The sequence below is a fragment of the Anoplolepis gracilipes genome, chromosome 2 (genome assembly GCF_047496725.1).
Source record: "Anoplolepis gracilipes chromosome 2, ASM4749672v1, whole genome shotgun sequence".
Classification (NCBI taxonomy): domain Eukaryota; kingdom Metazoa; phylum Arthropoda; class Insecta; order Hymenoptera; family Formicidae; genus Anoplolepis; species Anoplolepis gracilipes.
This window is the reverse complement of record NC_132971.1, coordinates 22,151,456-22,295,634: the sequence shown is the minus strand read 5'-3', so window position 1 is coordinate 22,295,634 and position 144,179 is coordinate 22,151,456. Positions and strand designations below refer to the sequence as shown.

General features: G+C 30.1%; 8 protein-coding genes and 2 non-coding genes across 21 annotated transcripts in view; 3 read left to right on the top strand and 7 right to left on the bottom strand.

Moving 5' to 3' along the window:
* The window catches only part of Engase (uncharacterized), a 27,742-nt gene extending 14,755 nt beyond the window's left edge, over window positions 1–12,987 (bottom strand). For 2 of the 3 annotated variants that reach the window (XR_012046246.1, XM_072887337.1), the window contains exons 1-8: window positions 12,634–12,987; window positions 12,212–12,531; window positions 11,580–12,026; window positions 11,294–11,468; window positions 10,969–11,187; window positions 10,412–10,791; window positions 10,091–10,279; window positions 9,918–10,027 (exon numbers count right to left, since the gene is read on the bottom strand). Coding sequence is in view for 2 of the 3 variants with exons in the window: in XM_072887337.1 (XP_072743438.1) it covers window positions 9,918–10,027; window positions 10,091–10,279; window positions 10,412–10,791; window positions 10,969–11,187; window positions 11,294–11,468; window positions 11,580–12,026; window positions 12,212–12,450 (1,759 nt within the window). In the remaining variant the exon portion in view is untranslated. Of the gene's footprint in view, window positions 1–9,917; window positions 10,028–10,090; window positions 10,280–10,411; window positions 10,792–10,968; window positions 11,188–11,293; window positions 11,469–11,579; window positions 12,027–12,211; window positions 12,532–12,629 lie in introns of all 3 variants that reach the window. The other variant, XM_072887338.1, reaches the window with a different exon arrangement.
* A 13,493-nt stretch (window positions 12,988–26,480) lies between these two features.
* Window positions 26,481–50,435, bottom strand: LOC140663154 (uncharacterized). Its single transcript, XM_072887127.1, has 4 exons — window positions 50,083–50,435; window positions 29,804–29,937; window positions 29,118–29,403; window positions 26,481–28,749 (listed from the first exon to the last, which is right to left on the bottom strand). The coding sequence occupies exons 1-4, from the start codon at window positions 50,150–50,152 to the stop codon at window positions 28,532–28,534; spliced, it is 708 nt and encodes a 235-aa protein (XP_072743228.1). The 5' UTR covers window positions 50,153–50,435; the 3' UTR covers window positions 26,481–28,531.
* Window positions 50,436–52,344: 1,909 nt separating this feature from the next.
* On the bottom strand, window positions 52,345–52,417 carry Trnaf-gaa (transfer RNA phenylalanine (anticodon GAA)). Its single transcript has one exon. It is a non-coding gene; the product is annotated as a tRNA-Phe (tRNA).
* A 1,719-nt stretch (window positions 52,418–54,136) lies between these two features.
* On the top strand, window positions 54,137–57,935 carry Wmd (serine-threonine kinase receptor-associated protein wmd). 3 transcript variants are annotated; one of them, XM_072887125.1, is made up of 6 exons: window positions 54,141–54,512; window positions 54,588–54,774; window positions 55,666–55,964; window positions 56,054–56,283; window positions 56,436–56,572; window positions 56,668–57,935. In XM_072887125.1, the coding sequence occupies exons 2-6, from the start codon at window positions 54,660–54,662 to the stop codon at window positions 56,877–56,879; spliced, it is 993 nt and encodes a 330-aa protein (XP_072743226.1). In that variant the 5' UTR covers window positions 54,141–54,512; window positions 54,588–54,659; the 3' UTR covers window positions 56,880–57,935. The 3 variants fall into 3 exon arrangements, with proteins under 3 accessions (XP_072743227.1, XP_072743226.1, XP_072743225.1); XM_072887126.1 differs by lacking the exon at window positions 54,588–54,774 and having other exon boundaries at window positions 54,137–54,512; XM_072887124.1 differs by lacking the exon at window positions 54,141–54,512 and having other exon boundaries at window positions 54,527–54,774.
* LOC140663150 (uncharacterized) lies at window positions 57,204–105,412 on the bottom strand. Of its 2 annotated transcripts, none has more exons than XM_072887120.1 (8): window positions 105,062–105,412; window positions 74,212–74,294; window positions 71,677–71,755; window positions 68,853–69,028; window positions 62,284–63,221; window positions 60,322–61,968; window positions 58,621–59,673; window positions 57,204–58,241 (listed from the first exon to the last, which is right to left on the bottom strand). In XM_072887120.1, the coding sequence occupies exons 2-8, from the start codon at window positions 74,252–74,254 to the stop codon at window positions 57,972–57,974; spliced, it is 4,206 nt and encodes a 1,401-aa protein (XP_072743221.1). In that variant the 5' UTR covers window positions 74,255–74,294; window positions 105,062–105,412; the 3' UTR covers window positions 57,204–57,971. The 2 variants fall into 2 exon arrangements, with proteins under 2 accessions (XP_072743221.1, XP_072743220.1); XM_072887119.1 differs by lacking the exon at window positions 105,062–105,412 and adding an exon at window positions 87,072–87,382.
* Window positions 105,413–106,564: 1,152 nt separating this feature from the next.
* On the top strand, window positions 106,565–107,704 carry LOC140674850 (large ribosomal subunit protein mL62). Its single transcript, XM_072908717.1, has 3 exons — window positions 106,565–106,827; window positions 107,029–107,214; window positions 107,382–107,704. Exons 1-3 carry the CDS (start codon window positions 106,669–106,671, stop codon window positions 107,640–107,642), a joined length of 606 nt encoding a protein of 201 aa, XP_072764818.1. The 5' UTR covers window positions 106,565–106,668; the 3' UTR covers window positions 107,643–107,704.
* Window positions 107,705–107,833: 129 nt separating this feature from the next.
* Cluap1 (clusterin associated protein 1) lies at window positions 107,834–110,639 on the top strand. The gene is made up of 6 exons (XM_072908704.1): window positions 107,834–108,238; window positions 108,350–108,546; window positions 108,862–109,260; window positions 109,484–109,722; window positions 109,849–110,027; window positions 110,202–110,639. Exons 1-6 carry the CDS (start codon window positions 108,217–108,219, stop codon window positions 110,486–110,488), a joined length of 1,323 nt encoding a protein of 440 aa, XP_072764805.1. The 5' UTR covers window positions 107,834–108,216; the 3' UTR covers window positions 110,489–110,639.
* Window positions 110,640–111,382: 743 nt separating this feature from the next.
* On the bottom strand, window positions 111,383–131,673 carry LOC140674826 (uncharacterized). Of its 3 annotated transcripts, none has more exons than XM_072908676.1 (8): window positions 131,075–131,673; window positions 122,887–122,934; window positions 120,150–120,414; window positions 116,907–117,112; window positions 116,288–116,489; window positions 115,015–115,242; window positions 114,291–114,601; window positions 111,383–113,498 (listed from the first exon to the last, which is right to left on the bottom strand). In XM_072908676.1, exons 3-8 carry the CDS (start codon window positions 120,399–120,401, stop codon window positions 112,991–112,993), a joined length of 1,707 nt encoding a protein of 568 aa, XP_072764777.1. In that variant the 5' UTR covers window positions 120,402–120,414; window positions 122,887–122,934; window positions 131,075–131,673; the 3' UTR covers window positions 111,383–112,990. The 3 variants fall into 3 exon arrangements, with proteins under 3 accessions (XP_072764777.1, XP_072764784.1, XP_072764793.1); XM_072908683.1 differs by lacking the exon at window positions 131,075–131,673 and adding an exon at window positions 130,899–131,052; XM_072908692.1 differs by lacking the exon at window positions 131,075–131,673 and adding an exon at window positions 123,465–123,686.
* Window positions 131,674–133,425: 1,752 nt separating this feature from the next.
* LOC140674809 (sodium-independent sulfate anion transporter) lies at window positions 133,426–143,773 on the bottom strand. Of its 5 annotated transcripts, none has more exons than XM_072908623.1 (9): window positions 143,650–143,773; window positions 140,089–140,279; window positions 139,588–139,746; window positions 138,363–138,641; window positions 137,690–137,999; window positions 136,958–137,260; window positions 136,032–136,266; window positions 135,465–135,694; window positions 133,426–133,557 (listed from the first exon to the last, which is right to left on the bottom strand). In XM_072908623.1, exons 1-9 carry the CDS (start codon window positions 143,696–143,698, stop codon window positions 133,538–133,540), a joined length of 1,776 nt encoding a protein of 591 aa, XP_072764724.1. In that variant the 5' UTR covers window positions 143,699–143,773; the 3' UTR covers window positions 133,426–133,537. The 5 variants fall into 5 exon arrangements, with proteins under 5 accessions (XP_072764724.1, XP_072764735.1, XP_072764743.1 ...); XM_072908634.1 differs by having other exon boundaries at window positions 139,588–139,725; XM_072908642.1 differs by lacking the exon at window positions 143,650–143,773 and adding an exon at window positions 141,029–141,713.
* Trnas-aga (transfer RNA serine (anticodon AGA)) lies at window positions 143,207–143,288 on the bottom strand. Its single transcript has one exon. It is a non-coding gene; the product is annotated as a tRNA-Ser (tRNA).
* Window positions 143,774–144,179: the final 406 nt, after the last annotated feature.

Here is a 144,179-nt window from a genome sequence, read left to right as displayed (position 1 = left end):
TCGTAATGTATTTAAGATTCCCACGCATAGCAATTAATCGCAATTCCGTGCGCAACTTTCTAAAAAAATTAACAATATTATATATTTTATTCAATTTATAATTTTGTATAATATAAAAGTATATTAGTTATTGACAATTGCAAAAGAGAATTCGACACGCAAATATGAATAAAAAAATGTAAGATAAGAAACTTCTTCATGTAAACCTGACCTTTTCAACAATATTAGTTTCATTTCAACGAGTCATTACAGACGCACAAAGAATTATTCCAACATCAGGCAATTTACATAAATTGATAGTTTGATAAATCTTTATAGTAAAATGTTAATATATAAAATCACATGCATTTTGTCAAGGAAATTTCGCAAACATTAATTTAATTATAATATATATATATATATATATATATATATATATATATATATATATATATATATATATATATTTGTTCGCTCTCCCCTTTCTCTTTTTCTCATGGTTCCTTAACCCCGAAGAGCATATTAATATGCAGTTATTCTTGCCCTCGCGCTATGTGTAATTTCCCGAATAGCACACGCTGTAACAGGTTACTCGCGCTAAAGTAGAACAAATCGTTCTTCTATTATATTATAAATTTTATCGGTGCAAAATTAACGCGCTGCAATCAAAAGATAAGTGTAACAGAAAATGAATTATATAAATAAAAGCGAAGAAAGAGTACTCTCAGAAGAGACCAAAGAGAGAGAGAGAGAGAGAGAGAGAGAGAGAGAGAGAGAGAGAGAGAGAGAGAGAGAGAGAGAGAGGCAAAGATTTTGTTTCAGAAGAAAAGTACGAAGCAAAAATGTATAAGCAAAAATTTGCATTTCGCATGAATAAAAATTATTGTTTTCAAACGAATACGAATAATTCGAAATAAATATTTTTACTAGTATTACTCAACCAACCTCGTGAGTATACATTTATAATATTTAATTTGTAATCTTTTACAAATTTTTGAATTTCGTCATAACAAATTTTCTATACATGATACCTCTCATTTTATTGATAAGGAAAAGATTAAAAAAAAAACGCCTCAACTTCAAAAATAAAGAGCTAATATCTTAGAAATAACTTTAAGTCTAGCAATCGTATTATGATATTATATGTATATGGTGCAATGAATCGTAAGGATAATAAAAGAAGAGAATTTGGAATGAAAGAATTTTTACGTTTCTTCTCGTATACCGTATAAGATCTAGTTAATAAGTTTTTCTTCGTGCATCGTGAACGTGTACATCAACATCTACTATAACCTTCTAGATAGAGCGTATCTCCTCATTTCGAGAAGTGCTAGCGCATATAAGTACGCGAATTCTCGTGTACATCGGTCTCGTATTACGATACGTTTCATGACTATGTAGAGTTAAGAGCAAGTAAATTCCACAAGAATACGTCAAACTTTTCTCAAATTATCTCCCTTTTTATCATAAATTATATGCAAAAATTTTTTGGCAATATTTTACACGCATTAAGATATAATTTTTAATCATTGTAAAAAAAATGCATAATAATAGAAAATAATTAAAGTTAAAACTTAAAATTACGTTAAATAATTATTCATTAATAATGTAAATAATAAAGATTTGAAATGAAATACGAAAGTAAATATGTACATACAGAATGCGAAATAAATATTCGATTGATTTTAGTTATTAAAAGCATTAAAATGTAGAAATTCATTTCAAAAATAAAAGACACCTTACAAAATATTTCACATATATAAATGTACAGAATGTTTTATTTAAAAATTTTCAAAAAATGCAGGGTAATTGCGTTAAAGCTAAATGCATTCTTCAGAATGTATTTTTCGCACAAGTATTGTATTTCACGTATTTCGCGTCGAAATACATGTACGTGGGCATAGTTGAACGCGGTCTGACACATTGAAAGGTAAGAATCGCGCACGCTTCTTTACGGTATCCGCAAGCCTTGGCAGGTATACATCGTTGAAATATATCTGCCTTTATCTCTGTGTGTGTGTGTGTGTGTGTGTGTGTGTGTGTGTGTCGCGCATCACGTTGTACTCAGCCGTTACCTCTACATAAGTATGTACTAGTACTACTTGTAAAAGTTTGCTGTATTCATCAGTGCCGTACATAGACCGTTAATGCGCACGGGATTTTCAATGTGTATGTACAACAGAGAATCTTGTTCTCCACTACTTTTGTAAAGAGGGAAAGAGAGAGAGAGAGAGAGAGAGAGAGAGAGAGAGAGAGAAGAAAAAGAAAAAAAAAAAAAAAAACAAAACAAGAAGAATCCAAAACATGAATTTATTGTTATGAGATTACATTAACTCCAAGGCTGAAAATTTTCAAGGAAAAAAAGATTAATATTTGCTTTACTTTTATGCTTTTAATTCTCTTTTATTTAATTTTTCAAGATCAGGGCGAGGTTGTCTTGAATTTTTTAAATGGAACTTTTCATTTTTCGTAATATGAAACATACATGTACTATATGTATAGTTGATATTTTTCAAGATGTAACCACATTTTGTTTCAATTACTCATATTTTTTACGACAAAATTCGTAATACATCTTATACATGTTGAATATTTATTAATAAATGAATAATTTAATAGATGAATATATAACATCACGTAATAAAAGTGATTAAAAGTCAAAATTTTTTTCCATGGATTTATTTTACACAACCTATTGTACAAGCAAATTTAAAATATTTTCTTGTTAAAAATCAGTATTATGTTATTTCGCATTTCAAGGCTAATTCTAAAGATGAGTTAATTCTATTTTAATTTTTTACTATTACCAGTGTGTCCCATCTTAAAAAAAATCCACATAAATATTTCTGAAACTTTGCGTTATCTTGAAAAATGTTTCACATAAAAGTTAGAAAATTTAAAAAGATGCATTCAACGACAATATGAGTTTGGCAATAAATGACGAAATTACGTTACCAAGATCAGGACGAGACCGTCTTAAATTTTTTGGAAAATTGAATAGAACCTCTCATTTTTTAATACATATTCTTTTAACCCTTCTTAAAATATTTTCAAAACACTATAATTTTATCCATGGGTTAAATTCTTATCCACATTTAGTCTTTTCAAAATTATCGAGATTTATATCATAAGATATCAGTGTCTGACTTTAAACCAGTCAAACGTGAAAACTGTTCGTTATCTAACTTTATGCCTATTATTTATTTTTTGTTCACAAGCAGATCACAAGCAACAACATATGAGAATATGATTGATATTGATTTTACCGAGATCAAATTTTATACTAATTTTTTAAGCGCATAAAAAATCTTTTTAAGCTTTATAACTTTTATATGAAACATTTTTTAAGATAACGTAAAGTTTCTGACTGAATGAGATAGATCTTTTAAAATGGGACGCTCTGTATCGCGTATCGCACATTTGATTTGGCATTTGAGCGCTCAATTTTTCATTCGACTGCAACGAGTCCTAGTTTTCTTCCGAAGATAAGATTCGTATGGAAAATCATAAAGAGGAAAAGATTCTTTTTTCCTGACGCACGAGTTACACATATACGTATACATATAATATTTATAATTTATATATCGTATCTGAATCCCACTTAATTGTTTCCTCAATTTGCATTGTATTTTTGCTCACAGATGATTTTGGAATTTTAAAGCGGAAAGCACACCGAAGAATGCGTATGTATGTACACACACAAGAGAGATAATATATATGTACGTACACATAATACAAATGTTGTATCCAAGAAAAATTTCAAAATCAGCTAAATTCATGATGGATAACAGCAAAAAATAAAAAATAAAGTTTTCTAAATGTTAAATTAAAATTTAATGTTATTTTTTGCGAAACATAAATACTAATTTAAAAGATTTTTTCCTTTTTTTTTCGTAATTATGTTTTCCGCTGCATAATTACATATTCCTTTTTACGCGTAGATACAATATATATTGTACTCATCTTATTGTTAGAAACAAAATTCCTCCGTACCCGCATACTTGTGAATGAATTTTACAGGAAGAATGCGCTTGCATCAGAGCAAGACGCAATTCAAATTATGTCAGCTTGGAATTTCAACGACAGTGTTTGCATCGCGGTTAATGAAATCGCCATCCGTTTTTAATGCCGCAGTTACTTCCGACTTTCTAATGTATAGGCTTCTCGACATAACGATAATCGCGCGATGAATAATAAATTATCGCTCTACTGTCATCGATGCCATCTATATTAATTTAGATAATTCTACATGCTTATACATATATATTGTAGATAAACGAATATAATACCCTTGCAGTCATGTTTCCTTAACTTTCCTAACGTCAATAACGTAGAACGTAGACCGTGAACAACTGCCTTCTCTCTATCAGGGAAAATAATTTGACGCAATAAATAACAGCAAATAAAAGCAAATTATTTAAATGTACGCGCGTAGATATACGTGTTAATTAATCTTTTACGCGTCGTTTTACATAGATTGATGATAGCTGTTTTAATATTAAAACAGCTTTTTATTCGTGCTTTATAATTTTAAAAAAGTTCTGTCTCATTTTGCAATTTTGATATATATTTGTTAAAATAATGTACTATTTTTTCTCAATTTTCTTTAATCAAAATATCTTCTAAACGTTGAAATAAAAAAAAATATATACATATATATAGATATATATACATATATTAATTAGTATAATATTTATAATAAAAGTGACGTCATTCGCGACAAGTATGAAAATATTTCCAAAATTGGAAGAAAAAAATGTAAATACTACATTTGAAAAAGGAAAGTAAAATAAAATAGGCTCTGAAGAAACTTGAAGAACTGCAATATAAGTACATAAGTACAATACATATATAAATAGGAATGAAAAGCGTGCAAATATACCGTGCTATCGAGCACGGTACGCCACTGATTTCGCCGTGGCAGATAAAGTCTCGATACACACTCGCTTCCCGCTTCTCGCTTCTCGCTTCTCGCTTCTAGAAGTTTCTCTGCCGCCTTTCTAAAACGGCATTCATCGGAGAAATGTGAGAGGAGAGGAGAAGCTAAGAATCGTCGCCGTCGCCGTCGCCGTCGCCGTCGCCGTCGCCGTCGCCGCTGCAGCTGCAGCTGCCCCCGCCCTCGTCTTTGCCGTCTCTCTACAAATTGTTTTCGAGACGGTTCATTTATTCAAGTCTCTAGACATCTCTGGCGTCTCTGGGCATATGCGAAATTGCAACTGCAATTGCATTTGCGACTTGCGACCAATACGGCGAAAGTCTCGCGTCTCGCGTCTCGCGCCACGATTACTCACTTGTTGTTTTCTACGGAGATAATCGCATGTGAATGTGAATAGGCGTCGCGTCGATGAGATAGCAGCAGTAATGATCGATCAATCGCCATTCTTTTTTCCTTTTTTTTTTTTCTATCAGCCATCTGACGATCTGACATCGAAACTTTCCTTTTTAACGTGATTTGCGTATGCCGCATAACATGCAAAAAGTATCCGAGTTGAAAAATAGTTGAGAATCTCTCGATGACTTAACGAGAAACTAAAAGGAAAGTGTAATCTGACTAGAGTAACTGTAAAACGAATAATTTAAGAAAAAAAATTACAAGATTTTTCTGTTAATTTTATTGTTAAACTATTAAAATTAAAATCAAAATTCTTTCGATCAAATTATCTCTTTTGAATTATTATTATGTCTCACATTTTGTTATTATTACGTATAAATTATGCTTGTCATTAATACTAATTGTAAAATAATAACGCCTTATTTTTTAGCCACGTACATACATAGTCTCTCTCATACGTTATGAAAAGTAAAAATAAATCAAACAATCAAGTGAATAACTTTCTTCTTTTTATTCAAATAGCCAATTATCTACATCGGCAATCGCCGAATAATCTCGTGAATAATTTTGAGGATTAAAGGTAAAGAAAACTATTTTTCCAGTTCGTCGAAAGGCATCGTTCGCGCTTCTCTATCATACTCGATTGATATTTTTTTCTTTTCTTTCTTTTTTCGACATTTTTTAATAAGTATTTTCTTCCTATATTGTAATGGAAAAAAAGAGAGCAACATGATTACGATATAAACCCTGATACAAAAATTTGACAATTATTGCAATCTTTATTTTATATACATATATAATACATATATCGCGATATTCAACTCTCGAATTCTATTAAAGAGTAACGTCCATTCGTAAAAAAAAAAAAAAAAAAAAAAAAACGAAAATAAAACCGAGTAAAATAACACGATATTAGTCAGCTATTTGTATGTACTATCAATTGACAGCCAATATAAATAAAGTTCAAATTAGAGTTGCTTATTTTAGAAATGTAACATAATTAATGTAAAATTTAAAATAAAAATATTCAACATGTAAAATATTCTATAAATGTATATTCTATAATTTAATATAAAATATTAAAATCGCTGATAAAATTTCAAATTTAAGAATATTTGTATGTATTTATGAAAATCTATTGCAAGTAAATTGTGTATACATATACGATTTTGCGTATATATGTATAAATTATATGTATACAATTTTGTAGCTTATCGTATATAATGCAGCTTATAATGCGTTCTCGTAATCAATATAATCAATTAAACAATAAAATAAACTTTAATCAAAACAAGAAAACACAAAAACGCATTTAAAATCTGTAAACATAAATTTTGATCCATTCAAGGATAAGAAAAAAAAATGAAAAAAAAAAATACATATAATCAACCTTCTGTCTTTTCAGTGTCTCGCAAATATAGTGTCTAACTACTGTGTTATCCGACAAGGGTAAATTGTCACTCGGATTAGTAATGTCGAAAACAATATGATTGCGAACAATATATTGCGAAAATATCTCTCGATAGAATATTTCTTTTCTTTTCCTTTGGACAATCATTAGCTAGACGCATTAGTGACCGTGGAAAGAAAAAGATTCAAACACGCACGTGATCAAACATGTTTTACTTTCACATTACGATTGCGAAGATGTCGATAGAAACTTTACGCGAGAATGCAAACGCTCAAGTCAAGAACGTTGCTTGACCACAAGACAGTATATTGTCCTACTCCTCGAATACATACTGGTGGATTCTGATCGAAAAAGTAAATAGAGAAGATATGATGCTGCTGTTGACTCGCGATGGTTACATCGATTGTTTTACGCATCATCAAATTTGTCATCTCTCTCTCCTTTGTCTCCCCCCCCCCCTTTTTCTCTCACTCCTTTCCTCAATTTTGAAATTTTGTGCGTCTTTTCATTGTTTATTAGGTTTAATTTTTTTCAGTATTATTATTATCATTATTGTAATATAGGATAGTCACACGGAAATCTGATGATTTTCCTAATGAAATATACAAATGAAATATAATTTATATATATATATATATATATATATATATATGTATTTATTTCTTGTCAAGTAACAATAAGATATAGAATATGCCCATTTAAATATATTAAGTTAAAATAATATTGAAACAACAGCGATATCATGGAAAAATTTCTAAGAGTTTCTTACTTCAATAAAACAACTGTCTATTTCCTAAACTTGTCGTACAAAAAAAAAATGTTTCAGATAAAATATATAAGAAAGTTAAGAAAGTTTAATAATCTTTTCTTTTTTTTTTTTTTGCAACTTTAATTAAGATTGTTTTTCTTTAATTTTAAATAAGGTCATTTTTTCAAGATATCATGTAAAGATCAATTTAAATTTTTCAAGTGAAACTACCCCGATTTTCATATTATAAATCAATTCCTTGCAATGTGCGACATAAAAAGTTATAAACGGGTAAAATCGTCAAAAATTGAATAATTTACGAGATATGTTATGCTTTAATTTAACATATTTTACATAAATTATGAAATATATCATAAAATATTCATTCTTTGAAAATCTTATGTAATACTTGTGCATAAAATAATAAAAAAAATCAATGATACAAAAAAAAAAGTTATTTTTAAGAAAAAATATGTAGCTGCTCGTTGCAATTACATAATATCATAAACAATTCAACTTTTGGTCATTCTATTCCTAAAACTTTTTACGAATATTGCAAGAAATCGATTTATATAAAATTTATATAAAAAATTAGGATGATTCAAAATTAAAAAAAAAACAAGGTTAACCTTCACATAATCTTGAAAAATGATTTTACAATTATTTAAAACTAAAGATTATTAACTTTTTTTCCCCTCTTAAAACTTTATAAATTCTATCTAAAACATTTTTTGTACGATTTTAAGTTTGGGAAATATACAACTCTTTCGATTAAAAAGGGGCATCTTCTCATATAAAGTATATAACAGGAAAGACAGAAAGAAGTTTGACGCTCACTGTCTCATGTTTATTAAAAATGCAAAAATGAGATGTCATTCATCTCTTAGCTTGTAAATATAAATAGTGAAAACAACCATACCTCCGCAAAAACAACCATGATGCTGGAGAGAAAGATTGTAAAAGCACGTGATAATTGTAAATCTTACTGAACGCAATGATTTGAAAAGTTTACGATTCAATACTAGCGTTTAGTTTTGAATTTGCAAGGGAAAAATGATCGATGCAACAAGAATACTTGACGCAATTGATAAGTAAAAAGATCGATCGGACATTGATACATATATACTTTGTAATGCAAAATGTATAACGCTACATATGCCTGCATAAAGAAAATCAATCCAATAGGAGCAAAAGTAGCTATAAATTCCTATTGCAAATTTTTCTTACGCTTATTTTCTACGATGCGTTACACATATGCATATCGTCAATACACAAAATGCTTTTCCTTCTTTTCCTTCTATACCATTCCTTTTGGGGTTTCTTAATCATCAATTCTTGTTACTTACTATTTCAATCTTGTTACATTTTAACATGTATTTAACATGTATTTTTATTAGCCTGTTCTCTTTACAATATTTTTTACTCTCATCTTACTTATATATATATGTGTGTGTGTGTGTGTGTGTGTGTGTGTGTGTGTGAATGATTTTCTTTTTTTTTAAATATTTTTCGAAAGAAGATCAACTTCAAATTAATCAAAAGAATTTAAAAAGACGTTTTGTATGTACGTCATACATGTAGTATATTATCATTAATTGCGCAAAGTATTAGAAAGTGTCAACTGGCCATAAAACTCCCGATGCAATCGAGCATATGTATGTCGCATCTTCTTTATAATAGGTAGCAGGTATCACATGGCAAATGATGCAATCGAGGCGCGAATGAATATGCGTGGCTGCACGCCCTCCTTCAGACCCAAATACCGTTCATTTTAACGTGGGAGCGCGCGAATATCAATCATTCGATCTAACAATTCTGCCGCGTTTTTAAATCGCCAATAGAATAAAATTTGCAACATTTACTGCCACTATAATAAATATTTCGAGACAAAGAAATGTAGATATCTTTTTGTAGTGATATATAACTGGCCCAAGTATTACGATTCGAGCAACGAATCGCTTCAAATGTTGGAAATATTTGCTTTATACATTGAAATGCGTTTATAAAATACACTACGATCAAGTTTGTCAGCAACGAAAGCGAACAATTTTGCTATTTTCAAATAACATTGTCGGGGTAGAAATTTTTGCTGGCCGTATAATTTTGTACCTGGCGATCCGAAATGGAATGAGCGAGCGGATATGTATAAAATTTAATCGAACGATTTAAATTGCAAGCTATTGTTCTATCGCGGGACAACGTATACGGTATTCCTTTCACCCAAGTGAGTGAGCGTCTCTCAATCGATAAACGAGGAGAAGCAGAAAAGAAGCAGAAAAAGAAAGATAAAGAGAAGAAGCATAAAAGAGATGTGTGTATGTGTGTGTGTGTATCTTTCCTTTTTTTATATGATGACGCAATTCACTTGCTATGCACAACTACATATCTCCGCCGTATTGTCGCGTAGAGTTCAGTGTTCAGTGTAATTCGCTATCTTTTGTACTCACCAAAACGATGATTCATCTTTTCCAAAACAATCTCACCCAAGTAGCAATCACATTGTCTCAGGAAGGACACACCGATCTCGTCCACGGTCCTCAAGTTCGTCAAGTAGATGCTACAAAAAATATATTCGCTAGTGACAATTGTCGATAATTCGTTAATGTTACGCAAAGTTTACCATTTTCTCCATTTGGCGTTTAATCTGATGGAATTGTAAGGTAAAATCGATTTTAGATCACCATTGTTCCCCAGGATCAAAACAGGATCCTTGTGAGACTCATTCGTCAATATTCCAGTTCGTTCAAGTTCTGTGTAAACGATGGATGCCTGGATGTTATGTTTCAAATCAATGTGAATCAAAAATAATCTGTAATCATAATTTATAACTGGTCATTGAATAATACATGTTTTACTGCTAATTTTTTTTTTTTTTTTTTTTTTTTTTTTTTTTTTTTTTTTGTTACAAATTATCGTTCAAGACACAAATATATATTCTCACCTATGATATAATCTGTCATTCATAGTAATTAATTTCAAGCATCCACCACCGTTATAGGAGAATTGATCGCAAAACTCAAAAGTATTATCATCGGGGGCAGGTAATTTTTCTTCAAAACTGACGAGATTATCGCATACTCGTATAATATTCTTTCTATTTTCATAGATACGTTCTATACGTGGCTTTTTAGTATCGTTAGCTTTATCGCCTTGGTCATTATTTACTTCATTGTCATCTTCGACAAGAACTTTTTGTGTGGATCGCGTAAATTGTGAATGCGGTGCAGGAACTGCTAGTTGCGGTTGCTGCAGTCGCAAATTATAAAACGCCTTTTTTCCGTGCGCGCTTTCGCCGTTTATCTTGTATGGTTCGAAATGCTCCTGGACATAAACGCGAACATTGCATGCTTTTTACAAAATTGTAAATTATTTCAAGTTAATTTCACAAACTTTTTTTTTTAACAATTATATATCTCAAGTATTTTTTAGTCGAATATATATTTTCAAGTATTTCCAAATATATATTACGAGCTAAATAATTTTTTTTTTGTTATTTACCTCGCCATTATAATAATAACAGATACCAGCACCACGACAAAAAGAAGTCTTAAATGTTTCATCCTCGTAAATGGGTACGTGCACATATAGATACGGAAACAGTTGAGCCCAAAATAAATCTTCTAACATTTGGAAGGAGTTTGAACCAAAGTATTCGTGTGTCCAACCAGGAGCAAAAATAGCTACGGAAAGACCCTGTTTCCGTATTAAATCTAACGCCTTTAAGGATAAAAATTTATTTTTGTTATCTCAGCTTAATTTTTCTTAAGATAATAAGGCAATAATATAATATAAATAATAATATAATAGTAATAGTAATAATTACATATGCTGAATTAAATCCGCCTCCACCTGGACATCCTCTTCCCCAAACATCTAATCCTACATAAATATCCTTAATATCGCGACCTAATTCCCTTGCGAGTATACGACTATTGCTAAGCCGTGATTCCGTCCAATTATAATTTAAAAATATACCGTCGCAATGTAAGAAAAATTCTCTGATAAAAAAGAAATAATTGTTATTAAAATTTATACTAAAACTGAAAAATATAAATATAATGTTAAATTCAATATGAAATAAAAATTAATAAATTAATAAATTAAATTACTTGTTATTGTCATTCAGTTCATTCTGCCACTTTAATTCCCCCTTATTTGTGACACTATCGTACCAAATAATCTCTGAATTTTCAATCTCTTTGTGAATATTTTCTGTTAAATATCTAACAAAATAAATTAAATTGTCAATATCTTCTTGCTTAATTTTATTTTCAATGTTTAAAAGCCAGCCTTCAAATTGGTAACACTTTGCAATCAATACTAAAGCATCTGCAAATTTTTTTGCATCTTCCTGCGATGCTAAAATCATATTCCAAGTATCATTGTTTCCTTCTGTAATAACAGTACCTAATACTTTTACACCATGATGGTGCGCTGCATTGATCCACCCACAGGGTGGGATAGTTACAAAGTGATGACTAAAATAAACAAATGTATCCACAATACTCCAGTGATAAAATGTATAAGAGTCATGAGAAGTAGAGCCCGATAAGAATCTGTAAAGAAATACATAGTCGAATAAAGGCAACATAAATATGGCAATAACATAATGGTACTATTTAAAATATTTATCATGCTCCGTGTTGGAAATACAAACATGTACATATATACCCCTATATCCATACATGTACATATATACATATATACGTAAAATTTAAAGAGATTCTTTGTATAATTATACCTGTCTTCCAAGTAACCACCTTTCATGTCGTGACAGACAAGCGTCCTAGGCTGTTCATCCCTGTCTACTTTTTTCAGTGAAATTTGCTGCGCACTGATTTCTGAACCTCGATATACATAATCAACCGACTCTGCGATACATGCTATTGGTAACTCTGTCAATCCATTGTCCAAGGCATTGTATAATTCTGCTAATGTTTTAAATGGCAATAATTCTTTTACTTCGGTGCTGCTTGCCATCTCTGTGGTTTCTAATATACTACTACATATTATTGCATTCCATTGTTGTTTCTTAGTAGTACGTTGCTGCAATAATCTTTCCTGTGGATATCACCGGAAGGTATGATAATTCATTCAAGAAAAAAATAATTCCTGGTTTTGATAGTGATGTTGTGGTCAAATTAAAGTGACAATTATACCTACTCTTCTGATACCATTATCTGCTGACAGTTATCATGTACATACACTGTACACACAAATAAATAACAAAGAGCGGAATGTAAATTTGTTAAACTCTAGATATGTAGTTGATATAAAAGTTATTATGTACATACATTTCTTGACACATTTTTATAAAAACTATATTTGCAAAGTATTTTCTTGTAATAATAAGAACATCTCCAGTGAGAGATGCCAAAATGAAAATATCTTAAACTTTAATAAAATTTCTTAAATATAAATAATGAAAAGAAAGAAAAAATCAAATATAAAAATAATTTTAGAATTATAAACGGAAAGAAGCCTGAGAAACGCCACGCCACGGTCCAGTTTTACGTTTTACGTGATCCCTGAAAGCGATACGCCCTCTGTGAACATAAAAACGTAAACATTGAACTACATAGCCAATGTCCACGAATGTTCTCAATGGATAACACATAATGTGCACAGTTTTGGTTGCGATCCGTGCTATGTCCACAAAATTTATTAACACATTTTGCTTATTCACTTTCACCAAAAAAAAATTTCTTATATTGTTCTACAAATACAATAATAAACTATTAGATATCGATAGTTTCAATTAAATGAAATAAAAATCAGATATATTATATGTATACGTATATATGTATACAACATTTTTTTAATTAGAGAAAAATGTTAATTTTTTACTTATTTAAGTAAAAATTGTCCGAATTATATCGTGTTCGCTGTCATAATCGTAAAAATTTCATTAATTTTCATTACATATTATTTTAAAAAAGATAAAATAAAAAATAAAAGTTTTAATTTTTACTTGACAAGCATTTTAATTTATATAGCTAAAGCATTAGAGCTAAAAGAAGGTCCCCGCTAAATATTTAATCGTATAAATTCTTGTATTACTAATAAAAATGTTGATGCGAGACACTTTCTGTAACAACTAATCGTGATTTGAAAAAAAGGAAAATTATCTATCAACATTAATTAACCCAGATCATTGTTGCAAAAGACTCTTACGTAATATACTATATATGTATATATGAATACATGATATATAAATACATATTTATAAAATAATTTTACTTTATTTAATTACTGTAATTCTATTCATCAGTTGACTCATTTAATTCATCTACTTGTCGCTTTAAATTTACAATTTTAAGAGCAGGACATTTGATATATTAATTTCGGGAAAAGAAACTTTATTAATTAATGTTAATTAATGCCGATTATTCAATTGGTATACGTGTACGCGATTAGTAATATTTAATTCTAAACTTTGTAATATTTTACTTTAAAATATACTCATATTTTTGTGCGATCGATATCAATATCAATCGGCGAATGTCGCGGGGTGTGCGCGCTTCGGTGGGCGGAAGGCCTCGACCGATCGATCTATACCGGCGCGTATCGATTCGGATATGGATCCGCGGTTGGATCGTGATTGGCGCGGTTTCGTCGGCTCGTTCAGGTGGCCGACAAGATGGCCAGGAATGGAAAGGACCGTTTTGCTCGAGGTGCGTAGAGCGCTTGGATATGATTAAAAAATTGGCGCTCTGCGCCTCTGCCCATTGTCCGGCGGGTGTTGGCCGGGTAACGAGGCCAGTATTTGACCACGTACTTTTCTAGCCAGTTGGACCTACCTTTGTTGCTCCTGGCCATATTCATTCTGACTCGATTTTTAGCCAGAGATCAAAGAAGAAAAATAATTCTTTCCTATTGCCGGTTAATTATTATCCGGCAAATAAGACGACCTATATTTGTTTAGGATCGTACGATATTATAATCGTTTTTCTAGACGCAAATTATATTCTCAAAATATATACTTTTATAAACTCTCCTTATAGATATATTCTTAATAAACAAGAATATTTGCTTCTTTACATAATATTTTTTTGACATATCTTATATATATAAATTAAGTAAAACTATACATATATATATTTAACTTGTCAAAGTTTTGATAAAGAGCCAATGTCAAAAATTTATAAAACTGTTTTTTGTAATTATTGAAATTAATAATCTCAAATATTACATAATATAATAGTAAAGTAATATCCATTTTAGTATACATTCTTACATGTTAAGAATATCTAAAATTACTCAACTCTGTAGAACATTTCTCCCTTAAACTAATATTAAGAAGATTCTTTTGATATCTATTTTAAAAGAAGATATTATAAGTAAAGTACTCTTAAGGTGAGAATATAATTTTTTCGATGCACATAAAATATATTAGCATGTGTGTTAGGTACCCCTCTATCGGCAGGTCATTAACATCTGTATCTTTAAAAATTGTTTTATAAAACTCATATTACAAATATATAATTGAAATAAATATTTTATGTATATTTCATTCATCATATTCATCATTACATTTTATAATACGTGTCTTGCATAAAATTGGAATAAATATTACATATTCATATTCCTAAAATATTTTTTCTTTTCTTTCAATTTATATGTATAACTTTTCTATTTCAACAAAATTTTCTATTAAAAAAAATAAATAAAAAATATAAAATTTTATCTTACATATAATAAAGATACAAAAGAAATTTTTCTATGATTTAAAATTGACTTAAAACTCACTAGAATACGTTATCCTGCCGTCCGAGGGTTAGAACGGCAGGATAACGGATAAAGCAACGGATATATCTACAATCTACATCTCTATCTACCAGAATCTCTACATAAATACGTTGCTTTAAAATATAATAAAAGCTTTTTGTCACTCACCGACACTGATGCGCAACAGCGGAGTTGTCAATATTGAAGCTACGTTATCTGTAACATACAAAATAAAATCCAAATTATAGGAGCGATTTTAAATAATTAATATTAAAGAATTTATTATTATATTTAATAAATTTATATTCGACGCGTACAATAATAAGCAGATATATATAAATATGGAATAACTTTGTAAATTAAAAAAACTTTACTTTTTAAATAAATACTTTTATAAGATTTATGCAAAAATCTTTATCTCTGAATTTCTTTTGATTAAATCATTCAACTAAAATAATCGAATTATTTCGTATAAGGCATTTATTAATTAATATACAAATAATGTTTACCCTAGGGTTGCTCCGCTGATGCAGAATGCCTCTCCTAGGCCTCCTCCTCCTCTCACAATCAGATTGTAAGGGACGTCAGGAATTATTGTTTTATACGCGCGATATACTTTTTTTAATTTGTTGAAACCGCACAAAAATAAAATCGCGCAATATTTTAAACCGTACAAAAGTAAATACGCGCGATAGTTTAACGGCACTCCCGTACTTTAACGCGCGATACTTTGACGGCACTCCCGAATTTCGCAACGATCGAAAATTCAATTTTATCACGCGCGAGAATCATACTTGGAGTCGACAGGTCGGGCACGATCAAACTCCGACAAAAGAAAGAACAAAATCAGGATAAATGAACGAACACACGATCACGATCGCAATGAAGTCGAGACAAATGTCAAAAACAATAACGCGCTATATGTCACTAAGGTCGAATGTTATTATTTTATTTCGGAGTCATTTTAAACGTACTTTAACACGTTAAGATTTATCGTAATATTATTACATATTATTCGTATTATTATTACATATTATCGTCGCGAGAAACGTGTACGGCGCGCTCGACCTCGAGGTGACCGAACGCGAGACGCACATGCCGGCGCCGGCGCCGAGGCGGAGTCAGAGTAAAAACACGTGCGCACACTACGCCCGCCGAAGGCCGAAGTAGGAATGAATGACTCACCGTTGTCACGAGTCACGTATGTCGTGGTCTCCCCTCTCTTACCTCTTACTATGGAATGCGTGACGTCAAAGACAAGGTCGAGTATGCTCTTTCTCTCTCTCTCGTTCTTCTCGCGCCAAACAATAACAAATACGCACTATACTATGTGACACAATTTAACGCGTTAAAATATGTACAATTAAATGATTCTAAAATACATGTAAGATTTTTTAACTAAAATGATATTATTATTCGATTTAAGGCGATACATTTAAAATACATGAAATGCGATTACGAAATATGTAGAATACTTTAACGAAACCAAACTTACGACTTACTGTATAACTGTATAACGATTTCTTTATTATATTTGTTAAAAATTATATCAATGATGTGAACAATTATTTGTAAAAATGATAGAAATTTATATTATAAATACCCGCATATATTTATAGACAGATAATAATTAAATATAAATTAATAATGAAAAATATGTACAAATTTTTTTTTTACTGCTTATACTTATTACATTTACAAAATATGTATAGCTCTATGTAATTATAGAAATTTGTCATATTATATTAAATAAATATTCTCTCTTTCATCGTAACTATTTAATTATTCATTTATATATATTACGTATGTTTGTTTTATTCTATCAGAAAAAGAAGAAGAAAGAAAGAAAAGAGCAGATATTCTATTACTTATTCGCGACAAGAGTCCTTTTTACTGTGGATAGAGAATCAGCCCATCGCACAAACTCTCCTTCTTTTATCCAGGCTTGGGACTGGCAGTGGTCCTAGATAAACTATTCCTACTGGCGGAGTTACGGACACACGCATAAGTTTATTTATTAGACATAACTAAACGTAAATCAAAAAATATTCAAATAGAAATTTACTGCGTATAAATACATTTATTAAATATTTATAACTTTATGCTATTATAGAAATTTGTCATAATATATTAAATACATATTCTCTCTTTCGTCGTAACTATTTAATTATTCATATATATTACGTATGTTTGTTTTTACCTATCAAAGAAAGAAAAAAAGAGAACGAGAAAGAAGGCCAGATATTCTATTACTTTATTCAATCATTAAAAATTAATTTATTAAATATAATTTATTAATATTTTAATATTTGTTTATTATAAGAAAGTTTTATTTAGATATGTATGTTTTTATTATAGCTTATTCTATTTAATTTTATTCAATTAAAATGTGAGTTTAGAACTTAATTACTTAATTTATAAAAAGAATTTTAATAATAATTGCTAATTATACATAATAAACTAACAATATAATTTAACAAGTGATTTACACGATTCGAACAATGTTTGAGAATTAATTATGAATTTTTATAAGATTTTTATACATTTTCTAAATAAACATACATGTATATATAGTCCAAATTATAATTACGTATTTAATTAAAACTTCTTCGTATTTTATCGTATCATCTCTCATATTTTAATCACAAGAATCTTAATTTATTAAAATTATTTAGAAACTAGTAAAATGCAAAATGGAAGTTTAAACGCAACGATGAATTATATTCTCTCTCTCTCTCTCTCTCTCTCTCTCTCTCTCTCTCTCTCTCTCTCTCTCTCTCTCTCTCTCTCTCTCTCTCTCTCTCTCTCTTCAAAAACAAACAATTTATTTTATAATATTTAATCTTATAAATTCTTATATTATTAATAAAAAAGTTGATGCGAGACACTTTCTATAACAACTAATCGTGATTCGAAAAAAAAAAAAATATTACTTATCAAAATTAATTATCCGAGATCATTGTTGCAAGAGACTCTTATATAATATATGAATACATAATTATAATATAATTTTATTTTGTTTAATTATTGTAATTCTACTCATCAGTTGACTCATTTAATTCATTTATTTGTCGCTTTGACTTTACAATTTTAAGAGCAGGACGATTGATATATTAATTTCGGGAAATGAAACTTTATTAATTACTGTTAATTAATGCCGATTATGCAATTGATATACTCATACGCGATTAATAATATGTGTCTAATATCGTCGAAAGTTCAATTTTTATTAATAAAATATTTATTAATAAAATATTTTACATAGATATCGACAATGTACTTCACGAGCGGTAATATATTTTAAAACGCTCGAAAATTCGCTTCTGAGTTATTAGGAGAACATATTTCGCAAATAAGGTATCGCTCTTCCCGCGGATTATAGTGATACCTTCTTTGCGAAATATGATTTCCTAATAACTCAGAAGCGAAATTTCGAGCATTTTAAAATACATTACGGCTCGTGAAGTTCATTGTCGATATTTATGTAAAAATTTTATTAACAAAAATTCATATTTTAATCGAATAAATTAAATGAAATAAGCTATAATAAAAACAGGCATATCTAATAAAAAACTTTTTTATAATAAACAAATATTAAAATATTAATAAATTGTATTTAATAAATTAATTTTTAGTGATAGAATAAAGTAATAGAATATCTTGTCTTTTTTCTTGTTCTCTCTTTTACTTTCTCTGATAGAAAAAAACAAACATTCGTAATATATATAAATAATTAAATAGTTACAATAAAAGAGAGAATATTTATTTAATATAATATGACAAATTTCTATAATTACATAGAATTATACATTTTTAGTAAATGTAATAAGTACAGGTAGTAAATTTGTATATATTTTTCATTATTAATTTACATTTAATTATTATACGTCTATAAATATATGCCGGTATCTATAATATAAATTTCTATCATTTTTACAAATAATTGTTCACATCATTGATATAATTTTCAACGAATATAATAAAGAAATCGTTAAACAGTTATACGGCAACTGTTATAACATTGCTTTCGTTAAAGTATTTTACACATTTTGTAATCGCGTTTCATGTATTTTAAATATATCGCATTAAATCGAATAATAATCATTTTAGTTAAGAAATTTTACATGTATTTTAGAATTATTTGATTGTGTACATATTTCAACGCGTTAAATTGTATCACGTAGTATAGTGCGTATTTGTTATGTCTGGCGCGAGGAGAAAGAGAGAGAGAGAGAGAGAGAGAGAGAGAGAGAGAGAGAGAGAGAGAGAGAGAGAGAGAGAATGAATGAGCATACTCGACCTTATCTTTGACGTCACGCATTCCATAGTAAGAGGTAAGAGAGGGGAGACCACGGCGTACGCGACTCGTGACAGCGGTGAGTCATTCATTCCGACTTGGACGGACGAAGTGTGCGCACGTGTTTTTACTCCGGCGTCGGCGCCAGCATGTACGTCTCGCGTTCGGTCACCTCGAGGTCGAGCGCGCCGTACACGTTTCTCGCGACGATAATACGTAATAATAATACGAATAATATGTAATAATATTACGATAAATCTTAACGTGTTAAAGTACGTTTAAAATGACTCCGAAATAAAATAATAACATTCGACCTTAGTGACATATAGCGCGTTATTGTTTTTGACATTTGTCTCGACTTCATTGCGATCGTGATCGTGTTTTCGTTCATTTATCCTGATTTTGTTCTTTCTTTTGTCGGAGTTTGATCGTGCCCGACCTGTCGACTCCAAGTATGATTCTCGCGCGTGATAAAATTGAATTTTCGATCGTTGCGAAATTCGGGAGTGCCGTCAAAGTATCGCACATAAAAGTACGGGAGTGCCGTCAAACTATCGCGCGTATTTACTTTTGTACGGTTTAAAATATTGCGCGATTTTATTTTTGTGCGGTTTCAACAAATTAAAGAAAGTATATCACGCGAGTAAAACAATGGATCCTGACGTCCCTTACAATCTGATTGTGAATGGAGGAGGAGGCCTAGGAGAGGCATCCTGTATCGGCGGAGCAACCCTAGGGTAAACATTATTTGTATATTAATTAATAAATGCCTTATACGAAATAATTCGATTATTTTAGTTGAATGATTTAATCAAAAGAAATTCAGAGATAAAGATTTTTGTATAAATCTTATAAAAGTATTTATTTAAAAAGAAAAGTTTTTTTAATTTACAAAGTTATTCCATATTTATATATATCTGCTCATTATTGTACGCGTCGAATATAAATTTATTAAGTATAATAATAAATTCTTTAATATTAATTATTTAAAATCGCTCCTATAATTTGGATTTTATTTTGTATGTTACAGATAATGTAGCTTCAATGTCGACAACTCCGTTGTTGCGCATCAGTGTCGGTGAGTGACAAAAAGCTTTTATTATATTTTAAAGCAATGAATTTATGTAGAGATTTTGGTAGATAGAAATGTAAATTGTAGATAAATCCGTTGCTTTAACCCTCGGACGGCAGGATAACGTATTCTAGTGAGTTCTGAGTCAATTTTAAATCATAGAAAAATTTCTTTTGTATCTTTATTATATGTAAGATAAAATTTTATATTTTTTATTTATTTTTTTTTAATAGAAAATTTTGTTAAAATAGAAAAGTTATACATATAAATTGAAAGAAAAGGAAAAATATTTTAGGAATAAGAATATGTAATATTTATTCCAATTTTATGCAAGACACGTATTATAAAATGTAATGATGAATGAAATATACATAAAATATTTATTTCAATTATATATTTGTAATATGAGTTTTATAAAACAATTTTTAAAGATACAGATGTTAATGACCTGCCGACAGAGGGGTACCTAACACACATGCTAATATATTTTATATGCATCAAAAAAATTATATTCTCACCTTAAGAGTACTTTACTTATAATATCTTCTTTTAAAATAGATATCAAAAGAATCTTCTTAATATTAGTTTAAGGGAGAAATGTTCTACAGAGTTGAGTAATTTTAGATATTCTTAACATGTAAGAATGTATACTAAAATGGATATTACTTTACTATTATATTATGTAATATTTGAGATTATTAATTTCAATAATTACAAAAAACAGTTTTATAAATTTTTGACATTGGCTCTTTATCAAAACTTTGACAAGTTAAATATATATATGTATAGTTTTACTTAATTTATATATATAAGATATGTCAAAAAAATATTATGTAAAGAAGCAAATATTCTTGTTTATTAAGAATATATCTATAAGGAGAGTTTATAAAAGTATATATTTTGAGAATATAATTTGCGTCTAGAAAAACGATTATAATATCGTACGATCCTAAACAAATATAGGTCGTCTTATTTGCCGGATAATAATTAACCGGCAATAGGAAAGAATTATTTTTCTTCTTTGATCTCTGGCTAAAAATCGAGTCAGAATGAATATGGCCAGGAGCAACAAAGGTAGGTCCAACTGGCTAGAAAAGTACGTGGTCAAATACTGGCCTCGTTACCCGGCCAACACCCGCCGGACAATGGGCAGAGGCGCAGAGCGCCAATTTTTTAATCATATCCAAGCGCTCTACGCACCTCGAGCAAAACGGTCCTTTCCATTCCTGGCCATCTTGTCGGCCACCTGAACGAGCCGACGAAACCGCGCCAATCACGATCCAACCGCGGATCCATATCCGAATCGATACGCGCCGGTATAGATCGATCGGTCGAGGCCTTCCGCCCACCGAAGCGCGCACACCCCGCGACATTCGCCGATTGATATTGATATCGATCGCACAAAAATATGAGTATATTTTAAAGTAAAATATTACAAAGTTTAGAATTAAATATTACTAATCGCGTACACGTATACCAATTGAATAATCGGCATTAATTAACATTAATTAATAAAGTTTCTTTTCCCGAAATTAATATATCAAATGTCCTGCTCTTAAAATTGTAAATTTAAAGCGACAAGTAGATGAATTAAATGAGTCAACTGATGAATAGAATTACAGTAATTAAATAAAGTAAAATTATTTTATAAATATGTATTTATATATCATGTATTCATATATACATATATAGTATATTACGTAAGAGTCTTTTGCAACAATGATCTGGGTTAATTAATGTTGATAGATAATTTTCCTTTTTTTCAAATCACGATTAGTTGTTACAGAAAGTGTCTCGCATCAACATTTTTATTAGTAATACAAGAATTTATACGATTAAATATTTAGCGGGGACCTTCTTTTAGCTCTAATGCTTTAGCTATATAAATTAAAATGCTTGTCAAGTAAAAATTAAAACTTTTATTTTTTATTTTATCTTTTTTAAAATAATATGTAATGAAAATTAATGAAATTTTTACGATTATGACAGCGAACACGATATAATTCGGACAATTTTTACTTAAATAAGTAAAAAATTAACATTTTTCTCTAATTAAAAAAATGTTGTATACATATATACGTATACATATAATATATCTGATTTTTATTTCATTTAATTGAAACTATCGATATCTAATAGTTTATTATTGTATTTGTAGAACAATATAAGAAATTTTTTTTTGGTGAAAGTGAATAAGCAAAATGTGTTAATAAATTTTGTGGACATAGCACGGATCGCAACCAAAACTGTGCACATTATGTGTTATCCATTGAGAACATTCGTGGACATTGGCTATGTAGTTCAATGTCCACGTTTTTATGTTCACAGAGGACGTATCGCTTTCAGGGATCACGTAAAATCAAAGAGTAAAGAGAAACTTTTGCTCTTTGCGTAAAACCGGGCCGTGGCGTCTTTCACGCTTCTCTCTGCTTTAATAGCGTCTGCTAGTACTTGCTTCAGTGCGCAAACGCGAGAATCTTGCAACTTGTTGACGCTAATAACGATATAGTTTGAATCAACTAACACAAGCTATACTTATAATACTTTATATATAATATTATATTATTATTCGAGAATCGATGAATTTTATTTGCAAATATAATTATTCCAAATATTGATATTTGTGTCTTATATAATATTTTAATTCACACCAAAGAGAATGCTAATAGATATTGTATTAAATGTATAAAAACTACTAGTTTTATTATTAAATAAATATATTTTGCAATCTATATATTTTAAAACAAAATTATACTTTATTTTCAACATAAAATGTAAAAATAAAAATTCAATAATAACATATTTATATATAGATTTAAATATCATATATAATTATATATATCATGTAATACACACACACACACACACACACACACCCACACACCCACACACACACACCCACACCCACACACACCCACACACCCACACACACACACCCACACCCACACACACACACACACACACACACACACACACACACACACACACATATATATATATATTAGTTCATATTTAATAAAACTGTAGTTTTTGTATATTTAAACGCAATATCTATTAACATTTTATTGTATAAATTAATATTATATAAGACACAAATATCAATATTTGAAATAATTATTTTAAAAAATTAACCAATCACAGTTAATATATGCGTGTGTTGGCATAAAAATAATTGAAAATAAAAATTTTACAGTACAATTACAATTAGTATAGTTAAATAAAATTGCTTTCAAATTAAAAATTAATTTGATGCGAATGCACTTAAATTAAAAAGGAGCGCATATAAAATATCGCAATAAAATAAAATATGTATGTAACATATTTAAAAAAATAGTAAAATGTAAACATCTATATATATATATATATATATATATATATGTATATATATTGTGAGATCTTTCTTTATTTGGAATATATATGGGTGTTGTATGTTTTGTGATGACATATAATCGCAGGAATATATATTATAAACGCAATCTCGCGCTTAAGATAATTGGAAGACATATACAAGATATATCGTTATTCAAAAGTGAATAAAAGCAATCATGAGTGATACATTGCCACATAGATGGTCCCGCGATAATGTGCCATTTTCCCATTGTCTTACAAGAATTTCTCTAAAAAATTTACAAACATACGAGGAATGCTCCATATGGTCGAGTTGACAAATATGATCTGTCAATAATTGGTGCTGAAAAAGCTATTCTATAATTATTTTCACAACTAATCCTTGTAAAGAGGGATATTCAAAAATATTATCTATACTATATCATAACTACGTTTTTCCTTCGTAACAATCCAACATATGTATATTGTCGATTATTTTCTTAAACATATAGAAACTTTTAAAATTAGGCGAGATAGGCAGATTGTTATATAATTGATTGATGTTAAATAAATGCGATAATTGAAGGAACAAGTAGATGAAATCGATATGCATCGTATCTTTTATGCAAAAAAAAATGGAAAAATCAAAAATTGTTTAAAGTTCTCTTTTTAGCTGTTAATTTTGATTTACATATACATATAACAAATTTAAAAGAAAATATATTACTTAAGACATATTATAATTAAAATTTTTTAATTTTTTTAAAATCAATTTCTCAATAATTTTTTAATGCTACAAAAATGTTTTTTACAACATCAATTCAATTCATCTATTCTTCAGCTCTTTTATCAGATGTTTATTAATGGAATTTGTTTTTATATAAGACTATCAATTTCATTTCTAAATAAATTATTTAATAGAGGATACAAAAGATTGTAATAATATCTAATTTTCATTCTTTATTTGTTCCTTCAATTATTAACAAATACTTAATCACAAAAGCTGCGGTTCGAAATACGCTTATGTGCGCTTACAGTGCTGAAAATCTATAGTTAACATATTATTACATATATTAAAGATTGTCAGCACTGTGAATATATCTTTTGGATCGCAGCCAAACATTGTCGATTTGTATTCCTGTACGTATTCTATCTTCTACTTGAAATGAATAACACGGCAACTAGACATTCGGTCAGCCCTGAAAGATTAAATTGTATATTGTTAGACAAAGTTATTTTCGGGATATGTGTGATGTGTAAGTGTGTGTCTAATGTGATATATATATATATAATACATATTGTATACACACACACATATATTACATTAGACACTACCCATCTATGTAACTATATTTATAAATAATCGACTTTTTATCATCATTGTGATCATAAAAGTATACAACTATCTGTCATCACTTTTTCATGTGGTTTCTTTTAACCACAAAGAGAGAGAGAGAGAGAGAGAGAGAGAGAGAGAGAGAGAGAGAGAGAGACACTAAACTTATTTCTTGATACAATTTGTCGATACTTCACGTTGAAGAATAATCTTCCGATATGATAAAATACTCTAGAAATATGCTTTATTTGTTTAACAAAGGCATTATAAATCACCAACATTGCTATACAAAAATTGTATAACAATCATCGCGAGCGCTCGATTATCTTGCATAACCACGAATCGTACAAAGTACATATATGTATATGCAATCTTCAAAACTAGCTAAAGAGAATTTACAAATCAAACGCAAAAGGTGTAATTATAAAAGTAAAACATCGCAATTTGCCTATACATATAATAAGATTACATTTTTATCGAATTAATTTTAATTTCTTGTTATTACATATAACGCGGATTGTATACGTTATATCTACTCTTAATATTTGGTTCCTTGATCTAATATATTGATCTATATATAATGTGATGTATATATTGTATATATATATATAATAGTCTACTATATGTACGAATATTGTACGAATTTATATGGGATATAAATATATATAATATTGTGCACATGTTAAGTCGAGAGATTATATATATGATGTATATATGTCGGAAGATTAGAATTATTTCTTCTTCCATGATGACTATTCCAGTTGGTTGTATAATCTAATAATAGTTACGTATACTTATCACGCATTAAGGGTTAGATAAATATTTATTTTCAAACACGTAAAAATATTTTAAAACCTCTTTATGCGACCTATAATTCGCGACATCGAGACAATATTCTATTTATAATTCTATACATCACATGTTTTAATGTATCCTGATATACATATATTTTGATTTATATATGTACATGTTGAAATGTATTTTCTATAATGCACACGACACATATTTATATAAATAGAATACTGTTTTGAACTTTGTCGTTCAAAAATTATAAATCGTCGAAAGAGATCTTTATATGTAATATAAGAAACGGAATTTACAGAAAACAAAAGATCTACTATATACGCATGAGCGCTGAATATGCGATAAAAATACAAGCTACAGCATTTAAATAATATATATATATATATATATATATATATATATATATATATATATATATATATATATATCTATAACATACTTGTCTAAATATGTATAGTTTGTATATAAGAATTTAGTGTGTATTCTAGTATTTAGAATAAGAAATTCAGGAAAACCCGGATAATTTTTGCAATATAAAATTTAAAAAGCAGAAAATATCTGGAAAAGAATAATTATCGGATATCTTCACCAATTGCCACGTGCTTACGTAAACGCACGCAGTTGCACAAACGATTTCAAATTTATCCTAGTCCTAGATTTAGTCGTAGATTTAGTCTCAGTAAATGCAAAATTCGAAAGTTGCCATCGGCAACTTACGATCGGCTTTCTCACGGTACGCGCCTGCTGACAATCGAGAATAACAATATCGTATGCTAAACTATATATACTGTTGGGAATAGCCAGAACATCATGACTAATAACGTAGCATTTATGGTATTGTTTATTCTCGATCGCTAGTATAATAAGAATGAAGAAGATGCTGATCGTAGGAAAAACGATAATTTCCAAGTTTTAGAAATAAATAGCATAAAAAAACACCGTTTAAGTTTTAATAAAATCTCGCAAACTTTTCTATCACTATTTAATTTTTTATATTGTGTATAGTGTATATCATGTTAATTATTGTTACTAGGGGTTTTCATTACTCATTCGTTTACATCATTCGATCGTAAATATATATATATATATATTGAAATAAATTATAAAAATACAACTCTCAACTAGAATATTTGACTATGGACTGACTAGAATATGTTAGAAATTTGATAAAAATCATTATTAAGCTGCGTAAGTCAAATTATTATATCTATAATCAATTAATAGTGGTTAAGCTTAATAATTGTATAAGCTTATCATTAGTATATTTTTCTAAATTATTAGCCTGTATATATGGCGAACCGATGTACGCACATGCATATTATGATTATGTAATTTATACTACAAATCGAATCCAAATTAACAAAATAAACCATCAGAATTTACATGGAAGATGTAATAAGCTCTTTTTAATTGATAAAATAGAAGAATGCTATATATATTAAAATATATTGGATTTCTACAAGGAAAATATCCATTACGTTGGAAGTTATCTTCTTATTAGTAGCCAAAAAAAAAAATTAATAGTCATGTAAAAAGAAAATTTAGTCAAATAGGCTCTGTTCTCACTCATTGAGGGTTTTATAGAAACGCTACTTAGATTGAACATTCTACGTTCTAGGACTATGCCTTCAATGCCGTTTTGATTAAGTATATAAGACGAAAAACTGAAGGCACGTCCTCGATCAAGACAAGGCGATTCTCTCCTACGATAAAAGAAAATTACAATCATTACTTAACATGAAAATTCGTCAAATGCAAACTCATGTAACTATAATCTCATATTTAAATAATTTATGGTTTTTAAACATAAAACTATATTTAAAATAAATATGGAGACTAGAGACCAAGAGCGTGAAAAGAGTGAAACAAAAAAATGTCACTCGTAGCTGGCATTATTCACAAGTGCAACTGCATTGAATCATACAGTGTAATATGTTGTATACTTTTGCATATGTATGTACGCGAATAGATTACATAACTAAACTAAACACTGATAAAACACATAAATTAAATGTTTCTACTGCCATCATCACTTGAAGTTGTACAAAATTTCTCGAGAATGTTTATACAGCAGCATTGAGCGACGAAATTTTTCGGACCACAAGTTAAATATTCCCTGCACACGAGTTGATTCTCCTTCTGTCTCTAATTATCATAGTAGAGATGTGAAATTTGATAAGTTTTTTTCAGATAGATCTCGATTCATTCTTTATTCAAGGTGGCCAACAAATTATTGTATAATTGGCTTTTTTATTAAAATTATTTAATAATTTTTTGCTCTCTTTTTGTTTTCACTCGATTCATCGATTATTCGATTTTTTGTCTGCCACATAGAAGTCAATATTAATTAACTTCTTTAAAATAATCTTTAAAATTATGTTCAATTAAAAAACTTTCTGCCGATTGATTGTCTTTCAACAACATTAACGATACCGCGATAATCAAAAGCAAGCAAGTTTTTACGATTCGAAGAGTGAATTTTTCTTTATCAAACGCTTTAGAAACTCTCATCGATGCCTCGATCCCGTGCTAAGTTGAAAACTTCAAAGTCGCTGTCGGCCGCCTCGCCCGATATATCGGGTGCGACCAAAATTTCAGGTCGCAATGCCACGCAATCCCTCGGTGAACATTCGACGCGACCTTCGGAACCGCAGCTGCATTCGATGCAGTTTCCGGTAGAGTGCGGTAGAGTCTCACCCTGTCGATACTCTCTCCCTATAATTCAAATCTTACGATGCACAGAAAATTCGCAGCTAAATGCATGCATATGGCACAGATTATTTATTTTTATAAATATTACAAGCGGCGAAAATAAATTCTTATTAAATATGTTTTTAAATATATTCTTTTGTAATCATTGGTGCAATTTAAAATTAATTAGAAATAAATGATAATAAAAGTTTAAAAAAATCTGGTAAAATTAGCACGCGTACGTGCGTGCATGTGTATGTGTATATGTAACTTTTTATGTTATTTTAAAATATAGAGTATTATACTTTTTTTGGTGCAGAATGTCTCGATTAATATAAATATTAATATAAAGCTACTAAAATATTAAAGAAGCCATTATATATAATTAATACCCATAACGAGGCAAGTAATCGGTGCAGGAGACGTGATCGATAAGGTGGCATTAATTTTTATATGTCCTTGTTGACCAATCGATGAATCAGAATCTCCGGAAGCCTCAAAGTCATCCACAATGTCCGTACTCATTTCTAAAGGTGAAGTGTAATTACTCTCCATCGCGGTCGATCGTAAAGAGGGCAAGCCGAGCGATGGGGCGCTGGTCGGATTATAATTCTGCCACCAACAGTAAACTTCACCGACGACGCATAGACAATGCGAATTTGTATCGTAGGATGGTATCTGAAACAAAAGGACATGTTGAGCAAAAAATCAGTAAAAACTTTGAATCTTTAAAAATCTTTAAGCAAAAAGAAAATAAAAACGCAATACACATAACGTTGTATGTATTGCATATATGTACGTCCGCATGTTTATATATATGTAAACATGTATTAGTCAATTTGAAAAATAATGTGACAAATTTATGGTGAAAACAATGGCTAAAATCTATCACGAAATGAGCTGAAAATCTAGGAATTGTATATATTGAGATATGCCCGAATATATATATATATTAATTTATTTAAAGTGAAATTTCGAATCATAGGGATTTTAATTTGCGCAATTTTTTGATAAAAAAAAAGAAAATAAAATTATTACATTTATTAGTATTTTAATGATACATTTTATCGGACATTACCGTTTGGCTGTGAGAATAGGCATTTCCGTCTACGATGCATTTTTTAAGAAAAGGCTCTTGCGTTGTAACATCGTCCTGAAACATCGTACTAGCGACTTCAGCCAACAAAGCCGGATTCGTAGCTCTCGTCGGTGCTGCAATCAAAATCAAACATGGGAGGCCATCACTGATTGAAAGAATGAATAAAAACCATCTTCAATCATCTCTTGAGTTTCTTCTGATGAGAAAAATTATAACGTACATTATTATCTTTAATCTCTGATGCCGATTTTTTTTTTTCTCGACGATCGACTTCAATCTCTAATCTAAATCCATTAGTCTTTTCCAATTTTAATTTGAAATTTTGTCATAATCTTGAAATCAGATGATCAATTAAGATCAAGAAATTAAAATAAATTTGAAATTAATTAATGTTTCTCTCATGTAAAATATAAATATTAAACATTCGCATGTGTGATTAAAAGTAAAAGATATAAAAATTCTTCTTCCTCTTTTCCCAAGAGAATGTGAGTTAGATATTGTAAAAAGTAGAAAAATGTAAATAAGTAATCATATACAAATTTGCCTATTTGTATTTTATTTATTAATATAAACAACGATTCGCGTTATGAAGTAAAATCTTTTCTGATTTTCTCTTTCTTGTAACTCTTTTTTTCGCTTTCGATAGTAATAAAGCTCTGTTAATAAAGTGAAATTGAATTCCTGTTCAAGAATTGAATGCAAATGCTTTCGTTAATTGCTCGATAAATTATCTTACTTTAACGTGAGAATGCGACAACGGACGGCGGCTATTTCTCGTCGAAATATTGACTTTTCAAAGACTAACTTATTCACCGACCTAACGAATGTGCGGGCATTAATCAGACGTCTTTGCGAGCATAGCGAGACAAGACAAGGTAAAACAAGGCAAGGCAAGGCAAGGCAAGGCAAGGCAAGGCAAGGCAAGGCAAGGCAAAGCCAAATGTTCGCCGTCTCCTTGAAAGCTTTCAAGAGAATCAAAGAATCGCGAGGGTGGGTTGCGGTATCACAATAGCGTAAGATAGAACGAAGCATCACGGTGAGAAAAGCGAATCTTTTACCGTGCCTTTCCGCTTCATCGCACTCTTACCTCATATATTTATTCAAACACTAAACGAATGACTTCATACTTTAACCAACATCATGAAGGTGCTAGAAAATAACGTTTATATAGCGCTATTATGCGTTTATATTATTTAACTTGCAAGTTTACTCCATACGTTTGTGAATGTACTTACAAATCATAATGTTCACAAATTACATAAAAATTATTATTTACAATTTTAACTATAAATAAGGTAAAATTAAATTGAATAACAATACAGTATGTTTGGTTTAATATGTTAATATACATACATCGTAATTTATTATAAAAAATCTAGTATAAAAGAAATAATAACGATATATGCGTACCACAAATGTGGTCTAAATTATACTTTTTTTACATGTCATTAAAAATTTATTATGAAAAGTAACTCGTATTATATATAATATTGACATATGTATATATGTATAATACGTATATATATGTAATTACAATGGATACAATCTTGAAATAAATTCGTTGATTTATAATATAATATAATTATAATCTAACAAAGACGTCTGAGATATAATATAAGAAGATTTTATCACGATCAATTGTATTTTCTTAAATATTTGTATGCATATGTTGGATGCAAATGTCCATATTATACGTATAATACGAGTACATTTTGTAACAAATTTTTAATGACATTTAAAAAAGTATGATTCAGACTAATCAAATTTGTGATGCATATATAATGTGCGTATTATATTAACACTAAAAACCAAACACACTGTACTGCTAATCAATTTAATTTCATATACAATATATTCAATTTAATTTATAGTTAAAATTATACACACATAAATTTTCTAATTATTTTAAATCAATTTTCTTGAAGCCTTGTATGAAAAAAATCCTATTCATTTTCGACTTATTTTTCATAAGAAATCATTTCTTTACCACTCGTTGCGCAACGCATAAAGTCTTAACAATAAAATAATTTTAGTCTAACTAATTTTTTTTGTACACATTAAAGAAGAAGTCTAACTTGACTAAACTGCTGGTTATCCTTTCTTTAGTTGAAATATTTAAGTATTTGACTTTTACTCATTGTCAGTGTATATTCTGCTATACAAAAGAGCATGCATATATATATATATATATATATATATATATATATATATATATATATATGTATGTATAATATTTGAAATATATTGTACATGTATAGGTATGGTGTATGATGTTCGATAATGCTAGCTATATACTACACTAGTAACATATAGTTTGCTGAATTTCCAAACAAAGGTGTTTGTTTAAAACAGGCTTATAGAGAGAATCTGGGAACGTACCAAAATATTTGAGAACATATTTCATTTCTTGTGAATAAAAAGAGTAAGTAGTCACAGTCTTTTTGAGAATTAATTTTATGATTTCAACCGAAAAATTAGAGATCGATCATAATTCACTCTTTTACTTTCTAAAACGAGATCAATGAAATTTTTATATGTAATAAAATTAAAAGTAACAAGATTATCAAATGGCATTATACAATCTATTTCAATGATAAAAGTTCAAGACTATTTACTTGCTTCTTAATAATAATAAATATGTAAAATATTTAATAAATTTAAGAAATCTTTTTTTCTAGCAACGTTTATATTTTCTGGTTTATACGTTCGTGATATACCAATACCATATATATATTATATAAATTACATTAGCGTCGTTTTCGCAAATAATACACGAGACTGAATTGTGGAGGTTGCTGAGAATAAATGGCATTATCACAGAGCGCGGCTGTGTGCCAATCACAGGTATCGATCATTGAGCAGATCTATCAATCTCATGGATGACCGCAACTATTATTATAACTGTCTCTCTCTCCCTTTCTGTTCTCTCTCACACACCCGATTGCCTATTTGTTACGTTGTACACATACAGGGTGGTCCATATTGATTATAAAACTAAAAATAACACGAAAACATAAAAAAATTAAACATGTGTAATAAATTTATACGTGTATATAGCTTTTAATATATATATAAATTGTCTTATTGTAAAAAAAATTGGCTATTTTAAATAATAATTGGACGATTAATAATATTCTGGCGCTTCTTAAATTTGAATCATCTTTAACGATCTTACATCATACGTCATCGAATTCATCTTGAGATAGATTATCAAAATATGCATGAAAATTTAACATTTTCTTCAAAAAATAAAAGCAATTTCGCGATAAATACTTTTTATATATAACTTATATTATCTTATTTAAATTGCTTGCTTTATTAAAAGGAAAGTATTATTTTTTAAGTATTAATATTTTATACTTGATTGTCAAGATGAATTCGCGATGACGTATCCAAAAAAGTGCATGCCTAAAATTGTCGATAATCAACCAAGTTTAAAAAAAGTGCAAGTATCCTAATCTTGCAATTTTTAAATTTAATTTTCAAGAAAACAAAGTTTTATAAACAAAAGATTATTTATTCAAAGATCAATTCATCAAAAGATTTATTGTAATTCTTTATTTATTTTTATAAGAATAACTTTTCAATTGTGTACTACTGGTTAACCTTATACACCGATATATATGTATATACGTACATATATCCATACACATGAGCTATGATGTGGTCAATATATTAAAAGATTTCCATCATTTGAGCATATTACAGAATCGCTTCTAGTTTAATTAACCATAATGTGGGTTTATCAAAACAACATAGGCTCTCTGTTGTATGTGTGCAATATATCAAAAGAATCACCAACAAATACTAATTATAATTTAATATTATTTCTTACTATATTATTGTCCTGCTATTAAATATTAAATCTAATTAAACTTAATTAATATTAAAACAGGATAGATTTCGCTATGTATAACAATAAAATGAAGATTAAATTTTATGTCATTGACTTTTCGAAGAAGAATGTTATTTCAATAATGGTTTTTCTACAATTTAAAATTCATTTTTTTCCTAATGAACGTATTAAAGTGTAATAATTTTCAAAATAAGACTTATGTAAAATAAATTTTAGCCAAGTGAAATATATTTTAATAAAAAATTTTTCAACTTAAGGTTCCATTATAAATATAAAAATAACACAAAAATTAAAATAGGAAGTTATAATTCTATTTTCTCTAAAGAAAAATCGACTCTAAATTGACTAAAAATGTTATTATAAATCGAATTTTGAAACACTCTTGTAATATAAATAGTGAAAAACACATGTGTGTTGTAACCTTTTTTGTAAAATTAGAAAAAATCTTTAAAAAAAATCTTAGCTCTTAAAAAATGCTTTTTTAGAAAATATCAACAAATCTTTATATAAGGCCGATTATACAATATATTTAAAAAAAAAATTTAACTTTGTAAAAAACTACATTTACAAAGAGCCTGCATCATTTTATAATCATATATGTTTTTATGCGTGCGTGTGTGTGTGTGTGTGTGTGTGTGTGTGTGTGTGTGTGTGTGTGTGTGTGTGTGTGTGTGTAAGACTAATTATTTTTTGCACAAAATAAGTATTTAAATAATATTATGTAAATCAAGAAAAATTAAATAGAATATGACGGCACATAACAACTTTTTATATTGCTCCGAATTAGTAGCTATTAGCATATACATTTTGAATCATATACATTATATGTATATTGACACTGTATATTGTATATAAAAAGAGAATAAAATCTTTTTTAACAATTAAAATTTCTCATCTTGACAACATAAATTTTCACGATTCAAACCTTCAATCTGTCTCAATTATCGTTTCGATTAATTACTGTCTTTGCGCGCTACAATGACATATGATGCTTCATCAGCATAGTCACAGTGCTGTCCCAATGATGTTGGATGGATGTTAATTCGATATGGAGAAATCTGTGTCTAGTGAATTCAGCCGCTTGCATTAATATGCACTGAATGCGAACTTTCTCGATTCCACATATTCGGATTGTGCTCACTGCATTTAGATTGTTATATTCAACAAATGAAAACTGTTGAAAACTGATTTCTCCGTCCTGACAGCATGAATTATGAATGCTCCATCCATAGGCAGTAGTCAGTCGCGATGAACTAGCTGTGAGAGACTCATCAGACTTATCGTTAGACGCTGGACCATTCGCTCTCTCTCTCTCTCTCTCTCTCTCTCTCTCTCTCTCTCTCTCTCTCTCTCTCTCTCTCTCTCTCTCTCTCTCTCTCTCTCTCTCTTTAAAGTCGTATTACTTTAATTACTGTGTGTAAAATGGCATTAGGCAAAAAATTTGAGTAGCCCAGATGGAAGAGCAGTTGCCCGGAAAGCAAAAAATCTTGGGTTCGATTTCCGATTCAATCACTCGTGCCTCACATATTTTTCGAGTCCGTAAAAATATTGTTTACAATCATTTTTCAGGCTGAAAGATGTGAATATGATGTAGACGCGCCGTTATCGGTCGAGAATGACAAAAAAAGCAAAAAAATGTGTCTACCTCCAAGAGCAAAGTGCCCTTTAAAAATTTGTTCTGGCAAAAATGACACTTGTTCTATGTCTAGTTATTACTGTTCTACATTTTGGTGTCGCTGACGTGCCGTTATCGATCGAAAATGACAAAAATGTGTCTATCTCCAAGACTAAAGTACCCTTTAAAAATGAAAGTTGTTCCGGGTTGTTACGTTAATTATTAGCTGAAATATGCAATTTAATGTTCAGAAGATGATAATGATAGCTGTAGACGTAAAAATACTGTTTGAGCGCTCGATACTATTCTTTATTACATCTTTTTAAATTCTTTGTTTGGAGAATTAATGCTTTGGAACAATGTTTGCAACTACTAGAACAATCTGGAACAACCTTGAAAAGATTTTCGAGAAATGGGATGCCAGGTCAAAAAATCGTCTTTTTCAATTTTCTAAAATTTTTATTATAAAAATTTGATCTGGAACAATTTAAAACAAGTCTAGAACAATCTGGAAAAATTTTTAGAATTTTAAAGTTGGAAAATTGGGGTGCCAACTTCATACAGGTTAACCACTTTTTATTACATATAAGAGAAAAAATAAAATTTTACATATTAATACTTATTGGATAAACATACTGCATATTTATTGTAGAATTTTGAAGTCACAATAATTTTGCCGAAATAAGTTGGATTATTAAAATTGTTTAACGATGAGAAGTGTTTTTGCCTCATACTATGGTAGATACAAAAAAAACTTGATAGCAGTTTGTAGGCCACGTACTTTGCACCAGTATGTAGACGCTATAAATTGCGGCATACCCGTGGGCACTTAAGAGTCCAATTAAAAATGCTTTCGTCAGAGACTAATAAAGACAAAGGAAACTTTTTAAATAGCTCAGAGATCCTCTACACTCTACGCTTTCACACGGGGCAACTCGTGCAACTGTTGCAACGAATCGCAAGAACCGATAGACGTGAAAAAGCCAGGTCATTCTCAGCTTTGTGTTCGCTTTACTAGTAGCTTGATAATAACTTGTAACCATAATTTGCCCCAAAAAATATGTGCATTTAAGTAAACCGCGAGATTCATACATTGTTATTTCCAATCTCAAGCTTCAGGCTCAAATAAACATATTCATTTCACGTTGTAATATAATTTAACGTAATCACATAATTATTATATGTATATTAAGAGATAAAAAGAGAAAAAGCACTATTAAATTTGAAAACGTAAGCGTAAACGCGTAAGCGTAAGAAATAATTATAATATGTAATAAATAAAATAAATATTAATACACACTATAAGAAATGAAGATTTTTTATTAATTTTTTGTTTAAAAAAGTGTGTTTAAATATATTGCGAAAACTTTTATTTAGTCGTAAAAGGATCAAAGCTAAAAATTGATATCTATATTTTTCTATATATATATATGCATATACGCAAACACTCAAAAGATTTATGACTAAATAGTATTGTATTAATAATTTATTTTTTTGAGTCTAACGCGTGTTTTTGCTTCATACTATTCCTACAATATTATACGTATATGCCATGACTATACTTGTACTTGTATATATAACTTTCTAACACACATAAAAAGTATAAAATATTTCACAAGATATATATATATATATATATATATATATATATATATTTGATCGCATTTCAAAATTTTACACAAAGAAATAAACCGAATAAGGAAAAAAATCAATTTGCATTAGAAGAAACTTATAGTTTTATTTAAAGAAAAAAGGATTAGAACCATAGTAGAGTAGTATCTTGTTTATCTCTTATGATATAAGATCCGAATTTTAAAACTTTAAAATATAAAAAAGGGAAATTTATCACCATCTCTAACATTTGTCGAAAGACATTTTTTTGAAAGTCGATATAGACTATTATGTACATACATACATACACATATATATATATATATATATATATATATATATATATATATATATATATATATATATATATATACAGAGATGATAAAAATTGTGTATTAACTAATGTTGTAGATGCAATATAGGTACCCACTGCATCTTTCATATATTCCTCTTTTGTTTATTCGTTCGTATTCATAAAGGGATTTACTAATTGTAAGTCGTCTGTAATTTTGATATTCCGATAATAAGATATTAGAGATCGTATGAGATCGGCAGGTGATCTTTCTACATAAAACGTGTATATACAGAGTGGAAGTGCTACGTCTCGTTCTTCTCACCCTCGGTGATAACTAAGAGCTCAATTGGTTAATATCAGCTTGATATCGTCCCGGAACCCGGAACCCGGAACTTGATAGCTGATCACATGGTCCAGCCGCGACAGCCATTTGTTTTACGACGCGACGTGCCATCCAATTTTCTTCGTGTATGTACATACGTATGTACATACGATCGATCTCTCTCGTCTCGTTCGCTGTTCGCTACATGTACTATGCTTTGTATCTTTTCGCGCGTTCGTCGTTTCAACGTATAATGTATCTCACCTTGTCTAGGTGTCTCGAGATGTTTCTTTTCAATTAAACTAATAATTATATTGATCAATTTGAAATTGATATGTTTTTTAGCTTAAATATCGAGAGCAATAGTTGTTTAGCAATTAACTAGAATCGAAATAAAGAAATTAATCATAATAATATACTTGAGAAGAGTATATAAAGAATATATTTTTCAATTAATTGAAGACATTTCATTTAATTATAACATGTAAAGATATAAACAACAATAGTATAATATAAATTATAAATAATTAAAAAAGTCACAATTAATGATAAACTTTCTTCATACTTTTGTTAAATTTGAACATTTATGAAAACTCAACGCCGCTCAGCGCCAAATTTGTCAAACAAGTTGTGGCTAAAAAAAAAGGGTATAGTCGTCTTGTATTATCGATCAACATCTAACGTAATATAACAATATATTTGCTTAATATAAAAATTTTACAGTTTATACATATAAAATAAGATAGGTTTCTGCTAGAAATTACATAAAAGAATATTTGTGAACTTAGAAGTGAGCTTAGAAGCTTAGTAAAAACATTTTTCTTTGAAAAATATTTGTAAAACTTTTCAAATAAAAATGTTTTTTTAGGCTTTTAAGCTTATTTATAAAAGTCTGCAAATATTCTTTCATAGATCACAATTCCTAAGTAAGACTCTACCTTATTTTCTATGTATAATTTGCAAAATTTTTATGAAAGATTTTAATGAAAGATATAATTTTACTGTAAGAGCGGATCTAGCCTTATGTTGTTTTCAGCATCACAATATCAAATATCTGAATTTTTCATGATTACTTTTAAATTAAACATTCTTTTTAATTATTAAAATACATATGAAAATACGTGTACATGTTTGAAAACGTAGAAATTATAATAAAAATCTCGAAAATATAAAAACAAAATTAAAAATAATTTAAAATTAAAAGTATTAATAATTTTAAAATAAATAGTATTTTGTTTAGCACACATATCTGATGTGATATTTTCTAGTAATTAACTTATTTTTATCTTTTTTCCCTTGTTTTTATATCTCTCTCAATCTCTCTTTGATGTACAATATAAAATTATTTAGATTAATTACATATAATAGAATGCTTTTTAATGTGATAATTCGGTAATATATTAAAAGATAAAAACATTTGTGGCACACGTGAGATTTTAATATTGACTTTTGTTCTAGAAATATAAAAATTGTGAAATATGATATTATGAAAAGAATGTCAATTTTAGAGATTATTATAGAAAAAGAATATTTTCTGCCATTTTCGTCCAAGATGATTTACTCTCTATTACTTATCGTTTTTCCAAATGTATACGAGCTTTCTTTGCAACGCTAAAATTGGACGAGGTTACACCATTTTCATCGGTTATTCGATCTTACCCGATCGAACAATCGTCCGATGAACTTTCACGAGTATTTAAAATAATGACCTAGTATTCAAATAATTCTCATCTAACAAAATAAAGTATTGTACTTTTACACATAAATATATATACATATACATTTCAAACGAATTGTATAACATTATTTATAAATAATTCATTTCACTCACTTTTAAAAAATAATTCAACGTATATATTGATTGATATTAAGTGTTTTCATCTATTATAAAATTTAACTAAAGGCTGTGATGTGCAACTTCTTTAGTAAGGAATTAGGCAAATTAAAAGCCAAGTGCGGTAAATAAAGCACATAAAATTTCTCATTTTAATTTTTTTTTAATGATAAATTCGTACGTTTCGATCTCTACAAAGGCTCTCGACTAGTCCAATTTCTTACTAGTGTTTTTAATTTTTCGTTTTTTATAAACAAAAGAAACTTTATATGACAATGGACACATCGCAATATATATATGTATATAAAATATATTGTATATTGTATATGTATAAAATATATGTAACTACAAAAATAAAATTAAAAATTCAATTTCTTTCTTTCTTTAATAGAATGTAGAAATATTAATTTCATAAATTACGGAAATTTAAAATTAGTTTCTCTTGTCGTAAACTTATTCCGTAAAAAATATTTACTTGAAAAAATTTGCGTGAAAGTCAACACGAATAAAAAGAATCGAGTTGATTATATTTCTCTAATATAGCGCAAATTTTATATATTAATTATACATAAATTAATAACGTATATATTGGTGTATAAAACTTAAACAAGTCTTCTTGATCCAGATAATTTTTTTGTAACGAACCTTGAATGTATGTCACCGATACATTTCTCCGAAAACCGTTAGAGACTGAAACTTACAAAGTTATCATTAAAGAAAAATCAAAAAGGGAAATTTTTGTGCTTTATTTATCGCACTTGACTCTCAATTAGCCCAATTTCTTACTAGAAAAGTTACACATCACAACTTTCAATTAGATTTTATAATAGTTGAAAACACTTAATATCAATCAATATATACATACATTGAATTATTTTCAGAAAGTGAATTATTTATAAATAATATTACAATTCGTTTGAAATATAATAACCGACGCAAATGCAGCATTTTACGCTATCGTAATTTTACTCTGCCGCTATATGAATAAAATTATCTTTAATTCAAACCGACATAATCAACATTTTTCGCTTTTATGAGCTTTTCAGTAACAACTGATGCATCAATGGAATTGAATTTCGTAAAATCAGACCTTGAATCACCATTAATCAACTTTAAAATATGAGAGATTTAGTTTTCACCTTCGCTTCAATAATAAATTGAATCGTGCGATTACGCGTCTACACTGCATTCGCGTGTAAAATTTTATAAGTAAATTCAATTAAAATAACCATTCGATTTCGGGCGGAATCGCTGTTACGCAGCTAATGAATGTGTCATGTTACGTTACAGTCGCGCAAGATTGTATAAGAGATTATAATTAAATTATGAATAAAAAATAAATAAAAGGATTACATTTCTCCAAGATACATATATATATATATATATATATATTAAATTATTTTGTAGATGTACACACCCGCTTTTACTTTTAACATAACACTTTCCAATTATACAATACAAAAATTCTATCCTAAAACAGCAGTAAAGAAAGTTGAGACAAGAAAATGTTACAAAACGTGAAAAAAATACGTAAAAGTAATTAGTAAAAAGTTAAGATGTAAAAATTCTGCTTTAGAATAATGCATATAAAAGTCATAATTTATCTTTTATGTGTTTGTGCATGCGCAATTACACATATGTATCTATTAATCAAATCAGTAGTTTATTATTCAAATGTGAAATAAAATAGTAAAATAAAAAAAAAAAAAAAAAAATAAAAGTTTAAAATATTAAATATATTTTTCTCAAAATCTTATACCCCCCCCCCCTCCCCCCCCACACACACACACAGATCATTACTTACAAGAAATTTTCATCATTTCCCGTTTCAATTTTGCAGATTGCTTAAAATATTTTTTTAAATAAATTCTCTTTGCATATTTGTATGAAATGAGATTATATTACGTTAAACAAAGAAAATTTGCTTGGATGAAGATATTTTATATAGTTCAACCAAGAAAATATATTCTTCTTATTTACGAATAATTTTCTTGAATGGAAAGGAAAAAATGTTGGATAGAAAATAACACATGTTCAAATCGAAAATTATAATTTTCTTAGAGTTAAAATAATCATTTTATTCTTGAAATGACAATTGTAATATTGAAATAAGATTATAATATTGTTGAAATTTAAGATTTTTAAATTCTTCTAACAAGAGTAAAAAGATGTAAGAAGATTATAAATTGTTGCGTATTTATTGCGAAACAATAAACGCGTTCGTATGAGTATATAAGTTTTGATTCGAGACACTTATTTTTTTTCTGTGTAAGAGATTAGTAAAGCTCTCTATGCGCAAAACACAAATTCATAATTTTACAAGCTATTAACAGTCGGATGATATTGGGTCAGTTTCATAAAAAAAAAGTTTCTATGAAACTAATTATTGCTCACAGGACATAAATATTTTTTGATCTTTACATCAAGATTGAATAAATCTCAATTTGGGATTTTTTAAAATAAATCTCTCTTTATTTCGCAGATCTAGGAAATGAATTCGAACGTTATACCTTTCTTGTGCATGCAAAAAATTCGCAATACACATTTACAATGCACATTCACAATACAATATAATATTATGATTAAACATTTCTTAATTAATATTTAGAAGATAGGGCACATCTCTTGATGGGACTTTAAGATTATGCTACTTTTAATTAATAATTTATTATTATGTTATTATTAGCGTTTGTATCTGAAAAATAATTTCAAAAAAAGCACGATAAAATATTGAATTTTGGATATTTTACAAGATATAAAAGTACAAATATATATACATATATGTACATGTGAATGCGTACAATTATTTGTATTCTGTGTATCAAACATGTAAATTATGTACTTAATCTGATTGTATTGTAAACAATTACTACATAATAATTGTCGCGCGTGACTATTAAAAAAATGAGTCATATAAATTTTTTCGAACTTAATAAATAACAAGATTAAAATGTTTACCATTAATTCATCCATATAGAGTAGGAAAAAAGTTGAATAATTATCGATTTTTTCCATTTCAAATTCATGTAATATATAATATACTATAATTTTATAAATCAGAAAAAAACGAAAATATAGTACGAGCGAAAAAGTAAAATTCTTACAAGTATGTAATTGTAATTGCAAATAAATTTACCGCATCTACAGTACTACAATACCTAGACATAATTTCAAGCGACGGTGACGGCAAACAAGAGAGGAGAGAAGGAATGGAAAAAGGGAAAAAAACGTCTTTGTGAAATACGAGACGAGGAATTCTCATTCTCGCGATTTTTTTTCTCATTTCGCTCAAATGCTTCCTTTTGCCATTTAATATTGTGCGCGCGCGTGTATGTGATATACTCCATGATGCCGAAGTACGATATTTCCTCTGACATCGCGAATGGATGCGACTTTGAAAGCGCTAACAAGCACGAGAGACGAGAGTTATCAAACTCCGGCTATTGAAATAGTTTGCGATTACGACCTTCGTTCGGTTAAAGAGTAATCCAAAACTACTTCGTGCTGGAAACGACTGATCAGCAATTGAATGTTCATCACGTAAAAATCATTTGTGTCACTCGCACGCGCAGATAAAATTGCATTTACATGCATTAAACATTGCCACTAGTTATATAAAAGTAAGATATATACACGTACACGTAGGTATGCGCAAAATATTTTGCATTCTAATTTCAAAAAAGTTAAGTTCACTGATTTAATTGAGAACTGTATTTTATCAATATATTACAATAATATTATAATTGGAAAACTTTCACTTGTTCGCAATTCTAAAAATTGATTTCAACAAGTTTGCACTTTTAACCAATTTTTCAACAAGTTTGATTTTTCTCGATATTTTTATTATAAAAATATTAATTAATCAAACCAAACTAGTTAATTCAATAAATGGATCATTGATATCATTGATACATTATTTTGTATATACATATAAGTGACACAAACACACACGCACGCACACATGAATCAGAACACGATTTGTTTGCACCAAGAGTGATGCGGATTTATGCATGTAAAAACTATACACTACTGATATTTTAGTTTTTAATATTCAATATTTCAAGATGTAATATTTGAAATAAAATAAAAAGAATAAGAGAGAGAGAGAGAGAGAGAGAGAGAGAGAGAGAGAGAGAGAGTCTGTGTAAAAATATATTTAAAATAAGTTTATTTTTTCTTATTATATATTTTTTTCTAATACTCTGTGGTTTTTAAATATTTGATTGTCAAAAATAAAAGACATCCTATGTATACATACATATATATTTTAGACAAAAGTTATTTTACTCGAAAAGAGAGAAAAGATAAGAGTATTAGTTTGACTTTGGGTATACTTGTCAAGTTTACTCCTGTGACACTGGCCTCCTCACCTTGCAAAAATAAAAAAGCCAAAAATGAAAAGTTGATGAGTTGCCTGAATCACAAAAAAATATTATATTCCTGTTCAATGTGACAAGCTCAAAATTTTTAATTGACGGGATATAAAAGCTCATAAATAACTCAATTGAACGCTATTGGTTTTTTTATTTTTGCAAGGTGGAGGGAAAGAGCAACTCAACAGAGGTGTCAAGTTTATGTGAAAATCAACTTGGTTTTTTAAATAGAATCATCCTATTTTTTTACATAAATCAGTTTCTATTCTGCGTAAAAAATGTAATAACTAAAAATTGAATAATTTATAAAATATTTTATATTATAATTCAACATAATAATTTTACATAAATATATAGCCAAACAATTTTGGTCTGAAACGTTTTCTTCTAAAAAAACCCTACAATTTTCATATATTTGTCTGTCAAAAATAAAATTAAACACCCTGTGTATACATATATATATATATATATATATATATGTATATAGAAAAGGGTTGATAGAAGAAATGGATACAGTTAAGTGTTAATGATTGAGGTGATAATTCATATTTGTATGTTATATGTATATATAGGTACAGTATATATTTCCTCAACAATACATACTTCTTTCAAATTGTATTTAAAAAAAATATATTAGATATTTTAAAATGTTAGAGAATTTTTCCCGATTTGTTATTTTTAACCTTTTAATATATTGTGTATGACAAAAATATGTAAAAATAAATAATAAATAAAAGTTTTTGGAAAAAAATATAAAATTTTCAAATTATAGTAAAAGTAAAGCAAAAATAAATCTTTTTTGTAAATAATTATCAAATTATAATATGTTATAACTAATACTATTGTATATAACTCAAACCTTTAATCATGCTTTAAAATAAACAAGTTCTTCAATTAAAATTTTTTTTACTATAAAGGTTGAATTAAATATATCAATATATGTATATACATATATATAACATACAAATGTGAATCATCACCTTAATCATTAATACTTAACACCGTATCCGTTTCTCCTATCAACCCTTTTTTTATATTAAAAAAAATATACGTATAAAATGTGTGAAACGTCCAATTAAGTAAGTTATGATTTTTTTTTGTTTTTTTTTTTTTAATTTTTTATGTTTGCATGTTTATCTTAAAATATACCATTGATTTAAAAAATACGTTTTTCCATTATAAAATAAATGGTAAAAGTGCATAAAAGATTATTTCACCGATTTTATCGGTACTTATTAAATATATTGTAAAGAAGGGCGTGTTCTGAATAATTTCTAGCAAAAGTTAAGTGGATGGCCACTGATTTAGCAAATATAACAAATTGAAGTTTGATAATTTTAAATGCTTTTCTTTATGTATTATAAACTGATTAAGAAAAAGGTAAAGTTTAATTGTTTACATCATATTAATCTGTTTAGTGTTCTTCAAACAATAAATACAAAAATTTGTGTTAATATAATATTACTCAAAGGATTCCTACAAAGTCGTGTTTATTGTGTCGACTTTCACGCATGCAGGGTGGAGCACTTCCTCCACCTATGTGTGAAAGTCGTAAATATATTTTTAATGAACAAAAAATTAAATTTAAATTAAAGTTAAATTTTAATTTGTTACATCAATCTCCTAAATTAATACCTTCACTTTATTCTTGAGGGGAATTATTCAGAACATCTCCATCCCTACTATAATATATCTAACTATAAGTCGATAAAATCTATGAGATGTAACTTTATATGTACTTTTACTATTTTTGATGATTGTAAGAAAGAATACAAACTTTATAAACATTAAAGTCTCGTAACGTATTGGCATTGTTTGATTATACGATATAAAGGATCCTCAGGTACATTTAATTTTTTCAAATCAACAATTTGAAAACTTGATATAACTTTTTCGATACATTCTTCCACGATTACGTGCTTGCTGTGAAACTCTATTGTTTCGCATTTATACAGCGACGATGCAACAGATACCTACAAGGAGCTTTCTCATCAAAAGTACAAGGGACAGCGAAGTTAGATTTGAACGAAAAAGCTGATACTATCTTCATGAATAAGTATTTCTCGAGTGTTACTGATGATGTGGGCGGATTATCTTTAAGTCTGAGTTTTTACATTGATTATTCCATTTTCGTATCGCGTGGGTGTGCAATGCAACATTGATCAATGACCGAGGTTAAAGAACTAAAAAGAACAAAGTTACAATTAGCTGACCGGATTTTTTATTTTCTGTCTTTTTGTAATCTTACAATACTATACCATGAGAAATAATATCCAATTTTTAAAAAGTATCTTATTCTTTTATTATAAACTTTTTTTAAAAATCTGTACATATTTGTATATAATAAAAAATTAAAAATGTATTTCTAAAAAATATTTTTTCAAATTATCTAATAAAATATAAACAGGCGGGATGTCCTTTTAATAAATTGTAATGTGCGATTGTGAATAATTGTAGTATTCCATTCCACAACACAAATATCTTTATTTTCTATGTTTATTGTTAGTACAAAAATTCTAAATAGAATCTAGGTTCTAAATAAAATTCTAAATAAATATATAATCATCGATTGAGATAGAGCTATAATAAACAACATACTAAATCAATTCCGGTGACTATAAATATATAAATTTCGTACAATATTTTCCGGTTAAATATATAATTGCTAAAAACTGGATTTTTAATAATAATACTTTACAAGGAATAAATATTCTTGAAAAAAAATGTATACATATTTGTCATACTGAAGCACATTATTCAAATAAACAATTTCTCTTCTTTCTCGGTAAATTCGATGCATTATATTTTTTTATATGTCTATATTTCCATTGGTTTTTCGTTTCGCATAAACTGCACGACCGATCGCAAAATAACTTACTCTCGGTCCATCACCTTCGCTACCATTAAATTATCTTTATATACGGTAACCTTTTATCCTCAGTGAACTGTGTCTCTTAAAAAACAGAAGATTTATCGCGGTGTTATATATACATATCAAGGATACTTTTGCCGAGAAGCTGCGCGAATCAGCCGACAGGAAACAGTTTTGCGGAACGATGTTTCTTCCAATTTTGTCTGTTAGTTTAGCAGGATATATTATAGCTCTGTATAGATATATATATAATATATATATATATATATATATATATATATATATATATATATATATATTTACATATACAATATATTAGCCATTTTTCATCCATGGTTAACTTGATTGATTTGAATAATTTTTTTCTAATAAATAGAGAAAGCTCATCATTAATCGAGTACAAAATTCTAGTTTTTCTTTTATATTAATTATCTTTGTAACTTGTAGATTATTCAATTACAAACCTATTAATTTATCCGTGTGTTTGTTTGAAATCAAATAAAGAATCATATTTTATATCTGGTATTTATCTCTGAAAAGTTTATTTTTTAAAAAATAATTTTCTCTCAATTTATTATTCTCTGATTTTCGCAGTTTATAAATATTACATTTGTTTGAGAGAAAGAGCGGAGAAAAACTATTATTTTTATTAAGGAATACTTTATAAATAGTTCCCTTCCTTCTTTAATTAGCAAATCATGATACATATAAACGTGTAGACTCAATCTTGAAATTAAAAACATCTTCTCCTTTTTCTTCTTATTTGTATGTTGTTTCTATGCTAATAAATTTAAAAAAAAATATAATAACTGTATTACTATATTACCATACTACTATAGAATTATTAGACCAGAAATAAATGCGAAAAAAGATTGCGTAATTTCTTTTCCTACATGCGTTGAAATAAATTAATTTTTTTTACATATATAAATAAAACATTTACAAAGCAGTACAGTGTATAAACTCTTCTTTTAACTCATAAATTTGTAAATGTGCTGTAAACTCGTTTAAGAATTAAATTTTATGATATTTGTGTCACATTTGAATAATTATTATTTAGATTGAATATTTAAGCAACTTATTTAATTTTTAAAAAATATTTTTATCATGAAAATTATTTCATTGTCGATCTTTTCTTATTTTCAACATAATAAGGCATAGATCAAATTAAGATATATAAACTTTAAATTGAATATGCGTAAAAATTATCGTTCGATAATCTATAAATAGAATCTTGTAGTGTGTGTATAATTAATATAGATTAGTTTGACTGACAACACAGGTTAATCAATATCATAGTAATGACAGGATAATAACAATGAAACGAATGCATTGAATGAACAGCTTTTAATGTAATCTCACGATTAATTGTATTCGACACCAGAAAAAGATGAAAGGAAACACAGATAAAGCAACGTAGTTGATTCAATGAATTAATGACACTTTAATAGACACCATGCTAACGAGGAGGCTATTGTTTGCGATTTCAAAAGAATCCTCGAATGGCCATCCTATTATCGAGAGAACTGATTTGTTAAAAAAAGCGAAAAAGGAATACGAAAAACCGTGAAAATTTGTTGTTTACTTTTTTCTATTCGTTAAACAATTTTGTCGATATCACATTAATTGATACACATGTAAATCGCAGCACGTGCATATAAATACATATGTATATGTGTAAGACTAATTACTATCATCATTACAATGATTATTATTATTATTATTGTTATTATTATTACTGTGTAAGTAAAGTAAATCTATTTTTCCTCGCAAAAAAAATAATTTAAATATTGATTATTTACCAATTGCTAATCAATAAATATCAATTGTATAAATAAATAATTCAATAAATATGAATCATATAGCATTATTCGAATTTTTCAATGTATATGATTATAATAATTTTTTTACAAAATTGTAATGATTTTTGTAAGATGCAGGCGCACACGCACACACACACACACACATACACACATATGGATAACCTTGTCAATTATTATATATCACTTCTAAAAATTTTCCAGAAAAAGAAATTTCTCACAAATAATTTTTACGTAGAAAATATAGATAAAACCGCATTTAAACTATCATTTTTCTATAATGAATAATGAAAATATTGTATAATATATATGATAAATATAAAATTTTACCGAGTAATACAAATTAGATAAAAACTATATCTTATTGTTATATACACACACACAACACATTATATATATATATATATATATATATATATATATATATATGTATATAAGGTGTGTGCGTGTGCATAAAATATATTTTTAGATATAAAGCCTCTAGTTAATGTATAATATCACAAACAAGCAAGAACCGAATAAAAAGTTGAACAAATGAAAAATTATAGAAATCTCCGATTAAGAACACGTACTCGGATGCGCTCCAATTATTACGCGATTTATATGTCATATGGATTTGTATGTTATGATTAGTGAAAATGCATTTGCAAATGCACTACGAAGCGGTGCTAATTGTAAGCGGCTTATCTACGACGCACAGCGATGTTGTATAATATCTGTGCTCAATTTCGCCGATTGTTCTGTAAGGCGCTGAGAAGCATTATTAACACATCTTGTATGTATATCCAATTATCGATTTCAAATTTCTGATACTTTGAAAGTTAAAACATTAAAATATTGAAATTGAAAATGTCAATAATTTTATGCCAATATCAAATTATCGGTATACATTTTCTTTCTTTAAATTAAGATTAGTATTATAAATTAACATTAAGCATACGTGAATAAAAATATAACAAAATTATAAAATGATTAAAATATACAATAAAAATAATAATGATATATATAAATCAAATATCACATATAATAGATTACCATAAAATAAATAAAAATGTACTAATTTAATAAGTTATTATTAATAAATATGTATGTGTGTATTTAAATGTAATTAAGAAAAAAGAAATTTCTTCACAATCAGAAATAGATATAAAAATATTTCTTTTTCAAAAGTAAAAATACTTAATGTTTGTCGTAAATAATAATTTAATGAAAAAAATAGATGATTTTAATTTCTTTTTTCTTTTTTTAAAACATTACCTTCCCTAACATTCCATATAACATTCGCATATAAAGATAATAAGAGAGAAAGAGAGAGAGAGAAAAAAATTGAAATTTTACAAACTTTTTCTAGTTTCACACACATATTTATAGTTGTACAATGAAATTCAAGATTTAAATCATTCATAGATCTCTACATGTATAGTTTTAAATACAATATGCCGCAAATATAATAATAAAAGGGGAAAAGAGTGTATGTATGTTGAGATGTTTTCTCATTTAACAAAACAATTAGAAAAATAGAAGAACTAATTGTAAGGAGTTAAAACGCGACAGATGCGCGCTTGGTAATATATATATATATATATATATATATATATATATATATATATATATATATATATATACTAACAGAGAAATATATTTATACAATTACACTCACCGGCTATCGAACGAGCAATGTGACAGCGCAGCAGGTAGATAACGACGAGTAAGATTCGCGGCAGTCTCATCGTTCCGGAGCTTGAGATTCGATATACCGGTAAATCGGAGCAGAACACACGTGAACGTCACTGCGGGCTTACCGTGACCACCGCGAAAGAGGACTATCACGCGTTTTTCGTCTCGCGTTTTTTTTATGTTAAAAACGTGAGCTTTTCGACGATTTGTGATGGTGGTTGCGAGAGGTAGCTCACCCAGACTTTACCCTATAGGTACGCGCGGTTGCCAGCGCAGCCACTGACCAACATTCGACATCTTCATTTTGCGCACGTCAAAGCCCAACTAAAAGTGACCAATCGCTATCAATCGGCGCGGTGAGCGGCGAGCTTTACTCGCAGCTTGCAGCATCCGTACGCCTGCGCCAATCTCATGCAAATACAGTCGGACCTCTTATCCTACGACCCTCTTATGCTACGAAACCTCTTATCCTACGATAAAAAATCCTCTCATGCTACGACCGCGAAAGGGGAATTATACCCCTATTCTCAAATTTTTGTCGTAGGATCAGAGGTTTAAGGGGAAGATTCCGGACCGAAAATGTCGTAGGATAAGAGGTCCGACTGTATGCGCAATGTGCAATGCGCATGATGGTATTGCCTGCCAACGTAATCGTCTTTCCATCACATCTCCCCATATCTGCTTTCACTATACTGCATCTATGTTTCGAGAAAAATTCTTAATCCGCGCAAGTGCGCGTACTTGCAACCGGCTTTTAAAATTGAAAGATTTAAAAAAAATAATGCGTATTTTATACTAGCGCCAGAATATGCACAACGTATTCGCCATTCGATCGAGTGCTTTTCATTTGGCAACGCAAGTCGACACAAGTATCATCTTATCTTTTTTCAATATCCAATGACAACAAAGATAGAATGACGCTTATGTCAATTTGTGTCATTAAATGAAAAGCCTCAATTATAATTCATGATTAGTCTGGATAAAAGATTCAACAAATTCGACCAATCAGATTTGTTTATTCTGGGAGCTTTCCAGCAAGACTTTATCCTATGACATTTTCGGTCCGGAATCTTCCCCTTAAACCTCTGATCCTACGACAAAAATTTGAGAATGGGGGTATAATTCCTCTTTCGCGGTCGTAGCATGAGAGGATTTTTTGTCGATAAGAGGTTTCGTAGCATAAGAGAGTCGTAGGATAAGAGGTCCGACTGTGTACGTGCATATAGTCTGACTGCAGTGTCCTTACATACACAGTAGGGACGGTCATTTATTCTCGAGTCAACCGCACAAGTTTGCACATTCATTGTCGTCGCCCATTGGGATTCCATTCAGTAAAAAGAACTTAGTATTATCATCTATAAGTACAAGTTATACTAATGGAGGAACTCTGGCACCCTGAAATAGGATCGACAGAGAGAGAGAGAGAGAGAGAGAGAGAGAGAGAGAGAGAGAGAGAGAGAGAGAGAGAGAGAGAGAGAGAGAGAGAGAGAGAGAGAGAGAGAGAGAGAGAGAGAGAGAGAGAGAGAGAGAGAGAGAGAGAGAGAGAGAGAGAGAGAGAGAGAGAGAGAGAGAGAGAGAGAGAGAGAGAGAGAGAGAGAGAGAGAGAGAGAGAGAGAGAGCAGAAAATATTGAATGATAAACATTGACAGACCTATACTACGGTTCTCCTCCTATATAGTTTATCCTTTTTTCTCATGAGGACAACCCGGAGTGGGAAATTACAGAAAAAGAGATGGAATATATCCTCTTTGTCAATCCTTCTTCAGTAGACTCCCTCCTATGTCGAAAATATTTTTGTACAAAAAATATTAAAAATGATACTTATTAATATTTTATTAAAAATAACTTTACTAAAATACTTTATAAAAAATACTTTAATACTTATTAATGATGATAAACTTTGGCAATAGTTCTCAACAAAGTTTGTAATATTTTATATATTAGTTACAATTGTTAATTTTTCCCTACACTTTCACGCAATGCACGCACGCAACACCCAAATTAATTGTTTCATGTCAAACTTTAATTGGTCCGATTTTGACAAAGGGAAAAGTATATAATATACAAAAAAGATGATGTACTATAGTACATGAAATAAAACTTTTAACAATTTACTTATAAAAAATATATATTATTATTAATAATTTATTTTTGTATAATCGCTTTCTATTTATTAACAATAAGCAATACATTTTTAATGTAGATACAAAAAATTCTTACAATTAGTACAAAAAAATATTTCCGCTGCCGAAACCCGGGATTGAACCGGGGACATTTAGATCTTCAGTCTAACGCTCTCCCAACTGAGCTATTTCGGCTTATACTAAGGATGATTGTTAATGCTCTAAAAAGATATGCCCTATAATTAGAATAATTCTATATATATATATATATATATATATATATATATATATATATATATACATAAATATATACATGTTGTAATTGTAAAATTATATTTAGCGCACAATAAGCCCTGTGCGTGTGCGTGTGCGTGTGCGTGTGCGTGTGCGTGTGCGTGTGCGTGTGCGTGTGCGTGTGCGTGTGTATTCCTTATTATTTATGAGAAAGATTATAAATAAAAAAAGGTTGTCATACTAAAATAAATTTATACATTATTACATTGCATTCGAAATTCTCTTCGATATCCGTTTCCTTCATACATCGATTGATTACTAATTGATAGTAGGTACACGTTGCAGAAACGTATATGTTCTATAAAATGCACTTACGGTTACTTACATGGAAACGGAGGGAGAACTGTTTAAATTCATGGTTGCGGTCCAAGGAGAGATCATTTAATAATGTTTTTTGCTGAAGCAGATTTAATCGGTCCGAAAACTATTAGTGATTATTATTATATATATAATAATGATTAATGATATTATCGCATCGTCTTTGTCAATAAAATACTTGAATTTATATAGTAAAAATAGTGACTCGACTTGAGTTAAAATCCGTCGAAAACGCTTTAAGGAATAATAATAATTGAGAAAAGCAGAGAGCAAAATATTCCCTTGTATAAAAAAATATCTCATTGACAATAAAAAGCATATGTAATAATAAAAGTATAATACCGTAATATGGAAAGTAGAAATTAAAAGAAAAAATATAAAAATTAGAGATAATAATTAAAAAAACAAATCTCGGATTTATTGCTCTATCTTTTTATTCTCTTTATTTTCTCTCTCTCTCTCTCTCTCTCTCTCTCTCTCTCTCTCTCTCTCTCTCTCTTTTTTCACTCTATTTTCTTTTTTCTTCTTCATAAAAATGTAAACACACACACTCACAGATAGGTTTATGTTATATACATACACATATATGAATTCATAATATAATATATATAGACAAAAATAAGAAAATATTTCCAGATACTTACAACTAACAAAATCTTTTCTTTACTTTCCTATATTAATATTTTTTAATTGTTCATTTCTCAATGTTTTCGATTATTTAAAATGTGCAAGACAACACATATCTCGTGTATTATATAACATAATTGTCAAGTAGTGTACAATATATTATTACGCGTAACACACATATGTATCATTTTAAAATACCGCTCATTTGCTTCTTTGGATATGTTGGCAATTTAAGCAGCATGTTTTTTTTGCAATGTGCGCTCAACAATTCTTTGATCGGATCGGACAAAAACAATTATTCCATCTAGAAAAATGAGATAAATGAACATTTTGTTCCTTGATTGCTTTTATTTCAATTGTTATTACAAATATCCTACATTATTGTACTGCGTTTTAATTCTAATTGAATCTTGTCTGTCTATCGCAAATAAATATAAAAATAAATTTTTTGTCATATATATTCCATGTAAAATCTCTCTCTTATTTTCCAAGTAACGATCGCGAATCGTGCCTTGAGGAAAAGAAAAAATAGCAATGAGAAATAAAGACGGATGCAGAAAGAAGAAGAAAAAGAAAAAGGAAAGGGAAGACGAGGACAGCAACATCAACAACACGAGGCCGCGCACGTGCGATGCTCTTCCCTCTTCCCTCTTCTCTCTTCTCTCTTCTCTCTTCTCTCTTCTCTCTTCCTGTCTCGAGCATTCCAAACCCAAACTTGATTGCCGGTACATCGGTACTCTCGGTACTCGGTACGTGGGGTTCGTACCGATCAGTGTTTTTCATATACCAAACGCACCAAACACAAATTATCGAAGACCACAGTACAACGCGACCGTCACTCGTCACGGTCAGTTCTACAGGCACGAGGCACGAGGGACGTCACACGTCACACCGTCACACCGTCAACCGTCAACCGTCACACCGTCACACCGTCACACGTCAGTCGAGCTTCGTACGCTTACTGCGACGGTACATAGGCGGTAGTCGGTAGTTGAGTTTCAGTGCATGCGGAGAATTTAAGTCATTGTGCGGCCGCTGAGGAAATTTCCGAGTACGTATTACCGTCTATCCGTCCGTCCGTTCGTTCGTTCGTTTGTTCGCTCGCTCGTCGTAAATACCATCGTAGACGAACGCGTCGACAACAGCGAGAGGAAAATAAAGAAAAAAAGAAAAAAAAAAAAAAGAAAACGTTAATACGATGGCCAATGTACGACAAACACCGCTAACCTGTAGCGGACACACGAGACCCGTGGTTCATCTCGCCTTCTCCGATGTCACCGAGTCCGGATACTATCTCATTTCGGCATGCAAAGGTAACGTGTAGAATCGATTGGCATAAAGCTGTCTGTTGTCATGATATTTTTCCCTTTCGATCGTTTGGTCGCATTTTTAATTCTCGATCACCTTGGCCCAATTCCTTCTGGTTGCCCAAGGCTCTCCGTAACTTCGAGGTTAGATATCGCGTGCTCCTGACGTGCTCTCTTCCTACCTACCTACCTGCCTGCTTATTTATTGTCTATCAATCTACTTCTTCGCGCAATTCGAGAAGAGAATTTGATATATATTTCAACACGTACGAGATTATTTACCGCGTTGATACTGCAATCGTACCATCAGCAATGTACTTGACGATACTGTACCTCAATTGAATATGAGATTGATCAAAACGTTTCCCTAGATATGTAATAAACTTGTATTATAGCATTTTTTTATACATGTTACACAAAAAAGAATCATATTTACAAAATTAAAAAAAAAAGAAAACTACGATCTAAGATTAGTTAAGAAAAAAAGAAAATTTATCCTTTTCCATATTTATTATCCATATATATATATATATTCTTTATTTTTGTCAGATGTTAAATTATTGTAATTATACACATGTAATGGGTAATGATATAAATGTGCATATATTATAAATTATATTTCTGAATCTTGAAAATAGATTAACTTGAAAATATTTTCATTTATATGTTTATATATATTTTATATATATTAAATAAAATATTTTTAGTTGTTATAGAAATAAAATATTTTTAGTGTTAGAGAAATAAAATTACTTATATACAATATACACATATATATATATATATATATATATATATATATATATATAGAGAGAGAGAGAGAGAGAGAGAGAGAGAGAGAGAGAGAGAGAGAGAGTTACATATGTGTGGATTTTTATGAGCAATAATTTCTTCTAGATGGCAAGCCCATGTTGCGACAAGGTGACACTGGAGATTGGATCGGTACATTTGAAGGACACAAAGGAGCGGTTTGGGGTGTAGCGTTAAATCCACAGGCTACTCGAGCTGCCACCGGTGCAGCTGATTTCAATGCTAAAGTCTGGGATGCGATTAAAGGAGAAGAAATTCATTCTTTTCAGCATAATCATATTGTTAAATCAGTCAACTTTAGTACAGATTCCAATCATCTGTGTACTGGTTCTTATGAAAAGCTTATACGGATTTATGATCTTAATAAACCAGAAGCAACTCCGCAAGTAAATAATGTTATGTAAACTCTAGTGACAATGTTAAATTTATTAAATATTAAAATGCTTGAAATATTACATTTTTTTTTCTTTCATAGATATTTTCAGGTCACGCAAGTGGTATTAGACATGTCACTTTCTTTGACAATAACTCTGCCTTAATTACTTGCGCAGATGATAAGACATTGAGAGTATGGGACAGAAATAGTGGGCAAGAGATTAAGAGATTAGATTTCCCTGCAATTCCAAGTTCCATGGAGGTATCTAAGGATGGTAGCGTCATCACTACGACTCACTCTAATATCGTTACCTTCTGGAATAGTAAAGAGTATGTATATTTTTTTCTTTATTGTAAAAACAATAATATTAAATTGTTATTACCATCACCCATTGTATATTGATTGTCGTACTAATAAAAATTAACGACACATTTCCACGTATAAAAACATAATTCTTTCGTTTTTAAAATTTCTTTATCAGATTAACCAAGATAAAAGAATTTACGGTTCCGACTCAAGTTAATAGTGCCAGCTTACATCCGGATTGTAGTATGTTTGTCTGCGGTGGAGAGGACTTTAAAATGTACAAATTTGACTATAATACAGGAGCAGAACTAGGTGAGATTGATTTGTTACGTTTTTTAAATTTCGTAATCTTATCTTGTTAATAGAGTGATAAATTTAATTGTATATAATGAAATTTGTGTTTTTAGAATCATTCAAGGGACACTTTGGACCTGTACACTGTGTACGCTTTTCACCAGACGGTGAGTTGTACGCCAGCGGATCCGAGGATGGTACCTTGAGATTATGGCAGACGATAATTGGCAAAACGTACGGACTGTGGCGTTGCATAGAGCAGACGCCTGCGATACAAGAAAACACCACCATGGTTAATAATAAACAAGAAGTCCCTGCCAATTAAACTAAAATCTCAGAGAAGCAAGAAAATCTTCGGACATTTCCTAAAGTCCAAAAAACATACGCTGGACTAAAATTGACTGACAATGAGTGGATGAACCTTCTGAGAATGAAACATGTCGAATTTTTGTATGGGTCATCGTTTGCCCCATGAATTCTCTGTAAATAACGTGTCCTTTTAGGAAATAATCGTCGGCCTTCACCTTGCGTTTATTTCGGACCAGTAAGATTAAAAGTGGTGAGACACAAACTTCAAGATCCATGAAGGATACACACACGATATGATTATAATAAGCTGTTTATATTAGGAGAGAAAAAAACGACGAAAAAAAGAAATATTAACATTTATTAACATTATACATTTCACATTATAATACAAAATTAGATAGAGATGTAACGAGAGAAAGAAAGACAAGTTCAAGATGAACATTTTTTTTATTTTATCGTGCCGATTCCATCTATCATCAAAATGTGTATAAAGTGGTGCCGACACGTGGCGCGTAGTACATGATATTACGCGTCCATCCGATATGTCCTGTACATATTTTTTCGATCCTAGTTTCCGCAATAACATAGCATTATCACAATGTACAACACGATAATTTATTACGAGTCGTCATTCTTGTTCATTGCTCGTTTATGTGTTATGCTTACTTAACATGCTATTCTTCGTTAAAAGGTTTCCTGTACGTTTGCATGTCTTTCGCTCTCTTTTGTTTTTCGACGATGCGATCTCATTTTTCTCCGATTAACTAAATACTTGTGCCTTATCATCTATATTTACACGCCGGCAGGTACTCTATCTTTTATCTTTCGATAAATGTTTCGCATTACGTTCAAGACGTGCTCACCCACTCTTTCTCTCTCTCTCTCTCTCTCTCTCTCTCTTTTTCTTTTTCCCTCTTTCCTTGTATTTAAGTTTTTTTTTTCTTTTTTTTTTTTATAGTACTGAGCTTGAGCACGACCGACCGGTTATAATATTTTGGGATCGCATTGTCGTACAGTCTCTCAAAAGAAAGAGACAGTATGTTTCTTGTGCGCAATATAATAATCAGTTAACGAGTTACGAGTTTTAAGTCTTCCCATCTCTTTCGACTCAACCAATAAACTGCGAAAGATCGGGCAGTTTAAAACCATTAAATGTAGTCGGCGTTGGCGAACTTCTCAAGTTGTTTGTATGCGGCGGAAAACCTGGAAAGCCAGAACTACTGGGCGTGGTGAATTGTTGTAACCTCGCGGTAGTTTCTGTGGCTGCTAGGACAAAACCGCATTGGGCGGTACATACGTCGTCGCGCAAGATCGCTTCTCGGGAAGCTTCTCGTAAAAGTTGGTTGCAATCCGTGACCCTCAGCGAGGCACATTGCGTCTGAAAGATGAGAAAGGGATCTCTTAGGATCTACGTTAGTGATAAAAAAAATGATGACTCAAATGATGGCAAAGTTCTTTTAAAAGTAGACGGAATTAAAATAAATCCTTGGATATCTTCTTTAAAAAAAAAGAAAAAGTATATCGTTAACATGAATGTTTTGGTTTCGGAGATGCGCGATTTGATTTTTGACTCTCTTTTTACTATCATTATCTCATATATATTATCTTGTATAGGCGAGAAAGGAACATTTAAGTTATCGTATTTTATGATTGTGAATGTAAACAGCTATCTCCCTGATTGTCGATTGTTGAATTGTAAGCTTTTTTTTTTTTTTTTTTTTTTTTTTTTTTTTTTTCCATCCGAGCAATATACTTACGCCTTCGGCAGTGCAAACGCAACTGGTACAAGGTGTGGGAAAGCCAGACTCTCCAACAGCGACGTTTCTTCCACCAATCTGACAGCCATGTCTAGTCTCTCGCCAGGCGGAAAAGTCCATATGAGGCATGGAGCTACAGGGTACACGCGGATTCAGAAAATTACTAGGTAGATCGAACGCCGCTCTCTGCATATCCATTTGATGGTCCATGTTCTCGCACATCACCTTAGATAGCGTAGTTTTGCGGATTTCTGCCAACTGATGCTCGGTAAAGCGAATATTTGGATCATCGGTTTCATACCAAAAACGATCACATTTCCTCGATTGTCTGAACTGAATGGCAATAATGCACGCGAAGGTGGGTCCGACTAGACCACCTTGAAGTGGTCGCTCGCTCATACCACCTGGAAACAGATCGATGTCGTCCACAGAGGCATATATACGCTTCATACGAGCTATTACTTCCGGCGCCATTTCTCTGGACAAATCCTCAAACGTGGTTGCCTTCTTTAAATTACAGAGCGCTCTATAGTGATTGTACGACGGTAATCCGTGATCGCGGGCGCGATGAATATTGAGGGCTATCAAATCCACACCGGAATGCGGTATACCATGTTGCTCAAACAAATGATTGGTCACCTCGCCGGTGATAAATTGATCTAACGTTTCCATCGGCGTGGCCATTAAGCCGCATATCATCTCATCTATCATATTCTCCTGGTAAAGCATGTCTGGATTGAAAAATCCGTCGCGTAGTAGAATAGGCGGATCGATGTTTTGATAGTTGCGATCCATTCGCGGCAAGTGCGGCCGTAACAACGAGTGGCCGATCCGGAAGGCTGCGGTGGCGAATTCATTGAGCACACTGGGATTGCAGGTAGGCGAATACTCTTTATAGTAACCTTGGGGCAGCAACTTGAGACCGTACAGGCTAACGGCATTCCAGCCAAGGATTCTCGGTAGAAATTCATTATACGTGATATGCTGCAGCATACCACTAATGATACGTCGCGTCTCTTGGAACAGTTTTTCACCGTCCCAGTGGGGATTCACCTGTTTAATAAATATTATATAACATTAGCTCACAGAAAAATAAACATATGCCTAACAAATAAACTGTAAACAGAATATTATTGGCAACACACGCCAACGGCAGTTTCCGAGTTTTATCAATATACTGCAGAATATACGTAAAGACACAACATATACATATATACATACATACATACATACATACATATGTATATAGCATTAAAAAAAATTGAATGATCTGTTGTTTCGTTACAATTAAAATAAATTTAAAAATAAAAAAAATTATTGTAATTCGAAACGGTTGCTAAAGCATAATAATAGTTGCATCGACCTATGTGCTTATCGACGATACTTTGATTCTTTTCGCTTTATATACATTTTTTTTTTTTCATCTATATTTAATTATTAGATAATAACTGTAGAATAAATATCATTATATATATATTTTTTAAATTTAATTTAATTTTTTTGCACATAGTCTAACTAATTGTAAGATTGGATGAAATACGTATATTCACATATATTATTATTTGCATTGAAATGTGTGTGTGTGTGTGTGTATATATGTGTGTGTGTGTGTGTGTGTGTGTGTGTGTGTGTGTGTGTGTGTGTGTTATACCGATTCTTCTTTTCTCAAGTGCCGATAAAGGGAAGAAAAGGAAAATTTACCTGGCGCAAACCCTCCATCACGCGATTGTGTTCACGCACCCACATAGTGTGCATGACAGCCAATGCCGGCTGCTCCGAAGCGCGGCCGTCACCACCGATGAAGCAATATCCGGATCGAGATTTGCATTCCGGATGCGTCGCCGATTGTGGCAGCAGGTCCCTACCGCGTCTTGAATTGGTCGTGATGTTCATCCGGCCATTGAAACCGCGTAGAATATTACAGATACACGAATTCTCACCGTAAACCACGGACGCGTCCAAGAAACCAGTATTCTGGTTTACTTGTTCTCGCGGTCCCAGATGTTGCTGGCCCGGCAGCGATCTCATCGACGGAAAACACATGCGTGCACCCGACGAAACATTTACGGTGGGATAGAAGTGATCGCCCGGCGGCACTGGAAATGGACTGCATTCGGGATGAACGGTACGTGGCGAATCGCATGATCGACAACTGGGAAGCGATTCCTGAAAGCCCTTGTGTATGGGTGTCATCGTTAAATCGTGATCCAAAAATTGCGCAAACTGCATCACCATCAACGTATAGCGATTGTGTAGATTGGAGATGTCGGGATGGATTACGGTGGAAATTACTCGGGGATTCGGTAGCGGTGCACCGGTAACGGAAGTGCTTCTCGGTTTGGAAACGCCGTCCTCGTAAGCGGGCGGCAACAGACGAGCAAAGGTCGTCAACGATTTACCGAGACTGGGGTTACGCAGATTGTTGCAATGACCTGATAAAGTCCGGTAGGGCGTGGTAGGGTCGCATGGAGAATCATCTACGGGGCACTGCACCTCCTCGTGATTAGTCGGTTTGTGATGATGATTCAGAAAGCCAGAGATGTCGACGTTTTGCAGCAAATCGGAGAATTCGTTTGTGTTGGGAAATCCCAGAACGTTCTCCGTATTGTCAAAGACCTGGCGCTTCCTGCGTCGGAGATCGTGCACGCTGTTTAGAATTTCGTTGGTGGTCAATTCGAACATGATTGACGAATTGGCGAGTAGCAGAGCGTCTTTGTTAGCCTTAGAAAAGCTGGCCGCGGTTCCGGCAGCCGATTTCGGATCAACGATTCTCTGCTCCAGCCAAGCATTGTATTCCAGCTGCTTACGCTCAATTAGCTTTTCCTCCGCTCTCTTCACCGCAGCAGCGAGCATTTCTGGACTAATCTCCGGCACGGATCGCGTCGGCTCGTACGTGCTCGTGCTAACCAAGTTGTGCTGCATCACAGCAAGTGGCAATGGCTCCTCGATCCACGCCGCCACACTCAACGATTCGTACTGCTCGCAACTGATTTTGCTATTCAGGTATGGATCTTGTCGAATAAACACTCTCGGCTGTATCCTGTGAATGGCCGTGTTCGCGCATAGAATCCCAGCAAGAGACACTTTCCTGATCTCGGTCAATTGCGCCATTGTCAATCCTGACGGCGGAATATCGTTTTCGTACCAAAAACGATCGGAATTTCTTATCGTCACAAACTGCTTCTTCAGAAGACATTCAAACGTTGGACCGACCGCGGCACCAGTGACTGGAGTTTCCAGGATTCCACCGACAATAAGGTCCACGTCTTCTAGATCCATGTAAATCCGGCTCAGCAGCTGTGCGTGCTCGGATCGCATTACTCGCGCCAGATTCGTGAAATTTTCAATCTGTATTGAAGCAAATTTTCAAATCGTTACTTCAATTTTTGTGGAAATAACACTTTTCTCGAAATTAATTTTTTTTTCAAATTATTTTCTCCGCCATATTTTATAAATTTGTTGAAATTAACTAAATGCGAGTGCATTTTAATTTTATTTAAGGAGTTACATTTTACCAACAATAAGCAATTTCAAAAAAATTTGCTAATAAAATAATCTGTTATGTTAATCTTTCACTTGCGATGAACTAAAGGTTTAATCAAATATAAAATTAAATATAAAATGAAAAAGAAAGGAAAAATTGATTTTTGTCATGAAGCTTACCTTAATATTATCTCCTAAACAGTCAGTCAGAAATTTGACGTATCCAGGTACTCCGTGATCTCGCGCCGCGTGCATGGACCAAACGGCCGCATCTGGAACGGACGCAGCGAAACTGACACGATTGGCCGACGCGGTTACATGGTCTTCGATGCTGCCTTTTTTGTCAGCGCGCGTCCACGCGAGAGCACGCAGAGCTGTCAGAGCGACCGCGTGATACGTGCCCGCCTTGTTGGAGGATGAGTAACCAGCGTAAAAGCCATTGGCGAGCGGTCTAAGCTCGGGATCGACCAACGCGGCTTCTCTCAATATCGCCGGTATATACTCATTGAAGGTGACATGCTGCAGCTGCGCCACAACAATGCGACGCGCCTCCAGAAACACTTTTGTATCGTCCCAATGCACATTTACCTCCGCTAGTTTCTCCGCTATGCGATTATGCTCGCGCAGGAGAACCTGATGCAGCAGATGGAGCGCCGATGGATCTCGATCGGTTTGATTACATAGTTCGCAGGCGGTCGGATCAACCTTACCGTCCTTGTATGTTCTCAACAAATGCAATTTGTCATCGTTGATGCCGTAGATGCCAGAAGCATCTAGATACGCCGAAACACCATTCATTTGCTCTCTCGTCTCGAATTGACAGTTGTGCACCGTCAAACTTGGTACCGATCGCCAATAGCGTTTGCAACCAAATTTCTCGTCGCGCATTTCGTAGCACTCCGAATGGCGCCGTTCGCCCGTGCAACATTCCTCTTCGGCACCCACGGAGTGCACTGTAGCAGCGATATCTTGGAGTACTAGGTCCGACCAAATCGCAGAGAGGCTAGTTAGACCCTCGTGACTTCCTACCTCTGGAATCGCCGTCAAAATACTGGAGATGATATCGCTTGAAGTAGGTAGGCTATGACTGCCGACAGATTGACGTGGTCTCGAGATGCCTAATACAAAGATGCAAGCGAATTAAATTATAAATAACAATTTATTATTTTTTATAAAATATATATATATATATATTGTATCAAAAAAATTACAGATGCTTGGTGTTAGGTTATTAAATTATATACATTGTACATAAAATGTTTAAATTTGTATTATTATTTTCATATAAACGGTTCAACATCTTTTTTTTAAATTTTTTTTTTGTATTTGTAGACAGAAATTAAAGAATCAAATTATTATTCGTTACACCAAAAATACTTTTTAATTGTTATAAATCTTAATATTATTATTAAAATATTCAAAAAATTATAAAATGAATAATGAAATATTACGAAATAGTGGAACGTTATAACGCACATCTTCTGCTCAAGCTATACTTTTATTGTTAGGTACACAATTTCAGTTACAATTAATATTTTTCGAATAATCAACTTTCATTGTTTCGATCATTTGCATTAATTTTGTTTTTATATTCTATAAGCAAGAACGGTTTCTTTTTTTAGATAGGTAATGCGCTATTGAAGAGATCGTGACTCTCTCCTCGTAAAATAAATGATATTAATATGATTTAAATACTAATTATCCATACTAATTATTTATATTAAGCGACAGATATAAAAAATGAAGGCAAAATAGGTTTGGATAATTGTTAAATCTCTAAACAATTTTATTTAAAAGATTAATTTTTCCCTCTTACGGAGGACAAAAAAAAAACGGAAGGAATCCGTTGCTAGTGATGTAACCAAAATATGGATGGTAATACAAGGTGATTCTAAATAAGTGCAAGAAATTTTAGATAATTGATCGAAAATTAAGGGGAAACTTTGATATAAATATACATTCCCCCATATCCTTCTCTGAGGAGTTACACTCCTCCATAGGAAGAGGTATAAATAAGGTTTGTATTTTTTCCTCAAATTTTGAATCAGTTTAAAAAATTAAATTAGACATTTTCCTCTAGTATTGTAACCTATGCAATTTAGCATTGTATGTTATTTTTATTTTTTTTTTTTTTTACTTGAAAACTATTGATTTTATAAAAAAAAAAAATAAAAGAAATAAAAAAAGTTTCTAAAGAAATCAGGCTTTCTAACGCATATTTTTAGATGTTAACATTTTGACTCGTTAAAATTGTAAAAAAATTGAATAAGGATTGCTTATTGTTTCATCTCCTGATAATGATACGAGAGGATTATAAAAAAATTATTATTAATAAATATCCTTTTTACTAGTAAAAAATACCAAAATTTATTTTTTTAATTTATCTAAAATTTGAGAAAAAATAAGAACCTAATTTTTATCTCCTCCTTTAGGGTAGTGTAACTCCTCAGAGAGGTGAATGTATGTTTATATAAAAGATACGAATCTGATGCAGACATTTAATTTTACATTAAACTGTTCAGTCAATTCCAATATCCGTCAGTATGTACTACACAGTACACAGTAATAATCCAAGTGTGGAAAAATTGAGGAAGCGCGAAATCGAATTTTTAGCTGCTTTCACATCAGATACTTGGATAATGTCAGTGGATGTAATTTAATGCGTTTTTTTTTTTTTTTTAACAACGTGTGCCATATAATTCCCAAGACAGAGTGTTGGAAATTAGGACTTCAAATATATTACATGAGTAGACAGTTGTACCGCAGATTCGTTGATTGTAATCTCTAGCAGTTTTAAATTCGATAACACATTAATATATCTTGCCGAACCGAAGATGATAGCCTGAGTTTTTGCAAAATTCAACATCAGATTACCTCCGTTTGTCAGTGCACGATGAATTCGATATCTTCATTTATTTTGAGAATGTCACTTTGCAAATTGCAATTGGTTTACAATACAAATATATCTGCAGGTCTTTAGCATGAAAGTTATATTTGCAAAGACGTAAAACGTCACATATGTCCGACACATATGAAATAAACAATAACGGATCTAATAGTGTGTGGGTGTGTCAATAAATTTACAAAGTATCGCAATTAAATGTCTATATTCATTGTCTACGAGAGCCAAAATGACATCGGATAATTTAAATAATATACACTTTGTGTAAATTATTCAACATTAAAAATAAGTGTGATTTGTTCTCAACTCGATTCTGTTGTGTGGAACCTTGTACGTGTTATTGATAAGAATGTCAGGTTGCTGACGAATCGAAGAATGCAAAAATCGAAGCATCAAATTGAAGCCAAAATGATAGCTTTTTTTCAACATTTATGGTACATTGTAAATCTAATGACTTTAATTTCACCTACAATCAACGACAAAAAGAAAACAAATTTTTTGAGAGTAAAAAATTTTCTATACAATTAATAATCAAAGGAGTTTGAAAAATTACGACTTGTTTATAAAATTATTTTATCGATCGATAACATTACGCAAAATTGATAATGCTTCGCGTTTTGTATTCGAGCGCGAGCACGATGATTCATACGAATGCTACCGATGAGAAGGCGGCTCTTTGTGGGGTCTCGAAAAGTAAGTACAATGTATGTCAAAATTCTGTGTCATGGTTATGCACAGGCGTCGCTCTTTAATGACCACGCAGTAAGTGTTACACAGTGCCGCAGTTTCTTCCTACACAATCAACGCGACTTTTTCACTCGTTATGCGCGTCACTCGAAGACCTTTCGTTCTTCCTCGCGAATCGGTGAAGATGATAACAACGTTTATGGATGTAAATAGGTGTTTTTTTTTTTTTTTTTTTTTTTTTTTTTTTGCGCTCATCGCTCTCGTTAGTGAAAGATTTGTCTGTTTAGCAGCGAGTTGATGTGAAAGAATATTTACAAGCATTTGAAAAAACTGTTTTAATAGATCGTCCTCTTTCTCCTATTTGCGGCAATTCGCATATATTTACATATATAAATGCAAATACACACACACACACACACACACACACACACACACACACACATAAACTTAGGAATTTTTTTTTATATACATATATTCTCGTGAGTCTGCCATAGTATTTCCATACCTTTTACACAAAACATCACGTCGTAAGGATATATTAGAATTCAAAATATTAGTGGAAAATTTTCTGATAAACAACTAATTTTTTAAAAATATATATATATATTTTTTTTTTGTTGAATGTCCAAGATAATCTTTAGAAATTAGTATGTAATATGTATAAATAGTGCAAAAATTAGATTATTATAAAATAAAAAATTGAATTACGATCGTTTAAATGCAAATATATATATATGTATTATACGACCAATTCTTTGGTATATCGGTGATAATTTTTCTTCCCGGAGTACGTAACAAGGCCCATCTTCTCGGATGATCACTCTAGCGTAAAAACGCAATGAAAATTTACAGAAAGACGTTCAATGACCATTGAGGTATTTTGGGGTCAGTGACGTTGAGAGGCACCACTGGCAACTGGCAACCACTACTGACAAGACCACAATCACTTTCTTCAGTCTCTCCTCACTTTTATATTTTCATAGTTTGAATTCTTTTCGCGGAGATGAGCGCCAGTTATCTGCCTTTCTCTCTCTCTCTTTCTACATATATGTAGTTAGATACCGCACTGAAAGTCTGATTTCGGATCATTCGAGAGTTTAAATTTAATTTTGGCTTAATTATGTAAAAACATATCGAAAGTTACCAGAAACCGAATTAATTAATACAGTTAAAGTAGCTCATTATATACAACATCCTCTGATAGCATCATCTTCCACATACTAACAATAAAATTAATAATTGCAGCACATGTAAATCTGAGGTGGCATATAGAGACATATTTGCAAATTTCATTCATTCATTTTATATAACACAAAATATTTGATTTCTTTAATATATTAACCTTATATATTGTTTATATATACCTATATGTATGTATATATTATAAGAAAGCGAGAGAAAAAATTTGTTATGCGTGTGTATAAAATTTCTATATTTGTTATGTATGTGTGTAAAAGATAATGAAAGAGATAATAAAAATATGCGCCATATATAATCTAAAAATAAATATGTATAAATAACTGCGATAGAGAATATAATAAAATTATAAGACAAATATCGCAGGATTATAGAATGATCGAAAGCGATCAATAGCGAAGCAAATCGATAAAATCGACAGTCGCACCGTAGTGAGGAAATCTCTACGACGAAGCTAAGGAACAAAATCATCACGACGAAAGGGACCTTGTTTTTTCGGGGAAAAATCAAAGAGAGAGAAACGTGGCGCAAAAGTACGTAACGCCGGTACGTATATGTATATACGATCGCGGAGTGGATCGCAAGTGGAATCCTCTAGAATTTTATAGTGTTTGCCAGTTGCAAGTGTTCGCGGACCGATGTCGCAATTAATGTGGAGGCAAGTGGGAGGCACCTACTAATCGTGGAACTCTCTATTTCAACGGACCCTCAAGCCCCAAGCCCCAAGTCGAACATGGAACAGACACACGAGCGCCGAGCGCCTTCCCGCATGGTAATCCGCATTTTCTAAGGCCCGAGCCCGAAGCTCGAAGGCTCGAAGGCTCGTGGCTCGTGGCTCGTGTCGGCTGTGCCAACGAGCTCGTCGAAATGGATCTAGGCTCGCTGACTCGCTCTCGTGCAACGTTGAGCTAGCACGCGCACGTTCCAGTTTTCACTTTCCATTCTTCATACCGGAGTCACGCAATCAGGAATATATATATTAGCAGTTGGTAAAGATATTATAATGTTTTAGGTCAATCTCACAAACAATTCATTCATTATCGTCAAAGTGCAACATTTTTGGAGGAACGTATCATTATTCACCTTATATACACACGATAATACTATCAATAGATGCCTTCTAAATATTAATTAACTGTCATTCTTGCATGAAAAGAAATTTTGAAAATTAAAAAATTATATTAAAAAAGCTTAATCGATACTTAAATCGATATTAACATCAATAGGTGTGCGAGGAGACGTTGCAGTTTTAGAGGAAGGCCGCGTTAAAAGATCGAGTAATTATCCGTGCGTGGTGTAATACGTTCATTATTGAGCTTGGAACGTATTAGTATCAGATCGACAATTAGCCCGATGATAAAAAAATATCGTATTTATTTATTGTATTGTATAGTACAGTGTTTGATTTTATTTCCTTGAATTCATCCATCAATTAATGTTTAAGTCAATTAAAATTAATTAATCTTCTACTTTTTATTTCTTTTATTTTGACTTTTGTATTAAGAAATTCCATTATTAAGTTAATCACTTGACAATTGTGTTCTCAAACTAATTGTAAGAATTCGAACATCGGAATTATCGAAATTAATACTTGACTAATTAAATGTTAAATAATTAAATATATTAAATATATTATTAATTATACTCATTACATCAATTACTACAATTATTACTATCATTATTATACATATATGAGAGTAAACTATATATATATATATATATATATATATATATATATATATATATGCATGAAATAAGTTCTTATATAATATTTCAAAGTAAAAAATATAATATCGTGCGAACGAAATTATTCAGAAATTTTATTTTAACTGTCGTCATACTCGAGTGATTATATAATTTAATATTTATTTGAAATAAATAAAATGTTCTTAAAATAAAAATAGAAAAACTTAAATATTAATAAAAATATAGCATGTGTTTTTTTTTTTTTTTTTTTTCTTACCATCCGAATATGCTGACGGTAGTAATTTGAGGAACGGAGAACCTCTGGCACCCCAAGCAGGATGTCTCACGTTGTTGCAAGTACCGGAAGGTGTTCTGTATTTGTTTGGCGGGCACGGCCTTTCTGATCGAATCCTGCAGCTCATGTTTATTGCAGGCTGTATTCTATTTGCGCGTCTGGAAATAAAAAAAAATCGTGTTTTCTGAATAAGCAATTTCTAAATAAATAATCAAACGATATAATCGACCAATGACAAACGATAACATCGAAGAAAATTCCTCCAACACTATTGTAAGTATTACAAGCTATCGTAATAAAAACTGGCGGATATTATGTATTATTCACGTAATGTATGTATTTCTCTTATAACTCTCGTAAACTGTAAGCAAAAGTTAAATTACTGTACAATTTTGAAAAATTAAAATATTTGGAGCATATTTTGAACATATGTATAAAAGCCATAAATTTTACAGAAATATTATTAATAATTTAACCACACACACACACACACACACACACACATATATAATATTACTAAGTTATTATTACTAAAAATATATTACTATATACTTGTAATATCCGGACATTATGGAATTTATTACATTTTTCATTTTTTACAACATACTTTCTTTTCCGTTTTCTCTTCTTTTCTTTCTTCTCTTTTTTTTCCCTTTTGGTTTTCTATCTTTCTTTATAATTGCCATTGTCTCAATGCTATATCTAAAATTGAAATTATTTTCTAGATTCTGCGATAAACCGAAAAAAGATATTTTGCCGTGAAATATTGTTGTGAAATTGTTGCAAAAATGCATTTTATAGCAGAAGCATTATATTACTACTTTGACGACGGAATAAAAATCAATTTTACCAACTAAACGGAATAACTTTTATATTTAGCAAATAAAACTAACATATATAATTACCATATATAATTAGTGATAAAATTTGTCGTGGAAGCGTAAAACACGGTAATAAATTTGTCTTGTTCACCTAGGACCTAGGAGATTAGGATTCTAATCGGCAGGCACGAGCTCTCTTTCGGTTCAATGTGAAAGAAGGCAAAGAAATGCCGTTAGAAGTCCAACACATTCTTCCTGCTCCATTTCCCTCTTTTTCTCACGCTTGGCGCGCGCTTTTACTTTCATGGTCGAGGAAAGGTACCGATCAGCGTCGACATTTCAGTCACGAGTCACGAGGCACGAGGAAGATTTCTCGTACGACCATTGCCGGCGGTGTTCCCTTTCCTCGACCTCGAGAAGGCTGCCGGTCATAAGTGGAGGCTTGTACGCACATACGTATAGACATTGCGATATGCCCTATACCATGATATACCATGACCATGAGCCCCATCGTCATTCTGTCAGCAGTTAATGTCGCCAGGCCATTGCAGATTGCAGCGTGTGCGACAACTATCGAGAAACCCGTTTTGTCTCGTTTAAAAAAGTTGATGGAACTCCTGATATCCGAGTTATTCTTTGCATCGCAACACGCGGTTATTTGAAAATAAATAAATTGCTAATATTGCAAAATAAATTATCGTTAACAAAGCTAAATTGCTTTCTTAATTAATCGTGGAAAATATCAATTATACAAATATATTTTTTCTTCCTTTTACTATATGTGTATAAAAATATATATATATATATATATATATATATATATATATATATATATATATATATATATAAAAAAAGGACTATCACTCTCAACAGTAACAGTTTTTTTATCTCTATATATAATATACATATATTTATACGCCTTTCAAAATTTCTTTTCGTCTTTCTTTCTTTTTCTCCTTTATTTCTACAGAGGACACATCGAACCAACTCGAAAGACATGTTTTTTTCAACATCAACATATCAAAATGTTTTTGTAAAAGATCAATATATGTTTCGCCCGGTATTTTACATTTACATGATGCAAAGTATCCACATTATCATTTATATTGCGCATTTATGTTACATATTTACCGTATAATTACCGAAATCACATTTCCAAATTTCGCTCTCCAATACGTGTTTATTCTTACAATAATTTCACAGATATATATATTTGTATATAATGCTATGGTTTAAAGTGACTTATTTTATACATTATATATATATATATATATATATATATATATATATATATATATATATATATCTCTTTAACATTTTAATATTCTAGTAAATATTTAAACTGTGCATTAAAAGATATAAGAATGTGTGTCTTATACATATAATAAAGATATGCCAAAGAATTATAAATTAAAATTAATGTACGAGTATCTTTATTATAGTTGTTGTTGCGTTAATATTAACGCATTAATACTTAATATTATTACAATATTATATTCTCTCGAGTTGCAAATATTTGTTCATTTCAGAGATTCAGAAAAAAAATTAATATCGCAATATTAATACAAAAATTACATCCGGTTAGAAGGCAAACACCCCTTTTTTTGCGCATCAGAAAATTAATTTCTCAAATTGTAGACGGTCGAGAGAGATCTGTCTGTCCTTGATGCTTACAATGGCATCCTTTTTTTTTCTCGGTCCAATCGTGATCCAACTTCATTATACATTCGGCAGCGCTTGCTGCGACCTTCGGAATGCCTTCTATCGTGAACTTTATTGAAATAGGTAGATTATATAAAGGTCTCTTTTGCGAAATATTGTATCGACACTTCGTGAAAGTAACATGAACCAGACCGTATTGTTTATATTCCGTTAATCGAACAACATGACTACAAATATATGTCTTTTCTTTTCATTTCGATTCTTTTTGATGAATTTTAATGGTTGGTACAAAAATCTCTTTGAAATACAGAATAATAACTTACGATCGATAAGTGAATCTCTCCGCTTCGATGGCCGAACGTGCCCTCGCTTGTAAATCATGATCTATTCCGTAAACGTATTCTGTAAACAAAAGTAAACAAATTGTTACAAAGCTTATTTTATCTAATTTATAAAAATCAGAAAAATTATTATTTTTACATATTTTTGTCAAACATCTAAATCATCTGCATTTTTTGAAATGCAATAATTATATCATCATTTCAGCATACTTAATTAATTTAATGTTAAAAAAAAAAAACATTTGATCTTTTCAAACAACAATATATTCAATCTAAAGTTAATATATTATTAAAAAGATGTAATTGTTTTTTTTTTTATAAAAAAAACTCTATGATATAAAAGAAAAGTTTGTTAATAGCATATATATTTGTCTACACATTTAAAACAACAAAAATTAGAAATAAAAAATCCTTGACATACATTTTGCGCATATATATTGCTTTAGAATGAAGATTGTTGTTAATTGCCAAATTAGCGCGTGCACGAAGCGAAATAAAGATATACAAATGAAAGATATCACGTTTGATTTGATGTACGAGAAAACAATGATTATATGTCCTTATTGAAATCCGTAAGAATTTCCTCTGTTTCCTCGGAATTTTTGACGTTACGATGTTGCGTCGATTTGAATATTTCCTATACCTACCGATTTTACGTGCCAACGTGAGAACAGTTTCACTATTGTTCTCCGTTTCCTTTAAATTTGTAATACCAATCCGTTTCCCTCGTTACATAATGAGCATTTACTCCCGGCAATATACTCCCGGATAAATAACAAAACAAAACTGTACGGTCATTGTGATATTCATCAAACTGATTTCGAATAAATTAGATATTAAATAAAATTTGTGAAGGACTAAAACAACTCGCGTGATTAGCAATTATTTTGATATATTTAAAGTTTTATGTAGTTTCATAAAAAAAGCAAAAACTCTATTAAAAACAATTTAAATACATAGGATAATGTCATTATTATATACGATTAATCCTATGTATCTAAATTATCTTCCAATAACCGAATCTCTCCGCTTCGAGGACCGAACGTGCTCTCGCTTGTAAATCATGATCTATTCCGTAAACATATTCTGTAAACAAAAGTATACAAATTGTCACAAAGCTTATTTTATATAAAAGCTTTAATTTATAAAAATTAGAAAAATTTAAATAATTGCATTGTTATATATATATTTTTATCAAACATCTAAAATTGTTAACTAATTTAATATGTCAAAAATTGATAAAAAAAAAAAATCACGTTATAATTGCTAATTACGCGAGTTATTTTAGTCCTTCACAAATTTATTTAACAATTTATTTGAAATCAGTTTAATAGATATACCTTAAAGAACGAAAAAAACACGAAAAAAAAAATTCTGAGAATTATAATTACAAGATTAATTACGTGTTGAGTTTTCTCAAAAAAATGATACCAAATAGCCGGATGATACGAATCGCAATTTACTTAAATATCAAAAGTACGTTAATGATACTATATCAGATATATAAGGTGTATCTGATGAAGTTTATCACATATTTTTCTCAAATATCGAAACTTTTATCGAAAAATATTTCTTACAAAAGTTTTATGACTTCAAGGGAGACATAAGATGATGTTATGAGTTTGACTTTGGATATAGATGCCAAAATTATGTGAAGATTAACCTATTTTTTTAAATAGAACTATCCTAATTTTTTACATGTATAAACCGATATTCCTCGCAATATTCTGCAAAAAGTTATAAGGACATGATAATCAAAAATTGAATGGTTTAAGAGATATTTTATACTTTAATTTACATTTATAATACATAACTTTAGTATCTATACATTCAAGATCAAAGCAATGACATCATTTTATGTCTCCCTCAAAGTCACAAAACTTCAGTAGGAAATATTTTTGAAAAGATATAGAATTTTTTATCAGATACATACTGTATTAAAACGGTTTCCTTTATATATTCTTATAAATTATATATATTATTTTATTTCATTTATTATTTCACGTGTCAAATATTTTAATATATTCATTTTTCGCACACAAATATATCCCGTAAGTAAATAAAAAAAATTAATTACAGTGACAAAAATACACATCTCTTTTAGAGGATATACTATTTTTAATTATTACTCATGATTACATGTATTACTCATGATTACACATTAGTGTTCGTGAAAGTACGTGTAAAGAAGCATTTGGTTCTTATTGTTAGAGATGCTGCTTAGAGGGGTCAAAGGTTTAAGGAGACTCTACTAGAATTATTTCATTAGAAATATACCTAATAAATTGTATATTTTCTTAAGAATATCGTATATTGCGACACTCTTACGTCGTACATTCATCGCAACTATCGTTAAAGTATTGAAATAATATACAAACGTTACGTAAAGACTGACATAAATTTATGATGAAAATAAACTGCAAAAAATTAATGTCGCGCTAAAAGAGGCGTACAAAATAAAATAATGTAATGTATGCATTAACGCAATGCTGTCTTTTTGCGGTAAAATACGCTTACCAGAAATATCAAATTGGTTGACTGGCGATAATATCGCTGGCATCACAATAATCAATGGTGTGTACAGCAGTACCAAGCTGCTTCTGAAACAAAAAGAACATAAAGATCGCATTAATTGTTTCATTTAATTTTATAAAGGATGACTGTTAACAAATATAACAAAATAAAGTAATGTACAAATTTTTATCTTCTTTATATATATATGTATATTTTGGAACAGCTTTAGTTTTATATCTATAACGTACAGCATCTTCTAAATTATTAAATATAACATCAAAAAGTTACACACATATTACTAAAGTTAATTTAGTCAAAAAGGATATCATTAGAGTTGAATTGATTAAATGTTAAAAGCTTAATAAAAATTAATTCAACTTTCTAAAGAAATATTAGAATATCAAATATGCGTAGATATATGTAGATATTTTTACTATTATAAGTATTAGTCTATATAAATACCAATCCGCATCCGCGCAAAAAGAATACATATAAAGTGCAATTTAAATTAATTAAGATAATGATTTACTTTACTCGTAACATTACGTATGATGTAATACTAAAAAACCTATTTAGAGCGTAAAACATGATTAATCCTGTGAATATATTTTGCATGCAACTGATCTAAGAATTATATAAATAATATATAAGATATTATTGGATATATTATATAGTGTGTTATGTGCGTAGATTGCGGTCAACTAAACGGCGATCGATTTGTCGCCTATCTAGAAGAGACAGAAAAGATTAGTCGCGAGGGGAATAAATTAAATAAACAGACTTTCGGTAACAGCTTTCTTGCTAACCGACATTAATAATTTTCAATATGCGCTCTTTCTCTGTATTTTTTGTTCTATTAATCGTTATAAAGTTAATTGCAATTAACTTCTTAAAAAAATCCTTCTATTGTGAGTGAGAAATTAAATCGAAAGGCGATGTCCCGCGGATGTAACAATATAAATAACAATTTTTTTAAATCTTATTCAAATTACATTTTTTACTTAAATAATAATATTATACATATATCGGATAAATATCGGAAAAATTAAATTTGACAATTACATTACATTAAAAATTTTTCAAAACTGTGATGCGATGATATATATTTTCGAAGAAAAAAAATTATACTCAACATAGAAAAAGAATGACTATTCTCTTTTTCTCGAATTAAAAGTAAAAAAGATTTTTTATTAAACTGTAAAATAATTTTATTATTTTAAAATAATTAATTTTGATTTTTTAAAAAGATTATTACACTACTTTTTTTATTGAGTAATAAAATAATTACAGTAACAACCTTCTCATCTAATTATTTCAGTTGAACAGCAAAAGAAAATATATGAGCATAAATACTGTAATTGTCCAATAAATTCTCGAAAATGTTCGACGTATGATATTGCGAATACTTCCAAATAGCCATATGTACTTTCTCTGGAAGAGGTAAAAGAGAAAAAAAGAAGGATGACGAGTACAAGTGAATTTACCGCGTTCTCGAACACGAGAATCCGCTTTGACTGGTTTTTAATTCCGGTCTCGATCTTGTTATATACTAAGCCTATATATTTTTTACTTTCACACATATACGACTCTAAATTACTTGAATCAATCACATACACATTCCACAGGAATTAAAATAAAAAATATATGATAGCGTATCTAATACCATCTTTAAGTGATTGTACTTTGAATCCATACATGCGTACATACATAAAAATTTCTCAATATTCTATTTCAGAAATTAAAATCAAACAATGATATCTCTAATATGAAAAATTGTAAACGACTGTGATATTATACATGATTTTCATCAAATATGTATACAAAGAAGAAATACATATATGCATGCGTGTATTTATGTGTGTATTCGATCTATGGTTTTATCAATAATATATTATAGATTAATTAACTGACAATCGGTAAAAGTTCCTCAATGAAATATTTAAGAATGTGAAATTTAATGTGAGATTTAAAATAGAATCTAAATTTTATATACATATATATATATATATATATATATATATAAAATGTCAGATTTATATACAGAAAGTGCACAATTTTTTTTTTTATTGCGGATAGTTTAGTCGAGTTAAGTCTTCGATATATTATCATCGATCCATTCGTAGGAAAGGCATCTCACAAATCATATACATGTACGATATAATATATTTTAAATTTACTATCTGGTCATAAAACAGCAACAAATGTGAATATACGCATTTCAAGAATGCTTTGAGAAAAATATTACGAGTATATACATATGTGTATGTATAAACATGATTAAAATGAGCACCACGCTGGCTCGAGACGCGTTACTTTCAACAACAATATACGTAAGTGAATGGATAAGTTAGTGCATTCACTGTCTGGTAGGCACTTGCGGGCCAATCAAAATCACACCACAGGCTAGAAGTACCAGGAACCACCTCGAGTTTCCCGAATACCAGACTAACAATAAGATACTTCCTGCTTTCGGTGTCCGCGTGCTTATAGTCCGATGTAAAGCGAAGAGAGAGCAGCCACTACCACTGGCTATATCAAATTCCTTTTTCATTTCTTCTCTTGTTTCAAACGTACATTTACTACATTAAATAAATTAAGTACAAATGTATTGTATAAAATATCTTAAAAAATTGCAAACAAAATATTATGGATAAAAATATTATGGTAAAAGATAGTTATAAACGACTATACATAATTTTGAGGATAAATTAAATGTTAAATAAGAAAATATTGTTATTTGTGTACTTAAGGCTGTTATATTAAGTTATGATTCTACTATAAACCTGGGTGTAGAAAAAACATATTAAAATATGTTTATATTTTGAAAAGTTTCGATTTATTTTTTCATAATCTTCCTGCACTTGTCCTATTTTATGGTCAATAATAGATCATCGTTTATAAAATACGTGAGATAGTCCGCGATATAAAAACAAATACAGACGATTATTTCTCGCTACGTGACGTGAGAAGTTGCAATCACAAGCGCGAGCGCATACATACACCCACACACGCGCACACGCGCGCACACACACACACACACACACACACACACACACACACATATACACATAATTCAGTGTCAGTGGGTCAACGGAAACTGGAGAAATCTTTCTCGGAGATTCAATACGCATACGCGTCCTCGAGATCTCGTGCCTTGGGCGATGGCGACGACGGTCGTGTCTGAAAAATATAGTTCCAAGGGACACCTGTTGTGTCTGATAACTCGAGTATCCTCGAACAAAGTCGAATTCTACTTAGTTAATGAGTCTATAACAAGGTTTCGATTTTTTAATTACGTTTATTACATATGTATATAAATATGTCGTTTCTGTGTATAAGGAAAAGAGAGAGAGAGAGAGAGAGAGAGAGAGAGAGAGAGAGAGAGAGAGAGAGAGAGAGAGAGAGAGAGAGAGAGGAGAGAGAGAGAGACATATGTAATATTATTCGGCAAATGTGTGTATGTGTGTGAAGATATATTTATATTGATAAATAATATTTTAAATAATATAAATTACAATAATACTAATGTTATATAATAAAAAATCGATATAATTTTATTCAATTATCTGACAAACATTAAATATTATAATTATGTATAATATTTCAGTGCTAAATAGAAAATATTAAAATACATATAATAGAAAATAATAAAATGTGTATCATAAGTGATGAATGTAAGTGTCAATAATCTTTATAAGTTTGATGTTATTATTCTTATCCAAATACATCATTTAGATAGGTGCATTTTTTTTTTTTTTTCTTTATCAAAGAATATATAAAGAAACGTTAAATTCAAAATATATTTACGTGTTATTCAGTGTGTTCGATAAAAATAAAAGATAACAGCTTATGATGAATGAATACGCTACAGCTTCAAGTTCCTTCAGAAAGATGAGAAGTAACAAATAACAACGACATTCTTGAGGAAGTGTACGCGAGTGAAAGTGCTTATAGGACATTCGCCTAGAGATTCGTTCTCGCGGCACGTTTGCCCCATGAGAAAAGAAGCTGCTTCTTAGCTGGTACAAATATATGATATGTATTTATAATCTGTTCTTGCGCATAGATTTTTTTTTTTTTTTTTTCTATTATATATATATATATATATATATATATAATATATATAATTATAATATATATATATATATAATATATATAATATATATAATTAATATGAAAGTATTATATATATATATATATAATATATATAATTATAATATATATATATATATATAATATATATAATATATATAATTAATATGAAAGTATTATATATATATATATATATATATATATATATATATAATATATATATATATATAATACTTTTATATTAATTATATATATTATATATATATTATATATATATATATATTATAATTATATATATTATATATATATATATAATTAATCTCCTTATATTTTATGATATATGTGCATAGTATATGTATATATCTATGTATACATATACATGTACATATAAATATGATTTATGACATAAAAAACCAAATATAATTTACATAAAAAATATATCTACAGAATTACTTTTACAAAGAATCTTAAAATCCTGAATTCACATTTTGTAAATTCTAAAAATATTTATACATTTAAATTAAAGTTTAATTGAAAAGATAATATAAAATAGATTTAAAAAAAGGCAAATGCAAAAGAAAAATACTTTGTAAGTTTTTAATATTGAGACGATGATGTTTCGATAGAAATTTTATTGCACATAAAAAGATTCGATCAATTGAAATGAAGATTCGGTCAATTGAAATCATTAAACAATCAATCGGTGATTGTTTTGCAAATCAAGATAGCTTTCACAGAGAACATTCGTAAATGGATTTTTTTTTACTTTACAACATAATTGATTCTAATCTATAACGAATATCATTTTATTTTTGTTTTTCCCTCCCTCCCTCTCACTTTCTCTCTCTCTCTCTCTCTCTCTCTCTCTCTCTCTCTCTCTCTCTCTCTTTACGTTCCTCCATTTTATTAAAATCCAATTTTATTGTCACAAAAAATATATTTACAAAAGACAAATTATGCAAATCATTCGTGGTATACCTTGCGATTTCTATACTTCGTTAGTGAATAGTTGTTAATATAATAAATGTGCAGTAAATAACATTTAACGATAAAGATAGGGACGAATATAACATAAGTTATTAGTTCTATAGGTTGCAATTGCGATAATAACGATTGTCATCCACTAAACATTTTGCTTTTGACAATGTTAGCAGAGGTGACAATTATTCCTCATTAGAAAATTAATAAAATCAATGAAAAATTTAATTCATAATTTGCTCCTTTTGCATCGCTATTATTAGGGTTCATTCATTACATAATCATTGACGGAAATGCAAATGTAATATAAACAGAGAGTTATACAAACATTCAATCATCACAACACAATAGTGTAATTTCTCTACATTTATATAAATAAAATTAGATAAAGCTTTTGAAAATATTTTTCAATATACATAATTATACTTTCATTGATGTATTCACGCAATACATGACAATTTTAAAGCTGCAAGTGAAAATTCTGAAAGATTAATTAAATTAAATGTAGCTTAATAATCTATAGCTATATAGCTTTTCATTAATGATAAATTAATGATTAATTGATAATTTGCGTGCAAAAGAAAAAGAGAGAGAGAGAGATTAAGTATTGCATTGGAATAAAATTTCGCATATACATAATATCATGTCCGGAAGCTTAATTAACGAATCGAAAAAAATGAAAATCGTAAAACAAAAAGTCGCTCTCCTTGACTTCATCATCGTGTCATCGTTATAGCCGCGATTACATTTACTTCATACACCGCGACAATCGGTCGAACGTAACAATGATCTAATGATTTGCCATACATTGTCATACGCAAAAGTCCACGACAGCCTCCTTCTTCATCGCAATTCACTACGTTCCTTTGTTATCGCGTGTGATCGACACATAAATCCTGTCGCTTCGCTTCGCAATGCGTTGGAAAGTTCGCGTCGCGTTGCGTCTATCGGATAGGTAGATGTTTAACCGAATGATTAAGTAATTTATGTGACACAAAATTTCACACCTGCACGTTAAAACTAAAAGATAGACGAAAATAGTAATGTGACAGCTTGACGAAAATAATACGACAGTAATTATCGTTAGTGGAATAATTTAGCATAATAAATTGTGAGTAAATTTTAAATTACATGTAACGTATTAATCTCGAGAAGTTTCGTTATGCATCAACATTTTTTTACCAAAATTAATTTATAATATACGTCTACATATATGTAATGTATCTTAAAATAATTATAAAAATATAAATTATATAGAATAGTCACGGAAAGACAATAATTAATTGTACGTATAGTCGTGTCAGTATAAGTTATTATTCGTGGCATTATATGTACTATATTATATATAGAACATATTATATATAGAATATTGCTTTTCACATATCTAATCGATAATAATTAGTAATAATATTTTATTAATTATAATTGTTAGTTTGTTGATGTAAATTAGTATTTTTACGTATATTTAAATTAAATTAGTATCACAATTTTATTGAAATTAGTAAACTCACAGATCTGTCTCTTCACGAGGGGAATAAGTAGTTAAGTTAATTACAAGTTTTAAATGTTTGCAGAAATCTCTGACATAAACTCCATTTCAACATGAGCACCTTTGTGCTGCTAAACTTTAAAGTGAAAACTATACGAATCTCTCTTTAGTCTTTTAAATTATTGAAAAAAAAGTAGAAAAATATGTAATTATTTTTATAGTTATATAATTATATTCTTATAAGTACATAATTGTTCGTTTGCCTTTTCATCTTTCTATATAAAGACCAAACGTTATATAAAAATCTTTATTATTTTATAATATTCATTATGTTATTTGACCTGTCAGGAGAGAGGGGAGAGATGTATGTACATTGGCAAAATATCTAAAAAGAATCACATGATTAACAATATTGCGAAATGTTTCCAAGCACACAATAGGTTTAAGAGCCACGTTAATACTCGATTTAATGCTTGATGCCGACAGTGCAAGAATAGTGACCTATGATTTGTAATAGCGTTTATGAGATAAACGACTTTTAGCCCAGATCGTGATAGGTTAATACAGCAGAAAGGTATCGTTGCCCTTGCTCCTGTGCAGAACGATGATATTAATAGCAATATATGAGGTGTGGTTTCGTTTACATCTTTCCAGTTTTACTTGTCCTAAATATCAATGATATAAAAAAAGCGAATATAAAAGCAAATAATGTGTACGTGTATATAATATTTACACGCGTGCGTGAGCGCGTATGTGTACCTATGTTTTAAATTGGTTTTTCATATATACGACAATTAATTTCGTAAAGAGTAAAATTTCTTCTTATATTTAAAATAATATGCACATTAATATTTTATTATATATTTTAACTCACATTTGACAAGTGCTGCGAGATCGATATTACATCTTTAAATGTATTTGTAATTTATGCAGTTGTAAGAAAAGCTGAGGAAAGAATCTGTGCATAGAACATGACGAAAGATAAATTTATCATTGAGAAGGTATTGTGCGTGTGCGTGTGCGTGTGTGAAAGTGAGTATTGCAATTGCTCGTGATTTTTTATCTCATGATCGGTGTACAATGCCTCATTTGGTAATTAATAAAACATGTCCGCGCCTTTTTTACGGTCACAAAAATATCCGTATACAATTTCAATACGGGAACGGGGAGAAACTTTCGAAATTCATACATGGTGCGGACTTTCATCCCGACCAACGGGGACGCGATTTATAATATAAACGGATGACGATGGATCGTGGAGCGAGGAGCGAGGACTAACCGGCTGTACGCGCAATGAGAGCCGATAATAAAATTTACGCCGATTTACGACGCGATTCGATATTCGGCGCGCTCGTATGCGCAGAGAAGAGCTTTACTTTCTACAAAGTTGAAATTATGTCATCGGTAAAAAATGAATTTCGTAATGTCTCGCATCTCTGCCGGTTAGGTTCTTTCTCCTATTTTAGAAAAGAGCCAGCGCACGTGTTCGTGCTTACATCTCGCCGGATTCATCGAGAACTTTGCAAGTACGATAAAGTATATGACTTTGTAAACGCGCAACTTGTATCAGGTGTGACAGGTGTGAAAGGCGAAAATTCGGACAATTAACGTAAAAAAAAAACGGACATATTATAGAATATTATTGCGTTTTTTTGAACTCTTATCAATTAAATGAACTAAATTGAAACAAGATTATATGTTCCCGTCGAGGACCAAATAAGTGATTTATATAAATGATGATTGATGTAGGCGACGTTAAAAAAAATTATCATAATTCGATTCTAAACTTTTGAAGAAGGCTAACAATATCTGTAAAAATATATTTTAACGATATTTATAAAAATTTATTTATAAAAAAAAAATTTTATCGCGCATGTAAAAACGATTGTCCGTCTCTTCCTTTATATATTTTTTTAAATAGCATAGTCGGAAAAAACTACGAAAATATTCGTTTTATTTAAAGTCGTTCTTTTATACTTGCAATATTATATCCGGATGCTGATTAATAAATCACAGCATCCGATGATATATAAATATAAAGGAAAAAAATGAAAAAAATGGATGGGGGTCGAGCAGTAGTGATAATGAAGGAAACAGTGTCCCTTGTTTTTCTGCACTACTTTTCTTATTTCGCAAAATTTATGCTGCATAAAAATGTATGGATGAGATTGTTATGTTCCGTATGGAGGGAGTACATGAAGGAACTCATCACCGGTAGTCACAAGAGAAAGAGAAAGTGCATAACTCGCGTGATGCTTATATGCTTATATGAACATGACATGCCTCCACACAGTTTTTAGCGAATATTACATGCTCTTATTATAAATCGTAATAAAAATAAATGATGATGTAAATAACAATAAATAAATTTGTTCCATGTAGTAGTAAATAATTTTTCAATCCAAATATATTTGTAAATTTTAAAAATCAAACTTATAAACAAAACCTAAATTAAATTCTAAATAATTACTGTACTTTTGCGATAAATTTATTACGAGAAAAAAATTTGTATCAATTTTAAATTTAGAAATATATATTTGGATGTAAAAATTATATTTATTACATTAATTTAACAAAATTATTTTTAATAATTAAATCTAATATCAAAAATATTACTACTATAGCAAAAAAAAATAGCCAGAAAAGTGTTATTATAATTTTCACGATGTTTTCTCATTCCATTTTCGCGCAAGGAAAAATATGTACTTATTGTTCTCTTATGGTATTACTAGTAAATTTGCTACTACACGGGAGAAATATTAACGTACCCGTTAACACGTAAGTTTGCATGTCTAACATTCTTTTTCTGAATTTTACGTTAGCCGACAGAGCATGATTTATATATTACTAGTAATGCAATAAAAGAGAATCTCTCTTCTAAGAGACCACAAGGAATGAAACTTTGTGGCAAATAGTACTTAATGCTATTTATGCAATAAAGTGTCATTACACACACACACACACACACACACACACACACACACACACACAATTACCACTAGTCACCAAACGAGATTCTGCATGGAAATAACAGTTATGTTTATAGCTGCGGTCACAATAAAGATAACGAAAATGTAACGATCTTGAGTGCGAGATTGTAACTTTCTATCTGTAATAATCTACAATCTTCTATGATAAGAAACGATCGTAGCTTCCAAAGCGCTAACAAGCGCTATATCAACACGTATCTTAAAATTACCTTTCTAAAAACTGTTTTACAACTCTTTATCATTCTGCCTTTTCTTTCTATTCTTTATCAATAAAAATGTTTAATTATTTATTCGGTTATATGTATACATACGAATTATTTTAAAAAAGAAAATCACAAAAAATTACAAATTTCTTTAAAAGCATACATGTATTTTTTAATAAAACAAATAAAAAATATATACAAAATATCCTAATTAATGTTATTTTAAACAAAAATGTAAAATTAAACGTTTTCTGATTGTGGAAAATATTCGAGCGCTTTTAATTATATAAAAAAATTATTTAAAAAAATGGATAAGGATATTTTTTTTAATATTTTTTATCTGTAATGGAAATGATGAAGAGAATACGGTGATATGTATTCGCTACCAAAGCATAAAAGCGTCGATTCTGTGATTATACGGTTGAAAGATTTACCGTCAGGCTATAACTTATCCGGTTTAATTATGCTCGACTATATATACGGTTCGCTAAGTACAACACTATAATATTGTACACACAAATGTTCATCCTAATAAATTGATTATCACAAACATACATTTCAATTAGTAATTTTTTTCTTTACAAAATAAAATAAACAAAATATAGTTGTTCAATGTCATATCTTGTATCATATAGCTTACAAGCTTAAATCGCTCCAATAAAAAAGACTTTACGCCATATAATATAAAAATATCCTGATAAAATTATAATTTTCTTAATAAATATTTGCTGTTTAATTTCCTCAACATTAAATGATAAAAAAAAAAAAGTTTCTTTATTCAATCTAAAATTTCGTTTATCAATTCCCTTTTTACGATACTTGATTAATTTTTTACGATACATATTATAAGACTATTAACAATGTTTTTACTTTATCATAACAATTATTTTTAAATTATTAAGGTTGCGTTTCGAAATTTCTGTGTCCTGAAATACACGTAAGGAATAAACTAATTTCTAGTATTCTGGTAATGATTTTTGGAATTCGGACTACAACATGTTTCGAAGCTCGATTATATTCCTTTATTACGCACTATGTATTTGCGAATATTAAAAAAAGTCATACGTTGCATAAGAAGACATAATTATATCCGATTCACAAATAATTACTCAAATTAATTAACTGTTATTAGTCTAATGCAGGCTAACTTATGACTAACTTTGTAATTTCTCTCTCTCTCTCTCTCTCTCTCTCTCTCTCTCTCTCTCTCTCTCTCTCTCTCTCTCTCTCTCTCTCTCTCTCTCTCTCTCTCTCTCTCTCTAAATATGTAAATGTGTATATAAAATTAAATCTTTATTTCACACACATACACATAAGCACAATTGTTAAACCACCATGGTATATCATATACTTTAACATATTAATAACATTTACAATAATATAGAGTCTATTCAAAATTTGAAAAAAATAATCTTATACTTTAATCTTTATCAAATATAGATGGCATTTAATTCTATCATTCAAACATTTCTATATCTTGAGAATTTATAAGTTTACGATGTTTAAATCTTAAAATTCTCAAATTTTAAGTTTTAGGACCTTCAAGTTCTTGAAGGTCCCTCGGATTCTAAGATCTGCAAGTTACAGAAACCCAAAACTATTATTTCCTTTGGATACGACGGCAATTAATTATGCCGATTTCAAAATTCTCAATTTAATTTACATTTAAAATAAATATTAATGATTTTGTTTACTTTTCAATCCTCATAAATTTTGAATCCTTGAAATTTCAGATGCTTTCAAAATTCGTGAAAACCATAGGATTGTTTTAGACGGAAATAGACAACTTCGTTCGAGCGTATACCGTGAAGAATATACAAGTAGTGCAGGTCACCAATTAATCGGACGCGCTCGTCTTGTATGATTAAACATCCTCGCATGTGGCCAGTAGTCTAATTCCGAACTATGACTTTCGCGAGATTTTACATCTAAAATTTCAAGGATCAAAAATTTGTAAACAAAATCATTAATATTTGATTTAAATATTAATGATATAAATTAAATTGAAAATTCTAAATTCGGCATAATTAATTGCCATCGTATCCAAAGGAAATAATAGTTTTATTATATGTATATATATATATATATATATATATACTATATATATTACAGTATATATTACATATTATATATATAATATATTAATACGATTATTGAAGGCGTATCATTTCTTTTCCTTCTCTCCTGCCTCTCCAAAATAGAAGATGTAACACAGTAGTCTTCTCGAATTAGTAATAATAAATAACCGGTCCTCAGCAAAATGGATATATGATTATATTATAGTTGTTTATCGTAGATTAATAAGCGAATGATTGTGACATACGATCATATATTGAATGTAAATGTTTAGCTAGAAAATTAGTATTCGAGGAAAACTTCTCGGATGAATGAAGATAAAATGAGATTTTCTAGCTGTTATCTATAATAAATAGAAGATTAAACAAAAGTATCGATACATAAATATTGAATAGAAAATAAATATAAAACAAAGTTACATATAATTTTTCGATAAATATTCAATAAAAATTATGAACGAAAAGTTACATCATGTATGGAAATATCATTTTGTTATTTAAATGATTAAAGCATGCGGGTGTTATCTTCTTCTATTCGCTTTTCTTACATTGGTTCTTTTTTTAGCGCAACACAGACAAAACGAATTTATTTACATTTATTTCCACTACAACACGTTGCTTAAATCTATTTTTTAGAGTTAATTACAAATATTGAAACAATGTAAATTTATTAATTGGATAAGAACTGTACTTGTTGAAATTTAACAAGCCTTCTAATTTATCTAACACTAGCGGACACATGAGAGAGAGAGAGAGAGAGAGAGAGAGAGAGAGAGAGAGAGAGAGAGAGAGAAAGAGAGTATCGTTTGAGATTATTAGAGAAAGTTACTTTTACGTGTTACTCCGGAACGTCCTGACAACCGTTAACTCATACTAATCATCTCCTACGTAACGTAAAGCCAGAACTCTGCTAATGTTGGTTTGCTCTTCCGGTGAAAGAACAATATTTGACAATTTTTGTTAAGAAAAGAACTTTGCAATTTTCTCATATTTTTATTTCCTGACAACAATTCAACGATTAATGATTTAATCTTACCTGAGCCAATTAACTGTCACCATTTCTGTCAAGTTTTCAACTTGTTTTTCCGTGCGTCTCCGCTTTGAAAATCGCGTGCCCTTTGCCGCGCACGCTGCGGTCTTTCTCGCTTTTTGCTGTCGTGCTTTCGGCGCGGCGGCACGAAGGTGTAATTGGACGAAAGAACTTTCGTTCGCGTTCACTCAGACTTTTATTCTCTGTCAGGTGTTACACTAGTTACGGTGTCGCGTAAATAATATCGAGAAGCAACGCGTAACCCCGACAACTCTCCGGCGGATACTGAAACCCGTCGCGAACACACTACCGTGATAGCCTCTTCGCACAACCACGCGGCACTCGGCGATCGGCGAGTGAAAGCGAGAGGCGAGAGGTGCCGCCGCCGCCGCCGCCGCCGCCGCCGCGATGAGCGAGAGCGGATATACAGGGTGTCCGATAATTACCGCCCCACCTCTCTAGGGCAGATAGAGCGAGTCAAACTGAACAAAGAAGTCCTCGATCATTTTGCGATTTTCGCAATATGTATTAAAATATTAATTAAAAAAAAAATATATATATATATATATATATATATATATATATATTTTAATAATTATTGCGCAAATCGCAAAATGATCGAGGACTTTTATGTTGAGTTTGACCTGCTCTATCAGCCCTAGAGAGGTGGGGCGGTAGTTACCGGACACCCTGTATGTATTTATGTATGTATGAGAGCGAGCGCGGCCAGCGCGGCCGTTGGTAAATTGTTCGTGTGTGTGTGTGTGTGTGTGAGAGACAGAAAGAGAGAGAGAGAGAGAGAGGGATACAACTCGGCGCAGCTTGACACGTGGCTCAAAATCGCATCGAACGCGACCAAAGATATGCAAATGACACCGAGTACTTAACAGAGACAAAATAAGCACGATAGCTCATCAAAGTCGCCGCAACCATTAGAACGAGAAAGGACAAGTGTCGATGCATTACGTTCTACAAGAAAGGCGTTGGAGCGAAAAGAAAGCTTTCGATGCATGCGAGGGTAAGATTAGCTATGCAAAAAGCACTTTCGTACGACAGTCATGCATTAAGATAATAGATGCCTGATTAATTAGACTTATTAATTTTAATTTTATCTTTGTAATTAAACACGATAACGAGGGTGTGTATACTCTTGATTATAATTTTCTTTATAATCAACCCTCAAGTACTACGGTTGAATTTGAGGGAAAGAGAAAAAAATAATGCGGTCACTCCAGCCAGTATGTAACAAGTAAAAAGCGTTATAGTAAATATTTATTATCTAATGTAAATTAGCATTGTTCATGATATACCGGCAGTTTATCTCGAGGATATATTCGCTTTACCTCGAGAAATGCAGGCTTCAATTGTTATGTGTTTTACATAGTCAAAGCACTTTTCCAACATCATCAATTGCTAATCTTTATTCGCACAACTGATAAGAGCAACGTGCTGTCGCATATAACTGGCGAAGAGAAGCTAGCGCGATGCCATAAATTTTTCTTTCAATATTCATGTTATGTTACGTATAATTGTTATGTTTTAACAGACAATTATTCAAATATGTTATCTTTCAAACTTTTTATTTGTGCGATTGACTAAAACGTTTATTACTGCAAATCTGCAGCCTTGTTTTTTTATTGTCAGTCGAAACGCGCGAAACAAGAAAAGATCCGACAAAACGATGCCACGTAACGTCAATATGCCGCACAATTCGTGGAAAGATGCGGGACAAACTGCAATTGAAGATCACAAAAATTCTCAGAATAAGCGGTGAGCGAAGGATAATGAACATGGGAAAGGCAGCGTTATTAAATAAATGCTATCCAAAGAGACCGACCATCCGCGCGCAATATCAGCAACATCCAATCAACATTATTCTGATTTAAAATTTTTTGTCTTTGTGACAAATGTACAGAACTAAAAATGTTGATTACATCTTGTACATAAATAAATGTCATTATACATAAATGATTTATTAATCTTCTCGTTCTCACGATATAATTGATATATATATATATATATATATATATATATATATATATATATATATATATTTTGATTTATATATACATATATGTAATCTATGATACGTGATAGTATAAATCAATCACATAATATATTATATATCAATCATCAGTAGTGTAAATGGAAAATTTTAATTTTAGAGATGTCAAATATTATGATAAAGATTAACGTGTGGTTTGAAAGAAAAGGTTAATAAGAATAAGAGCAAATGTGTAACGTTAAATTATTTAAAATTTATAATTTGCATATTGTATAAGTGTATTTACTCTCTTCAATTTACTTTCTGTATACCATTTACTAATTCAAAACTCTCTCTTTCTATTCTCCTTCTCTCTCTCTCTCTCTCTCTCTCTCTCTCTCTCTCTCTCTCTCTCTCTCTCTCTCTCTCTGTCTCTTCTCAGTTAAATACGTCTTCGTTTAAAAATGAGCAAACTACATTCGAATGGGGACACATAGACAGTAATTGGAATGTGTGGACGTGCCTTCAGCCAAGTATGCAGTTACAGTGAAGGCGCGATGTCACGTTGTGACCTTGACCTTTGAGAAACGGAAGAAGTCAATCGAAAAATACTTATGGATGTAATCTTTAGTTGTAAAACAAATATCTTTATAAAAAAACAAGTAGAAATGTCTCCGTAGAAATCAAGCGTTGATTACAATTAAGTGTTTGGAAAGACTAGAGACGATAAAAAAAGATTTGTTAATATTAGATATTTTTTTGGAACTTGAAAATTAAGAGTTTAAAAAATGAAAAATCAATCGAACAAAAATATTCAAAAGCTGAGTTGAAAGTTGATTAATAATTGACTGTTGAAAATTATATGGTTCGCAACAATAATCTATTCTCTACTCTCTACACTTGCATATAATTCTAGTACCTAGTATTTAAATAAATTTCACACATCGCATATTCTCTTGTAACAACAAAAGTATATATTCCACATAAGAAATGGAAAAATATGCAAAATAGAATTAGGATTTTATTATAAAGTCAAAAACACGCTCGTATTTAGGTATATGCATAATATATATATAAATTCTATTTAAACTAATCTAATTTAACTTTTTTATATTATGTTTACCGTAAATATATTAAATTTATTAATTCTAAATTAACTTTAACTTCAATATTCATCTTCTTTTATATTGCTCCACATTTATTATTATATAATACAAAAACAGCTAGCTGCGATAGCTTTTAACTTTTACTATCCTTTTCAGGGCAGAATATTTTTGTAAATTAAAACCTACGTAATATAAGGCCAAAGTTCGGATTAAAATCACCCTTAAAGGATGTGGAAATCGTGTATCAGAAACTATTGTTAGAAATACGGAAAAGTTATAAAAAGAGCAAGACGGATCGCAAGAACTACATTCATGAGACTTGCAGTGAAAGTAACGAGGAAGAGAGAAGTCAGCCATACTTCTTTTTACTTCCATTACGACTTTCATTGAGAGAGAGAGAGAAAGAGAAACTCGATAAAATAAAATATGATACGAATTTCTAAATATTATAAATTTATAAATGCTTATATATATATATATATATATATATATATATATATATATATAAACAATATTTTATTATATTTAAAAAATAAAAAATTAAGCACAAGGAGAAATAATGATAATGTCTTAATAAAATATAAAAAAAGCACACAAATAATAATACACATAAAGAAGAAAAATAAGCAATTGTATAGAAAAAAAATTAAAATATAGCCTGAAAGTTTAAATCTCTTGTTATATTTCATAGTAAATCGTAAGAAAAGTTTGTAAAGTTTAGAATGTTGTATTATTTTTATTATTCATTATATTTTATTAGAATATTGTTAAATTATACACAAGATAAATTGAGCCTAGTGTAACTTTATAGAATTATAAAATTCAATTTATACATTGCCATTTTTTATTCTGTTACAATTTTACCTGCATCATGCGTTAAAAAAATATATAAATCATCAATATATCAATGAGACAGTCATGCATCATTACTTCTTGCTCAATTTCACTGAGCGAATGATTTAATTTATAAATATAAGTGACAGTATGTTTTTATTTCAGCCTTTTTCCCTCTCTCTCGGGTGACATCGGATGGTAAAAAAGAAGGAATGTTCCGTTGATGTCTCAGTGAAATTCGAAAGGTCGTCTTTTTGAGGTTACCTGCATCGAAGCATGTTTCCTTAGCGACTTTATATAAAATGTTCCGCGAGCCATGTATGTCATACTGAATAGTTTATATACTTTTATCATATCTATATCTATATATATATATATATATATATATATATATATATATATGTGTGTGTCGCAATAGAAAGATATTATTAATCGATTCAGTTTTTAATTGAAATAATTTTTAAATTCAAATATATATACACGGAGAAAATTTTATATTCAAAATTACTATGGTATATAATAACTGTGGACCATTAGGAACATTCCACAAGTTAAAATCCTATGTAAAACTCTAAATATATGACTTTAAAAAATTTTTTGTCAGAGATTTAGTTAAAATTTATTTGGCAATATATATATATGTATGTCTGTGTATAATATTTGAAAAGATATATGCACAATAAGAAGTGTACATAATAGAAAATAATTTTTTCATGTATATACAATACAAATTTGTTAGAGAGAGAGAGAGAGAGAGAGAGAGAGAGAGAGAGAGAGAGAGAGAGAGAGAGACACAATTTGATTACACAATTTGTTTTTTCTATCATGGAATTTAAATTTAAATGAATAAAATGTCATCATTTCGTTACCTAGGTGAGACACGAGCATAATGATTATTATTTACTAGAAATTATAATACATAGGGAAGAAGTTGCATTTGCACAAATGCAACTTCTTCCCTATGCACGCTTGTCCGTGATCCTAGAAGAATTAGCAACGTTCTTTCTTCAACGTGACTATTTAAACATTGATATTTTGCCTCATCTTCTGGTGGTCGTACGTTGTATCTTGACTTATGTGTCAGTAGTCAGTATGTCATACAGGCCCGCATCAGCACTCTACAGCAGCAGCGAGAGTGACTACGAAAGTGGCTGTTACTCAATGGCTAGCGATCTATATGTGACAAGCATGTAAACGAGCTGATATTCCGTATAATCCATAGAACCGTACTCACGATTTCGTCCTTTCAATTACGACCGACTATTTAAATTTAAAATATCTATAAGCTATCAGTCTGCATTGTCGTTAGTGATATCGCGATACAAGCTTTCATCGAGTCATTATCATCCTCATCGTATATAATTTGACTTAAAATCGAACGAAAGTTTAATTAATCGAGCTATAAACGCGATTTTCTTTCCTATATATCAGATTTCCTATATTTCAGTTTCTTAGATTAATTGTCATGTATCTGACACACGAGAGAGAATCAATTACAATGTTTCAAAATTAATTGAAGACAACTTGGGGTTATTACATTAATATTTCAACGAGCGAAACATTATTTTTATTTATACGCACATAATTATTATAATACATTTTTAAAAGATTATCTGTGTGTTTACAAGGAAAGGTATGAAAGTGTCCCCCTCCGATTTGAATATGTTGTAGTCTAGGTGAAAATAGGAGACACGTATTTTTTTATGAGTGCCCATACGGCCGTTAAGAGGGTGAAACACCTCTTATGAGATATTAAAAAAAAGTTTCCAATAAAAGTTTGATGGTTTTTAATAAAACTTTATAACTGCATAATCAGATTTTTCAAAAAATGTAGGGGAGGAGGGGGATTTAGAAAAATATGACATTTTAGAAAAACCTGATTATGCAGTTTTAAAATACATTAAAAACCATAAAACTTTTATTGGAAACTTTTTTTTATATCTCTTACCGTTTCGACGATATTTACTTAGAAATGTAAAAACCGATTTTTCTCAAGAGGGTGTTGCACCCTCTTAACGGCCGTATGTGCACGTATAAAAAAATACGTGTCTCCTATTATGACTTGGAGTACAACATATTCAAAACGCATTAAACTAGGTGGGGAACACTTTCATACTTTTCCTTGTTAGTACTATAAAGAAATTAATTAAAAATTAGTTTGATTAAAATTACTTCTTTCGTGTTATAACAATAATTAATAAATTTTGTACATGTATGAATATAGTGATGTTTGTTGAGATAACGCAAAAAGGTTATAGAATTTACATTTCTATGGATCTTACATCTGACAAATAAATTACAAAATACATACCTATTACCAAATCATTTATCACAGGCGTAAACACTTGAGACCAAGACCTTCATAATTTCACCTGCCATCCTTAACAATATCATCTACATACATCAATATCGAATATATTGCTATATACGAGCTAAATAATTTCAAGGTTCCGATTGGCTCTTTGTCACGTATCAAGTTGAGTGGGAAAAAAATACGTTTACTTAAAATCGTGTTGAGGAAAATAAATTTGCCTTTTTTTTCTCCCTCCCAAGTTTTTATTTAATTCAAAGGCAACTGACATTAGCTTAAAGAGCGAAAAATTTATAAATAAAAAAATACATGCATATTATTAACGCAAATTATTAATGTTATTTCCAGTGGTTCTTCGACATATAAAAAAGATTTAAAAGTGACAAGATTGGATTAAAGGCTAGAAAATTAATTACATCTTTTGAAAGGGGCATTTTAATTAACGATGTATAATTATTATATATCCTTAAAATACAATTAATCGGATGATTCACATTTAAGTAACGCAATAAGAATAAAAATATACTTTCAGCAAAAAATAGTGCTGGACAACGTCAGACAACGTGTTATGAGACTAGCAGAAACCGGCTCTATCAAGTATATCGCGAATGATATTCCGCCAACATCGTGCCCGATTTACTTTCATCGACATTGAGCGAAGATTCTGAGAAAGTACACGTACTGAATTATTATTACGTTATATCGTTATATAGTAACCGCTTAATTACGTACCGCACCATACATATAGCAATCACAAATCTCGTCACGTAATCATTCAAGTTTCTAATAATACAGTCAATCAATCATATAGTAATTAATGAGTCTCCTAAATTTAGTAAGAAATGCAATCTTATAGTATCCTGTATATATTCATCAGTTGAAAATACAAGACATGGATTCGAAAAAACGATTGCAGGGGAAGGTCGTGAGGTCGTTCCAAAAATATAAGAATTAACAAGATAATAGATCTCTCGAGCGAAATCGTATACAGAATGAGAGAGAGATTTAGCATACTTAATGTCTGTTCGCAAGGTAACAGGATATCGGACGTTAAAGATTGGGAAAAGTTTAGTCACGGTGGCGACGCTGTTAAATCTGATTATCACTGAGCGAAAGAGGTCAATATCTTTTCAAAGGAATTCAATTTTACAAGTTAGTCAAGGACTGACATGAGTTTGTGTACAAGGACACATACCTTATTTTCAATCCTCCAAAGGTCTTCTCGATTAACTTATAGTATAAGCTTATCTAATATGATAAATGTTTATAAAACAAAAAAAAAAAAAAAAACACGATTGCTTATCGATTATATGAAAATCTTTCCTGCAAAATTCCTTTAATCGCGATTGTCTAAATATAATTCAAAATTTATCTGGACGTTCAATGTTCCGAATTTTCATTTATTCTTAATGTTGCAACGGCTAAAATATATAAATTTAATCGTTCTATTAATTACAAAACAATTTTAATACTAACAGTTTCATCCAATTCAATTTTAATAAAATTTTCAAAGTAACATTTGATAAATTGACAATTTTTAATATTAATAAATCTAATTTGTAAGTAAAATGTAATATTTTTCATACAAAATGAATGCAAGATCAAATTTTTCTTTCGCAATTTTGAGATAAATAATATGATAAAAGATATAATAAAAAATTAATAGAAATTTATAATTTTACTAGTGTAAATTTTCGCACACACACACACACACACATAGTTACGCGCGCGTGCGCGTAATGTCTTAATTTAACGCATTAATATTTAATTAAATTTCTTAATTTAATATATTAGTATTTAATATTAATATTAAATAATTTTTGTACATCACAAAATCATCTAATCGTACTATAGAGAATCCAAATGTGCCACAGAGAAAACCCATACGATCTCTATCATTTTTTCATTTTTATAAATATAAGAACATAGGCTTTTGCAAATAACAAGGTGCAAAAAGGTTGCATGCACCCAGGAACTGGCAGAGAACTGTGCAGTGACCTGCTTTCTGTCGCAGACGCATCCTTGTTTCATAATGATGATGTTCTCTCGACGCTAGCTAAAGCTTAATTCACACTATCGACATAGTCATCGATATCAATGATTATCGGTTAACATTAGAGGCAATTGTTTAGCAATAGATAGATGTGTAAAATAATATAAACAATCAATATTAGAAATGCTATCAATCTTGCATTTGTAATATATATATGTATATATATATGTGTGTGTGTAGGTATAATAAAAGATTAATTCTTTTCTAATACATATATATGTACATGTATATGTGTTCGTGTACGAGTAATCACGCAGTGATTATTCCAACTATTTTAGAAAATCAGAAAGTAATTAATAAGTATAACACGTATGTATATAAGTATAACACAAAGGTGTTACATGTCATATTAAATTACTGAAGAAAAATAGAATGTTGAATTTTTTAACCAAGTTAATAACCCAATAAACAATCTAATTTGAAATTTAGATTGTATTTAAATATTTGTACATCATAAAACTGCATTTCACGTCTTTTTCGCATATAATGATAAAGCAATAATTTCTAAATCAGAGAGATTATATTTAATATTAAATATCTGCGAGATGTGTATAGGTTGATTTGTTAAACGGATAATATAAATAAGGAATGAAAAACTAGTCTATAGAGCATCGTCAGCATAGTGCGAACGAAGCTTTAGAAGACTCAATGCAGAGCGTGATGCAGTACGTGACTGCACCGGCACGAGAGGAGTGTATTAATCAACGTGTGTCTTCCTACACGATGATACTAGGTTCTCACTAGATGGATAGATATATACCAACGACCGTAGTATCAACGGAGATCATCTCCTAGAAATGATGCAAGCGCGAGAAATGCAGTCGCAGAAGAAAAGAAAAGTGAAGAGAGAGAGAGAGAGAGAGAGAGAGAGAGAGAAAGACAGGGTTCTTGTCATTCCGATCATTAAGATCGGTCGTTTATGATTATCGAGATACGCTTTGTAATGCACCGGGTGTCTCGTGCTACGTGAATTGCTAAATCCACTGTAATCTAACCAACCTCGGAGAATAAGAGTTTATTTTCGCAAGTCTCTTTCTTTGCCCTGTTCTTCTTACATTTTTTACGCGCATTTTCCTCATTTCTAATAATAAATTTATTTTCTATTTAATTGATAATTGATAACTTTCTTCTCAATGTTTTCGCAATTTTTGATAATATTTTATTCAATTTTATATTAAATAAAATGTGATTGACAAAGAGATTGTAAAACTAAGAGAGTATAATATAATAAAGATATACAATGACGACGGGTCTCTATCCAATTTTCTCAACAGGGTTGCAGTCACATTTCCTGATGGCATGCGCTTATAACCTTGCCGATGAAAGTGCATCTTGATTGTAACGTGGCGCAATACACGACAACATTGTCCGTAAATTGCAATTCCATATACGAAGAACGCGGTATCCTTTGCTTCGTTCGCTTCCTTCTTATTTCTAGTCGATTGAAACCGATCTTTTCGCGGAAAGAAATTAACAATGCTACCCATTAAATATAGTGTGACTTAATAATAAATGCTAAACCATGAGAAAATAGAAAAAATCATCAACATTTTCATTTACTAAAGATTACATTAATGTAACTGTAGAATATTTTATTTAAAAAGATTACAAAAAAAAAAAAAAAATAAAAAAATAAAAAAGATAATAAGATAATACATATTTGCATCACTATATATTTTACTAAGAAAATTCATAATCTTTCTACCTTATATGTCAAATATAAATTTAATCTAAACTCTCGTACACTGATCTTGAAGAGATTCAAGGATAGAAATTATATCAAATATAGAAGACGTAAACCGCACTGAAAGATTTCCTAATGTCTATTATACAGTAATTTAGCAAAGTTGCAAACTGAATGACGCAGAATATTTTCTTCCATCTCACACAAACTCATTACAAAAAAAATCCATTAATTTTTTATTTTTTAATCTATTAATTTTGTAAATTTTTTCTTAAAAAGTTAAGTTTCTTGATGATAAAAAAATATTGTTGTAAATATATTTTTTTATTTAATTTTGATAATAATGTCATTTTTTTCCTTTTTAAAATTAATACTTATTTTGTAAATCTTTATTTACTTGTATTATTTTCTTTTTACTTTCTCGCTATTGTTTATTTATCATTGCATATATATATATGCAAATAAAAAAATGTACAAAATATACTATCAGTTTTAAAATTCAAAAAATGATCTAATTAACAAAAACTATACAATAATTGTACAATAATACGTTTTATAATCGGCAATAAAAATTTGCAAGATAAAAGAGGAAGGTCAGTCAAAGGCGTTTTTTGGTCCTCACAGAATGTTCAAAAAATTTTTTTGTATTGTATGATCATTAGGAATGTAAAAAATAATCATTAGGTGAGAAAAAAATCGATCCATTAAACCAAAATTAATTATTAGTCTAGGTATACCACTATGGTACCTATTTAAGTCCGTTTTATGACTTAACGAGTGTACTAATAAAATATTTTCGCTTTTTACTTTCGTAATAATCACACGATACAAAAGAAATTGTTTTTTTGAAAATTCTGTAAGAACCAAACAACGTTCTTATTGTTACCTTCATCCTTTCACTCAAAAAAATATTTTGCTAATGTAGATAGATTTCTAGATGTCTCAATTAAAATTTATCGCTCGTTTTTGTATCTGTTAGAATATATTGTTTGTCACGTATAAAATTTATAGCAGCAATATTCTAGCAATACCTCTAGAAAATTTAGATCTCATCGCCAAATATTAATCGCAAGTATAATTGTGCTTGACAATAGACCTTAAAGATAGCATCACGGACAAATTTTCCGTTTTAATTACACTAATAGTACGGATATAAATTCCATCTCTGTCATTTAAATCGATTAAGTGCAAAATATATGCAGTATCACAGTATTTACTAATAATTTATCTGTTTCAGTTAATTTGTTACACCTAGAAAATTTTTGTTCAAGTTGCGAGATCATTTTTTTGAGTGTTTGTATATAGCTTGTAGCAATTTCGTGGAATTTCATTAGGCATATGCTGTGGACACGAATGTGGAATACTGGATGATTGACAATGAGATTCGAAAGAGATTGCGATCAAATATCCTGCAGCGCTTTAAAATATCTTATTTAGAATAAAAAAGTGATGTTCCGCGTATGGGTATATAATTATATTTTTAAATTGCCGAGCGCGCGCTTCTCAAACAATATTTTACATACATTTACCCGCGCGCGTTTATCAGATATTATAAAACGATATTATAATACGATATACCAGCAACCTTGAAAATTATGTCACACACGATCTTAAGCTGGTACGGAGGCACTTGCAGGATGTAGCTCTGAACAATAAGTACGTGAAACATGAAATATATAGCGATGACGTGGAACCAATTGCTACGTCTGTATTTCGAATAATATTGGAGCATTCCACCAACACAACAACTACACTGACGGAAAAACTATCTTAAAAACATATAAAAAAAATTTTACTTAATTCAAGAAAACTATTTATTTGTTGGATCCTAATGACGTATTTACTTGTGCTCAAAATGTCTATTTGCTTCAGTAAGTATGTTAAAAAAAAGTAAATATTAAATGAAAGCATTATTTTTTTCTTGAGTAAGTACATTTACTTATTATAAAAATATACACCATTTTTATATTTTAATTTTATAAAATATTTATTAAAATGCATTTTTTAGTTAGAAAAAACTTTAATTTTTTAATTAAAAAAAACAATATACTTCAATTAATAAATGATATTATATATTTTATAAAAGTGATATTTAATCATAGAAAATATATTGATAGAAAATAATATACTCAACTAATATAATATTCAAATTTACATAAAATTATATACTTTTATTTAAATAAAATAAATAACTCCTTCCATCAAAAGCAAAGGTTTCAAGAAAATACATACATTTACTTGATTTAATTTCTTTTCCATCAATGTACTCTTCTTGTAAAAAGAAATAACTCATTCGAAAAAATTGTTATTATTCGGAAATCGCTTTACTTGTATGTATATACCTTTTGTATTCTATTTTTTTAATACTTTCTGCATCACGCGACACATAAAATTATAAATATTCATCTGCTGTGAATTTTATTGAAAATTATAAATTCAAAACGAGCTTAATTTCATTTTCTCACAATTTGCGATATCAAATAAAAATCAACAATTATTCGTAAAAATTAAACAATTATTCAAAAATATGTTTTCCTCTTCTTTCGCTTTGATTTTAAAATTTAAAAACAAAATTTTTATTTTTATATAAAACCATTTCCGCATTTCGAAGAACAAATATTCGGTTTCCAACAAATAAATTCTTTTCGACATATTTTAATCCATCTATTATATTGAAACAATGATAATTCTGCTCATAAGGCACGCATAAATCTAAATTCACCATCGAATTAGGAAAAACGAAAGATTCGTTTTCCCCAAAAACATTATCATACAATATATTATATATCTATCACACATTGTCGATGTCTCTTTGTTTTCGTTTGTCTTGCATTTTATTATGTATGTCGGCATTACCCTTCTAATCATCGTTCGCTTGTAATTTGAAGAAAGGTCAAACATTTCCCGACTAACAAACAAGCTGGCAAAATCACGTGTTAAGCAAAAGTGCCTTAATGTCAAGATATAACTAATGTTTATCCGCACATAGCACACACACACACACACACACACACACACACACACACACACACACACACACACACACACACGAACGAAATATTCGTCGTGACCTAAACCATTACTGACCTGATGCGACATTACCTTATGCGCCGCAAAATGTATAAAATTCTTTATAGCTCAATAAACATCAAATATCAAAAGGTTCATATTCTCGTTTAACGAAAACTAATTTTTGACAGTTTGAAAAATCTTGAATACGAAAATGAGAAATTTTTACATAGTTTTCTTGTTAACAAAAGTTACTTCCCAATACATTAATAATTATTATTAATTATATTAATAAAACAATTAATTAATTAATTAGCTTTCTAGCAGTAACAGACGATTTGATAAGATTTATAAAATTTGCTATTTAATATTATTAAGTGATAAAAAGAATTTTGTATACTGCAACTTAAATCGCATATCGTATTCTTAATAAAAATTTATAACGCGTTCATAACACGTTCAATCATTATAAGAGAAAGTACGGTAGCGATAGGTCATGGAATAGTTTTTTTATGTTCGGTACCTCAATGCCAGTCCCGAAATTCATTTTTAATTTATGAGATTCGCGAGACTGGTGTCTATTAAGCGCTAAGTCATAAAAAAATGTGCGAAGTCCTATCTGCAAAATTTTTTAACTTATTGTTAGAATTTTATCCTGAGATGATCAAGAATGCAACAATTTAAAATCTAAAATGTTCAAAAATATAAAAAGTTCAGATTTAAAATCGGTTTTTGTGGAATTACGATAATGAAAATCAAACCGAGGTCTTGCGAGGTAATCATATTCAAATAAAATTAATATTTATGTTTAATAATAATTTTTTAAATTATATTTTATTATTATTATATTACTTATTAAAATATATCTTTCATTTTTGTCGATAGAATAATATTGATGGACGTATTTACATATGTTGCATAAATCATTATAAATCATCATTATGATCACACGTAAGGTTTGCATCATCAGAATTTTATTTGTCTTTTAAGATAATTCAAAAAGAAGAATTTAACATATATATGTATGCAGGCATGCATGCATGCGTGTGTGTGTGCGTGTGTGCGTATGTGCGCGCACACATACAGAATGGAGTAGTAACTGTGTCTATTTGAAATATCCGCGCTATTTTTAGAGATATAAAAAAATTGTACGGCATCAAAAAAGCCATAGTAATAATTTTTTGTGGGTGGAGGCACTTTGGAGATTTAAAGGCCAACCTAGTTTTTTAAATAAAATTATTCTAATTTTTTATAAATTAATTCTTTGTAATATTCTACGTGAAAAGTTATAAAAGTATGATGATCAAAAATTGAATAGTTTACAAGAGATTTTATATTTTAATTTGACATAATTTTACAAAAAAAGCTATAAAATATTTTGTAAAATATTCATTAATTTAGTAACTCATTTCTCAATTATTTTACTTTAAAATTTTTTATGCACAGAATAATGAGAGGAATCAATTGCTTTTAAGAAAAACTATACGACTACTCGTTTAAAATATTCTTTTTTTATGACATAACTACGTGTTTTACACCAATTGATTCCTCTCATTATTCTGTGCATAAAGCAATATGGAAGCAAGATAATAAAAAAATTAATATTTAACGAGATATTTCATAGTTTGCATACAATTAAAATTTGTCAAATTAAAATATAAAATATCTCAAGCTATTCAATTTTTTTAATTGAATTTGTTCAAACAATTTTTGTAATTACAATATTTTCATATCTCTACAAATAGTGGAGCTATATTCCAGATAGACAGATTAACTCCAGTTTGTATGTATGTTTGAAGAATAGACCAAAACCGGCGATAATAAATACTAGAAATTTTTAATACTAATAAATTTCACATCGCACTAAATGAGTACAGACTGTCTCGTATTACCAGTGCCACACATTGTGTGGATAATTAAAACCGCAGTTACAGTTTTCGTAATGACGCATATCACAGCAATGAGACTTTGTACAAATAACTCGTCTAACACATTGTCAGTGAAAAAATATTGAATGAATCAATAGTTTCATTGTATTTTTATTCTAATTAATCGTATGATGCGCTTGTTCCTGGTACACAGCCAACGCATCTTCGTCGGTATTTCACTGATATTTTCATATCATCAATTATGCAGGCAATGAGACGCACGTCTGATATATTCCGCTCGCGGAACCGGATCTAAAAACTATACACTTTGTCCGAGGGAAACGACAACGGTATAAAGACGTTAATCATTTGTAATCGTTTACAAGTAAGAAAATTAAATGATAATATTATATGTTTATTATTATATTAATATATATGTATAATACATATATACATAATACGATTATATAATAATAATAACAATAATAATAATATGATTAAAAAATATTATATATATATATATATATATAATTAAATACTTCAATAATAAATAAATTTCAATACTATTCAATATTCAATATATTATAAATATGCAATATATATTGTATATTTTTTAATGATATTAATAATTAATAATTATATTATAAATCCAAATATATAAAATTAAATAAAATGTAAAATGTAATTTTTCAAATATAGCAATACTTATCTTAATCTTTTATAACGATAAACAACCATAAAATGTTTGCATTATCGCCTTTACTACAGATGACAACGAGAATTCTTAATTCTATAACGAATTAATTTCTACTATTGACAAAATAACGGCAATTAACTAGGATTACTCATGAGAATGATAATAAATATTATATGTGAAAGATTTAATAACACATACACACACACACACACGCATATATAAATATATATAAAATATACACATATATATATATATATATATATATATATATATATATATAAAAATGTATAAAAAAAAAAATATATATATATATGTATATGTATATGTATATGTATGTATGTATATATTAAAACTGAAAGTAGTTTATTTTAGAAATGTTGAAGCAATTTAAATTTCTTTAAATAATAAAAAAAAAATAAGTATAAGATTTTATGAAATTTGTGCGTGCTATAAACATAATAATATTAATATCAGATATTAGGGCAAACATTTAGTTTTTGTTAAAAATTGAATTGTTTTGTGCGATTAATGTAATAATTGGCGATGCAACTAATTGGAAGCAAATATCGATCTATATCAATGAAAAATGAATGACGTTGAATAGCGTATCGCGTATAGATAGCGGATACTCGCTTGCAACTATAATGCATATACATTAGAGCATTAGAGCGCGCATTCTCTCTTTCTCTCATCCTCGCATCCTCTTTTCCTCTCTCTGTCTATCAAGTTGCGATCACGCGCCAAATTGTGCAATCTGCTAATCTTTTTCTTCTTAGCTCTCACGAAGGACCATTCGCGCGGAATAGGTATTCGTTGTTCGAACACAACGATGGTAATGACGATGGCCGTCTCGTTATCTAACATCGCGCGCGAAATCTTACGCGATGCTACATACATAGCGTTACGTCACCCTTCCCTTCCTCTTCGACAAAATTATTAAGTTTCAATATACATATTATATAAAAGCGCGTGCTTATACGTGTAACACGTTCCGCTAAATTAATCGAAAGCGCTCGTACACATACGTGTAGGTACAATGTACACACACATACATCACATATCACTGTTTCATTGTAAATAATAAGTGAATGATTGATTACTGACAGTGAGAAATGTCATAAAGCACTTTTAATTTTACAATTATGTCAAATTTATATGCAAAGTTTGATCTTAAATCACATATATGGATTTACAAAAATAAAAAATTAGCATTTTAATATTATTAGTAATAAGATAAAATGTTTCTCTCTAAAATAAAAACAAACTTTTTAATAAATTTGAGCATATTTTTTTTTAAATGGGACACTCTCTGTATATACATATATTTAATAATATATTTTGAAAATGTTGTACATTATTATTTTAATATATTATTATAAAACGCAGGATAAATTAAATATATTGTATAAGTATTACACAAAGTGTTTGTCCATAAAAATGTCCGGGCAAATATCTCGTAACAGGTTAAAGTTACAAGAAAGTTTAGTAAGAGAAATTTACATAGCTTTGAATCTATTACAAAATGCAATGTAAAATAATTTTTTTTATTTATATAACCTTTCCGAGTCTTATTAAAGATCATCTTCATTTTTTTAAACGGAATCATCCTAATTTTTTTATATAAATTAATTCCTCGCAATATTCTGCGTAAAAAGTTATAGAGAAGTATGATTATCAAGAATTGTGAATAATTTACGAGATATTTCATATTTTAATTTAATGTAATTTTATATAAATAATACATAATTTTATGTAAATTATAAAATATCTCGTAAACTATTTAATTTTTGGCCATCATTTAGCTACAACTTTTTACGCATAATATTACGAGAAATTGAGTTCTATAAAAAAATTAAGGTAGTTTTATTTAAAAAACATAATTCATTATATAACTCAAAAAGGTATCGTAAGAAAAAATTTTTTATATACACTTTATAAGAGATTTAAAGCCGTAGAAATTGCTCTTATTAAACTTTCTTGTAACTTCAATCAGTTGCGAGATATTTGCTCGGATATTTATGGACAAATCCTATATAATACAAGTACGTATAAATGTGATATTTCATAAGATTTAAAACATTGAGCTAAAGCTTGAAATCATTTCACAAATAGCGTTTTTCGATTAAAGCAGATTTAATCGCTCCGGGAGTGAATAATGACGTCATTGCCTCGACTCTGCCAATAAAAAGACTTGAATTCATAGTAAAATAATCCGGATTGAGTTAAAATCCGTTCAATCGAAAACGCTATAATACTGTGCACTAATATGGTAATTTATAAACGCACATTGTAACACTATATATATATATATATATATATATATATATACTGGATAGATTCATTATTCTTAGAAGAGAGAGAGAGAGAGAGAGAGAGAGAGAGAGAGGTATACTTGTTTAAATTTCTAAAACCATAATTTAATATCCGTTTAAAGAAAAAAAAGAACTTACCATTACAACTATGGAATGTTCTCTCTCCTCTCTCTGTCACTTATCAACTTGTCACTTATCGATGACATTGATGGCGAATCAAAGAGAATTGACATTTGTCCGTATCCGGTGCACAATACACGTCGGCAGAACTATCTGATTTGTTTTACCCGATATAGAAACGGCGGCCAATGTTGATCGTCGCCGATGATTTTCATCATGTCTGAGCATTAACCTGCGAAGCGAGACGTAATAACCTTGTCACAGTATTTCACCGGGAAAAACGGCAGTGTCGCGGAGTTCCGTGTCCTTGCAGTGGATCGCTCTCGCGTCGATTATTACCGCGATTTTCAGAATGCGCTTTATGCTTTTTATGCCGCAATCCGCTTGCAAAACCTATTGCACCAAGAGTTAAAGTGCACAACAAATAGCGATAACAAAACGAGACGGTTAAAAAGGTACTTATTATGCAACTTTGAAACAACTGGTTATAATCGTTTCGATTATTAATTGTAAGACGAGATACTTTGCGGTATAAATAAAGTAAGAAAAACAGATAATTTTTTTTTTTTTTTATGCTCTCTTTTGATTTTAGAAAATGTTTAAAAGAAATTTTGAAATTATATAGCGCTGCAAATTTTGATATTTTTCAGATTTTAATTAATTTAATTAAATAGTCTTACGCATAGACAGGGATGGGAAAGTTACTTTTACAAAAATAGCTACAGTTACCGTTACTCATCGTTACCGAGTCAAAATAAAAAGTAATTACTTATCGTTATCGTTACTTTTTTAATGCTAAAACAAGATTAAAAATTAAATAAAAAAATATACTTTTGTAATATATTTTATTATTAAAACAATTAATAATTAAAATATATTAATAAAATATTAATAAAATGTTTTTAAATTTTTTATTTTAAATTTGTAAAACCATAAATAATAAGGAAAAAATTTTAAAACACTCAAATTATAAATAAAAAAATTTTAGTTTGCGTTAAATTTATAACTATAGTCAAATACACGATATATTTTTTTGTATTCTCGTAATTTTGTTTAAAACTTTTAATATAATAATTTTAAATTTATAATATGAATATCTGTTGATAATTAAAGATTGAATCTACGAAAATAGAAAATATAATATATGTCATAAATAGGAAATAGGTTCCAGATAAAAAAAGTAACGATAAAAGTAACTGTTGAATTCGTTACCGTTATTAAAAAATGTAACTACGTTAGCGCTACAGTTACACAAAAAAAAAAAAAAAAAAAAAATAGTAACGTCGTTATCACTGGTTACTAAAAAAAAGTAACTGTAACGTCGTTACAAGTAACGCTACGTAAAGTTACTTCCCAACCCTGCGTATATAAGAAAAAATTCTCTGATTGCGACGTACCTGCATGAGATCACGTTACAAGTACGATATACAAAAGTCGAGGATCGAGACATGTTGAGTACAATCGATTATCGAATATCGAATTGTGACGAACCTACTGCAATTGTGCGACTGTAATCGATTGTAGCTGCGCAGAGCGCGGAGAAAGTTTGCTTGTATCAGGTTATGTTTTCGCAATCACGTTCTCTCTTCGAAGTTGTTAAAGTGTAGAATAAAAATTAATAAGAAATGAATTTTCTTAGTAGACAATACTTGAAGATTTTACAGAGCAACGTTAAAAATCAGAATGCATTGTGTAATTTTAGCAGAGCTTTCAGCTTTAAAAGTGAAATATCGTTGGAGAAATTGTATCCGCAAAGCAAGCAAAAGTTGTATACCCCAAGCTTTGTTAGTATACTTTGATTTATTAACAAAAAAAAATTTATTATATTTGTATATATATATATATATAAATGCATAATAAACACAGAATTGATTTATCTTGTATATTGCGATATTCATGTATTTATATAATAATATGTTGTTATCCCTTATTATAATATGACCTCGATAATAACTGGACGATTATTATTGCGTTTTGTTTTTCAGGTGCCAGATCCTAATGCAAAATTTAGCGGTTACATACCCTTGGACAAAATAAAAATAACATACAGCGCTAGCGGTGGTCCTGGGGGCCAAAACGTAAACTGTGTAAATACCAAAGTGGACCTAAGATTCCAAGTGAATAGTGCTACCTGGTTGTCGCAAGAAATTCGAATGAAATTAGCAGAACAGGTGAGAGTAAGCGTTATACACGTTGCCTAAGAGTGAAATTTTTCATGATTCTATATAAGTGATAAATTGACGCACGAACAAGTTCAAGCTAAAAGCTAGACAAGATCACTTAGAAACTAGATAAAAATTAAAAGGTATTTCTTAGAAATATAAATTTATCGTTTCAGAATAAAAACAAGATAAACAAAGATGGATACTTGATAATCAAGTCAGACTTAACGAGATCTCAACATTTAAACTTGGCGGATGCTCTTGAAAAATTAAGAACAATGATAAGGACTACTTTAGTAGAGCCACCAAAACCATCGCCCGAATCATTAGAGAAAAGGAGGAAAAATCTGTTGAAAGCTAATAGGGAGAGACTTCACGAGAAGAGAATTCAGTCTCAAATTAAAGCGAGCAGAAAAGCTCCCGCACCTGACTTTTAAATCGATTAATTTATTTATAGAATCAATTAATTAAGTAACTTAACATTGTACAGTTATATATAAGAATAAACTATAAATAAAATAAAGAAAAGAAATTTTTAAATATTATTAAATGCACAATGCAATTATGAATCTAAATAATCTGTAAAAGTTTAGATAAAAGTTCTCAAATGTTGAGTTGACACATCGACTATCGGCTTCAAAACAGGACGCAATCATTTAGTTCAATTTTTATTTTCAAAAAATAGCGATGTTTGTAATAATTGATTAAACAATTTTTGAGTTTTTATCGTCATTTTTTTATGCGATTGATTGTGAGTAATTTAATAACGTAATCGAAAATTCATGATAATTCATTAGAATTTCTATAATTTTTTAAAGTTAAATATCGATTAGCCCGCGTTTCTTATTCGTCGTAAGTATATTGTATATATTATGTATATGTACAAGTAAGTTTCTATGGTAACGTCTGCTACAAATAAGAAAACACATAAAAGAGCACACACTACACTGTACACTGTAAAATCTGCATATCTCGGATTACTGTGATCAAGTACTAGTTTTTTGCGCGAAAATGTCCTACCGTGATTTGCGTAGTGCGTAAATGACATAAATTTATTATTTTTTATATAACATATATTAACGCACGAAAAACACATAGGAAATTGTAACGCGCGATTCACATGCCTTTCATTCATTTTGCGTAGATTTCACCGAGACAATGAGGGTGCTAGGCTATCCGAGACTAATTTCCATTGCGAATTTTCGCGTACCGAATTTTCCTCTGGTCGCGGAGATCCTAGTTTGGCTGGTGAAACAATTCGATCCGGACGTCGATATACCTAATGATCATGATACCGAGGAGCAACGTGTGGCATTGATACGTAACATTGCTGAATTTATGGTAATAATTTAAACATATATTTAAACATAGCATAAACAACAATAATAATATGATTCTTTAGAAAAACGTTTGTTTCGTTCATTTTTTCTTTATTATTTATTTATATAAAAATAAAATTAGAGAAAGTTTGCTTTTGTAAACATAAATATGAAGAGAAATATCATAGCCTGTCACGTGCTGATTTAAGATGGATAAACAGTTAATTACAAATATTTATAAAATTTCCAAATATATATATTATTATATTTATTTATTCTAAAAAATCTCTCTTATATTTTTAACTCTAGTGGATGATCTTATATGTATGTGATGTAGGCATTAAAGACAAATATCAAATTAAATACAAAGAAATTGTATCAAGCCGATGGTTACGCGGTGAAAGAAATGTTGAAAATTACGACGATGCTGTACGATGCGCAAAATAGTAGTAGCATCGAAGAAAATCGATCCGGCAGCAATCGGATTGCGATGAATTTTGACATATCCGATAAAATAAATGAATTAAAAACGACGCGGCAGCTTGCCAGTCAATTGACTATCAATGGGGCCACGCTCTTCGATTTACTTGGCCGAGAAATGGAACTTCGAGAGATTCGCAATACCAAGATCGCCAGGCAATTTGACACCTCGGAAATAGAAGCGGCTTTGAAAGACGTTGTCGAGAATACGAGTAAAGAGATTAACGAAACCAAGAAGCAAATTGACAATGTTAAGGTATGAAATTTTATCTTATAAAATTATATCCTTATAAAGTTTATAGTATTATATATTTGGGTCTACAAATTTTTTTGATTATTCCCCAGGTAGCAAAAGCACACGACATTTTGACGTCAAAATGACACGTGCTTGCTACCTGGGTCTTTTCTTGTCAATTGTAATTTTATCACATGTGATAAATGTAATATTTAATATTTCTTAAACTCATACATACATAAAGGACACAGAACAAAACTTGGACACGAGAATCGAGAGACGGCGAACAGAACTCGATAGGAATCAAAAGAGACTCCACACATTGAAGAAGGTCCGTCCAGCGTTTATGGAGGAATTTGAGAAACTTGAAATTGAATTGAGAGCCTTATACGACGATTATTTACAAAAATTTCGATATCTAGCGTATTTAGAACACTTGTATGAAGATGCGGCCAAAGCGGAGCAAGAAAGATTCGAAAGACGGTATTATTCTCATTATAAATATAAAAGTAGGAAAAAATAAAACTTAAATTATCCATTAATTAAAAATAAAAATTAATTACATGTATAAATTGTATACAATATTATACATATTATTTTTGATTGTAGGCAAGCTGCGACCAAGAAGCAATTGGAGCAAATGAGAGCCGAAGATTCGAGTTTTGAAAGTATGATGGAAGGAAACGATTCCTTATTTGCTACAAATCTTCAAGAACCATTAGTTACGCCTCTTACAAATCCAGAGATTACAACCGAAAAATCTGGCCAATCCGCCAATGTCAAACCAAGTAATAATAATTTTTTAAATAAAATAACATGATATAAATCACGCATCTAAAAATCTAAAAAAAAAACTTATGAGGTAATAAAATTGGGAATATTGGGAATAAAAAAAGGGATAAAAAGAAAAAAATAAATCTCTTTTTGAAATTTTTCGGAATAACAAATCAAAGATATTTCAGGTACTGGAAAAGCGTCAAAGATGCAATATACACAGCGGCGCATTTACGGCAGCATGTCTGGACGGCAAAGGGGTACGATCCAAGAATCAAATCTTAGCGACGGCTCGTTGGACAGCGACAGCGACTTGTTAATCGACGGTGATCTTGACGACGACGACGACGATGACGATGATGATGATCTTTTAAATTCTGTAGGCGCACCGGATATCGGCGGATATGATATTAAAGCCGTCCAAGAGAAGCGATCTGTCAGTAAAATAGATAGACATTCGGACGATGATTTTTAATCAATATAATGTGGTCTCTCTGTTAATCGTCCAGTTTTATAACAACAGTTATAATAATAGAGAAAAATTGTATATATGCAAGAAAAAAAGAATAATATGTATTTATAATGAGATACATAAAGCACAACATATAGAAATAAAATTATAATTTCTGATTTTATTACATATATACGTATATATATATATATATATATATATATATATATATATATATATATATATATGGAGAATGGTTTCAAAAGTATGAAATATTTAAAAAAAGAAATACAATATTTTTTTCTTCTTTTAATAAACAAACTGCACAAAATGAATTCTTATTTCTTATCTACTTCTCTAATAATCTGCAAATAGATTTAGACATTTGTTTCATTGCCAGGATGTTATCAGTTTTAAACTCTCTCTTCTGTATCTTACTTTTGAAGCTTCCTTCGTACATATATATATATATATATATATATATATATATATATATATATATATATATATATATATATATACACACACACATAGATACTCTTACAAACAAATGTTCAACATTTATATAATGTATTAATAAAATCTACATAAAAGTAATTGAATTTGTAGTTTTTATAAAATTTTAAATGTATAACAAAGATTCAAGGAAATTCGAAGTATATTTTTGTTGTCCTAGTATCATATTTATTTTCGTCAACATAATCGTCGATGTCGACGCATTGTCAATTGTAGCTCAGCACCGATCACATGTAACTTAGATCTATCGTATATGCCCATGTACATATGTCCATGTATGCATATACGTGTATACACATATATACATAAACTTGTATAAGAAACGCGTAAGAAACACGATTCTTTGTATATTTTAACAAAGATATATAGAAAGACTTTGCTAAACGTGTCGGCCACAGCGGCATTCGGCAACGATATTGCTACCCCAATTCTGTTGCCAATAATGTTTCTCTTATTATCTGGTAAGTTGTACCTGATTGTACCTATTTGAAACATTTTATCTTACTACCAAATTCACTTGTGCGACTTCATCATCGGCCTATATTTGCTTGTGTGCGTACAACGAAAATATTTCGCTGTTTATTTGTTATTTAATGGTCAAAATAATAAATCTGGTCATAATTGTACAGTCTCTTGCGCAGCAAATTATATAATATATTCGTTTAAAAAGAAATGTAAAAAAAAAGTTATTGTTATAGATTTTTTTTCGTCTGTATGTAAAAATTATTCTTTGTTAAAAATTCATTATTTTAATGTTATTTTCAATATATTTTTTCTTGCTCAATAGGAACTGATAATCCTACAAATTAATCTATAATATTGATTGTTATGAAATTATATAATAATTTATCGTATTACAAAATATGATCATTCACGATTTTTGTATACTGATGTAAAAGAAAACATATCGCGCATGAATAAAATAAATAAATTTAAATATATTCAGATTTGTTATAAGACCTTGAAAAGAAAAATATGCATATGATTATACATAGTATATCTCTTTGTTTAATTAAATTCATAGCCTATCAACATTTGTTAGAAATAATAATTCTAACAAATCTTCGACGGATTGTATCGAAATAATATTTTTTTCGAGAACATTGCATATCTCCTAGGCTGTCTCTGTAGATGGAATGTCTAACACTCTCCTAAATACATATTATACATATATCACTATGCTAATTATTGATTCTATAGATATGCGTAAGATACATTGTGCGGATTACAAGTATTAAAAAAAAAAGATTTACTCGAAACAACAGTACAATAGGGGTAATATCTAATCTTGTTCGTCGTTTATCACCAAGTGCTTTTTTTAGCCCGTGATTTAGGCCTTCTGTAACAATTCTCTTTAACGATAATACAATTTGTCGCAAATGATCACATTTGCTGAACAAATAAAAGAATTAGAGAGATACAGATACAAGAATTTGTATAAAACTGTATGAGAAAGGTATCACTCCATACACAACACCCACACACAGACTGCAATTGGAAAGCACGCTTTTTAACGCTAGAAGCGTGCTCTATCCTTATTAACTTTCAGTAAATAACAAAAACAGAATAACGCTTTCAGCGCGTAAACGGTTCTCCAACCCAGTCCCACACACACACGCGCGCACACGTAGCATCAAAATAACTCGATCGACTTGTGGCAACTTGTTTCCAGATTTCGCCAACCATTCAAGAATCCGTCACGTAGAAAAATATGATTATAATCCATGTCTCGATTAAAGCGTTGTCTTTCCTTTTCTTTCTTTTTGCTTTTTTTGTTTCGCGATAATCTCTATAAATTATCGTATTTCCCTCCGTTTCACAAATTTAAAAACAGTCCATCGAGAATTTTGTAAAAAAGGGGACAGGAGCTAGATTAGCTCGCAATCAGCTTTTTTTTTTTTTTTTTCAAGAGAACTAAGGACCGCCGTAATTGTAGAAATAGGTCCTCGCAACTTTTGGTGTACCGGTAAAATTGCCAATATCCCATAGAATCTCAACGATAGTCTTTCGCTACCTGATCGATTTACCAAGCGGGTTGAGTTTAATTCGGGGCGTCAATACTGGGACCGGATCCAGTTCCGGAAGCGAGCATTCCGCGCGCAGCTCGGTCCATGTCTTGTCGACATTCGCAGCGAGCCGATCTCTATACTTGTAGGCCGTTCTATCGACCGTCGACTGTGTCTTGATGCAATCGTCACCACCGAATTCACAGACGCGGTAATGGTGCAGGATGGCAGCGTCAGATGGCACGTTCAGAGTTCCATGACCTGGGATAAACTCCCATACAAAGTGATTGCCCGCCTCGACTACGTCTTGCGGCTTGCAAATATACTTGGAACGTTGTTTATGCGGATGCAACTTGGTCCTACGTCGCGTTTTCCTCAAAGTAATTAAACCAGCCTCGGTGGGTGTGCGACTAGTTACTACGAATGGATCATCGGCCCATTGCAGATAAAAGAAGGCGTTTTGAAAGGAAAACGCGCCTGTGGACTTGACATTGATCCGATTTCCCATCCACCTACGAATCAATTTGTCGCAAAATTAATACATGTTTACAGCAAATTCAAACCTCTGTAAATTCAAATTATTCGAAAAGAAAATTAAATTTTTTAGTTACAAATATTAATACAGAATAATTTATAATTTATAATTTTCTAGCATTTTACAATGATTCTAAAAATCACTATAAATTAAAGTTTATATAAACACAAGATTTTTTTTTCTAAACATCTTTAAATAATTTACAATATTCAGAAATAAGTGCAAAAAAAAACAGCTTATCTCACATTTTGTTAGATGTAACCGATGTATACGTTACACATAGAGCAATAAAATGAAATTTTTTAATTTCTTATTATACATTCTGTAATGTTTTTTTTTTTTTTTTTTTTTCAAATTTCGAAGTCTTAGTTCCGTAAATAGAGAATGTGATGCTTTTGTTAATTTTGTTTTATTCCAAATGATTTTATGGTTTGCAGTCCTTTTTTATAAGAGCATCTTGAGTCTGGTTTTTACGTCTTGAGACTTCGTTCAACTAATCAGATGTCAAAACAGAACGTTAAAACTTTACTTCAGACGACCTTAATATAAAAACGGACTTTGAATACCGACCTATAAATCATTCCACTCCAAAAGATAAAACTTGAGAGATGAATCACCTAATATATATGTTTTAATAAAATAGATAAAGTTTTAAAAAAACGAGTAAATTGTTTGAAGTAAACAATTATTAAAAATTGTTGTTAATTTATAAGAAATATGTAGGAAAATAACTTATAGAAATTGATATTGAAATAAGAAAGCATCGTACCGTAGCAAATCGATTATGGTGTCGTTATGCCTCGGTACGATATATTCATCGAGATCTACGAGCGCCACGTATTCATATTTGTACATAGATCGGTAGAGGCAGTCGTTAAGTGCCGCAAAGAGGCCCTCCGTACGAATCTCTCGTTGAGAAATCATGTCAAGATGATGCCACGGTAATACTGTAACCAGATCCTTGCTCTCGTAATATTTCAGCGCGCAACCAGCTGCCGCGCCTACAGTGTCGTTATATAAAGTGACGTGAGTAGCGCCCAAGAGTCTGTGTAACTCGATAAACTCTACTAATTGCAAAACCTAAACATAATAATATAAATATCAGTTAAAATGTGAAATATATTTCTCGTAAATAACTTTTCTATTAAATAATAAAATAATCAAAGTTTAGCAGCGTAAAATAAAATTTATTTATCCATGATTCTATTTTATTATATACAAATGCAACGAGATATATATATATATATATATATATATATATATATATATATATATATATGTTTATATACATATAATGTAACACATATAATGTAACACTTTGCTTCTTACACAGAATAACATGGAAAAGGCAAACGTCAAGACAAACATAAGTATAAATAATACAAGTAATGACAACAAGCATGAAGAAAACAAAAAAAAAAATAAAAATTCTTTGCTTGCAAATGGAAATATCATCTATCAGTTAATGCTATTGCACATGTTTATATACATACCCTATTGTAATAATAGTGTAAAGGTTTGACGCAAACAGCCAGAGCATCTTTGTCGTTCGTTCTGCTCTCGAGACGATTCTGAATGAGAATACGATTTGTCGGAACAGCTCGCAATCTCGCTACAACACTAACTGCTTCCGGCACTTTATCCATCGTCGGAGATTCTTTAGGCAACGGACATATCACGAAGCAGGCACTGTACTTGAGATTCCAATTTTCACGGATTACCTGAAAGCCGTAGCATATGCTCGACATATGTATATACTATTGTATAATACATACTAGAATTTGAAAGATATAAAAATATCGGATATTTTCATATCATTAAAGATTATAGTCCTAATAGTCTTAAGTGAAAACCAAATAATTTATCGCAACAGTCTGATCGACCAAATATGTTATATATTATATCAGGATGACAATTCAATCACATAATTGGAAAAAAATTTTTTTTTAAATATCAAAAATTACACAGAGCAAAATAATAAGATTTAAGTTAAAGAGACAAACGCAACTTTATTCCCATTTCTACATTAATTTGATCGCGAGATTTGATCTAGCAAAAAAACGTGAGACAAAATTATTATAGCTTTGAGAAAGATAGGATAGAGTTTTGACAAATTTTTCAAATACTGAAATATTCACTCGCGCATAAGTGTGTGTAACTGATAGTATATTGCAGGGTTGGAAGTAAAAATAGAAAATATAATATGTCATAAATAGGTTTCATATATAAAAAGTAACGATGAAAGTAACTGTAGCGGTAACTTAACAGTTACTATTTATGACATATTATATTTTCTACTTTCTTATATTCAATCTTCAATTATCAACAGATATTCATATTATAAATTTAAAATTATTATATTAAAGATTTTAAACAAAATTATAAGAATACAAAAAATATATCCTATATTTATAAATTTAATGGAAACCAAATTTTTTTATTTATACTTTGAGTGTTTAAAATTTTTTTCCTTATTATTTATGGTTTTACAAATTTAAAATAAAAAATTTTTAAAATTTTATTGATATTTTATTAATATATTTCAATTATTAATTGTTTTAATAAAATATATTATAAAAGTATATTTTGCATTTAATTTTTAATCTTGTTTTAACATTAAAAAAGTAAGGATAACGGTAACTAGTTTATTTTTAAAAGTAACTTTCCCATCTCTGGTATATTATAATCTCTACTAAATGGGAGTACTCTTCCGAGCTTTAGGGACGATTTGAACAAAGATTGTTCTCTCTAGGAGGAGCAGCATACCTTAACTTTTGCAGCTACCGTTACCGAGGCAGTGATGTTTCCTCCGTTTTGTTGTCTATACCAGAGCCTACACCAGACACGTTCGGGACTCCTGGTTTTAGTAGCACTGATCACGCGTATTACACCCTGACTTTTACCCGCCGACGTGCCTGCGCCATTAACTCTGTCGTCAAAATACGCCGAATAAACGAAGAATTTAAACCTAGAAGAGAATTGAGTAAAAGCACATCGCTTCGTCATCTCTTCCATTCTTCTACTATATGTATAATTCAATTTTCATCTTATTCACGTATTGATCTTAATACGCATGTAATACAATGACAGATAAAGCTTTTTACTTTATATTGCTTGGACAACCTAATCTAAACCTAAAGGAATAAAATCAAATCAGAGGGATAAAATTAGAAAATAAAAATGTAAAACGTCTGTAAAGTAGAATTTTCAGAGAGAGAGAGAGAGAGAGAGAGAGAGAGAGAGAGAGAGAGAGAGAGAGAGAGAGAAAGAGAGAGATTAGATTAAGATTTCTCGAAAAAAAATTAAAATTTAAACGGAAGAAAATACGAGCGTCTCTAATTCCATTAATTAGTGGATTGATCGCATGATTGTTAAATAAACGAACCTAGTATTGGTGACTGGCAACCATTCAGCATGCGTAACCTTTAGATTCTGATCCAACTGCGGTAAACGAGCCTCCAAGCTGGGCGGTAGGCTCGGTAAGCCACGTGGATCCGGGTGTATTACCGTCTTCTGCCCTGCGTCCTCTCCACGAACCAATAATCCTACGTGTTCGTCGAAGGTACCCTTCAAACCGACGTAATCTTCAGCCTGAAGATATCAAGGTTTTAATCATTTAGGATTTAGGTGTACATACATATGGATTTATGGATTAACACTCTGACGATGAGTTATATAACCAATCGATCATCGAAAGCAATTATCCGTCTTATTCGCCATAAGTACCTATATCCGTATTTGTCTGATGTGAGAAATAGTATAGTTTAGTACAAAATCTGCTACAAACAATTATATAGAGGTTTAAAAATATATGAAAAATATTCAGTTTATATTAAACTAAATTTGCTAAAGTTCATAAGTAAAGAATATTATTTTAAATTATATTCCTGTCAATTTTGATATCTTTATTTTTTTTTAATTTGCAATTGACGTTTCTTTTCTTGTATGCGCGTGCAATAATAATTTGCTTGCGACAACTTATCACTGTGATTGCTGCCAACTTGTAGAGTTTTTACTCCACTCGATAAAAATATGATCCGGTAACTTGAACACAAATTTTCTAGGTGTAAAAAATTAACTGAAACGGATAAATTATTAGCAAATACTGTGATACTGCATATATTTTTTGCACTTAATTTAGACAGAAAATTTGTCTGCGATACCTATCTTTAAGGCCTACTGTCAAGAACAATTATATTTGTGATTAATATTTGACGATGGGATATAAATTTTCTAGAGCTATTGCTAGAATATTGCTGCTATAAATTCTATACGTGACAAACAATATTCTAAAAGGATACGAAAAGTAGGGATAAATTTTAATCGAGACATCTAGAAATCTATCTACATTAGCAAAATATTTTTTTTTAAGTGTCTACTACTACACTGGCTGGTGGCATGAAATAATAATCATGGGGCAATTAAAATTTGTAAATTCAGCTGGATTCGCTTCTGAAATTAAAATTCAAAGATTCGTGGGAGAGTCGACCTCTGATGAGTTTGAAAAGATACTCGAGCTTTCTCTCGCCTGTGTCTCGACGGGAGATGTAAACGGATGAAGAAAGTTCCGCAGGATCGGGCAAACTAATTTGTCAGGTGGCCGTTCGCTCGTATCCGGTTAAACTTTTCCGCAACGGGGTCGTATGTCTTTTCCGTGCCACGTTGGGCATCGTTCAAGCATGTGCTGCACGGCTGTTTCTCCTTCAAAGTTCTTAGGGGTTCGCGTGAATCATTGTCCGATACTAGACGCAAGAGTGCATAAACTATACCGGGCACGTTGCAACAGGCACAATCGCACGAAGAAGGAAGAAGAGGATAAAAGAACGAAGGTGCTAGGCAGGAAAAATCGATGTTGTACGTGGTACGTGGTACGTGGTACGTGGTGGTCGACAAAGTTTTCGGCCTTTTCGCCCGAGTTTTGTCGTCGCTTATCCGTTTGCTTTATCCACACTTTCACACGAAAGAGAGAAGGAACATACAAAGTCGACGCCCCATTCAGACGCTCGTGAGCTTGCAACGGAAAATGGTTCGAGGATGCAACTGAGCAAACAATAGGATAAATAAATACACTAGGAATACACGCTACATCTCTCCCTCTCTCTCCTTTTCTTCCTTTATTCCTCTTCATACATGTACGTATATATATAATATATATAATATATATGTTGTATACATAGAAAAAAAATTCTAGTAACTAAAAAAATTAATAAAAATTACAAATTTGAAAGAAACATATTTTTTAAATTCAAACTAAAAAGGGTATTATAAAACATAATAATCATGATATGTAAAATGAAAAAAAGGTAAAAGGTAAAAAATAAGAATGCTAATGTTGAAATAATTTTATCGCGCACGTGTACTTTCGTATATAATTTTTTATATACATATTATATAATGCGATTTAATGCAAAAAAAGGATACAAGTTCACCTTTTCCTTATTTTATTCGCATTTTTATTTTTATTTTTGTTTTTTTTTTTTTTTCATCTTACAAACATTATAATATGCTTAAATTATTCCTAATTTCATTTGAAGCAGTTTTATTCTTATACGCGAAGTAATTCATCACGCAGAGCAAATTTTCGTATAAAATGGAAAATGGAAAACTCCAAGAGGTTTGAATAATTTTTTTTCTATTCGCTCGATTATTACCCGAAAGAAAAAAGATATTGTACATGGTTTTAAAAAGTTATTTCTTTGAGTTTACATGAAGAATCGAGATGCATGCTAAGAATTCGAGGCGATTCTTTCTGGCAAACTTTTTTCCGTAACTACCAATCTTTAGTACAATTTCGTTATATATTTCAAAATATTTTTGCATCGTGAAAAACAAAGATATATCATATTATATTAATTGTCTTGTATCGCTCGGCTTTGTCATAGCTTTCACAATTGTCAGAAGCACACGGGTCGATATAGATGGGAAAAAAATACAAAAAAAATTTGCGAAAATTCCATAATTGAGTTTACGCGTTAAAAATTTGTCTACGCGATAAAATTTATCTCACAAGCTTTACATGTTTGTCGATGCTTTTAATGCACATTTAGTGAATGCCGCTTTTCAGTGGAATTTCATTGATATATAAATAATTCATCACATGTATACATTTATATATATATATATCACTGAAATTATACATGTATAAATAAATATATAAATAAATTTGTCAAATTGTTTAGACACAATTCTGAAATATGATTCGCGAAGCGCGATGGATTCGAATTGAAAATGCAATGATACCCAGTGTGCGTATACATATATATGTATACATATGTATACTGCCCGAATAATTCGTTCTATTCCTCTGACAAGACAGGATATACATGTATAACATAACGTACGTAAACTCGCTAGTGGAGCAGAACGAATTATTGTCGAACATTGTACGTATCGTATGTACATGTGTATGTATTTAAAAACCGTTATCAGAGAGAGAGAGAGAGAGAGAGAGAGAGAAAACGTTGACAATGAGATAAAGAAAAAAATCAATTTGATTTTTTTTACCGTAAAGAGGAAAGAGCGATTAAAGTGACGTAATGAGGTAAGGGAGGAAGCCTTATATATAAATATAAATTGCTGAAAGACCGGAGAATATATAGCGTTCTCCTTTCTCTTTATGGATACTTACTCCCACTTCGCCGTAATCCGGACGATCAGGCGCAGCCGGCAATCGATGACCGCTCCTGTGACCCCCGAGTACGCCGGTGCCGCCGACGCTGACGCCGCGCCTCTCGTCGATCAGGAATATCTCCGTAAGGACGATCAGACCAAACACGGCGAAGAACATGACGACCAGCATGAACGACATGTTGGCACGCTCCTTGAGGACGCCGGCGTTTGCCCGGCTCCCGCCGGAGCCCGATCTTCGGCTCGACCCCATACTCGTAGAGGCTCTGCAAGTGACAACCGCGGTGACAACCCTCGGTAAAGTCGCCCCCGTCTACTCGAATTTAAATCAGACATGCGGGAGATTTTGCCGCGCTTTGCCGATTGTGAGACCAAGGGGATAAAAACCAGGGTTGGTTAGGTAGGATGTAACGGCGTTACTTATAACCGAAATGCAAAAAACATACTTTTATTTTTGTTATTTTTTAATAGCGTTTGGCATATTATATATCTTCACTGAAGCTTAAATTACGTAATATTATCGAAATTGAAAGGAAAATATTTAATAGAAATTTTATATTATCAAAATGGTACAACATAAGCATTGGCTGACAAAAATTAGCCAGTCAAAAAGTAAATCTTTTTATTTATATTTTGAGTGTTTTAAAATTTTTTATTAATATTTTAATTATTAATCTTTTTAATAAAATATATTACAAAAGTATATTTTTTATTTAATTCTCGTTTCAACATTAAAAAAGTAACGAATATTTTACTTTTTAAGTAACGAATAACGGTAACTAATTACTACTTTGACTCGATAATGAGTAACAGTAACTAGTTACTTTTTAAAAGTAACTTTCCCATCCCTGATTAAAACTAATGGCTATCGGAGATATCTAAATGTGAGAAAAAGAGAGAAAAAATTTGAAAACTGTACTTTTCGCACCAATATATTGCAAATAAAAACCTTATACTTAGTCACGACTCCATGCTTTAATGTTTTACATCCTTGAAGTTTACGTACATTAGTATATTTGCTACGACGCCTTTTGTCTTGTAATTTACAGTACAGTCGGACCTCTTATCCTACGACGTTTTCGGTCCGGAATCTTCCTCTTTTAACACAAACCTTTTTTTTGGATAAGTTTCCAACCTCGAGATTTTATTAATATTATTTTAAAACAATGGATTAAAAATGGCACCGACACGAAAGACCCACACGTGTTCAGTTTGAGGGTTAAATAATAATAATAATTTATAATTTATAAATATTAATTAATTAATAATTAATTTAATTTAATAATTTAATTTTAATCTATATTTTTGTTCCGAAATCCTTCGTCAGAATCATTATTTAAAAATTCGTTGAATCATATCATATGAATAGAAGGATTGAAAACTTTCAATTTGATTAACGCGCGACACCACAAAAATTGAAATGTGTGACAGCTACATAGATGACAGCTAACTTTGAAAGATATATTTGGTTATATTTTGCGCATCATCTGCTAAAGAAAGTTGAATGAATCTCTTCCTTAAGGAAGCTCGTAACCTTCCTTGAAATAAGGAAGCCAATAAGGTTCCTTTGGAAGGTAAGGAAGGTTTATGAAACATGGAATGAGAAACAAGGAATCCTTATTCCTGAAGGAAAGACTATGAATACGGGTATTACTAATATTTTCTTTTCCAAAACTTGCCGTTATTTTCTTGGCATCAAACATTTCAAAAACAAACTCTCAATAATGTAAGATGTAAAATTTACTTTTTGACTCGCTAATTTTTCTCAGCCAATGCTTATGTTGTACCATTTTGCTAATATAAAATTTCTATTAAATATTTTCCTTTTAATTTCGATAATATTACGTAATTTAAGCTTCAGTGAAGATAATATGCCAAACGCTATTAAAAAATAACAAAAATAAAAGTATGTTTTTTGCATTTTAAAAAACTATGGCCATCTTACCCGAGTTTACCCTATATTATAATATTCAAATTGATCTAGTCACATATTTTTTACATATGTAGTAACAAAAAATACTCGACTAGTTTTTCTCACAAGACAAAGGAGTATGGCACAATGTTTCACTAACAATAAGTATGTACATACAATGCGCACACATTCACATATTCAAGGAGATACGAGATAATACGGGATTTACGGAAACAGGTTAACGACACACACACACACACACACATACATACACGCAAAATGAAAAACAGATATCGAAAAGTAAAGTTCTCTCAATCGCCGACTTTGGAGGAGATTGACCGCATAGTGGTGTGTGCTCGATACTCAACGTTAGTTCGAAAAACTTTATTTGCCATGGAAGAGAACGGGATAAAATTACCGTTATCGATATCATTAACGTGACTAAATAAATCTATTTTTGCGAATAAATACGAGCGATCGCTCTTCTCTCGCATTTTGTGTAGCAAACGAAATACAATTCCGCATTTTGATTATGTGGCGCGTGCGTTGATACAACAAAATCGTTAAAATTTACGCGCGGTTTTAATGTAATTTGAAGATTTACATTTATATACTCATATTTCTTTTTTCGTTTATCACTCATATAATTATACAAACCAAATGTATATAGTAACATTTATTTACGTATGAAACATTGAAGAAAGTAAAATATATACAAATGCGAAAATTGTAGATCTTAATGTCAATTAACTTACGTCTATTTGTATTATTGAAATAATTCCGAGTAGAAAAGAACGAAGAGGAAAGCTTTAATTGGTTTACTTACTTAAAGTGGTTCCAAGAAAACTGCTGTCAAGCATGAGGATGGTATTTCCTGGAAATATAATTACAGATGTTATTAATTTGCTTCTCCCTTTATCTCGAATAAAACGTTTTGCGATTTGTACGTTTGTTGTAATTTAATTCGTATACAAGTTAATTATACATATCTGACTTATCATTTTATTATCCGTATCGCGTCTTATAAAAAAAAAAAAAAAAAAATAAAAAGATGAAAGAAAATTCTTTTTTAATAGATAAAATATTTTGCAATATAATAATTATAACAATAATAATTTAAAAAATCAATATAGCTATAAAAAGATTATGGCTATTTATCTATCAATTATTGGGAGATGAAGATTATTAATTTTATGAGATTAAGATGCGACGCTATATTTATTTTCTAATATTATAATTATATTGTCAATTTATATTTATATCTGTTTAATATTAATTTCTTATTAATACATTACATGTATAAAATATAGTTAAAACATAACGTAATTTTATAACTAAATAATTATAACTAAAAAAATATTGTGAAATAAATGCATTGAAAAAGAGACACCAACATATGCGTACTTTGATAGCGCGGCTTTTTTATCATGTAGCTGACTTTTCATCCCATGTACATTAACGCAGAACTGTGACCAAGTTGAGAATATTTTTGTGCGATACATATCTATTATACACACACACACACACACACACACATATATATATATATACTTTGTTTCACCAAAGCGATCACCGCTTTTTATCTTTTAAACTAAAAGAGATAAAAGAGATATAAGAAATATATATGAAATTAAATGGTTGAAACTGATTGTGAACTCTATTGTGGACATGGTAGTCGCTTATCAAAGTCTGCCTGTGTAAACGAACGGACAGATATGCATAATTTTATATATATATATATATATATATATATATATATATATAAAATCGCGCTAACGCAAGAAGCACCATAACATTTATACAAGCTTACAATAATCGATACTTTTAATGACTTTGAATGAGTCGCGTGTACGATCATAAAATACTTTTATGCATAAGCAAGAGAAAAGAAAAAATTTATGCCACCAGTGTGATCAGTCTACCAAATACGTACTGAAAATCCATTGCACAATCATTCGCCAAATTGTCATCATACCTCACATACAAATATGTCATATTTACAAAAATATTAAATTCCTATTTATTCTGAAAGAAATATATACAATATTTTAAAGCAAAATGTTATTTGCTCTAAAATATCACACTATAATTAATTCAAAGATAAATAATAATAAATTACTATCACGAGTACAAATAGTTTGCATGACAGTTACTTAATATATTATAAATGTACATTTTGCAAATTTATACTTGGCTTCTTTTCGAAATAGCAACAAGTTTTTCATTATAAAATAAACAAATTTTTCATTGTAAAATATATTTGATTGCACGTTATTTTAAATTAGCCTTATATTATATTACATATAATTAACTTCTGTTTTAATTAAAGTGTTATTTCCCTGCAATTATTTTGCTTCCAAAATCAGTTTCAAGTGGTTTAAATAAATAAATATCTTTTCCCATGAAAAATCTTGTTACCGAAAATATACGTCGCAATTTATCATTCGAAAACAAATTTCATTTTTTGCATAAAGCGATTGATTGATATAGTAATATAATCAAATTCTCTCTGAACGCTAGATGTTTCTAATATGTCTCATAAAACGTATTTTAGATTTTTAATAGAAAATAGGATCGCAGTCATAATTTGAAAACTTTTAATACGTATAATAGATAAATAAAACTTTGTTTTATACAATAATTTGCAAGTCATCTTTTCGCTACAACTCTTTTTAATAAACTCTTTTTTCACTCGAAAGTTTTAATATTAGTACTAAATTATACATTAAAAAAATAATATATTAAAGTTAAAAATTATATAATAATAATTTAATAATATACTAGTAACATATATATAGTAAAATCTAACTTTTCTTCTTACATATATATTTCAATCTTTCTTTTTTTAAATTGAATATTAAGTTAAGCATAACATAAAATTGCATTTTTTACAATATATCTTTTCTACATAATCTACAAATATAAGTTTTGCATCTAGGCAAAATTAATACTACAAAACAAATTTTTCTTTGCGCGAGTGTGTGTATGTGTGCGTATGTAAATGTATACATGTATAAACATTCATTTTTATAATATAACAATCAGGATATGACACGTGGCTGCCGCATCAGTTATCGTAGTGATGCGACAGCATTATTATCGTAGTAACTCGTCAACAGAGAGCCACAGTGAATAAATCCTCGAATGGTCAGCCAGCACTAATTTTTAACTCGAATTCACTTTTTTCGCTGCTTCATTCGCGTTATCTTTATGTTATATGTACATACACGTTCACTGAAAAAGTGAATAGCTGGGCAAGATCCTCATTTCAACTATATTACACTAGTTACGCATGAATGGGAACGTGATCTAAAATCGTGACGCGTCAAGATACACCAAAGAGTATCGCAATAAATTAACGACGTCGTTTAACACTTTTGCTGACGGATAATATTACATCGCAGTGCAATGGAGCGATGAACCGCGTTCTGTGCATTTAACTATAATCTACATTTAATTATACGTCAAAGACGAATTTAAAAAATATAGAGAGAGACACACTTTTAACATTTATAGTGCATTAAATAGTGCATAATATTTTTCTTCATTCTTGTAATCAATTTTATTTACAAATTATGACTATCTATATCTTTCCACACATTTATGACGAGTCAAATTTTTTAAAACAAATAAATTATCGAATTTTTCGAAGAATCTTTCTCACTCCGCTTTATGGCCAATTTGTGGCCGCCCGTGGCTGTTATTACATAATAAATCAAAGTCATGAATAAAATGCAAACGAAATACTCATTTGAAGGAACGATGATTCGCTTATAATTTATTCGATTCATCTTTCGATATATCGTTTGGCAGTTATATCACGTACGGAAATGAATGCAGAAAACCTTGAGAGCAATCCGGTCAGTTTGACCGCAATAGATATTATTTCCTTCCGCCTGTTGCGTCGAATCGATTTTCTAAACTCGGCCATATGTTCGAACATCGGAAAATTTTCTCCACTTTCTAACGTCGTACCTTATAGTAACACGAGACAGTAAACATAGTTCCCTTTATTGTCATTTATACCTAATGATCTTTTAATTAGATGATTACCTAATGACCATTTTAAAACGATTAATTTTTACGAAAAAGATCTTGATAACAGTAAAAATACAGGAATATTTGTACATTTTCCTACATACTGATTGTGCATTTCATAATTTCAAGAGAGAGCGGCAGAGAGAAACATTATATAGTATAAAACATAATAAATTTTTTATAATACATATATATAATATTAATATTTTAAAACACACACAAAGACCAATAATTTTGTAATGTTTTTTTTTTTTAAATAAAAGGGAATTAATTCAGAATGTTTTCAACTTGTTTTCTCCAAACTTATAATAATTTAAAATATAATTTGAAGTTGTAAAATAAAAAAGTGGCTTCTTTTGATTCTTACACACAACCATAATAATGGTAATTGTAAAAAATAGATGAAGAATAGATAAAAAAAATGTAGAAAATAGATAGAAAAACTGTTGAAGGTTAGCAACGTTCATAAATATGACGTATTTAAAAATTATTATGCATCTATAAAATAAATTCTCTCTCTCTCTCTCTCTCTCTTCTCCCTCCACCTCCTCCAGCTCTTGTGCTCAATCTACTTGAATATTTAATATTTTTAACTTTAATATAAATTATCAGTTATTTATCGTATAAATTGCTCGACAAACATATTTCTAGCCAAGAACTCGATATTTAACGATGTTGAAAATGGACGATTCATTAAAGCAGATATAGAGGTGGTGATTTATTTCGCGATGGAAACAATAAAGCGGCCGCCTCCGCGCACACCGACGATGAAATCGTCGTCGTTGCTAATTGCGGATTGCGGCACGACGGTTGTTCTTTGTCAACGACGACGACTGACAGTTTAATTGCAAGTTTGAGTGACAAGGTTTTTATGATCCGCAGAAACGAAAGATGATAGTCGAGTTATAACTAGAAAATTATAGAAAATTATGCTAGAAAGCTGAAAAAAATATGAGAATCAAAGAGTGATAAGGAAAGAGGGACACGATACATATACAGCCTATTATATATGTGTATACACGTGTGTATACATATATACTATTGAATATTTTCAAATATTAACATATAGAAAATGTTTATTCTAATTCATCAAATAATTTAAATTTAGAATAATAAATTTCATAGTATTGTATCTTATTTTTATATGTAATATTTATTTAAAAATAGATATAAAATATATAATTTTCCTAAAATTGTTCTGTAATGTACTGTTTTAGTCACGTATCTTTATCATGTAAAAAATCGTGTATGTGTGTGTGTGTGTGTATGTGAGATAAATATTTTTTAATATTTTCTATAATATTTTAATATTTTCTTTTAAATGTTGGAAATATACATATAATTTATAAAAGAATAAGCATAAAATAAATTTTTGCTCTCTCTCTCTCTCTCTCTCTCTCTCTCTCTCTCTCTCTCTCTCTCTCTCTCTCTCTCTCTCTCTCTCTCTCTCTCTCTCTCTCTCTCTCTCTCTCTCTCTCTCTCTCTCTCTCTCTCTCTCTCTCTCTCTCTCTCTCTCTCTTTTCCTTATACACAGAAACGACATATTTATATACATATGTAATAAACGTAATTAAAAAATCGAAACCTTGTTATAGACTCATTAACTAAGTAGAATTCGACTTTGTTCGAGGATACTCGAGTTATCAGACACAACAGGTGTCCCTTGGAACTATATTTTTCAGACACGACCGTCGTCGCCATCGCCCAAGGCACGAGATCTCGAGGACGCGTATGCGTATTGAATCTCCGAGAAAGATTTCTCCAGTTTCCGTTGACCCACTGACACTGAATTATGTGTATATGTGTGTGTGTGTGTGTGTGTGTGTGTGTGTGTGTGTGTGCGCGCGTGTGCGCGTGTGTGGGTGTATGTATGCGCTCGCGCTTGTGATTGCAACTTCTCACGTCACGTAGCGAGAAATAATCGTCTGTATTTGTTTTTATATCGCGGACTATCTCACGTATTTTATAAACGATCTCTCTCTCTCTCTCTCTCTCTCTCTCTCTCTCTCTCTCTCTCTCTCTCTCTAGACTAATAATTATTTCTACATTTTATTTTAGGAAAGTTATCATACGTTTAACATGCGCATACCTCGTGTAAATTTTTAATTACTTTATCCGTCTTTATCATTTATCTATCTTTTACATATTTATCAAATGTCGACAAGAACTTTTTGATTGTGTAGCTATTATCTGGAAAAAAACTTATTATGTCACTCTCTTGTCACATCGAGGTCTTTTATTAATAGAATCAATAAAACCTAATATGGTCTCTGATCACATTTATTATAAAATTACAAATGATTACTTGGTATCTATATATAAAGTAATTGATTATTGACGATTCTACATTATGTTATCTTTTTAAACCACCAAGAAATAATCGAAAACATAGGTAATAAGATTTTTTTCGTACGAGATTCATAATAAAAAAACAAAGCTCTTTGATTATATACGGAAACTGTTATTTTATACGTTCGATACATTTATTTTTTGCACAAGCAACAATTGCTGTGAATTAAATTCACGATTGTAATCAAAATTGATATATATATATATATATATATATATATATATATATATATATATATATATATATATTCTGATAATACAGATATCGATGGACAAGGTATAAAGATAAAAAATCCATTAATGTTTACACGAAATGTTAACGTTTCTGTATAGAACTGTACGCACGATATATTAGTATCGCGATTTCTATGTCTTTCTACACGGAATGACATAGATGCTATCGTAACAATTGAAAAAAACCAAAAAAAAGTTTTTTCATAAATGACACGCGCTGGTACAGATAAGTATGATTTTGCTCTCGATACAGATGTGCCGTACGCACATGCATACAAGTACGTCACGTAGTGACATTTAATCCTCTTATCAACTCGAGGTCGTTTTATCTAGTATTCGTATACGTCGACCAAACATTCATCCGTCGGGATTACATAAAACGGACAATAGGGAAAATCGGTCGGTAAACTGTCCCAGTAGTATCGATAGCAACGGGAATGATTTATTCTTCGTTGCTTCCGTTTCCGAATTAAATTCGTTCATTGGGAAAGCAAAGGAAAGCCGTTAATAAGCCGGAAAAGATTTTACCTAATATTAAATGTCGTACTTCTGAATACGGAATTAATAATATCGTTTGAAATTATAAAATCCTGTCAGCTACTGTAACTTGTTTATTTTCAAACATAATTATAACAAATAATAATGGATAGAAAAAATTGTGCACATCTCGAAGAAAAGTCATTAAGATTACTCTCAATATTAAACAATGTAAATTTCGATTTGATATAAAATTATTCTTATGCTTATATTTGGTATAAAATCATTCTTATGTTGTAATCTTCAGTTGTATGGAATTAACTTACGAATTAACTAACGAAAAATTTTAAAAGGCAATTACTAAAAAATACTATTATATATTAATATATAAAATTGAGAATGGATATAACGCAACGTTACATTCGTAAAAAAAAAAAAAAAAAAAAAAAAAGAAAAAAGAAACGAGTTATAAAAAATAATTTGCTTAATTGTATCTGTAACCATATACATTATAAATAATTGCGCACTATACAGCATATATAATTTCCTAATCTTCTGTTTTCATTATTGTTATTTCATGTGTTTATAATGTCGAAAATTTTTTTTATTCGTTTTAATATGCACAAATGCGTGTATAATAGAGGATGCACAATAAAACAATAATAATGTAACCAAATTGATATTGAGTAAAACATTGTTCGATATATCGTTGACGATTGATATAATATCATATGGTATTATCCGCATTTATTGACGATGCGTTTATTTGACAATAATAAAAATGGAACTAAAATAATGATACAATCAAATTTACGGGTGCAGGAGTTACGTTAAAAATATATGTATATTTGTGTGCGATAACGTCAAAATTAATTTCACGATAAGACAAATTGCGAATTGCAAAATAATTATTGCGCAAATTAATTTACTATACTATAAATTTAATGAAGTTTGCTCTATAAAATAAACAAAGATTAATCTAGATATAGAAAGAGCACAAACAAAAATACAAAAGCTGATTTGAAATGATGTAAACATTTTCTAGAAAATAGGTTTTGAATAAAATAAAGAAAAACTTCATATTTAGCAAAAAATATATATATGTTAATATGATAAAGCTATAAATGGAAAAGAAATAATTACAATGTAAATTCGTCTAGCAGAGTCTTTCAGATGTCTTTTAATTAAAAATCTATAAAGAATTCCTTTGTAGACACGGTTTTCTTTGTTTTCGAAAAACTGACAAATGTGAAAATAGAGCGAGAAAAAAGTCGAAATATATTTTTAAACTTTATTCTTTGGAAAAGAAAGGAATAAAAGTTCCAAATGTATGTAACGAACAAATAATAGAGAAATTGTGCGTATTACTAGAACGCCCATAAAATTCCAAGTAAAGTTGTAATTATAATAATGGATCATAATCGACAAAGTTAAATCGTCCACCTGCACGAATGTGAAAAATACAATAGAAATAATTTTTTTTTATTTTTATCTCCTTAATAAAATTATGCATTCCTAGATTCTTTCTGAGTGCTATTCTTTCCGCCTAGAAAATTCCACACGGTCGATGATTTAGCACAAATGCAAGTACGGAGCGAGGTTACGCGACTCGCGAGCGGGGCGAATCAATTTGCAAAAAGCGCCTTGCGAAAGCTCCGTTTCGCTTCGCGAAAGACGAAAAGAGAGAATAAAATAAAATATCGAGCCACGCACACACATAATTTATACAGCGCGCCATACCATAAACCACCGACCTCCGTGCAGGAAGCGACGCAACCCTCGCGGATCTTGCATATCACTGACGAAGCGAAGCAAAGCAAAGGAAAGGAAAAGAAAGCAAAGCAAAGCAAACATTCTCGGCACCCTCGAGCCTCGAGCTGGCCGATAAGAGATTAAAAGGGGACTGTGCTACTCACGATTAACGCTCGATATCCACGCGACGTCCTATCACTTGGCGGCGGTGCCTCGACATCACTCTGACAGCTGTCGTCATTGACAGTAGTCGTACGTCTCGTGCTCATATCGTGACGGCGATCTCAAGCGTCACCAATTATCGAATGGATAAATAAAAAAAAAAAAAATAAACGTAGTATATACAGCGCTCTATCGTGATGAATCGCGACAACACGCAACGGTGAATAATTTTCCGGAAAGGGGAGAAAAAACGGAGGAAATTCGCGCGACGAGCTTCGGCGAAGGAAAGATATACCGGGCAGGCCGCGAATAAAATAGGCAGGCAGACAGGTAAACGTGAAAAGACGCGCGTGCACGCATGTAACGTCTTTCCTGCCTGCCGGATCAACGTCGATCGGCTAATCGTCGACGGACGACAGAGACAACAGCCACCACAAGGACTACAAGGAGCCGGAATCGAGAGGAGCGAGCAGAGCGAGGAAGCCGCGTAAAACCGAACCGTCGGCGACGTGAACGGCGGAACGCTCGACGCTCGACGCTCGACGACCGACGACCGCCGCATCGATCCGAGCACCCTCTACCACCCGCCGCTTGCGATTGGTCACGTTACGCGCTGCTCGCATGCTGCGCGCGCACCTGCAATCGAAAGGGCGCGTTCGGAATTCAGTGGCCGCGACCGCGGATGGTCGCGGATGCAATTCGACGTGGTTTCATTTGCTTCTCTATCGCACTACAATGGATCGACAGACTGATGAGAAATATTGATGCTGGTAAGAAGTAGTAGTGGCAGGAAATATATATATATATAAATTTGACAAATGTATCTACTTGAAGAAGAAAAAAGGTGAGAATTTTCAACGCGAACGTCGAAAAAATAACGTGTGCTGCGTGTATAATCGTCAAAATATACATATATTACTTATTCTTACTCTTGTGATATATGCGTAACATGCATCGTATAATTATTGTAAAAAAAAAAAGAACAAAAGATATATATACAATATATTGTTTTTTAATAATTATTTATTTCAGTTATTAAAAAGAGAGAGTATATATATGTATAGTGTGATAATATAAGAGAGGGTGTGTGTATTTTTCATGCGTTATAATTCGCGACAAAATTCAAGACAGAAAATATATACTTTATACTAGAATATATTCTATTTATAAATTTTATGTATAATGTAATACAGAAAATTTGAACATGTAAATACAAATTAAATACAATTAAACACAAATTAAATTATTATATATCAAAATACATATAAACATTAAAACATATATGACGCATGAAATTATAAGTAAAACTTTGTATTGAATTTTATTACGAACTACAAATCGTCTATATTATTTAACGTAGTATGATTTACAATATTATTATATACATATTTGTACGCAAAGTTATTTAACGCTATGTAAAACTTTTAAAGCAAAATTATTTAGCATTATCGAAATGGATAATATTCGATAAAATATAATTTTCTGTCATATATTTTATGAATAGAAACTAATATAATTTATCGTATAAAACGATGATTTGTACATCATAAGCAGCATATATAATTTTGCTCCAACTCTTGTGTAAATAATTATATATAATTAGTAAGTTAAATAACTATAGGCAATGTTTTTGTATCGAAATATATTATGAAAACATTCGCATAAAATATTTCAATTATGCAAAATTCAATATGCGTTACAACCTTTATCTCTCTCACGACTATGATACACGCAATATATATATATATATATATATATATATATATATATATATATATATAATACACGTATGTAATTATTATAAAAGCAAAAATATACATATATATATATATAGTTTTTCAATAATAAAAGAGAAAAAGTAAATATAGTATTTAATTATTAAAGGTAGAAAGTGTGTATGTATTATATTACAAAAAGTTAACTGTCATTACGATTCTTGTTTACAATTTCGATTTGATAAGTTTGGATATTATTAATTGATCTAGAAAGTGATTGCTTGTCTTTAATATAAAAAAAAAGTGTAATAAAATAAAGGCCAACAACCTTTGTCGTTGATGTAACCATGTCTATCGCCTTCCCGATGATAAAAATAATATTCTCATCAATATCTCCGTATATATATATATATATATATATATATATATATATATATATATATAATTTATACATAGTTTCCCTGGTTAATCTGATTATCGCTTACATCAGAGTACATGAATTTGCACTATTGAACGCACAAGGGGAGCGCTGATGAATGCATAAAAAGTAGTTTGTTATTATTTTCAAAACTTGCGTTTATGTAATATTATATTACATTACATTTATACATTACATCACATACGTAATATATTGTATAATATTACATTACCCTGTATAAACATTTTAATTAAACGATACGAGTGACCCTAAAACTTAGAAATTATAACGAACACACATCTGTTATGGCACTAGCTCGATCGATTCAATCATCAGCAAATTATATTTTCGTCTAAAAACAGAAAAACGAATACTTAAAAAAATAATCTTGCGACCTCAAAAAAAATTTTCTAGGTGTAAAAAATTAACTGAAACAGATAAATTATTAGCAAATACTGTGATACTGCATATATTTTGCACTTAATCGATTTAAATGACAGAGACAGAATTTATATCCGTACTATTAGTGTAATTTAGAAGGAAAAGTTGTCTGCGATGCCTATCTTTAAGACCTATTGTCAAGGACAATTATATTTGTGATTAATATTTAGCAATGGGATCTAAATTTCCTAGTATATTGCTGCTATAAATTCTATACGTGATAAACAATGTTCCAACAGATACAAAAAGTAGCGATAAATTTTAATTGAAACATTTAGAAATCTAGCTACATTAGTAAAATTTTTTTTTTTTTTTTTTTTAGTGGAGCGTTTACAATTATTGTCATTATAAAATTATGCAATTATATTTAATCCGGCTATATTTTCACGTCAATAGAGAGCATAAAATGCTGACAAATTTATTCTGCACATAAAATCTTTTGATATTCAAAACTAAAAGTTTTCTTAAAATTATGAAATAAAAATATCAGTCTTTGAGGAGAGAAATAAATAATTCTCTAGGGAAACGATGAATCGATAAAATAATCTTACGAAAAAGCTCATCAATAGTTTCAAACTATATCACACTAATAGTAGTTGTTATCAATAATAATGCTTAAAAAAATAAATATTGAAAAATATACAATTTGATTGATTATTTAAAATTTATTAGATTGCGAAAAATCTTTTCGAAAACTCTGTATAAATCGACAAAAAGATTTGTATATCACGCGAAATTTTACACGAAACACGCCAAGTTTAAAACACTGCGAGTTATTATATCAATCAGCCACCGCTATGCGACCGTTATATATATGTACAATAGAAACAATACGGTATATATTCGAAGTGTAATATAGGCGCGAGGCGGCGCGTGGATCCCTAAAGGGAAAAGGGGAAAAGCCGTCATAAGTGATTCGGTATGCGCATACGTGATGGTATAGGTCGCGACGTAAATGCCCATGATGTTCGATCGCAGCTGCATATATAACCGTAATGCAAAATCCCTCCCAGCTGCCAGCGTGAGTCTGCTGAGAACGTGAACGCGGTAACGTCTTTCGCGACGAAACTTGAAAAAGTTTCCTCGATCGAATACGAAATTCCTATTGATCTCTCGAGAAGCTATTTTTTTATTAATTTTTCCTTTTTTTTTTTGATCAAAAAGAAAAGCAGCGAACGTAATAAATTGGCCAATATCTGTTTCTCGAAAGTCACGTCGCGTCATACGGCAATTTCCGTGTATTCATTAACGACCCTGAATAATCACCGAGCGTGTCATCTTCAAAAGTATAGAGGCTTGTAAATTTACAGACTCGCGCACGCGTGCTACGTCAAGTTTTGTAAAACGCAGAAAATTTTGGAACTTGCAATTTTTTCTCATCTCATCGGACACCGAGAGGAGAAAATTATCGTTCGTAAATTTGCAAACTGAATCACTGCATTAATTTTAATAGTACAAAAATAAGATGTAAACAAAATCTATAATAGAATTTAACATAAAAGATTGCAATTATCGATGAAAATCTCAAAACAAAGCATTCGTACGATGTTAAATAATATTGAAATTTATCTTAATTTCGAAAAAAATATAATTTCGAAAAAGAATTTTTTTCATTCGTTTTTTATATATCTCATTATTTATATTACACAGTTATTTATTTTTAATAAAATTAAAAACAGAAACAGCTCACGGTGAATATATATCAAGGAAAATGCTTACTTTAAACTTAAATCATTCAGAAGAATTTCTATTTATAAACAAGCAATTTTTGGCGATTTTTAAAAAGAAAGCAGCAAAGGTAAAAACCTGAAATTTTACCTGAAAATATCTGCATTATGTTGCCAGATCTACAATAGGTCGCGAGGGACGGATCGTAACTTATCAAAGTCTGCTTGGCATCCTCGCACCAATTCCAAAAAACGAGCTTCTGATCTCGTGTTGCAAGATCCGATACGAGTAGCGCCAGGTTTTTCGCAACCGTAGCATCAATCCTAAGCACATGACGACCCTCCATTATCACGGGCAAGTTTCTCAATCTATTGTCGCACCTAGACATACAAAGCGGAAACAAATAGTAGGGGTTATTTTCCTTATTGTGACAAAATTTGCAAATAATTTTTCTTTAGCAAAGTATATATAATATCATTAAAATTGCAGAAATACATAGGTATTTTATAAAGAAGGAAATATTTTTTATTGTATTAAATTTGGTTTTAACGAAATATTTGTAGAATATTTTTCAATTTGAAAGGTACTTAATACGCATGAAGTACCTTTAAAATTTCACCCATCTCAATTCAATTTCGCACATCTCTTTTTCAACACGGAACACAATATACAAACACATTCGAATGATTTCTTCCGCGGATTTGCGGTGAAACTTACCACGACATTACTCGCTCTCGCAGATACTCCGCGGCTGGGAAACTCAGAGATTGCTTGGGAGATACGAAGAGCACGGTCAAACCATCGACGAACCGTTCTTCGATCAATAATCCGGGCCGGGCCGCGAAATAGAGTAAGAGAATTAGATTTACCGCAATCCCGGCGATCATACCATACTCCAAACCGACCGCCAAGCAACATAATAACGTCACCGTCAATGGCACCAAATCGATTTCTGTTCAACGCCAGAGAATGGAGAAGACGTAGAGAAACTAGATTAACCGTTGGATAATTTATAACGAGCTATATTTAATGCTTTGTGACCTGATATTGTATCGTTTCAGTATCTTACATTATCCTTGACGACACTGTTATATTTAATATATAATTATAACTAAATAAACAATTATATACCTAAGAAAGAAAGAAATGGATCGAGAATTTACTTTTATATTTATTAAGTCTATTTTTTATTTTTCATTTATTATTTAAAATGTAAAATCAATTTTTTTCAACTTTTAAATTTATTAATAATTATTAAGTTAAAAATTTTAATCTTCTTATTATAATAAGTAATAAATAATTTCAATTGCGCATAACAATATTAAGATATTGTAAGTAACGCCTATTTAAAAAAAAAAAATAGCTTTTGACAAAAAAACATACATAGGTTTGTTCACATTCATTTGAGTATAACTTCAAATTGTCCAAAAATTCTATTTTCCCATACCAAGCTATTATACAAACAAAAAATTCCAATATTTTTTATTACCATCAGATTATAAAATAAAATATTAAAAATATTGAAAAATATTGTATGTCGAATGAGAAAAATTGAAATATTGATTCTACACTCCGAAAAGATCTATTTATAAATTATATATATATATATATATATATATATATATATCAATATGAAATCTTACTTTTTGTTCTCCAAAGAAGGATAAAAATATGTATCTCGAACATGTAAAACATGGCGATTATGATGACGGCCGCTAGCGTAGCTTTGGGGATAAATTTAAAAGTGGACGTCAAGAGGCCACATGCCAAAAGCACCAAACTACCCGTAATCACACCGCCCATTGGCGTTTTCACTCCGGATGCGTTGTTGACAGCGGTACGAGTAAAACTTCCGGCTACGGGCATCGATCTCACAAAACTGCCGAATGTGTTGCAGAGACCGAGCGCTAACATCTCCTGATTAGCATCAACAGTCTTTCCCTTGGCTGAAAATTAATCACAAATTTTCAGACGTATCGCACAATTTTGCTGAATAAAATACTATTAAAGATTGCAATAAAAAGGGAACATTATAATGTATTTTAAGATTTATTTTTAATTTAACATTATCTCCACAAAGTGGATATTACAAATTATAAATGTATTCTTGTATCAAAGCTCTTTATTCTCTAAATTCATAATTATTTCTCAACTTATACAGCGAGATAATTATTTCGGAAGATTATTTTAGCCAAAGAAATTGTTTGTCGAAATAATATTATTAAAATTTTATTATATATTTTAAGATTGAAAACGCAATTAAAGTGTTTTTTAAAGGAAAAAACCTCCATCGACGTCGATATTGTTGACATTTATATCAAAATTAATTGAAGTTAGATATCTTTAAATGAAATTTGCCAGTAAAGTTTACTTACCGAATGCCTTAGCGATGGCGATGCTTTCTAAAATGGCAATGAGTGGTATTGAGAGGATGCTACTGCCAAACTCACTGATCAACATCACAAAAGTATACGTGTGGTTTCCATTTACGACGGTGAAAGGAGGTAAGGAAAACGATGGCAAGCCTTCAGTTATATTTCCCGTAATTTGAAAAGGCTTGATTTCGTAAGAGAATAATGTGTAGGCTATAAGAGTTCCAGTCATTACAACTATAGCGTTTCTCGCTAACGAAATTAGCCACATAAATTTCTCAAAAGGACTTCCCGATTTCTTACCAGGTATTTTCTATATTTTCAAATATTTTATTCTATTAATTATATCTCGTTGAAATAGATGATATCAAGAATAACCGAGCATTTATTTTACTAAAATATGATTGCAATCTGATGTAATTTATTCTATAAAATAATAATCAAATTGTTCAAAAATAGCAATTAATCCACTGACTAAAATTTTGTACAATATTTAAAGAAAAAATGGTAAAGCACAGGCGATATTAAATTCGTCAAATAAGATCCTCAATTAATAAATCTTATTAACAATAAAAATATTAAAAGTCTGTGATTAAGAAAAAGTTGATACAATTTTGAAAACATTTACTCTCAAAATAAATCCTTTATGATAATCAAGATACAATCAATTATATACCTTTAAAAGAACCAGCACCACCATCGAACACACTCCTAAAACGGTATCCCAAAGTTGAATATCGTTTATTTGATTGATGACCTTTGAGATAGCGTCGATGAAGGATTCACTGCGCCCCTTTATGCCCAGCAAGGTACCTAACTGAGAAGTAGCGATAATAATCGCCGCAGCATTACTGAAGCCAGAAATTACGGGCATACTTATAAAATCTACGAGAAATCCCAAGTGAAGTATTCCCATGACTGTGATCATAACACCCGATAAGAAACACATGAGAACCTAAGAAATAATTATCCAATTTAATCAAAAATAAAATGTATAAATTAAAATATATACATATTATATACATATATCAGGAATGGGAAAGTTACTTTTAAAAAGTAACTGGCTACCGTTACTCGTTATCGAGTCAAAATAGTAACTAGTTATCGTTATTCGTTACTTGTTATCAACAATAACTAGTTATCGTTATCGTTACTTAAAAAGTAACTATTTGTTACTTTTTTCGTTGCTCTTTTAATGTTAAAACGAGATCGGAAATTAAAATAAAAAATATACTTTTGTAATATATTTTATTTTAAAAAATTAATACTTAAAATATTAACAAAATATCAATAAATTTTTTAAAATTTTTTTATTTTAAATTTGCAAAACCATAAATAATAAGGAAAAAATTTTGGTTTGCATTAAATTTATAAATATAGTCAAATGTAGGATATATTTTTTGTATTCTCATATAATTTTGTTTAAAATCTTTAATATAATAATTTTAAATTTATAATATGAATATCTGTTAATAATTGAAGATTGAATATAGGAAAATAGAAAATATAATATGTCATGAATAGGAAATAGGTTTCAGATATAAAAAGTAACGATAAAAATAACTGTTTTATTCGTTATCGTTACCAAAAAAAAGTAACTGTAACGGTAACGACGTTACAAATAACGCGTTACTTCCCAACCCTTATATATATATACATATATAATAATAAAATTATATCAATCAAAAATACTATATTACATATTACAAACAAGTTATAAATTTTAAAAAATTTCGAAAAATAAATATAGAAATAAATCAGTAAAATTATGTTGACAAATTATATTAACATGATATGATGTTACAAAAATACAATATGTAAAGATAATTGTACGCCATGTAAGAGACAAAAAAATTTAATTTTAAAATGTGAGAGTGTGAAGATTAGTAAATTCCACTTACGGCGAGATCTTCTCCCAGTTTTATCACGTGCTTTTGCACCAATAAAGCCATTATCGCCGTAGGACCCACCGTGACATCCTTGCAGCTGCCAAAGATCAGATAAACGAAGCACCCCATGAAACTGCTATACAGGCCATACTGAAGTTTGTAAAAGTTGACCTAACTGGAAAGTCGCCTTTCCAACTATTGTAGATTCAATTGGCATTACTCGGACAGAGATCCTCGAAATATTTGAGAAATTTAATTAACTGTGCGAAAAAAAACCGCGGACGGATACGTGATCTCTATTTTCAAATTGGCATCATCGTTAACTTTAAGATAATTCAATTCCTTTTTCCAAGGGGAATATATTTGGGGAAAATATTTGATTAATTTAATTGATTTTTCGAAAAGTCACTGTTTACGCTAAGGCATTAAAATTCAATGATAGTTTTAGCTTAAGTGAATAAGTTTACACACGGGAAGTACGCAGTCACAAGAATACTCGTATCACGTACGCACCTGAGCCGGAAGTCCAGCCACTATTGCATACGCTATACCCTGCGGTATCGCGGTCAGACCCACTGTCAACCCTGCCAAAATGTCCTGCAGAAGTTTGCCCCAACTGTACAAAGGCAGCCATTCTAGAATCGGTATTCTCCGTAGAAAGAGCCCCTTGAGGTTGCAACTCCGAGAGAATATAACATTCGGCCCTAAGATATGATTTATAACGAATAAAAGGGAAAAACAATTAAAATCAAATTTTGCAATTGAGCCATATGAAGATGGAAAATACATATGAGTATGTTGACTCAGTTGTGTTTAATAAAAATAAAAATTTGAAAAAAATAATATTTCTAATACAAAAAGATAATTTAAAGATTTAGGTAATAATAAAAAAAATAGTATTAAAGAAATACCTGTTTTTAGATTAATTTTATTTATCCTAAAGTTAATTAATAAGATTTTAAAATATAAAAAATTACAAGAACAATTATAAAGATAATGAGTAATGATTAAGAAATGAAGTTTTTTAGATGAAAGAAATGCAATGTCGATTATATCTAATGCATTTCTTGCCGTTTTATTAAATAACATTTTATGCAAGCCTTATCGATATTCGCTTATATTATTATTTAATTAGTTATCTCACACGCACACATACATATTACAACAAATACATATTTGTTTGTCAAGTTCGAGTTACATTGATAGTTTTTAAACAGCTTATCATCGCAGCTGCCGCATCATGTTATGGAGTATGCAAAATTATTAATCATAATAGTTACGCCTTGTGCGTGTTCTAATGACAACGGTGATGTCACAGACCGTGATATTAAAAAAAAAAAAAATCGCAACAGATGCTATTTTCTATTAGAATAATTATTCATTTTACTAAAGAATATCAATTTATTATCCTAGAATATATCTTTAATTAATTAATGTAATTAATAATACGTACATAGTTTCATAGTATCGATAGTATTGTAATTTTTTTTTCTTATTAGCACATCACATAAACAATTTCTGCTGGTGAAACTTTTGATAGCGAACAAATCGCGAAATTTTCAGTCGTGTATTTTTAATTGGACTGTAGCTTTATCGACGCCAACTTTTTAAAGAAGTTTTCTTAAAAATGCGATATATACTTCCTATTCAAACTAAAGTTGAGCAAGTACTGTGAAGTTGATAATGCTGGCAATAATTTCATGCTCGTAATAATTTTTTAAGTTCTATTAGTATCGTGATAACGCATTTATTAATCTGATAATGCTATATATGACAGTTTTCAAGATAAGACTTTATTAGATAAGCTATTATAAGAGAGACAGTCTCATTATAATTTCGCCGAAAAATGTTTAACGTGATAATTCTCGTGATTCTCAGGTATTAGTTATCACGTGATAATGTCGCAATGAATGGCACTATCATACATTTAGTGAACGTACACAAGGATCACGTAAAATTTATACGGGGCTGAAAAATCTTGCCAAATTAATTTAATAAGAATTGAAAAAATGAAAGAGGGAAAGAGAAAGAATGCCAATGAAAATTTAAATGTCGAATCTTTGGCCCAAATAAGTTCACAATCGGAAACATTTAACAATTAATTCTTCCGCATTACTTTTTCTTCATCGTTCAAAAGAATTTGTTACCACAAAGAGGGAGTGAGAGAGAGAGAGAGAGAGAGAGAGAGAGAGAGAGAGAGAGAGAGAGAGAGAGAGAGAGAGAATTTTAACTGTCAAAAGTTTTTCTGTTTGCAGCTACATTTAAATATATTCTACATTAACTATATGCAAAACTGTCTTAATATTATTAAAAAATAAGTGTTATATATCTTTATATAATTCGACAAAATTTTTTAATTATATTAAAAACATCGCAAGTTTTAAAATAAAGCAACATGCATACACACACACACGCCACATCGATTTGAATATTATTCTATATATAACTAACTAGAAAAAGAGTTTCACAAAAATCTCAAAATAGGTACATCATCTATTTTAAGGATGGTTTATCTATAAAAAAAACCCTATCAAAATAAAAAAAAGCATTCTATGTTTATACTATTTTTAAAAAATCAAATAAATAGACCTGGATTATTAAAGTATCAAAAAATAAAGTAAAGAGAATTGTGCTCAAGTTTTATACAGATATATTTATTGTCAAAAGAAATAATAAAAGAGCCTACAAAAATTGCTTTTATCAATGTTTTGACATATAATACATACATCCGTAATAAGTTAAATATTTTCGAATAAAATATCACACATAAAAATGAATTTTCAATTTATTCAAAATCACAATTATAAAAAATATCACAGTACGATCATCTTTTCTTTCTATAGAGAAAAAAAACAGCAATAGTAAGATTAATTGATTACTGTCGTCGGGACGTCATATGTGGAAAGAAGATTTTGATTAATCACGGGGGAACACGTTTCGATGATTTGATATATTATCATGAGCGTATATGACTACTATTATGTGCGATAAAAAGATAAATAAACAATTGTACGATACGTCGCTGTCTGCGAGACTTTGATAATGGTTTAAGTTTAAAAGAAAGAAACAACACCTTTATTTAACTGCTTGACATAATACTTTATTTTTTCTTATCACACGAATTATTTGTTTAGTTTTAATGATTATTAATAGGTAATTGATTGCTAAGAAAGTGACATGATAAAATTTATATATAGAAGTAACAAATTATTTGTATTTTGAAAAAAATTGTCTTTACCTATTTTTACATAGCATATTTCTATATCAATTACATGATATCTGAACAAAATTAAATCTTTAAATCTTTAAGTGCACATTATAATATTTTTAACAAAATCTAACATGCTAAATTATTAACAATGTATTTATCTCATTGTCAGAAGAAAAATAATTTAAAATATATATTTCCTCTATAAATATACATTTCAAATTAATTAAGTTCACAAAAGAAAACAGCATTCTTATGGCAGTCAACTTTTACAGTATCTCTCGGCAGATGGTTTTTTTTTTTCAAGAAAAAAAAAAAGATTATTTTCGGAAAATAACACTTGAACTTTTTTATTAAATTTTCAATTACTTTTTGGTATTTAAAGATACTTATTGAAATAAACAAAAAAAAATTATAATCTTCCGCAGTCGGTAGGACTCGAACCTACGCTCCCAGAGGGAATCTGATTTCTAGTCAGACGCCTTAACCACTCGGCCACGACTGCTGTGCGTAAATAACTCTTTTATTTATTAATAATAGCTCATAAAGTAAGAACATTATTTAATTACATATTGTAATATTTTTTTAATTTCGAAACCTTGTATCAACGGATAAAATAAATAAATGTTTATCAAGATATAAGATGAAGATTAATAAAAAGTAGTTGTAGACTGTACACACAAATAAACTATTCGTAAAAATAAAAATATATAAAATAACTATTTGTTCATATACTTTTGTAATCGAGCATGAATCATAGCGAAAAAAATGACACGGAAGTGATAGTCCAATCAAAGTGCAAATGACACGATGCAAAAAATGAATCTGCATGACAATGAGAAAAAAAACTTAAAAGCAAAACTTACTCGAGAGAAGTGGTGTCATCTCATCAAATCTTTCTTGTAAATGTGACATTTCACGCTATATGAGATCACACTAGATGAACAAATGTGTGGTCTATCCACGTACCACTTCCGTATTTCCTACATATATAGCTTCGACTAGAGGCTAGAAGTCGATAAAGTAGAGTGCGCTCGATCCAGCACAATCGATCACGTGCGTACTTTGTATCTTTCGGCCTCGAGAACTGATCCGTCATTCGATACATGCGTATATGCATCCTGTTATTACCTCTATTAATATACAAATTTTTCTTGTCATTAAACACAATATTATTGTTGATATAATATAATATATGTAATATTGTAATTATTATATAATATAGACTCGATATAAGTTTAATTTTTCGGGCAATATTTTGATCCAGTAATATAAATTATATAATTTTTACAAATACTAATGCTAACAATGCGTAAAACTAGTGTACTGGTTATAAAAAGTTTATGATATTCAAATATACATTAAAAGAATTTTATAATAAAATTAATCTTAATAA

Bases quoted from the DNA above. Each gene is read 5' to 3' on its own strand.
- LOC140663154 (XM_072887127.1), bottom strand. From the start codon at position 50,152: ATGAGACTGCCGCGAATCTTACTCGTCGTTATCTACCTGCTGCGCTGT. The intron at 29,404-29,803 runs GTAATGTCCGAT...CTTTTGTTTCAG, and splicing joins CCTATTCTCACAGCCAAACG to ATACCATCCTACGATACAAA. The intron at 28,750-29,117 runs GTATTAATTATA...TTTGAATTATAG, and splicing joins GATTACTTGCCTCGTTATGG to GGAGAGAGTATCGACAGGGT.
- Wmd (XM_072887125.1), top strand. From the start codon at position 54,660: ATGGCCAATGTACGACAAACACCGCTAACCTGTAGCGGACACACGAGA. The intron at 54,775-55,665 runs GTAACGTGTAGA...AATTTCTTCTAG, and splicing joins TCTCATTTCGGCATGCAAAG to ATGGCAAGCCCATGTTGCGA. The intron at 56,573-56,667 runs GTGAGATTGATT...TTGTGTTTTTAG, and splicing joins TAATACAGGAGCAGAACTAG to AATCATTCAAGGGACACTTT.
- LOC140663150 (XM_072887119.1), bottom strand. From the start codon at position 87,094: ATGGTGACAGTTAATTGGCTCAG. The intron at 69,029-71,676 runs GTAAGTTATTAT...TTTTATTTCCAG, and splicing joins GAGAGATTCACTTATCGATC to ACGCGCAAATAGAATACAGC. The intron at 59,674-60,321 runs GTAAATTTTCCT...TTTATTAAACAG, and splicing joins TGATGGAGGGTTTGCGCCAG to GTGAATCCCCACTGGGACGG.
- LOC140674850 (XM_072908717.1), top strand. From the start codon at position 106,669: ATGAATTTTCTTAGTAGACAATACTTGAAGATTTTACAGAGCAACGTT. The intron at 106,828-107,028 runs GTTAGTATACTT...TTTGTTTTTCAG, and splicing joins AGTTGTATACCCCAAGCTTT to GTGCCAGATCCTAATGCAAA. The intron at 107,215-107,381 runs GTGAGAGTAAGC...TTATCGTTTCAG, and splicing joins GAATGAAATTAGCAGAACAG to AATAAAAACAAGATAAACAA.
- Cluap1 (XM_072908704.1), top strand. From the start codon at position 108,217: ATGTCCTACCGTGATTTGCGTA. The intron at 108,239-108,349 runs GTGCGTAAATGA...CATTTTGCGTAG, and splicing joins GTCCTACCGTGATTTGCGTA to ATTTCACCGAGACAATGAGG. The intron at 110,028-110,201 runs GTAATAATAATT...AAGATATTTCAG, and splicing joins ATCCGCCAATGTCAAACCAA to GTACTGGAAAAGCGTCAAAG.
- LOC140674826 (XM_072908676.1), bottom strand. From the start codon at position 120,401: ATGGGGTCGAGCCGAAGATCGGGCTCCGGCGGGAGCCGGGCAAACGCC. The intron at 116,490-116,906 runs GTTCGTTTATTT...ATTCTCTTCTAG, and splicing joins TTGCCAGTCACCAATACTAG to GTTTAAATTCTTCGTTTATT. The intron at 115,243-116,287 runs GTATGCTGCTCC...TACGGCTTTCAG, and splicing joins CGGTAGCTGCAAAAGTTAAG to GTAATCCGTGAAAATTGGAA.
- LOC140674809 (XM_072908623.1), bottom strand. From the start codon at position 143,698: ATGTCACATTTACAAGAAAGATTTGATGAGATGACACCACTTCTCTCG. The intron at 138,642-139,587 runs GTAAGTGGAATT...ATTATTTCTTAG, and splicing joins AACTGGGAGAAGATCTCGCC to GTTCTCATGTGTTTCTTATC. The intron at 135,695-136,031 runs GTAAGTTTCACC...TTGTATGTCTAG, and splicing joins CGAGAGCGAGTAATGTCGTG to GTGCGACAATAGATTGAGAA.